At 38.7% G+C, this 144,179-nt stretch overlaps 1 protein-coding gene across 5 annotated transcripts; it reads right to left on the bottom strand.

Annotated features, from left to right (window-relative positions):
- Window positions 1–73,549: 73,549 nt before the first annotated feature.
- Window positions 73,550–123,861, bottom strand: LOC126353748 (uncharacterized). Of its 5 annotated transcripts, none has more exons than XM_050002796.1 (6): window positions 123,716–123,861; window positions 123,532–123,639; window positions 107,492–109,069; window positions 98,164–98,385; window positions 88,342–88,449; window positions 73,550–75,532 (listed from the first exon to the last, which is right to left on the bottom strand). In XM_050002796.1, exons 3-6 carry the CDS (start codon window positions 109,030–109,032, stop codon window positions 75,424–75,426), a joined length of 1,980 nt encoding a protein of 659 aa, XP_049858753.1. In that variant the 5' UTR covers window positions 109,033–109,069; window positions 123,532–123,639; window positions 123,716–123,861; the 3' UTR covers window positions 73,550–75,423. The 5 variants fall into 5 exon arrangements, with proteins under 5 accessions (XP_049858753.1, XP_049858754.1, XP_049858750.1 ...); XM_050002797.1 differs by having other exon boundaries at window positions 107,492–109,140; window positions 123,716–123,839; XM_050002793.1 differs by lacking the exon at window positions 123,532–123,639 and having other exon boundaries at window positions 123,716–123,827.
- Window positions 123,862–144,179: the final 20,318 nt, after the last annotated feature.

The raw sequence follows: 144,179 nt of genomic DNA, 5'->3' as shown, positions 1-144,179 counted from the left end.
TCAGGTGAATGTAAAACTGACGCATAGCTAAATCTACATAATTCCTGTACTGCTTTGACAGAAAGGAGATCTGACTAATATGACATATTTCTACATCTACATACATACTCCGCAAACTACTGTATGTTGCATGGTGGAGGTTATCTTGTACCACCACTAGTCATTTTCTTTCCTATTCTGCCGCATAGAGCACTCAAGAAACAACTGTCTAAAAGCCTCCACACAAGCCGTAATTTCTTGCATCTTATCTTCATGGTCCTTGCATGAATTTGCAAGTAGAATCATTGCGCAATTGGCCTCAAATGCCAGTTCTATAAACTTGTGCAGTAGTACCTTGCAGAAAGAGCATTATCTTCACTCCAGGGATTTCCATTTGAGTTCATGCACTTCCTTTGATCCAAGCTAGTGGTGATCCTGAACACTTGAACAGTTCTCAAGAATGGGTCGCAGTAGCATTTTATATGCCATCATCCTTTATGGATGAGCTACACTTTCCCAAAATTCTCCCAGTAAAACAAAGTTGAGCATTCACATTCCCTTCAACCAACATAATGTACTCATTCCATTTCATATCTCTCTGGAGTGTTACACTTAGATATTTAATCAAAGTGGCTGTGTCAAGTTGCATTCTACTAATGCTATATTCAAACATTACAGGACTGTCTTTCCAGCTCATCGCATGACTTAATTTTTTACTACGAAAGTTAGAACTGTCACAAAAATGTCTTACAGTTTTGTAGAAGTTGCCCTCTCGCAACCAAAATATTATTCTATAACTATATACAGTGGGAAACACCCAACACTAATCAAACAGGATGGTTTTTAAACAGCAGATAGACACATTGTGTGTGTGTGTGTGTGTGTGTGTGTGTGTGTGTGTGTGTGTGTGTGTGTGTGTGTGTGTGTGTGTGTGATTTCATCTTTGTTTTTATATTCACACTCACACAACATTATAGTGAATGAAACAGTGTACTAGTGCTGGTAATGAGATCTAATATATAATTAGTACATAATTACAACAGGAAATTAAAAATATTTCTGATGTACACATTCCCAGTGTATTGTGTATGCGATCTTTCAGAACCATTGGCTCCTTCTGCTGGCAGAAGGGACGAGGGGTGAAGGGAAAAGTGTAGAGTTCAGAAAAGTCACCCAGAACACTAGGTTAGGGGAGACGTACCGGTCGGGATGAGAAGGAAAGACTGATGGTTGGAGACTGCACCAGACAAGATTTGAAAACCTGGGAGTTTAAAGGTAGAAAGACTGAGATTATTGCTAAAATATTGTTCATGAGTTAATAAGAGCAAAAAGCTAAGTGCATTGTATTGCTACACGTGCAAGGGGACAGTGAAAAATAGACAGATCAGAAAATGAAAGATGTAGAAAACTAAAATGAAGTGAAGAAAGGAATAGTTACTGTGAAGAAATAGCGAGCCCAGAGAAATTGACATAAATTAAGGCCAGGCTGATAGTGACAACCGAGGATATCTAGTGCCAGTTCCCACATGCAGAGTTCTGGGAAACTGGCCTCTGGGCAAGAATCCAGATGGCATGTGTGGTGAAACAGGCAGCGAGGTCACAAATGTGATGTTGTAGTGCATTTTCTGCAACAGGATATTGTGTGTTGCCTGTCTACATCCTCTGCCTATGCCCATTCATCCTAACTGATAACTTGGTGGTAGTCATGCCGATGTAAAAGACCAGTGTTCAGTAACAGCTGGTATATGATATGTGTCATTCCACAGGTGGCTCTCACTTTGATAGTGTATGGCTTGCCAGTTACAGAGCTGGTGTAGCTGATGGCAGGAGAGTGCATATTGCAAGTCGTGCAGTGGGAACAGTTACAGGGGTAGGAGACATAGGTTAGGGAAATGTGTTCAGAAGGAGCATAGGGTCTGACAAGGATATTGTGGAGACTGGGAGAGCAATGAAAAGCTGTTCTATGTGTGGTGGGCAAAATCTCAGACAGAATGGATGTCATTTCAGGGCTTGATTTTAGTAAGTCATGCCCTCATTGAAGTACCTGATTAATGCATTCAAGACCAGGATAATACTGAGTGACAAGTGGTGTACTCCCAAGTTGTTTTATGGAGGTATCAGCAGTACCAGTAGTACATATGATGGTGTGGAAAATCCACTTTTGAACTAGGCTGCCGCATAATTATGACTAGTGAAGGCAGAAGTGAAACTGGTGCTGTAAAGAGTCTGCAAGTTATCAGATACATTTCCCTCGAATGCCAAGGCTGTATGGCAGAGAATATTTCATATGAAATGGATGGCTCTCCACTAGACTTCTCTCCTTGTACTAAGTTCTGCAGTTTTCTGGCCCTCTTGTTCCCTTGGATGGTATCATCTGCCAAGCCAACTTCAAAATGCAAAAACATGCCAGACTTCACCTCAGAAAGTTACCCACCCTCTCCTAAACTACCTCAACAGTGGTGCTTCTCTTCCTGTCCTTCTGCACTCCTCTCCTACAAACTGAGCTTGTCCAACCTCCTTATCATCTCCTCTCTTTCAGTACTGGCTCCCAAACCAATAATAACTCATAATCACAAGGACCAGTCACAACAGTAAAGTGTTCTAAACCTCTGGTCTAAAGCACTCTCCCCTCCTGAATTTTCTGTATTATACAAGGACCTCTCTTTCAGCCCCAACCCTACATCTAATCGTGCTGCTTTGGTAAAGGACCTACTTTTCCTCACATGGAATGTCAACTGGAAAACCTTTCCAACAGCAAACCTGACATTGAACTCTGCCTTGAACAGTTCTGACCACATCTCCAACTTGATCCACCACCATCATCCCTTACACGTCTTCCAAGAAATCCTTATATCCAGCATTGCTTCACAACCATTCCTCAGGTCCCAACAACATGACCTTAATCTGTCTTCTGCAGAACTCCAGGCTCTTCATTTCCTATAAGCTGATGACCATCATTATCCTCCCAGCAGACAAAGGATCTACCAGCATGGTACTTGACCAACAGGAGCGTGTTAGTGAGGTCTGCACCAGCTGTCTGGCATCTCTACATACACAATCTGCCATGAAGATATCATCCCTGGGATTCAAACTGACTTGCAGTCCCTCCTTAAAACCCCAGACCCCTCACATGGACTAACGCCTCAATCCATAGAACTTCTTGTCCCTCCCAAACCACATGCCCCCACCTTTTACCTTCTTCCTAAGACCCACAAACCCAGTCATCCTGGCTGTCCTATACTTGCTGCCTTCAAAATACCCCTGAATGTATAACTGCCTTAGTTGATCATCTCCTGCAGCCCAAAATACAAAGACTTCCCTCCTCTATTAAAAACACCAACCATTTCCTAGATCATTTGAAATCAATGCTCGTCCCACTTCCACCACACACCTTGTTTGTTACCATTGATGGCACCTCTCTCTAATACAAACATCCCCCACGTATATGGTCTGCCTGCTGCTGAACATTTCCTTAGTCAGCGCCCACCTGATCCCAAACCTATGACATCCTCCCTGCTCACCCTAATCAACTTTATACTTACGAACAACTACTTCACCTTTGAGGGGCAGATATACAGACAGATCAGGAGTAAGGGAATGGGAACCTGGATGGCTTCTTCCTATGCCTCCCTTTTCATGAGTCACTTGGAGGGGCCTTTCCTGGGATCTATAGGCTTTCAACACTTGGTTTGGTTTAGATACATTGATTATGTCTTTGTCATATGGACTAATAGCAAGGCTGACCTGTTAAAAATCCTAGAATCTGTAAATACATTCTCCCAATTAAATCTAAATGGTCCTATTTCAAACCCCAAGCCGCTTTCCTTGATATTGATCTCATGCTCACCAAAGGCCAGCTACACATTCCTGTCCACATTAAACCTACTAACAAACAACAGTACTTACATTTTGACAGTTTGCCATCCTTTCCATATCGAATATTCCCTCCCATACAGCCTTGGTGTTTGAGGCAAATGTGTTCAGAGGCAGACTCTTTACAGCAATACACTGCAATTCTCACTGCAGCCTTCATTAGACGCAATTACCTCAGCCAGATTCATCAGGTCACCACATCTAATCCTGATATCGCTGATACCTCCATAAAACAACATAGGAGTCACTTGTCACTCAGTATTATCCTGGTCTTGAATGCATTAATCAGGTACTTCAATGAGGGCATGACTTCCTAAAATCATGCCCTGAAATGAGGTCCATTCTATCTGATATTTTGCCCACCACATCTGGAACAGCCTTTCATTGCCCTCCTAGTCTCCACAATATCCTTGTCAGCCCCTATGCTCCTTCTGCACACATTTCCCTAACCTATGACTCCTATGGTTGTGACTATCCCCACTACAACACTTACCTTATGCACTCTCCTACCACCACCTACACCAGCCTTGTAACTCTTAAGCCATACACTGTCAAAGTGAGAGCCACCTGTGGAGTGACGCATGTCATATACCAGCTGTTATTAGACACTGTTCGGCCTTTTACATCGGCATGACTACCAAGTTATCAGTTAGGATGAATGGGCATAAGCAGAGGCAACACATAGTATCCTATTGCAGAGCTAGAGCATGCACCACCTCATGACAGTTGTGACCTCAGTGCCTGTTTCAACACACATGCCATCTGAATTCTATCCCAAAAAACCATTTTCCCATAACTCCGCATGTGGGAACTGGCACTACACAACATGTCCTCAGTTCTCAGCACCCACCTGCACTTAATTTACACTGAGCGAGGTGGCGCAGTGGTTAGCACATTGCACTCGCATTCGGGAGGACGACTGTTCAATCCCACGTCCGGCCATCCTAATTTAGGTTTTCCGTGATTTCCCTAAATCGCTTCAGGCAAATGCCGGGATGGTACCTTTCAAAGGGCACAGCCAACTTCCTTCTCCATCCTTCCCTAATCCGATAAAACCGATGACCTCGCTGTTTGGTCTCCTCCCCCAAACCAATACAATACTTAATTTACATTAATTTCTTTGGTCACAGCATTTCTTCACAATAACTATTCCTTTCTTCACTCCAAAAAAATGGTTCAAATGGCTCTGAGCACTATGGGACTTAACATCTGAGGTCATCAGTCCCCTAGAACTTAGAACTACTTAAAGCTAACTAACCTAAGGACATCACACACATCCATACCTGAGGCAGGATTCAAACCTGCGACTGTAGCGGTCGCGCGGTTCCAGACTGTAGTGCCTAGAACCGCTCAGCCATCCAGTCCGGCTTTCTTCACTCCATTTTAGTTTTCTGCATCTTTCATTTTCTGACCCCTCCCACCTCTATCACATACAATGCACTTAATTTTTTGCTTTTATTAGCTCATGCACAATGTTTTTGCAGTAAAATCTGTTTTTCATATTACCCAGTCTTCCAAATTTAAGCTCCCAGGTTTTCAAATCTTGTCTTGTGCAGTCTCCAGCAATGTCTTTCCTTCTCATCCCATCTGATAATTGTCCCTTGACTGGGCATCTGGATGACTTTTACAAATTCTACCCCTTTTACTAAGCTCTCCAGCCGTTTCCCTTCACCCCTCTTCATTTCCCTTCAACCCTTCTGCCAGAAGAAAGAGCCACTGGTTCCCAAAGCTTGCACATGTTATAACATTTTACTGATGACCGGAGACTGTGTGGTGCAAGGGTGTGAGACACATGTCTCTCACGAGTGATTTACATATTGTGTGCAGCCAATTTTCTTCTTAGGACAGACAGCTGCATTGATCTTCACATTGCTTCTTCTCCGAAGATTTTATGCTGGTTAGGGAAATGATACTGAACTACTTCTCTACTTTTGAAATGATCTCTTACTCTCAGAATACTTTCATACCAACTTCGCTATATTTTCTTCTTCACAATAAAACAACTACACAGATTTCACATGCTCTTTCAAGTCTAGTAAATCAACCCCGTCTGGAAAACCTTAGTACTTAACATATATCATTACAGTCTCTTTTGGTTTTAATAACCCTTGTCAAAACAGTTCTTGCCCCTGGCAAGTCAAGCAACAGAGTAAAAGGGGTGTTTGAAAAGTCCATGCAAACCTTTTTTTATTTTTTGACATAGTCGCCTTTTAGACTTACACACTTCATCCAATGCTGTTCTAATTTGTTGACCCCTTCTGAATAATTGGAATTGTCCAAGTCTCCAAAATGGCTATTAGTTGCTGCAATCACCTCCTCGTTTGAATAAAATCATTGTCCCGGCAGCCAATTCTTCAAATTGAGGAACAAATAGTAGTCTGAGGGAGCGAAGTCTGGAGAATAGGGAGATGTGAAGCGAGTTGTAATCGTATTTCCAATAATTTTTCGTCCACAACTGCTGAGGTGTGTGCTGGTGCATTGTTGTTATGGAAAAGGGCTTTTTTGCAGTCCAGTAACCGGTGTTTTTCTTGCAGCTTGGTTTTCAAATGGTCCAATAACAATGAATAATATGCACCTGTAATTGTTTTACTGTTTTCCAGATAGTTGATGAGGATTATCCCTTGCAAATCCCAAATGACAGTCGCCATAGTCTTTACGGCCGAAGGAATGGACTTCACCTTTTTTGATGCATATTATCCCTTGGTAACCCAGTGTTTAGATTGTTGTTTGGTCTCAGGAGTATAGTAATGTATCCATGTTTCATCTACGCACCTTAACTCTTATGTCATCCATCACCATATCATGGATTTTATCAATGATTTCTGGAGTTGTAACCTCCACAGGGCATCCAGAACATTAGGCATCACTTGTGCCCATATGGCCACTCCGAAAATTTTGAAACCACTTATAAATGTTCTAATCGAAGGTGCAGAGTTGCTGTAATGTTTATCAAGCTTCTTTTTAGTCTCCTGAGGCATTTTGTCTTTCATAAAGTAATGTTTAATCACCACACGAAATTCTTTTTCATCAATTTTTTGACAATCACTTGACTTCCTTGATTCACATGAATACCAAACACAAAGAAATAGACCAATATGGCTGACACTTGGTGTGCATTCGTTCCAAAGATGCTACTAACTAAACATGACCTTGATAAGCACTAGTGGTGCCATCTCTTGGACTTTGTACGGATTTTTCAAATTCCCCTCATATATGAGTATCTAGAAAAACATATTTCATTTGTTCTCAACTTTCACTACTAGTTCACTGCCAAAGAGTAGCTCTTGATTACTCCTTGTACTGTTCATATGACTTCCAAGGCATGTGCACCCACCACTTGTCAGCACCGATAGACCGCCACAACTTTAGTCTTTTCATAACATACGCCCATCCTGCACACACATTTAAAATGTGGTGCAGTAGACACATTTACACTCTCACACACTCATCTTTAAAATATCGTGTGACGGTGAAATACAAGTGTCTCTAGAATTTACCCTGAAATTCTCGGGGCACTACAACATAATATCTTTTTTATATGTGTGCTCTCCTGCCGCCTCTTGGTAAGCAGATTTTTTAGCTATCCATTTACATTATATTTTCAAAAATTGATTTAAACACAAAAATAATCAATTTTTTGAAAGAGAGAGAATGTGTGAGTGTGTGTGTGTGTGTGTGTGTGTGTGTGTGTGTGTGTGTGTGTGTGTGTGTGTGGTATGACAAAGGTCAGCAATATATACAACGGCTCATCTGCTATCCTCATTAAAGGTTGAAATGATTGCACTCCTTAGACCGTTTCCAACTTCCAGACTCTTTTATTTTTAGTGTCTAGTATTTCAGCTAACTGCAAGGTAACATGGGACATGGTGAAAGTTCTGAACTTGGTCTCATAAGCTGTATGTGTGGCTAAAAAATGATCTCAAAAACTGAATCAATAGTTAGCAGTAATCATATGAGACTATTACACTAGGCTTCTACTGACACTTGGCTGTTCTTTGTCATTTCTAGTACCTGACAAATACTTATCAAACTTAGCTATTTCACTGCTCTCTTCTTCATATTAAAAGCTCTCAAATCATGTAACAGAACAACATGTCATGCAGATTGTTTGACACTTCTTGCTTTTTACAGCTCCTTAGCAGTAAAAGTTGCTTCATTTGCAAGTACAAATACAAACAGAATTTCTCATATCAAAAAATATTTTCACCCTCTGCATCTTCCATACATTGAGACAACCTGAGAAAACATCACAACTTTCTAACATACACAAGTGCAAATGCTGTGAAAGAAGAAATCGCTTAACAAAATGAATGCAAGTTAATTCTTTGTTGGCATTTGATTATTTACATTTATCACTATTAAATTTTATCACCAATTTGGTCTTGAAACATTTCACGCTCCCACAACTCAACATGCCAATGTCCATCTTCATTTTGATGATCTCTACATTCTGCCCAGTCAAAACATCTTGTCCTAGATTTCTACTAAAGGTCATTTTGAAGCCCAAGTGACACAAGATGCCACTTGGGATACCAAGGTGAGAGGGGGTGCTAAAGCCATATCAAATGTAAGATTTTTACACAGGTCATGTTTCAATTGGTAATAGGCATTTGGCAAGATATGTATACAATGCTCTTCACAATTAGTAGTGAAATTAAGATGGGTGAAAGTGTACGAGGAAGACGTGGGGGACTGGGGGGAAAGGGGCAAACGATAAGTCATTTGTTTGAAAAAAATGTTCTCAAACTGGCTCTGTTCCCACAAGAAGTCTGCTAGATCACCAATATTACTTGTCTTTATAGCTCTCGATTTTTTTAATTATTATTAACAACCAGCTCCACTTTGTGATACATGTTCATGCTATTATCTTCCCTTAATACCATTAAGTGTGTCTTTATATGAGCTCACTTGAAATTCTTCACAGCATAATAGTTCCAAAAAGTCTCATCTTGCTGCCTGTATCTCCATTAACTTCAGTAACATCTAAACAAAGTAATATCTGGTTCCTGATGTCACTTGCAATTATAATGGTCACAATTACCGTATTTTTGTGGACACTGGCATCATTTCAGCTTTAGATAATGAAACACTATTTTTCTCCCTTTTAAAATTTTATTACTGATCAATTTGTTTTAAGGTATCTACAGTGTGAAAGCTGGATAAGGTACAGAAAAATCAAAAAAATGGTTATTCCCTTCATTTCTCCTTACTTTATTTTAATTTACTATACTTTCAATTCCCTTTCTGATGTATCTTTCCCATTAAAAGTCTTGTAAGTGGTAAAAATGTTGTTAAGATGTATTGGTAAATATTAGAACAATACAAAATACCATACAAGGACCAAAGACAAGTGGGTATGGTCACTTTTTTGTTACTAAGAAGTGAAACGGGTAAAAAAGTCTTCTTTGTAATCGTTGTATAACCTGTTTGTTAGTGAATGATTGACGTAGTCTCAGAAGAAATACCAGACCAGATAAATATAACTGAATTTTTATACAGATTTAAAGGTATTCATTCTTGTTTGCATAGAAACTGTTACTAAAAATTGTTACAATATATATGAATCACAGGGTCTTTAGAATAGGACACATTTTGTTTCTGTAACACAGTATTCTGATAAAATGGAACAAGGAATCAATGAATATGTTAAAAAAGGATTACTCGCGATAATTGACACAATTAAAAATTGTGCAAACATTTTCAAATCTGATGGTCTCAATTTCTACTAAATGATAATTTTTTTGTTGTGAGTGTTTACATGCTTTAGATGTTGCATCAGAAGATAATAAAATATTATTTAAACTTAGCCAATTTATTTTTATGGCATAGAAATCCCTTTCAGTATTTCTATTAAAAAATTATTTACAATATATAATGCTGAACATTGGAAACTCAGATGAGTACTGCCTAACAGAATGCAAATGATCAAACACAGTTAAAGAAGAAAGTATGAATTTTAAGGTTTTGTATGCTAAAATGCCAAAATTCATGTAGAGACAATATTTCTACAAGTAAGAAAAGCCTGAGAGAAATCATAAGCATACTAACTGCTACCTGCTGCTTCCATTAGATCCTCATCCTAAAAAAAAACTGACTGACATAAAATAAAATACATCTTACATTCTTCCTTGTATTTCAACATCAGTGGTAAGTACATGTCTGAACCTATGGCTGTAAAACAGTCAATAAAATTATTCAGCACTTTAGAGAAATTTTATTGGCTTACAATTGGCTTTGTGATAGATAGATGTAACTAAACAGTTTGCATCATATAATTCCGAACATGGGACTTAAGTGCTTGCACGTCTGTTTTCATGAATTTAAACAGAAAGAAGGCAGATAAAAGAGATATAATTAAAGTCACATAAAGTGCAAGAATTATAATGACTGACAAAATACAAGACCTTTAAAAAATAAATGACCGGATTTAAAAACTTCATATTTATTGATGGGAATGTACAATGGTTGGACAAAAATAGGGAAATACAGCAAGAAATGCTTGCTTGAATATAAATTCAGATGTTAGCCAAGCCTACGCGTGTCACTGTTATATTTAAGAAAACATGACACCTGTGCAATGCCCTCAGTATATTGCAAATATCTGCTGTGGTTAGAACAGTGTTCTGTGGAGTTGTAAGTGCATTATGTCAGAGCTAAGTGAATTTGAACTTGGGCAGGTTATTGGTATGGTGGGTGTTTCTGTAATCAAGGCAGCTGAAGTGTTTGATATTTTAAGAGGCAGCATACCAAAGATACAGGGAAAGTGGAAAAACTTAATTTGCTAAGTCACAACATGGATAAAAATGTGTGTTCACTTATTGTGACAGATGGTCACTGAAGAGGACTGTGAGGAAAAATAAGAACAATAACTGCAAAAGTCACTGAAAAACTAAACATCACACTCATAAATCATGTCAGCACCAAAACAACATGAAGGGAGCTCCATAAGCTGGATATTTCAAGGTGAAATGGAATTCAAAAAATACTCAACAGTGATTCAAATGCCCATAATAGGAAAATGTGGTGCCAAAGCTGTAAAAAGTGGACTATGGAGCAATGGAAGAAAGTCATTTGGTTGGATGATCATTGTTTCACACTGTTTCCAACATCTTGCTGAGTTTACATCTGGTGTACCCATCACAAGCCTATGATGCAGACTACTTGCTGCCAAGAGTGAAACATGTTGGAGGTTGAGTGATCATTTGGACAGCCACAGCATGGTATTCCATGGGCCCCATGGTTACTCTGCAATGTCACATTACTGCCCAGGATTATGTGACCATTTTGGCTGATCAGGTCCATCCCATAGTACAATATTTGTTCCCCCATGGTGATACTGTGTTTGCATCATCCAGAATTGGCTTTCTGAGGATTAGGGTGAATTTCTGCCTCTCCCCTGTCTAACAAAGTCACCAGATCTCAATATTATTGAGTCTTTGTGGTCTACTTTGGAGAGAAGGGTACAAGATTGCTATCCATCTCCACCACCATCATTACCTGAACCTGTGTCTATTTTGCAGGAATAATGGTATAAGATTCCCTTCAAAACCACACAGGACCCATATTTATCCATTCTGAGATGACTGGGAGTTGTTTTGAATTCCAACCGTTTTCATGTACTCTATTAGACATGATAATGTGATGTGTTTTTGGTGTTTCCGTATTTTTGTTCATCTCCTGCATCAGTGAATAGGGATAAATTGCAATATACTCATAAAATCTTGATGTTTCAGTTATATTATTATAAGAGCTGTGTGTGTTCACCAGCAGCAGCATGGACAACACGTAGCAGAAAGGTAAATTCATCATCAACTAAATGTAATGTATGTAGACAGATGGAAGGAAGTGCAGCTCTTATTCTATCCTTCAATTGTCACAAGGCTGAGGCAGCTCATCTATGTCACAAGGTTGAGGAGGAATGAAAACCCTTTCCTTCACATGTCTACACCAAAGAAGTGACTTGGGCTCCCTTGCATCCTGTCCATCACTGAGGCAGTGTGTCACTGAGGAATTGTCATATTACGTAGTGCCAGTGTGGTGAAGCTCCATTCCGCTGGAATATTAAATCATTAGAATCATCTTCAAGTTGTGGGAAAAGCCATGTCTGCAGTTTACATAGCTCACTCCAGTCACTGTTTTTTCCTCAAAAAAGGAATGGGCCACAAACTTTTTTATAAGGAATGGCATAAGAAACATTCACTTTAAATGAATGTGTTTAATGCTCAACAGTTGCATGAGGGTTGAAGTCCCCACAAGTGCACATTCTGGCAATTCATTGTACTACTGGCATGAAATGTACGAGGTGCTATCCAAAATTTTCTGGACTGGTGCTGCCATCTGTTGAAAACCATACCTTTGGACTAATGGTCTCCATCACCCTCAAAGTAGTCCCCATCCGAAAGTACACACAGGTCCCAGTGCTTCTGCCACTGGTCAAATCTTTTCTGTAAGTCCTGTTCTTTGAGGGTGTTTATCACTGCCAGCAATGCTTCTTGAATCCTCTCTAGAATGTCGAACCGACGGCCTTTCAACTTGAGTTTCAGTCTTGGGAATGGTGCGAAGTCACAAGGTGCCAAATCTGGTGAGTATGGTGGGTGGGGTACAATCTCCATGTTTTTTGCCAAAAAGGTGCTGGTGAGCAAGGACATGTGACAGGACATATTGTCATGATGCAGCAGCCAGTGCCCTTGACGCCAAAGTTCGGGACGTTGTTGCCACACGTTTTCACGGAGCCATTGCAAAACGTCACAGTAGTACGCAGAATTCCCTGTTTGGTTGGGTGGGACTAATCCTTTGTGCACAATTCCCTTGTTATCACAGAAAATGATGAAACTTCCTGGCAGATTGAAACTGTGTGCCGGACCGAGACTCGAACTCGGGTAGCTCAGTTGGTAGAGCACTTTCCCACGAAAGGCAAAGGTCCCGAGTTTGAGTCTCGGTCCGGCACACAGTTTTAATATGCCAGGAAGTTTCATATAAGTGCACACTCTGCTTCAGAGTGAAAATCTCGTTCACAGAAAATGATGATCATGCTCTTCCCTTTGCGCTTCACCTGCCTCGATTTTCTGGGTCTTGCAGAGCTTGGGCTCTTCCACTTGGACGATTGTTGCTTTGTCTCTGGGTCATAACGATAAATCCAGCTCTCACTGCTGGTGATAACCCATGACAAGAAGGTTGGATCATCAGATGTGGTCTGACGAAGGTCCATGCACACTTCAACATGCCTGTGCCTTCTGATCGGCAGTTAAGATCCTTGGCACAAATTTTGCAGTGACATGATGCATGCCCAATTCATCAGTCAACATTCGTTGACATGTCCCATAACCAATACCCACTTCATCTGCGAGGTCTTGACTGGTTCGACATCGATCCGCATGAACCAGTTGTTGAAATTTGGCAACAGTGTCTGGCGTTGTGCAGCTAACGAGCCTTCCAGTGTGAGCATCGTCTTCGACGTCTGTACAGCCAGCCCTGAACTGATCATGCCACTCAAACACACGCATACGGCTCATGCTCTGTTTCCCAAACACTTGTTGAATCATTGCAAGGGTCTGAGATTCACCAAGAATTTAATACACACGCACTGTTCTGTTCATGGATCCATTGTAAAATCACCACACACCAAACACAGAGTATTACGGAAATCACTGTGGACATGCAACAAGTACTCCTAGCTGAAAGTCACTCCGCACACTGACTCATCAGATATGCAGCTCTCGCCACCAAGCAGTGCAAAGATCTACTTCTCCTACTTTCCAGATGGCAGCACCAGTCCCAAAAATTTTGGATTCCACCTCATTACGTTAGAAGAGATTAGATTAGATTAGTTTTTCGTTCCATAGATTCGTGCTGAGGAGATCCTCGTGTATGGAGTATGTCAATTTATTTTTAATTTTTTTTTAAGCTGAAATAACAATACTAATAGTATGAATATATACAATACATCATTTGTTTCTATTAAAAAATTCATCAATGGAGTAGAAGGAGTTAGCCTTTAGTAAGTCTTTCAGGCTTCTTTTAAGCTGATCTTTATTTGTAACTAAATTTTTTATGTCTGCTGGCACATTATTGAAGATGAGTGTTCCTGAGTAGTGGACCCCTTTTTGAACTAAAGTAAGTGCTTTTATGTCCTTGTGCAGATCATTTTTGTTCCTGGTATTATATGTATGAACTGAGCTGTTTGTTGGAAAAAGAGATATATTATTTAGGACAAATTCCATTAATGAGTAAATATACTGAGAGGCAGTAGTTAGTATACCCAGTTCTTTGAAGAGGTTTCTGCAGAACGTCCATGAATTTACTCCACAAATAATACGTATTACACGCTTCTGGATTCTGAAAACTTTTGTTTGACTTGAAGAGTTACCTCATAATATTATACCATATGACATTATGGAATGAAAGTAGGCAAAGTATACAAGCTTTTTCATTTTCATGTCACCTATAACTTCATCACTAAAAATTAAACATGACAAAAAAGTCTTCCGGCAGGGCATGACTGAAGTCAACATGTTTCCTTTTGTTACCAAACCAAAGAGCTAGCACTAATTGTAGTCTGTATGATTTAGACACCAAACATCACCTTAACACTCAGCAGACAGTCATATGAGCAACTGCAAGTTCTCTGCTTGCATGGTGAGTAGACTTTCAAAGACTACACACAATTCTTTCCACCAAGTCACCAGAAGTTCAGGGTTGACTTGGAAATTACCTTTCACATAATCATCCTTTCTCTTTAAATGGATGATATCAATGACAGAATTTTTTTACCAAAGGCAGATCACTTTCAAAATGTTGACAAAACTCATACTGGACTGTAATCACTGACTGACTCTTTTTAAACTGTAAAACACAAAATGCCTTCCGTTGAGTGGACATCATCTTCCTTCAGACTGGCCAAGCAGACAAGGACTGGCATCTAGCAGAGATTCTCTAACATTCCAGGCTACACCCTTTCAATCAGTATACTTTTCCTGTCTACACAACCCTTATCTCATAAGTATTACATTTTAAAAACAACAATGTAAGGAAAAGCTAGATTGCTACTCACCATAAAGATGACACATTGAGTTACAGACAGGCACAATGAAAAGACACATACACATTAGCTTTTGGCCAAAGTCTTCATCAGAAAAGGAAACACACATACATTTATTCACACAAGCAAGCACACCTCACACACACATGACCGCCATCTCTGGCAGCTCGCAGGAATGCATTCTGGTCCAAGCTGCTGGAGATGGCAGTCATGTGTGCATGAGGTGTGCTTGCTTCTGTGAATGAAAGCATGTGTGTTTCCTTTTATGGTGAAGGTGTTGGCCAAAAGCTAATGTGTAGGTGTCTTTTTGTTGTGCCTGTCTGAAACTCAGTATGTCATCTTTATAGTGAGTATTATATTTTCCTTGCATTGTTGATGTTCCGAACTGGAGTTTCCACACTTTAAGATCAGTTATTCTTCTCGATACAACCTAAAGGGATTTCTATCTTTAATCTACTTATTGCTGATGTGGCGTTTAACCCTAGACTTCCTTTCTAACAGGAGTGCTATAATGTTCACTGCTTAAGACTGCCTGTTGTTGTTTTTGTTGTGGTCCAAAAGACTGGTTTGATGCAGCTCTCCATGTTACTCTCTCCTGTGCAAGCTACTTTGTCTCTGAATAGCTACTACAACCATTTCCTTTTGAATCTGCTTGCTGTATTTATCTCTTGGCTTCCCTCTACAATTTTTACCACCCACACTTCCCTTCAGTGCTAAACTGATGATCTCTTGATGTCTCAGAATGTGTCCTGTCAATCATTTCCTTCTTTTGGTCAAGTTATGGCGAAATTTTTTTCTCCCCAATTCCATTCAGTAACTCCCCATTGGTTTGATAATCTACCCATCTAATTTGCAGTATATTCTGTAGCACTACACTTCAGAAACTTCTATTTTGTTCTTGTCTAAACTGTTTATTGTCCACATTTCACTTCCATACACCAGACAAATACCTTCGCCGGCCGCGGTGGTCTCGCGGTTAAGGCGCTCAGTCCGGAACCGCGTGACTGCTACGGTCGCAGGTTCGAATCCTGCCTCGGGCATGGATGTGTGTGATGTCCTTAGGTTAGTTAGGTTTAAGTAGTTCTAAGTTCTAGGGGACTGATGACCACAGATGTTAAGTCCCATAGTGCTCAGAGCCATTTGAACTATTTGAACAAATACCTTCAGAACCAACTTCCTAACACTCAAATCTATAATCAGTATCAACAAATTTCTCTTCTTCAGAAATGTGTTTCTTGCCATTGCCAGTCTACGTTTTACATCCTCTCTGCTTCAGCCATCATCAGTTATTTTTCCGCCCAAATAGCAAAGCTCATCTACAACTTTTAGTGTCCCATTTCCTAAACTAAATCCATCAGTATCATCTGATGCAAGTCGTTTGCATTCCATCATTCTTATTTTGCTTTTATTGATGATCATCTCATATCCTCCTTTCAAGATGCTGTCCATTCTGTTCAATTGCTCTTCCAAGTGCTTTGCTGTCTCTGACAAAGTTATCCCTTTCATCATAAAATCTCAAAGTTTTTATTTCTTCTCCCTGAACTTTACATCATTCTCCAAATTTTTCTTTAGTTTCCTTTACTGCTTGCTTAGTGTACAGACTGAATATCATTGGGGATAGGCTACAGCCCTGTCTCACCCTCCCTTCTCTACCACTGCTTCCCTTTCATGGCCTCAATTCCTGTAACTGTCATCTGGTTTCTGTACAAGCAGTATATAACCTTTCACTCAATGTGTTTTACTGCTGCTATCTTCATTCTTCTTCATTTCAAGGAGTGCATTCCAATTGACATTGTCAAAAGCATCTTCCAAATCTACAAAAGCTATAAACATAGGTTTTCCTTTCCTTAACCAATCTTCTAAGATAAGTGACAGAGTCAGTGTTGTCATGTGAGTTCCTGCATTCTCTGAAATTCAAACTGATTTTCCCAAGATCAGCGTCCACCAGTTTTTCCATTCTTCATGTTAGTATTTTGCTCCCATGATTTCAGTAATATTCACACCTGACAACACCTGCTTTCTTTGGGATTTGAATTATTACATTCTTCTTGTGGCCTGAAAGTATTTTGCCTGTCTCATAAATCATGGACACCAGGTGGAATAGTATTGTTATGGCTGTATCTCTCAAGGATATCAGTAGTTCTAAGGGAATGTCGTCTACTCCAGCGACCTCGTTTTGACTTAGTTTTTCAGTCCTCTGTCAAATTCTTCTTGCAGTATCGTACTTCCTGTCCCACCTTCATTTATACCCTCTTCTCTTTCTATAATATTGCCTCTAAGTTCATTTCACTAGTAGAGCCGTTCTATATAATCCTTTCACCTTTAATCTTTACCTTCTTTGCTTAGTACTGATTTTCAATTTGATCTCTTTATATTCTTAAAGGTGCTTCACTTTTCTCCAAAGGCCTCTTTAATTTTCCTATAGGCAGTATCTGTCTTTCTCCTAGTTATATATGCTCCTATACCTGTACATTTGTCCCCCAGCTATTCCTGCTAGGCCATTTTGTACTATACTTGTGTATTTTACTGTGTAGACTAGTGGTTAGAAAATTAATAATAGTTTTTGTTTTTGTGTAAAACTTGTGACTATCCATGTGCTTGGCAGCTTCCTAGTGTAAATTTTCCCATTGGCAGAAACTCCATCATGCCACAATGTTTAAATTTTGTGCTAGTAGACAGCATACAGTTTAGATCAGAGCATTCTAGTTTGAATATTTATCTCGTGCAGTAACTTTTTGGTAAACAGGATTTCTAATAACAGGTATCTGTAAATACATCAACTGCAGTAGAGGAACTTATTTCTGTTTGATAGCTTGTGGTCTCAGGGCACAGTGAGAAATCAGCACAGCAACTTTTAGTGTTACTTTATTCTCCTTTGGTATATTTTGCATACATTTCAAACTCAGTAGCACCATTTGAGACCTTATATCTATTTTGTACACAGTACAATATGGCTAGGGACTGTGCTTGCTTTGAGCAGACACAAAGAGAGTTGGCTGCTGTCCATAAACAGCTGGAAGCTGCATTGGTTACCATAGAGAAGTTTTTAGCTTATGCTCAAAGTTGCAGTGACGTTCGGGCACCAGTGATGAGACCTGCAATACCTTTGGTGCCACTGGAATCCCCTGGTGATCCGGACATCGCTGCAGCTTCTGATATGCAACATCTGACCAATCCATCCTCACTCTAGAGTGGCTGGCAGACAGTGGTGGTCTGCATGTCATTGGGCAGAAAGAAAAAGAGGGAGCAGGCCATGTGGCTGGCTCCCTACGTCTTAGCAACAGGTATGAGGTGCTACCCAGTGCTGATGATAACTCTGATCCAGCACGGGATGCCTCCCCTATTGGGTCAGCAGTCAGTTTTCCTGCCCAGTCCTGATAAGTGTACAGGGTGGGTACACTTGTCATCAGGAGCTCCAACGTTAGGCAGATGATGGAGCCCCTCAGCGAGACAGCAGGCAAGGCAGGAAAGAATTCCAGTGTGCATTCGGTATGTTTACCAGGAGTTCTGATCCATGATGTGGAGGAGGCCCTGCTGGTGGCTATCATGCACACTGGGTGCAACGCTCTGCATGTAGTGGCACACGTCAGCATGAATGACACCTGCCACTTGGGTTCTGAGACCATCCTCAGCTCATTTCAGCAGCTGGCTGATTTGGTGGAGGCAGGGTGCAGGCTAAGCTGTCTATTTGTAGCATCATACCCAGGTTTGATCACAGTCCTCTGGTTGGGAGCAGAGCGGAAGGTCTAAACCAGAGGCTCAGACAACTCTGTGAGAGTATTGGATGCGAATTTCTCGACCTCCAATATTGGGTGCAGAATTGTTAGGTTCCCCTTATTAGGTCAGGTGTGCAATACACACAGGAAGTGGCCGCTAGGGTAGTGGACTATGTGTGGTGTGCACATGGGGCTTTTTTAGGTTAGAGAACCCCTCCCTTGGGATCAAAGATGATTTGCAGTTAAATCAGCCCCAGTGACCTCAGAGAATGTTGGTCCTCGTAGATCACAGATAGAAAAGATTAATATGATTTTAGCAACTGCAGGAGCATCCACAGAAAGGTCCCAGAATTAGTATCACTTACTGAAGGCTATAATGCACAGATAGTATTGGGAAGAGAAAGTTAGTTGAAACCAGATGTCAATGACAACCAAATCCTAAGTTCAGACTGGAATGTTTATTGAAAGGATAGCTTAATCTCAATGGTGGCAGCACGTTTATTGCAGTAAAAGATTTGATAATATCTAGCAATGCTATCACAGATTCTGAATATGAATTAAACTGGGTGAAGCTGAGTGTCAAAGAATGGTCAAAAATGGTGATTGGATGCTTTTATAGATCACCTGGGTCAGGATCTGTAGTTGTAGAGAACTTCATTCAGACAGAATCTGCAGAATATTGTTAGTAATTCCCCTGATCATGTAATTGTGATAGGGGGTAACTTCAACTTACCGGGTATAGATTGAGAATGTTATGTCATTAAAACTGGTGCCAAAGACAGGTTTCATGTGGCATTGCTCTGGATGTCTTGTCCAACAATTACCTTGAGCAGGTAGCTAGAGAATCAACTCATGAGGGTAATGTCTTGGAACTCCTGACAACAAACAGACCTGAACTTATCAAATCAGTTAACATAGAGGAAGGTATCAGTGATCAGAAGGTTGTGATGGTAGTTATGACAACAGGTCCTACAAGGAATGTTAAGAAAGGTAAGAAGATATATTTGTTCAGCATGAAAGACAGTATACAAATTTCAGAATATCTCAGCAGTCAGCATCAAATATTCGGTGATGAGAACGAAGGTGTGGAGAACAAATGAAAAAATCAAAGACATTGTTCAATATGCCCTAGACAAGTACGTTCCAAGTAAGGTTTTAAGGGATAGGAAAGATCCACCATGGTTTAATAGCCATGTTAGAAAAGCGCTACTTAAACAAAGAGCACTTCATCTCAGATTCAAGAGCAGTAAAGACCTATCTCACAAACAAAAGCTGAACAAAGTGAAAATGAGTGCAAGGAGAGCAATGAGAGAAGTGTTCAATGATTTTGAAAGTAAGATGTTGTCAACCAACCTGAGTAAAAACCTTAAGAGATTTTGGTCATATGTAAAATTTGTAAGTGGGTCAAAATCATCTATTCATTCTCTCGGCAACCTCAATGACACTGAATTGAAAGTTAACAGAGAGAAAGCTGAAATACTGAATTCGGTCTTCCAAAGTTGTTTCACCCTGGAAGATCATAACACTGTCCCTCATTTCAATTGTCATATGAATGTCGAAACGGCACATATGGAGGTAACCGATTGTGGAATTGAAAAGCAGCTACAATCACTTAGTACTGGAAAGGCATGAGGACCAGATGAGATACCTATAAGATTCTATAAAGATTATGTGAAATAACTTGCTCCCTTCTAGCAGTAATTTATCATAGATCGCTTGAGCAACAAAAGGTACCCAACAACTGGAAAAAAGTGCAGATCATTCTCGTTTTTAAGAAAGGCTGTAAGACAGATCCACACAATTATGGACCTATATCATTGACGCCATTCTGTTTTAGAATTATGGAACATGTTTTATGCTCAAGAATTATGACATTTTTTTGGAAAATGAACATCTGCTCTATAAAAATCAATATGGATTCCACAAACAGAGATCCTGCAAAACTAAGTTCACTCTGTTCCTGCATGGGATCCACAGCGCAGTGGACAATGGCACTCAGGTTGATGCCATGTTCCTTGATTTCAGTAAGGCATTTGACACCATCCCGCATTGCCGTTTAATGAAAAAAATATTAACTTATGGAGTACCAGAGCAGACTTATGATTGGATTCAAGACTTTCTTGCAGATAGAACTCAGCAAGTCACTCTCAATGGAACAAAATTGGCAGATGTAAAGGCAATCTCTGGAGTACCAGAGGGAAGTGTGATAGGACTATTGCTGTTGACAGTATATATAAGTGAGCTAGCAGAAAGTGTCGGATGCTCTTTAAGGCTATTTGCAGATGATGCAGTTGTCTATACCATTGTAGAAATGCCAGAATATAGGAAGAATTTGCAGAATGACCTGCAGAGAACTGGTGATTGATGCAGACCCTGAATGTAAATACATCTAACATATTGTGCATACATAGGAAAAGAAACCCACAACTGTACAGTTACACTATTGATGACAAACAGCTGGAGACAGTGTCTGCCCTAAACTATCTAGGCATAACTATCTAGAGCAACCTTAAGTGAAATGACCACATAAAACAGACAGTGGGAAAAGCAGACACCAGACTCAGATTCATCAGAAGAATCTTAAGGAAATGTAACTCATCCATGAAAGAAGTGGCTTATGAGGTGCTTGTTTGCCTGATTCTTAAGTATTGTCCATCTATCTGGGATCCCTGTCAGGTAGGACTGATCGAGGAGATAGAAAAGATCCAATGAAGAGTGATGTGTTTCATCAGAGGATCATTTAGCTGGCGAGAGAGGGTTATGGAGATGCTAAAAACAAATTCCACTGGTAAGCGTTATAAAAGAGGCACTGTGTATCAAGGAGAGATTTACCATTGAAATATTGGGACAGCACTTTTCAGGAGTTGGACAACATATTACTTCCCGCCACACACATCTCACTCATTGACCACGAGGAGAAAATTTGAGAAATTAGAGCCAATACAGAGACTTACCAACAATAATTCTTCCCACGCACTATTTGCGAGTGGAACTGGGTTGGAGGTATCAGATAGTGGTACTGAAAGTACCCCCCACCACACACTATTAGGTGGCTTGTGGAGTACGATATAGATTTAGATGTTCCTGTCTATCTCATTTTTTAGATGTTTGTATTCCCTTTCACCTAGTTCATGTTTATATTTTGTCCTTTTGTTGGTTAAATTTAATATCTCCTGTAATATCTACTAGCCTTGTCTTTTTACTAATTTGATCCTTTGCTGTCTCCACTATTTCATCTCTCAAAGCTTCCATTCATCTTCTGCTATATCCTTATCCCCAGTTTCAGTCAGTAATTGCCCAATGCTCTCTCTGAAACTCTAAACAATCTCTGGTTCTTTCAACTCATCTGAGTCCCATCTCCTTCCATCTCCTTATTAAAAGAGTAAACCACAATTTGACTGTGTGTTAGTATATCTATCTTCTGTATTATCTAGATTCCAGCTGTTATGCTATTATCAATTACAATGTTAAAAGTTGTTAGAATATTATTAAAACAATGGTCTAGCAACTTTTAGCACTGTACTTGACAATGGCATAAAAGCCGAAATCTAGATAGTACAGAAAATAAATATAGTAACACACATTTAGATGGCAGCTTACTCTTTTAAAAAGTATTTCATGAATGAGGCTCAACACCACTGAAAACTTTTTTTTCCATCTCCTTAATTTCCTATCTTCTTGCAATTTCTACAGTTTTAATCTGCAACTCATAAACAATAAACTGTGGTCAGAGTCTACATCTGCCATGGTAATGCCTTACTGTTGTGTACATTGTTCCACATAGTCAGCGCATACACAGCTTTCCAACTAGAGCGCGCCCTGCTAAGCACAACAGCACAGGCGCAGCGCTTGTCCGTCTCCGCACTATGAGGTGGCGCTGTCTTAGAGATGGACCAAATTCTGCTTCCACTGATCCGCGTATTAATATGTCACGCAACCAATGAGATTGCTGCTACCTTAGAACCTTTTCTCCTCGTGGATCACACTCGCGCAATGATACCTGAATGCTAGATGTATTATAACGAGTATACAGTCCTCCGATTAGTCAGTCTGTACCAGTCTACATTAGTCTGTACCAGCCTATAGTCAAATGTCAGTCTGCACTTAATAAGATTACCATATTCCTGTGCATAGTCATGAAGATAAATGTATAGACACTTTTGTCAAGTATCAGAGATATGTGAGAATAAGATTAACGTGCCAAGACCAAAGTAACTTCAGATTGTCAATTGTAAATAGCATCCAGAATCCAGGTAAGTAATGTTTATGCTTGTTATTATTTTAATAAATTAATCAAGTTCTGTTTAAAGTTGGTCACCGTCAATCTGCTACTCTAAGTGTGCAAGTGGCATTTCTATCGTCTGACCTAATGGCAGAAGATAAACACACCACGATAAGACCAAGAGACATATTGCTGACACTCGCCTACTTCGATAGAGCGACAAGTCAAATAATCTGATGGTGTGTGTACCGAAGGTCTTACAGTACGCACCCCACACTTACAGATTATAATCTGGTTCCAAAATTTGTCTCACCATAATCAATCTGGAACCTTCCAGTATCTCTAGGTCTCTTCCACACATACAATCATCTTTCATGATTACTAAACAAAGTGGTAACAATGATAAAATTTTGCTCCATGCAAAATTCTACCAGGCAGTTTCCTCTTCTATTCTCCCCCTCCTCTTCCCCTACAACTCATATCCTACTACTACTTTTGCTTCTCTTCCTTTTCCTGCTGTTAAATTTCAGTCTCCCACAGCAATTACATTTTCCTCTCTCTGAACCATCTCAATAATTTTTTTATGTCATCATAAATTGTTTCAGTCTCTTCATCATCTGTTGAGATAGTTGGCTTATAAACTACTGTGGTCAGCAGTGACTTTGTGTCTATTTTGGCAACAATGATTTGTTCACTATGCTGTTCGTAGTTGCTTAACCACATACCCATTTTCTTAATCATTATTAGATCTACTCCTTCATTACCCCTATTTGATTTTGTATTTATAAGCCTGCACTCACATGACCAGAAGTCCTGTTAATCCTGCCACCAAACTTCACTAATCCCCACTATATCTAACTTCAACCTATCTATTTCCCTTTTTAAGTTTTCTAACCTACTTGCCAGATTAAGGGATCTAACATTCCACACTTCAAGCCAGTTTTTTTCCTGACGACATCCTCTTGAGTAGTTCCCACCCAGAGATTCAAATGGGAGACTATTTTACCTCCAGGATATGTCACCTGAGAGGATTCCATCATCATTTAACCATACAGTACAGCTGCATGTCCCCAGGAAAAATAACAGCTGTAATTTTCCCTTGGTTTCAGCATTTGCAGTAGCAGCACAGCAATGCTATGTTGATTGATGTTACAGAACTAGAAATCATCCAGACTTCCCCCTGTAATTCCTGCAAAGGTTGCTGCCCCTCTTCAGGAACCACACATTTGTCTTGCCTCTCGACAGATATCCCTCTGTTGTGGTTGCATCTGTACTACAGCTGTCTGTATCTTTGAGGCATGCAAGCCATCCCAACACACCAGGGTCCATTGTTCATGGGAGATGCCTATACATACAAAAAGGACCTCTCTGGATATCTTCACTGTAACAAATTCCCAAAATTACATAAAAAGATAATGAAAGTGACTTGATAACATGTTCCTTAAAGATAAATATGTGTGCACACAATAATTGATTCAAGAAATGAAGTTATGACAACACAGAGGAGGATTAGTTGATGAAATAAGTTATATTTAGGGAAAAGAAGAGCAGCAATGATAAAATGTTTTGTAAGTGCATTTCTGAACCAAATTTTCATCGCAGTGTTGTGATTTTTACTAGATGAAAGTTTGGGTTTGTTAAGTCCCAAATGTAACTGGTTACTGGTCATGCCCACCTCCCTCTACATTAACATCCTCAGTACTCCTGGCATTGTTGTCATTGAACACTACCTTTCCCAATACCTGACCAATCTCAAACTTACTACCTCCTTCCTCATCACCGTGGCCATCTACACCATCACTCACAATCAATCTGGCTGATTTCTTACACTGGAAATCTAATGGTGATTTTCAGTTACTTACACAGGGCACATGACAATTGCAATGAATTAGAAAATTAGAAATGCACATGTACTGTACAGTTGTGGTTTTTTGATTAAATAGATGAAACTGCTTTTAGGTGGTTCAAAAGAAGTGCATGTGATACAAAGCCCAATATTGCTATTTACAATTTCTAGTACTTATATTTTTTCAGTGTTTTAACTTTAATTCACAATGTCTGAAGGCTTCCACTTTGAAAATTCATCTTCATGCTGGAAGGGACTATGAATCACAATCTACCTCATAAAAATATATTACACAATATAATCAAATAATGAAAAATCTGAGCTGGAGTAAAACCAATATGAATTATGATAGATTTCTACTTATCATTTACAGAAGACACTGAACAGCAGACAAGCACATTTAAAGGAGCACACTGAGTATTGGACAAAGTCCTTTTTTCATATTTAGAAAAACACTCACATTCACACAAGCACACTTCACACACAAATGGCAACTCATCTCTGGACACTGAAGCCCAAATGTAGTGATCAGCATTCTCAGCTGGGTGGGTTGTAGAGGGGGAGGAGGGGCAGTTGAGGGTACAGAAGAGGAGTGGGATGGGGAGGTATAGCAAGGTAGAGGGGGGGGAAGATATTATAGTGCTGCCTGTGGTAATGGGCAGAAACATGGCAGGGACAGTGTGGTGCACTACTAGGTTCTTAAAAAGAAGGCTATGTGAGGCTAGAGTGTGAGCAGGAAAAAAGGGAAGGAGAGAATTAGACAAGGGTAAGGGACTACACAGGTGTTCTGGGGAGGGACAGAAGACATGTGTGAGGCTAGAGTGGGAATAGGGATGGGCATAGAGGCAAATGCAGTACAGGGACTATCAAAGGTAGAGGCCAGAGGGGTTATAGGAATAAAAGATATGTTGCAGGGAGAGTTCTCATCTGGGCAGTTCGGAAAAGCTGGTGTTGATGGTTAAAATCCATATAACATGGAATGTGAAGCACTCGTTGGACTCAAGCACACTGTTTTGTGTGACATGCTTGGCAACTGACTGGTCCAGCTGCCTCTTGATCACAGTTTGGAAGTGGCCATTCATGTGGACAACAGCCTGTTAGTTGCCATGCCCATGTAGTAAACTGCATAGTGGTTGCAGCTAAGTTGGTACACCACAAAGTTGCTTTGATTGGTGGCGTAAGAAATGCCTGCAACAGAAATATAGTAGATGATAGTGGGAGGATGTAAGGGACAGGCCACAGATCAAGGTTTTTTCCAGGAATATGAACCAGCGGGCCAGGAGCTGGGAGGAGGAAGAATAGAGATGGAGTCGTGACATTGCTAAGTTGGGTGGGAAGTGGAATAACACTTTGGGAGGGCTGCAGAGTATGGTTTGGAGGATATATCTCATTTCAGGGAATGGCAAAATGGTGACAAAACCTTGACAGGGAACATGATTCAGTTTCTCCAGTCCTGGCTGGTACTGAGCCCCTAGGGTGGTGCTTCTTTGTGGCTGGTCAGTGTGTATGTGAGGGATGGCAGGTGACTGAGGAGACAAGGCATGGGAGATCTGTTTCTACCAAGGTGTGGAGGGTAATTTTGGTCTATGAATTCCTCAGTGTGATCCTCAGAGGGTCTGCTTATGACTGCAAATGCAACAACCATGTGTGGCTATGTTTTGTAGACAAGACTTCCAGGTGTAGAATGGGTGGCAGATGCCAAAGTGAGGATACTGTTATTGGTTGGTAAATTTGATGTAGACACAAGTACTGATAGAGCCATCCATGAGGTGCAGGTCAATACCAAGGAAGGTGACAGGTGACATGTTGCACTGAGGAGGACCAGAGGAAACTAATGAAGGGGGGAGGGGGGGGGTGGAGATGTTGAAGGTCTGGAGGAATGCGGATAAGCTAGCCTTGCCCTCTGTTCATATCAGGAAGGTGTTTTCAGTGAATCTGAACCATGTGACAGGTTTTGGGTTTTGGATTCTGGGTGGAGGATGGCTTATGACAGTGCCATGTGGGTGCTCACGGCTGTACTGCAAATTTGTTTGCAGGTCAAGCATTCAAAGGAAAAACAGTTGTTGGTGAGGGTGTAGGTGGCCATGGTGGCAAGGAAAGAGGTAGTAGGTTTGGGATTAGTCAGGCATTGAGGAAGGTAGTATTCAATGGCATCAATGTCAGGGGTATTGAAGACATTTGTGTAGAGGGAAGTGGGTGTGAGCACTAACCAGCTGTCTGACCACATGAATGACTAATGCTGAACTGTGGTCAAGTAACAGCTCGACTACTCAGCTCTCAAACATGCAGCACAACACAGTGTGCTGGACTGCAACAACTGCTTCATAGCCCATGCCACCTGGATTGCTGCCATCAACTGCAGCTTTGCTGAACTGCACCAGTGGGAACTCTCATGGCAGCATATCCTTCATCCCCATACCACCCACCACCACCCCTGCCCCCTTCCTTCCAGTCTCATCCTTTTTTTGCCCCTGTCCTCCATTTGCCTCTATACCCTTCCCTGCTCCCACTCAAGCCTCACAAACATACCTATTACCCAGCACACCTGTGTAGTCCTTTATCCTTCTCCGATTCCCTCCTCTTCCTTCCCCAGGTTCCCTCACAGCTGCCTGATGTTGCACTTAGTGGCTCACTACTCTGTCCCTATTGCATCTCTGCACACTCTCTTTGGCAGCACTACAGGTCCCATACTGTTATGTCTCCCTCTGCCTGTCTTATGCCTCTTAAGTACTCCCATACTCACCCCACCTGAAGTCACTACTCACTACAGGTGGGCATCAAGGCTCATAGCAACAGTATATTAGTTGTGCATATGTGAATGTGTGCACATTTTTCTAGATCTGAAGAAAGACTCTGTCAGGTATCTTAGTCTACTCTTAGATGTGTTTGTGTGCCACTCAGTGCCTCCTCTATGTGGTGAGTAGCAGTCTACCTCAATTTGTACTGTTGTTACACAGTACAGTAGAAAATTGAGAGCCTGTTTATATGTAACTGCACATTTACACAAACTTACATAAACTACTTAAGTAATATCTTTACTTTTACAGCCACAAAATAGCCAGTTAGAATTAATTTACACAACATGTAGCTAATAATAGCATTACAAAATGAAAAATTAATAAATGATTGTTGTATCATAACTGTGTGACTCATACTATTTGATAAGCAAACAACAGCCACTTATATTTTCTCAGATGATGTTTGTTGATATTTTCATGACTTTAGGAGAGTAAGAGATTACAGATGAAGGATACAAAATAATCTAATTTTAAGGCTCCTTAATAACTGTAGATTGTCTGCTTTTCACAGTCAAATTAGCTGGCACATTGTCATAGTATAGCAAGATCCCATACAGGCACACCTTTGGCTGCACCTCAGGAATTCTATCAAAAAGTGAGAGAAGCTTACTTCAATCTCCATTGTACTTAATTGTGATGAACTGGGGAGGTGGATTCTGAGGAAACTGCCAAAGAGAACAGTGAAGCAGAAAAGGGTATCCCCAGCTTGGATCCACAAGACAACCCCAAATCTACGATATTTCCAAACTGCCCCCTCCCCCTCCCCCTTGAGAAAGAATGTCAAAAATTGAAAAAAAAAATGATGTTTCAGGAATATATTAATTTTGTAACACACATCTTTCTCAAGAGGTGGACATATAAAATACATATGTTCAAAAATATGTACAACATGTTATTTGGTGTGCCAAAGTGCAGTGGCATGCCTCTGCAAACAGCAGTCCTTCTATCGTATCCTTGTATTTCTCTCTGTGGAATCCAAATGTGTGTATTTTGTAACGGAATACATCAAACCTATATTCAGGACATTGGAAATTAAAATGGCCTATGGTGCCTCTCCTGCTCCCAGTCATCAGGTTTGATATTCTACTTACCCTAAAAAGCTCACAATTAATACTGTGTGGGATTATTTGTGCCTGAAGAATAAGAACTCTACAGAAAATGTACACTCTCTATGGCCTATTAGCTTCTTCTGTGTGACATAAAATCAAACATAGGAAATGTAAAAACAGTAAGATAAGAGACAAGCAAGACAGTACAACATTTCTTCAGTCCTTAGGTCCCAGCATTTTTCTCTCTCTAATCTTGCTACAGCTTTACAAGGTGTGCTTTCCTTTCTGAGAAAGAAAAAGTTCATCAAATGTTTTACTATGTGAAAATCAAAATGTCTTTTTCTAACACTGAAAAAGCTATTAATGGCAATAGACCCAAGACTGGTGCTGTTTCTCAATTTGATTTGTCTATTTTGTCACTGGCAGTTAGATAAAATGAAATAGGCCTCTTCTAATACTCCAGCAATTGTAACACATGCCAAATAATGGAGGCTGCTTTAGCACAAATGATCATTTTATCTGTCTCATTGACATAAATTACCTGACAGAATATAATCTATGAAGTACCAATATCAAATGCCTAATAGGCCTGCTACAAGCAAAAAGTTTTATGATAGGAATTAGTTTCACATTTCATTTATATGGTCCAGTTTCTCAAACATGAGATTGAAAAGTAGTTATAGTATGAAATTTTTATATAAATTTGGAGTTGTCATTTTCTTCCATATAATTCATGTGATGTCCCGACTTCTTCTCCTTCCTCTTTCTAACAACAATTTTGTCATCACTAATTCTGTTACTATTCCTGCCACTGTCAAAACTTGTCCTCTAGTTAACTTCACTAACCCTGCCAGAATCATCGGTTTAGTTATTCTGTGTTTATTCTCCGGTTACACATTATTATGTGTTTGTACAACTCGTTTTCCGCACTGTTCCAAGAACAGAACTTACACAACTGCTAACAGGGGACTGTACAACTGGCCTTTAATGGTGTAGCTAACCAGCAAAAATTTTCTGTAAAAATTTTGTTTTCTTGGATACTCTGAGAAGATAATATGTAATCTTTCTTGCCTGTTATTCTGGTTAGTCATTTATTTCTACTATGATAGCCTAAATCTGTGAATTTCACTAATAATTATAATAATGCTTATCATTCGCACATTTGCACACCCAGTCAACCACATAAACAAATGGTGATTGATATCCACCTGTTCAGGTTTATTCAGCTCAGCCTGTATAGCTCCGGCCTCTTTTGTCTGTGGGAAAGTTTCTTATTTCTAGATGTGATGTGGATTCTTCTGATAGAGACATCACATACACTATGCACACATTCAAAAATTAACTTATAATTCATTCAGAAATCAACTTAACATGTGTTCAAAAATCATATGAGTAATCAATAGATCGATGTTCTTTTTCTTCAAGAACATGAATTTGGTGCTCTCTGAAGTTACCACCCAGGGCAGATACCCCAGAATAAAGCAAGTACAGAACTGCAGACCCATTGCCGTAATCTCAGCTTTTAGCAAACTGATAGAGAAAATAATATTAAAACAAATCTTGGAACATTACAACAATGTTCACATATTAAGTGATTTACACCATGGTTTCAGAAGAGGTCAAAGCACCACATAAGCAGCAGTACAATTTGTCCAAAATTTGAAAAAATAAATGAAAAATTCCAAGCAGCAGCAGTATTCCTGGACCTCTCGAGGGCTTTTGATAGAGTACACCACGACGTGCTCTTATCAAAAATTGCAAAGATTGGTGTCACTGGAAAACTTATGCAATTGCTAGAAACATATTTAAAGGGTAGACAACAGTACACCGAGATTATGTACTCTAATGGAGAGGAGAAGTATAGGAAATATACATTTTGGTGTTCCTCGGGGCTCTATTTTAGGTCCAGTCCTATTCATATGCTATGTAAATGATTTCCCTAGTTCTTTTTGACAATAAGCAATTGATCACTATGTATGCAGATGACACATCTGGTGTCTATTATGCAGACAATGAGCCCAGCCTAGTTGAAGAGATATAAAACTTTATTGAAAAGGCAAGGGCTCTCTTTGAAAAAGAGAACCTCAAAAGTAAACATAGAAAAAAACTAATATTATTCATTTTAAACTAAGGGATCCAAACAGACAAAATACTGTGATTGATGTAATTCTACCAAAAATATGTGTAGATTGTAAATTCTTGGCTTTATGCATAGATGACTGACTTTCATGGAAGCAGCACACTGATTATGTCTGTAAAAAAAATAACACTCAGTCAATATGCATTAAGAAGATTATCACCATATCTTAATTCTGAAACCCTAAGGACTGTATATTATGGATTACTGCATCCTTTCTTGTCTTGTGGAATTGTACTGTGGGGTTGGACATGCCAAACTAATATGAAAAGAGTTTTCCTATTGCAGACGCGAGCCTTGAGGATCATAGAAAAAGTAAAACCAGGAACTTCTTGCAAAGTCCTATTCATTAGACACAATATTCTCACAGTTTATGCCATATATATACAAGAAACTATATGCTAGTGCAAGAAGACACTAAGATCACAAAAAGAAACAAGAATATTCACAACTATGAAACAAGGCATAGAAAATATTTTCATATGGTTAACAGAAGACTAACTTTAACAGCAAAAAGCTCCTATGTCAAAGGAGCTGTTTTTATTAACTTGCTACCAAATGAAGTTAAGATATTGACAGGGGCTACTTTTAAAAAGCAAGTCAAGCAGTGGCTTATCCAAAGATGCCCTTATAACTTAAATTTATCGTGAATTACAGTGTAATAAGAAATAATTTAAACTAAAAAAAAATTGTAACTGTAAAAACTTTATACTTAGTTGAAAACATATACACATGTAAAATTATGTGTTATGAGCAATAAACTGAAACTGAATTGAATTGATGTTCTCAGTAATAACCAAAAGGAAACAGACCGAACAACTAGCAAATTACTCTGAAAAGCACAAGCCACTGTAGAGGAACTGGAAATATAAATTGCTGTTCCATGCTTTGCTTGTAGGCAAAAATTCAGAAGCAATCCACCATTGAAAAGTGACAGCAGATACTGGTGATGTCATACATCGAATCACTCATATCAGCATTAAATATTCAATTTTTCCCAGAAAATACACCAGGTTTTGCTCTAAATAAGCTACATCCCTTGAATATGAGCGAAACTAGTATAACAGTGTTTCATTAAAATGCAGAACTGTTTAAAAATATCATGGTTTGGATGACATTGTCGGAGAATTGATTAAATTGTGTGCGTGTGTGTTTTTTGTGTGTGTGAGTACACTCATGATCATTCCTGTGTGTGTGTGTGTGTGTGTGTGTGTGTGTGTGTGTGTGTGTGTGTGTGTGTGTGTGTATGTGTGTGACATTATGATCTACACATCTGTATTAATAAGCTCCCTGAATGTGTGAGCTTAACATCAATACATGAAAAAATTTCAAGTCCTACAATGGAGAACTTCACATTCTCTGCTTTCCAAAGAGGTAATGTGATACAGCAGTATCTGCTACGTTCAATAATGTTCCTAGGGTGGACATAGTAACACAGTCTGACAGAAAAATGTATACACACTGTAAGGAACAAAAAGTTACTTATGTGTTTATTTTACATGTAATAATTGATCACACATGTTGTACAGCCTTCAGTTTAGCACATGGGTACTTTAAATGTTCAAAATGTTCACCGTTGGTGGCTACATACATATCAGCATGACAAGCAGTCATCTGTTCATATTACAGTGGAGACTGCTGCACATGTTGCTGTAATCTCCTGCCTAAGTTCCTCCAGCGTGCATGGCTTACGTCGATAGATGTTATCTTTCACTGTTCACCACAAGTAAAAGTCCATAGGTCAATGGGCATTTTTCATCCAATTCAATGCCCAGGAACATTGTCATCCAGGAAAGCTCATACAGCTAGGTAATACCTGGTGTAATTGATGTACAAAACATTTCCGGTAACACTTCTCCAGTGGCAGTAGCATCGAAGAAGAAGCATCCTACTAAGCCCCTAGATGATAGTCCACACCACACATGAACCCCTGGTAGACTGACTGCTTCGTCCATATAAACATGCAGATTTTCCTGTGCACAGTACACACTGTTATGCTGAGTCGTGGTTCCATTAAGTTCAAATTGTGTCTCATCACTCCACACTACCTTCATCACAAATAGTTCGTCATCAGCTGCCATTTGCTGACACCATTCGCAAAATTGCATTTGGCGTTCAGGATTTTCCTCATTAATTGCATGCAGTAATCATGGAATGTACACTTTCCACTTTGCAGCTTTCAGAGTTCTTCATACACTTGTACTGCTAACCCCCACTTGATGTGCTCATTGCATAGCAGATTTCTGTGGAGAATTTTATAAACGTTTCCAACATGAGAGCCGTGAAGCAGGACTTTTAGCTGTACGCTGTCTTCCTGATCTTCTTTTGTGAATATCACAAATTGTCCAATGCAATGCAAACTTGTCAATGATGCATTTAATTGTTAGGCAGGTTAGCAGTTCTGTTTCAAACTTCTACCTCCTCTGACGTTGCACTTCAACAGCATTATCAAACTTGAAAAACCACTTCACAATACATTTTCGTTGCTCGAATGTCAAGCTTGCTGCAGCCATCTTGTATTCTCAAATACCAAGACGAAAGTACCAACATCTGTTGAGCCATAGACCATACTACAGCACAACTGTTACTCAAATTTAATGACAATATCGATATTTCGTTAGAGCATGACAAAGAGTGTATACATTTTTCTGGTGGACTCTGTAGTATGTTGCAACATGGTAACCCAACAACCAAATAAATCCCCCTTAGGTGAAATACAGTATATGTGATTCTGCACTTCACAAGGCCTGACTACATAATAATAATAATAATAATATTTATTCAACATCGAATAATCAAATACAATCCCTAGAAATAATACAGTTTCAGGACATCATACAGATTATTCTTCTGAATACGTCAGTTCATAAATTACAAACTCAAGATTTGTTTGTATTAATAAATTTTACATTTTGATGGATTTTACGTCTGGTAGTATACAATCACGATATTACAAATATTTTTTATCAACATTATATTAGTTGAAGGTTACTTAAAACTATGAGCTTGACATACTTATGAAACACTTTTCATACACATACAATACTCATCTAGGGAATAAAAAGGGTTTTCAATTAGAATTCTTTTTAGCTGATCTTTTAATTTGTTAGTAGGAAGGATTGTGAGACTTTTTGGTAAGGCCTTAGCTAGCTTCAGCCCAGCATGAAGTGCATTTTTTTTTTTCATATAAAGCTGTTCTGTGGCTATTTACATGGTATCTGAACTTTTGCCTTGTATCATATTGGTGCAGGTCACAGTTGAAATTTGGATTTATTGTTTTCCCAAGCAATATAACTTTCAATATGTACACACCTGTAATGGTAAGCACACCTAATTTTGGGAACAGATTCCGACATGATTCTCAAGGTTTGGCACCACAACTGATCCTGATAACTTTTTTCTGTAGTATTAATAATGTACTTATAAATAAAATAGAAAGAAACTTCCACATGGGAAAAATATATTAAAAACAAAGATTCCAAGACTTACCAAGCGGGAAAGCGCCGGCAGACAGGCACAATGAACAAAACACACAAACACACACACAGACATATGTCTGCTTGTGTCTGTATGTGCGGATGTGTGTGTGTGTGTGTGTGTGTGTGTGTGTGTGTGTGTGTGTGTGGCGCGTGTGCGCGCGAGTGTACACCTGTCCTTTTTTTCCCCTAAGGGAAGTCTTTCCGCTCCCGGGATTGGAATGACTCCTTACCCTCTCCCTTAAAACCCACATCCTTTCGTCTTTCCCTCTCCTTCCTGAAGAAGCAACCATCGGTTGTGAAAGCTAGTAATTCTGTGTGTGTGTTTGTGTGTTTTGTTCATTGTGCCTGTCCGCCAGTGCTTTCCCGCTTGGTAAGTCTTGGAATCTTTGTTTTTAATAATGTACTTAGGTTGGCTTGAGTTGTTGCACCCCATATTTCTACAGCATAGTTTACGTTTGATGAGAATAGGGCATGATAAGCAGTTTTTAGTACACCCATGTCCTTACAATATTTGTTAATCATATTTATAGCAAACACATTCTTCGACAGCTTACATGCTATGGAATCAATATGCATGTCCCATTTGGGGCTGTCCTGGATTGTAATTCCCAAGAACTTTGTCCATTTCTCCTTTTTTTACAATGGCATTTCCTATGGATAATTTCATGTCAAATTCTATTTGTTTCCTTGTCTTAAATTCCATCATTGGAGTCTTTGAAGCACTTACATTTAGATGAATTTCATTAAAATACTTGACTATTTCATTATAATGATGATGTAAATAAAATAGAAAGAAACTTCCACATGGGAAAAATATATTAAAAACAAAGATTCCAAGACTTCCAAGCGGGAAAGTGCCGGCAGACAGGCACAATGAACAAAACACAAACACACACACAGAATTCTAGCTTTAGCAACCGATGGTTGCTTCTTCAGGAAGGAGAGGGAAAGACGAAAGGATGTGGGTTTTAAGGGAGAGGGTAAGGAGTCATTCCAATCACGGGAGCGGAAAGACTTCCCTTAGGGGAAAAAAAGGACAGGTGTACACTCGCGCCTCCTTCCTGAAGAAGCAACCATCGGTTGCTAAAGCTAGTAATTCTGTGTGTGTGTTTGTGTGTTTTGTTCATTGTGCCTGTCTGCCGGCGCTTTCCCGCTAGGTAAGTCTTGGAATCTTTGTTTTTGACTATTTCATTAGTTACACTGTTGCACTGTACCTCCAGACTCTCTTTGTGTTTACACACTACTGATGTGTCATCTACATACAACATTTTTGTACAGTTAGGAGAACAATACTGTACATCATTAACATATATCAAGAAAAGAAGCGGTCCCAAGACAGAACCTTGAGGCACTCCATATTTTATGTCTGTAATTTTAGATTTGTAAGACCCACTGTTTGTTTTAAGCAAGACAAATTGTTTTCTATTGCTCATATACAATTTTATTAGCTCATAGCCAGTTCCTCTGATACCCAGGTTCCACAGCTTTTCAAGTAATATGGTGATGTTGACACAATCAAAAGATTTTCCTAGATCAAGGAACACTCCAGTTACATACTCCTTGTTCCCTGTGGCCGTTATTATTTTGTCTATTAATTAAGCTGCTGCTACTGATGTTGACTTGTTTTTCATAAAGCCATTCTGATTTTCAAATATTAAATTGTGTTGACTCAAGAATGCCATTAGCCTAGTACAAATAACTTTCTCAACTATCTACGAAAATGCAGGTAAGATTGAGATGGGGCAGTAGTTTTCAATTTTAGATTTATCACCTTTCTTGTGAATCAGGGTTACTTGTGCTGTCTTTAGACTATTGAATCAGGGTTACTTGTGCTGTCTTTAGACTATCTGGGAAACAACATGATGCAATTACATCATTTACTGCTGTGGCCATGGCATTAGATATGTTGTCTATGCATCTTTTCAGTGTACAGATAGACAATCCATGATTAGAAATATTGTGTGGAGGTAAATTGATAAATGAAATAAAATAATCCAAATTCTTCAGTACTTATATTGTTAAGGAAGTAACTGGAAGTCATGCTATTACAGATCTTTTTTAACATTTTAGATCTGTCACTTTTAAGTTAAAGATTTTGAAATTGAAAACGTTAAAAAGTTGATTTAATTTTCCTATTTTTATTCAGAAAGATTTTACAATATCATACTCTGGGCACCTCATCATTGAGAAAAAGAAGTGTTCATTGCACTGAACCATGTATGAAGGTCAATATGTGATTTCCTTTCTTCTAGTCTTTTCAGAAGTGTCTGAGAAAGTGGAACATGATAGAATACTAATTCCTTAACTGAACAGAACTTGGTCACTACCTCACAGTTTGAAGTTCATGCAGCACTTTTTACACAGAAAGAAATATAAGTCCTCACAAATGAAGTCCTGGCAGAGCGGAATAAGAAAAATTATCCTGTTGGTATTTTTGCAACCTTGCCAAAGGACCATAAAATGTTTAGGCATTAATGACATCCCTCTTGTACCAGTGGTGTCTTACCTTTATAAGAGACAGCAGGCGATCACACTGTCAACCTGTATCACAAGAGAAACTAATTGTGGAATGACCTCATACAAACTGCGAAGTACCACAAGGATTTATATTGAGACCCCTCTCGTTCTTAACATATATAAATAGTCTTAAAATGACTTTAAAATGTGGTCCAAAACTGGTAATTTTTTCTCATGACAAATCAGACAAATTAAGACCCCAAACTTTATCTTAGCAAACAAATTTCAGATGATAGCTGAACAGGACTACAAGTGGTTCACAGCTAAAACAGTTTAAGTTGCAATCTCATGAAGATTCATATTGTGCAATTACACACAAGAAAAAATGACCTATTAGTGACAGAAGTAAACTCTAAATGAACTCTAAATGAAAGTCATTGTGGAAAGTTCTTTAGGATTTAGTTGGATAACAAGCTAAACTGGGGTCCATATATAGAAGGATTAATAAAGATGCTCAGTTCAGCATGTTTCTTCTCTTACAAGCATCTCTCCTTGTGTTGAACTTTAGGCAAGAGCATAACCTTGATAGCCCTGTCAATAAAATTCTTCTGGGTTAGAGACCGCATTGTCATTTATAAAATTCCAACGTTTCGGCGTCTGTTGCAAGACGCCTTCCTCAGGGTGTGTTGCTAACTGCTGAATGAGATCAAATGTGGGTACATATATACTATGGAAGAGTGTTGTGATTGGATGTGAGGAAGGCGTCTTGCAACAGACGCCGAAACGTTGGAATTTTATAAATGACAATGCGGTCTCTAACCCAGAAGAATTTTATTGACAGTGACAACGGCCGCGGAAGCCTACGGTTACACTTGATAGCCCTGTTTAACATATTTTCACTCCCTATTGTTTATCTGCATAGCAGTGTAACTAAAGCAAATAACCTGTTTGCTCACCAGAAGCAGGCAGTAAGAATATTGTGCAATGTAGACAACTGTACATTTTACAGGATCTTGCAATTTTTATAAACACTTAATGACTTTTGTTGCTGATAATAAACCTGTTTCAGATGAATGTGATGTACACAATCACAATAAAAGACACAAAAATAATTTTTTTGTAAGCTTAGCCTCATCTTCTTGTGTCCAGAGTGGAGTTATGTACACTGGTGCAAATGTTCTATTCATCAAGTTCGAATCTGATGTAAAGTAAAAAACCATACATCCCAACCAATCAAATTTAGATTCAAGGATTGAAAAGTTCTGTTAGTTAGTTACAAGGCAGGTAGCAGTGTTCGCTGAAAAGCTGCATGATAGTAATATACTGTGAACTGGACTCAGTTCTTATAGGTAGAGCAAACTATTTTTTTTAAGAACATCATTGTAAACACATAAATATTGAATTAGCATAAATATTGAATTAACAACACAAAATAAATAAGCTATTTTTATATCTAAAAGGACAGCAATTTTTTTCCAAGTTGCAGTTTTCTTTTTAATTTGCTTGGTTAAATTCAACTGACATATGCATCAGTAAGCACTAAGCAGTATAGTTAAGCTAATACAATATACAGATCATGCAGTATAGTTACCAGTTTTTTGCTAATATGATATACAGATACAGTTTCCATCATTTGCCTGTCTTTTGCTAACCGCCACTATCTGATGAAAAGTATTCAGACAATCCTATATCAATTGAAATTGACCACTAGATGTTATGAGAGGGGGGACCCATGAACACTAAAGGATACATATGATACTGTGTTGTTCTGAATTATGATGAAATGTATTTTTGTAGGTGCATGCATGTCCAAAGGAACAGGCACTGTGACGAGTACAGGTGTTATTAGATAAATTAAATGTTTTTGCAACTGGCAGATTAAAACTGTGTGCTGGACTGAGACTCAAACTCGGGGCCTTTGCCTTTGGCGGGCAAGTGCTCTACCAACTGAGCTACCCAAGCATGACTCACACCCTGGCCTCACAGCCTGGTAGAGTACTTGCCCACATGCATGTCCAAAGGAACTTTGCATTAGAAATCAGGATAACACAGGCACTGCAACATCATATTTATCTGACAACATCAGGCAAGCGACTTTCAAGTACAATGTCTCGCCTGTACACGAATAATATAGATGCACGAGTACAGGTTGTAGGCACATGGTTGACAATATATGTAAGTTTGCATCTGGCCATGAGTCATGCATGGATAGTCAAATGGTAAGGCAAATGCTCACAATAAGCAGAGAAATTCAGGTTCAAGTTCCAGTCAGGTACAAATTTTCATTGTGTCATTCCATGCTAAAGCCGATGTTTGTCCATATTTGCAATTGCAAATACAATTAATGTATAAATATAAAGGGAGCTGGGGTGCATTGCATTGTTAAGAGAGAAGTGCTGACAGCATGCTGGGTCAGTCATGTGACATCAGTGACTTTCAATATGGACTAGTCCTTGGATGTTGCTTGAGTAACAAATCCATCATGGCCATTTCAGCCCAAGTTGGCTGTTGGTCACATGATTATGAAGTGGAAATGCAAAGGAACAACCCCAGCTAAACAAAAACCAGGCAGACTAATGAACAAAGACCATCAAGAATTATGGAAAGTGGTGGAAGGTATCACTCATGAGCTCCAATGAGCTATAAGCAGGCCATCTGGTACAAAGACTGTGTATAGGAAGGTATAAAAAATGGGATATAGTTGTTGAGTGGCTTCTCATAAACCATACATTTCTGTAGTCAGTGCAAAGCAACACTTGAGGAACTGTAAAGAGCAAAGGCACTGGACATTAGATGACATGACAAGAAAGAGTTGGAGTGAAGACTCATTAACAATACACAGTTCAGCTGGAATTTCTGTGCCATATCATTTATCTCCTTTGGTGTGATTGTGAGAATTCCGTTATACCTTATGGCAGATAATGAATGTGTAATTTTCTCACAGAACTTCTCCTTACATATCCTCATGCTACAGGTGCAAAATATGAATGGTTGATGGACCTCAGAAATTTGCCCTATAGTCCTATCTTATTCTCTTTAACTATTCAGTGAACTATTGCCCTTGTTACTCAGTAGGCTACAATATTCTCTGCTGATAGACCTCTCTTATAGGTATCAATTATTGCACAGAAATATTATTTGTTCCATCTCCATCTTCTATAGTGACCTGGATATATGGGTGCATCAGTAGCAAAATGGATCAGACATGGGCCCAGGATTTGGTTCTATGGGAGGTGGCACAATTTGCTAGTTTCTCTCATCTCTCCCTCCCCCACTTTCAATAAGACACAAATGCCAATGATGATGATGATGATGATGATAATGATGATGATGATGATCAAGATAATAATAAATAATAATAATAATAAATAATAATAATAATAACCAGACATAATGTCTGAGAAAGGAAAGAAATAATAATAATAACCTGTTTATATCCCTTTTAACATAGCTTCCAAGAAACTGAAATTAAGAGAAATATAACATTTGAAAAGCATTAGTCTAAAAATTTTAGAAGCATGTGAGTCATGCAGTTGATTTTAGAACTATATTAGCAACAAACTCTCATATGTCTGACAACCTCAGGGTTTACATGGTATAAAACTGAGGAGCGCATTCACAATTATTACTATTTCATTTGGCAGACTCATGCCCAAAAACTGTCACACATTTGTTATTGGTTGTAAGTATGGTCAGTCTGTAAATAGCTGGCTTTATCTAGGTGGAATGTTCTTCTCAGGCAGCCAGGATACAAGCCCATCCACATAGGCAAGAAGCTGAAAAATATCCTGTGATAAACATTGCTTGTAATTTAACAATGTAGCTTTTCATGGCAGCATTCTCAACAACAGAAAAAAAGAAGCTCTACAGAGTTCTTGTCATGTCAGATTTGTATTCATTCTCAAGAATTTAATGACTTCCTCCATCTACATTGTCTGGAGCTTCCAGTAAGCCATTACATACTTCATTTAGGTGGATAAATTATGCCAAGGTGATGTCACAAAGTCCTATATGCTGTCAGAGATTATGTTGATGCCTATGACTGAAGAATGGTAGCAATGCTGACAGCTCTTTGCCTATATCCATGTACTACAATAGATGTAGCCATTATCCTGATTAAAGCTGATGTTAGACAGTCTGATCTCAACAGCTTCTTTGATGACAGTATCCCAGAAAATAGATGCATGGGGTAATATTTCTGTTTCATCAAACATAAATAATATGTTTGTTCATGAGGCCATGTTCGGCATCAGCAGATTTATCAAAATCTGTGACAAAATGGCATTGGTGCTTACTGCAGAGTTTATTTGTATTTACTGACCAATGTGACTGCTATTATATTCACAAGTTATTTAACAAATCCCCAGAACACCTCTCGTAATTTTATTGAGTGGTCAGAAATAGGCAGACATGGTATTTGTTTCATTTTCTATCATATGAACAAAAACTGACAATTTCCCAGTAACAATATGTACGATGGTGAGGAGACATATGAAGAGACTGATGGCAGAGGGTAAGTGTGTAGTAGTGCTCCGGACAGTACTCTGTAATGCATCAAAAGGCATAGTTATAGCTAAGTGAGGTATTCAAAAGCTCAATCCTTGGGGCATGTGGTAATGGAGCTTAACAGCACTTTGTGACTTAAATGCATAACTGTCGGAGGAACTATCTAACTGTAGAGATCCCCATTGTTTATGACCTCATCTGGAGACAGTTTAATGGAACACACAATTACTTTATGTGGTGATGAGTAGTCTTCATCACTCACAGATATAGCTACTTTGTCTTTAGCTCATTCCCATTGAATTTATTTTTTCTGTGAAGCATTTAAGCACATGGAGATGGGAGTGGGTTGCCTTTCACATGGATTCCCAAGAGACATAAACATACTGACCCTATGTTTGTTAAGTGTCTCAGTTTTTCCACATGCATCCTGAACTGTTTGCACCTAACTGTAGTATAAAAACCATATTAGCACTCAGATTTTATTTTATATCTTTTCCTCATATCAGTTGAGATTAGGTTATTTTAATTTATTGGTGGATTGGTTGAAGGATTGGCTGGCTCCTTGATGCAGACTTCAAACTTTATGCCGCCATCATTAGAAGGGTCATCAGGCAAATCATCAGGAAAACAGGATCTGGCAGCTGAGTCATTCCGCTTCAAAGGGACCAATATTAAAACGTGTCCCCACTCAACCCCCTCCAAATCTAATGAAATTTGGTGTGAAGATTCTATATGGTCTTTGATGGGTATATACCAAACCTTAGTCTAATATCTTCAAAGAGGCTATTCATCTCCACATCACATATGAAGATGCAAATGTGCCAAGTTTCCTAGGCTTTTTTAAAAGTTCTAGGAAACATTTGGTCATTTGCTTTAATATTCACAGAGAAATTCTTGTGCCAAATCACACCATGACCAAGATTAGGGATTTAGCCACACCTAAATATAGATAAAAGCTTCTAAAGTGGCTAAAAAATTTGGCGGCACTATTTTGAGAGCCAAGATTTCACTGACCACTGTTAATTTTCATATGAGCCAATCACACCAAAACATCAGAGGGTTATTTCTACCTATATTGTCTATGCGTAGATCAAATTTAATTAACATTGGATGCCTACATGAAAAGATATACATCTGCAAAGTTGGCCAAAAGTTTCTGTGTGCAAATATTAGGGTATTTTTGGGGGCCAATATCTCAACTGTCTTCTTCAATCCTTTTTTTCTTGTCACAGTAGGAAAGAGCATGCTGTAAGCTTTTAAAGTTATATTGTTTAATTTCTGTATCTTGCATATTGATGAGTAAGAATACCTATCAAAAGTAGGGAAAATGGATTACTGATAAATACAAAAAAATTAATAGAATTTGATGTTGTAAGTCAAATAACGTGTAACTGTAGTGTCTTTTATAATAGTATAAGATTTTTCTGTGGTTTCGGGAATGTAACTATGCTAATAAGAAGTGTCTTTACATTATTTTGCAGTGTAGAATATAAATAACAAAATTTCAGAAAATGCTCATAAGATTATAAAATCTAGAAGATCATAATGGAACACTATGTTGCTTTAGAATGTTTTAACCTTACAATGCATGGTGATTGCATACATACATTGTCACTCAGTTTCCATCAGCATTATAAAGCAGCAAAATTTTTTAAAGACTCTGTCCTCACAGCAGTGGTAAATTGCTGAATCATCACTTTTAATTTTTGCTTCCAGTATTGCCAGTTTTTGGGATGTCAGTCTTCAGTGCAGTGTAATCTTTGGTGCTGACATTGTTCAACCTTAGTGTTGAGTACCGAGTGTTTGAATAATCGATAATCATTGTTGTAGCTGAAGGTAAGCACTAAAGCAATATGTTTTGATACGCTAATTTTTATATTTATATAAAAACAATTCTAAATGTGCTACACTTCAAACCAGGATATTCATGATCTATCAAAATTGTTTGTTAAGGGTTAATAAACTATTGTATAAAGTGAACCAAGAGACCTTTGCACCCTGCTACTTTGGTGGATCAGATGGAGTTGATGGTTTAGATTAGATTAGATTAGTTTTTCGTTCCATAGATCCGTGTTGAGGAGATCCTCGTGGGTGTGGAACATGTCATAAGCCATTACCTTTCTATTATGGAAAAAGTCAACTACAATCAGTTAAGGAAATGTTGCCAGTGGATAAGGAGCTTCTACGATGTAGGTCTGGACTTGATTTTACTGAAAGTGCCCAAATTTGGCCATACAGTTGTGGTTGGCAGGAGAGCCAACACCGTGTTACTAAAGGAGGCCGAAATGCACGCGTTTTAGCTCACACAGGCTGGCGTGAGGTCTGGAACATGGCAAGGGAATTAGAATTGAGAAAAACGGACATAGCTGGTGGAATACTTAACTTTAATCCATTAATGACAAATGTCGGTCATGATGGTACATGATTCAATATCAATAGTAACAGATAATGGCGCCTTGCTAGGTCGTAGCAAATAACGTAGCTGAAGGCTATCGTCTCGGCAAATGAGAGCGTATTTTGTCAGTGAACCATCACTAGCAAAGTCGGCTGTACAACTGGGGCGAGTGCTAGGAAGTCTCTCTAGAACTGCCATGTGGCGGCACTTGGTCTGCAATCACTGATAGTGGCGACACGCGGGTCCGACGTATACTACCGGACCGCAGCCGATTTAAAGGCTACCACCTAGCAAGTGTGGTGCCTGGCAGTGACACCACATTCCTCCCCCGCAAATCGGCGAACGGTTGTGGTATAAGGTGTCCTCCCGCTGTGGGGTGGACCCAATGTTGACGTATGCGACGAGGTGGGGGGCCTAACAATAGGCGAGGCTGTGCCACCCGCACCCTACCATTCAGACCAAGGGGAGCTAGGAAACGCCTGAAAACCTGCTCCAGGGTGCACGTCAGCATGCGGTGTAGGTGCCCGTAGAGAGACAGGAGGGGCCGAAGGGTCGACCTCCATCGGGACGGGGCACCCGACGGGAGAAGGCGACATATGGTCCGGAGCGGCCAAGAGTTCCATGTCGGTGGCAGCGGCGCGTCGCCATGGGCCAAAATGGAAGGCAGTGTCAGTAACACCTGGGGCTGAGGCAAGCCAGTAGATGGGTCCCCGGGGTGCTGACCGGACGGCACAGTCGCTGAAAGCATACGGCAAGTGGCAGATCCCGTGCGACGACAGAGGCGCAGCTGATTAAGATGCCGATGCACCTCACCAGAGGCCCCCAAAACCAGATACATAGCACGTCCGAGGCAGAGAAGCATGCGCCCTTCGAGCCAACGCCGTGAACCTCAATAGTGGCGATAGTAGACAACGTCGCCTGGAGCAAAAGCAGGTGTCTGCCGCTGCACAGGAACCTGATGCCGCGGATGTAGCAAAGACATCAAGGTTCGATGAGGGCGACCGTGGAGCAACTCAGCCGGCGAGCGACCATCTCGGGGCTGAGAGCGATACGAGGACAAAAAGAGCAATAACACGTCCTCACGAGAATGCGACTCTTTCAACTTCAACATCTGTGACTTGAAAATCCTGACCAATCATTCAGCGGCACCGTTTGACTGTGGTGAAAACGGCGCGGACGTCAGATGTTGAATACCATTGGTCTTGCAGACTGACGGAAATTCTGCGGACATGAATTGTGGGCGATTGTCAGAAACAATAGTCTGTGGAAGACCTTCAATGCAAAAGATAGCGGATAACGTTTGGATGGTGGCAGATGATGTCGTGGAAGACATCCGGACAGCAAAAGGAAAATTACTGAGTGAATTTACCACAACCAACCATCGAGCATTCCAGAATGGACCAGCAAAATCGATGTGTAAGCGTTGCAAAGGGGAAGTGGCTTTTGGCCCTGCAAAGAATTTCCACAGTGGTGCTGATTGTTGTTCAGCACACACCATGCAAGAAGAGCACATATTCGTAATTGCAGCATCGATTCCAAACCAAGTACAGTGCTGATGAGCAAGTTCTTTCGTTCTCACTATACCCCAATGTCCTTGGTGGAGAGGCTGTAAGACAGAGGACCGTAACGAACGTGGTACCACAACCCTGGACTGATCATTATCAGAACGCAACAGCAAAACACCACGTCGTACAAAAAGTCTCTCCTTGTGAGCAAAAAACTGGCGAACCAATGGGTCACTGATCCGTGACTTTGACAAGGGCCATTGCGTAGCAACAAAACGCAGAACGGGAGCAAGGACAGGGTTGGCAGCTGTGGCTGTAGCTACACGACGAAAATCAATCGGAAACGATTCGACCACGTAATCGGTTTCCGCATCACTGAACATGCAACCAAGTTCGGAGGAATCGAATGCCCTATCCTCAGCAACAGGCAAGTGGGACAATGCATCGGCATTTCCGTGCTTAGCAGTGGACCGATACAAGATATCATAGCGGTACTGTGAGGGGAAAATAGACCAGCGAATGAATTTCTGCGCTGTATGTGGAGGTACAGGCTTGGTCAGATGAAAAAGCGATGTCAAAGGTTTGTGGTCTGTGATTATGGTAAAGTGATGACCATACGAGAAATCATGAAACTTTGTAACACCAAAGACGAGAGCCAATGTTTCTTTCTCGATCTGTGAATAATGTCTTTGCGCAGACGAGAGCAATTTGGACGCAAAGGCAATAGCGCGAGCGTGCGATCAATCTTTGTGCGCAAGCACAGCACCGATCCCGAAATCCGATGCATCCACCATCAACAAGAGGGGCTTCTGGGGATCGAATGGCGTAAGGCAAGTATTGGAAAGCAACGCCGATTTCAACTGACGAAAGGTGCATTCGCATTCCGTCATCCAGACGAACGGAACACCCTTACGGCGGAAGCGATGAAGCGGAGCTGAAATGGAAGAGGCATGCGGAACATAGCAGTTGTAATACGTAATTTTTCCCAGCACACTCTGTAGCTGCTTTAAATTCTGCGGCGAAGCAAGTCTTGTATGGCACGAAAGTGCGTTGGACTGGGATGTATGCCTTGGGCATTGAGTACATGTCCCAAGTATGGCAAGTTCCGAGCAAAAAATACACATTTGTCCTTCCGCAAGCAAAGACCATTTTGTCACAAGCCCTGAAATAATGTTCTGAGATTGGCCAAATGTTCTTCTTCCGTCTTTCCGGAGATCACAATATCGTCCAGATAATTTGCTGCAGTAGGGGCCGACGCACAAACAGTATGTAGATATTGCTGAAACAATGCAGGGGCGGATGCACACCCGAATGGCAGTCGTTTTGAATAGATACAACCCAAGATGCATGTTATCCACCAAAACGCGCTGGGATTCTTCGTCCACCAGTATTTGCAAGTACACATCTGCTAGGTCCAACTTCGAAAAATATTTACCCGGGCACAGTTTGTCAAAAAGATCTTCCGGGCGGGGTAAAGGAAAAGTTGCAATCACTAGTTGTGGATTCACTGTTGCCTTGAAGTCCACACAAAGTCTCAACTTTCCGGAAGGTTTTGGTAAAATTACTAAGGGTGATGCCCAGAGAGAAGCCCGCACATGTTCAATTACACCTTGTGATTCCAAATCGTGTAATGTTTTTGCAACCTCATCATGCAATGCGTGGGGAACATTGCGCGCTCTAAAAAATTTCGGTTGCGCATTTACTTTCAGTTAAAATGTGCTTTATAATTCTTAGCGCAACCGAGGCCCGGCGCAAAAATGTCTGCAAATTCTTCACATAGACGAGAAACACTGTCTGAAGGCACAGTCTGGTTCACTGAGAGGACCTGATTTACTATAGACATGTTAAACAACTGAAATAAGTTGAAATCAAACAAGTTCACTGCAGAAGAAGAACGAAGGACGTAAAATGACACAAGTGTTGTTTGTCCTTTGTATGTTGCAAGAAGGCTGCACTGTCCTAACACAGGGATATTTTGACCTGAATAACTAGTTAACATTTGCGGCACGCAACGGAGGTGTGCCCAGCAGTTTGTATGTGTCTTGATTGATCAGTGAAACTGCAGCTCCGGTATCAATCTGGAATGGTATCTCCTTGCCGTTAATGTCCAAGTCTACAAAAAGTTTATTGTCCTGCTGACGACAAGAGCGAGTGTCTCATGCAACGTAAACTGACACTGGTATATAATCACTTTCGACTTGACGGGAGTTCCAGCGATGTCGACGCACACTATTTTTGGGACGAACACAGTCACTGTTAGAGTGAGTGGCACTGGGCGGAGAGGAATAAACTACATGAATTTCCATGGGTGAAGTTTCGCGAGCCTGAGTATCCGAGGTTCGATTCCGATTCCGGCGCGAAGCGAAGGGCCTGGAACGGTTTTGAGCTTCCGATCTGAGCTTTTTCGGGCAAACGCTCTGAACATGTCCTTTTTTATTACAATAAAAGCAAATAGCTTGGCGTGACGGACAATTCTCACGCGAATGTTTAGTAGCACACCGTGGGCATGATTTGATCACTGCATCTGCTGGCCAGCGTGGCACACGTGGCTGAGAGCCTGGCCGCAGCGGCGCGGCCGGGCGCGAGGGCTGTTTACTGCTCCGGGAACCTCGCCCGGCGGGCCGGTTAACCTGACACACTGCTGGTGAAGTTTCAAATGATTCCTGAGCAAAGTCAAGTGCGTCCTGCTGATCCAATATGTCCATCACTTGTTGAAGTGAGGGATTGACTAGTTTCAAAATCTGTTCCCTTATACGAATATCAGAAACGTGTTGTGCAATTGCATCACGTACCATAGTATCAGAATAAGGGAGTCCACATTGACACTCATAAGCACAATCCCTAGTAAGGCCTTGCAAGGTTGCAACCCACTCCCGATTAGTCTGACCTGCCGTACATTTTGTACGAAAGAAGGTATACCGTTTGGCAACTACATTGACTGATTCCTTGAAATATGCATCTAATGGAGACAAAATTTCTTCGTAGGACAGAGCTGCTAAGTCATATCGAGGAAATAATTTGACAATCACAAGGTACGTGGTCACCCCTACTGAAGAAAGGAGAAAAGGCTGCCGCGCGTTACCTTGAATTCTGTAGGCGGCGAGATGGAATCCAAATTGGCATGACCACTCCGTCCAGCTTTCCAGTGCAGCATCAAAAGGTCAAAAAGTTGGTGCAACAGCGTGTTGTGGCTGCGTTAGCGGCTGCTGCTGCATTGTTTTGCATCACACATTGACCCTGGATGAGTTGTCCAAGGGCATCCAGTAAGGCCTACGTCTGCTGATTCTGTAAGCGATAAAATTCAGACAGTACATCTGGAGATTGTGGAGCAGCAATTACGTAAGTAAATCAGTGCAATATCAATAAGAACACAGTTGTGCCTCGACACCAATGTTGTGGTTGGCAGGACAGCCAACACAGTCTTACTAAAGGAGGCCGAAATGCACACGTTTTAGCTCACACAGGCTGGCGTGAGGTCTGGAACATGGCAAGGGAATTAGAATTGAGAAAAACAGACATAGCTGGTGGAATACTTAACTTTAATCCATTAATGACGAACTTCGGTCTTGACGGTACATTATACAATATCAATAGTAACTGATAATGGCACCTTGCTAGGTCATAGCAAATAACTTAGCTGAAGGCTATCGTCTCGGCAAATGAGAGCGTATTTTGTCAGTGAACCATCGCTAGCAAAGTCGGCTGTACAACTGGGGAGAGTGCTAGGAAGTCTCTCTAGACCTGCCGTGTGGCGGCACTTGGTCTGCAATCACTGATAGTGGTGACACGCGGGTCCGACGTATACTACCGGACTGCGGCCGATTTAAAGGCTACCACCTAGCAAGTGTGGTGTCTGGCGGTGACACCACACATACCATAATGCCTTGTTGATGACAAAATTTCAGTTCCTGCAGAAGACTTGCTGCAACTTGTTTGGTAAAGAAAAGCATGTAGTGAAGATGACTTTAACATCAGTAAAAATTGCAATGTCTGACAGGTTGAATTACTGACTAATGACGTTTTTAAAACTGGTTGGAAAATTTGTACCAAATGTAGATATGAAGTGGCATATCCCACCAGGATAAGCAAGAATCACCATCTTCTGAAGACAAGGGTGTTGTTGATGCTTGCTTTACTGCTAATACTTCATTACCATCAACTGGAAAGTCACCATTAAAGCTTCAACAGATCAGCAAAAAGGATTCAATGGGATACATAACGCACAAAGTTCTGAAAGACCAAGGCAGCATTATTAAAGTAATTGCCACAGCTGGTGGTGTGAGCCAAGTAGATGTTGCTCAAATGCAAATGGAAGAGTGCCAGAAATGTACCAGCATAGACATCTTAATTGAAGAACTTAATATTAAGCTTCAGACTTCAGGCAATTCCAGTAAAGTTCAAATTTTGATCCTAGCACCAAATAGCTCAACTATTGAAAAAAGTCTAAATAATTTGCTGTTTCAACTAAAATGGTGAAGAAGCCTAGAAAACTAAAGATGTAAGATGGGATTTTGTTAACACCTGCAAACCAAAAAGGGAAGAGTTCAGTGTTGAAGTAAAACAAAATGTCCTCACCTTTCTAAAGACGAGTTTTCTTTTTTATGTCCTTGCAAAAAGGACTGTGTTGCAGTAACAATAAATGGGGAAAATATTCACAAGCAGAATTGTAAGCTGAAGGTATCTTCAGTGCATATTGTAAGCAATATGGTAATCCACTGGGATTCTCTAAATTTTATGAGCTCAGGGTGAAATGGTGTACTGCAGTAGGTGCTTCTGGATCACATTCAGTATGTGTATACGCAATTCATCAAAATGTCAAAGTAATGTTGGCTTCAGCAACATCCAACCTAGATGACTACAAGAATTTGGCGAAAAAAGCACTGTATGCAGTTTGGAATCAAAAGATTGTGTGATGCAATGTTGTGAATAATGTCCAGGAAAAATGCAACTAGAGGGTTTTCTTGAAGATACTTTTAAAGATGATGACTCTGAAGAAATAGTGGAATACAAGCAATGGTCCATACTGACAGAGACTCACAGAGACATGCCAGAGGACTGTTGAAGACTTCATGGAGGAACTGATTTTGAAAATTATCAGTTAAGACACCATTGCTTTATGTCAAAACACCAAAGATTATAACTTAAGCAGCTAAAAAGAAATCTTGCAGAAAATGAATTAATTATATTGATGGAGTTTGCTGAGAATGATTTATTTGTTGTTCAAGATGCTGTGCAAGGATTTCATTGGGAGAATAGTCGGGCTACATTACATCCATTTGTTGTCTATTTTGGTGGCAAAGAATGTCAAAGTATTAGAATTTGTATGATCAGAAACTGTCTCTGTCATGATATCAGTCCTATTCATGCCTTTTAGATAAAGTTAATAGCATATTTGAAAACAAAGATTGAAAACATAATGAACATTTATTACTTTAGTGATGGTTAAGCTGCTCAGTATAAGAACTTTAAAAGTTTCATCAATTTATGTTAGCACAAAAAGGATTTTGGCATCACAGCCACACGAAATTTTTTTGGAACAAGCCATAATAAATTGCCTTGTGATGGCATTGGGGAACAGTAAAAATACTAGAAGCCCTTGCTAGTCTGCAGAGCCTCTTAGGTAACCAGATATTGACCCCATATGATTTGTTCAAATTATATGATGATGGTATTCCAGGTATAAAGTTTTTTATGTACCAAAAGAAGAGATTGGAAAAAATCAGCCTGATCAAGAAACAAGGTTTCCATGGGACATACAATATCTGGAACAAGAGAAAATTGTCAATTTAAGCAAATTAATTGTAATGAGCTCTGACCAAGCAGAGTTTCCAGTGATGCTACAGAATTAAAGTTCATGCCTTTGAAGCAGATAAAGAAATTCCAGCAATCTCAATTACAAGTTTACAGCCAGGACAATATACTGCAAATATGTGTGACTCTTTTTGGTGGGTTGGAAGTGTGTGTGAAGTTTCACATGAACAACAAGATGTCCTCTTCAGCTATATGCATATACACGGCTCTGCTCATTCCTTCCACTGGCCAACTGCTTAAGACACCAACATATTTTCATGATCCTAGAAGCAACATCAACATCATCATCATGAAGACAATACAGTTATCCACAATCTGTCCTTGACAAAATTTAGAACTGCTTAACCAAAAATGGAACTGACTCTTTAGTATTTTTGTTTTGCAAATTTGCTGTGTTGTCTATTATATTTGTTTTATGGTATGTGCTAAATTAATGTTTGAAACTGATTTATGTACTGGGTTAAAAAAATTAATTATGGGACTTCATGAGCAAAATATTTCATTTTTCCATCTTTTCAAAGTACTAAAATAATAACTTTTGTAACATATTCTTACTCATCAATATGCAAGATCCAGAAATTATACAATATAACTTTGGAAGCTTGAAGCATGCTCTTTCCAGCTTCGACAAGAAAAAAAAAAGGATTGTACAAGACACACTTGAGATATTGCCCCCCAAAAATACCCTAATATTATATTTGCACGATTTTGACCTACTTTGTTGATGCATATCTTTTCATTTAGGCATCCAGTGTTAAACAAATTTTATCCACATATAGACATCACTGGTAGGGAAAACACTCAGTAGTTTTGGTGTGATTGGCTCATATAAAAGTAGCAGTGGACAGTCAGACCTTGGCTCTCAGAATTTTTTAGCCAATTTAGAGTCTTGTATCTATGTTTAGGTATGGCTAAATCCCTAATTTTTACTAACGTATGATTCAGCATAAAAAGATGTCTATGTAAATTAAAGCAAATGATCAAACATTTTCTAGAACTTCTAAAAAAGCCAAGCAAACTTGGCACATTTGCACCTTTGTATGTGATGTCAAGATGAGTAGCCTCTCTTTAAACGCCCCTAAAAATTCAATCGCTGAAGATACTGGACTGAAATTTGGTATGCAACCATCCAAGACACCAAATTGCATTAGGTTTGGAAATGGGTGAGTGGGGACCCCCGTTGCCCTTGATGTGGAATGACCCAGCTTTGATAACATTCTTATTGGATTGCTGTCACTGATTTGTTTTCATTTTGCATACCCAGTGCTATGGCTCAGTGGTTAGCACACTGGATTCGCATTCAGGAGGACGACGGTTCAAACCCACGTCTGGCCATCCTGATTTAGGTTTTCCATGATTTCCCTAAATTGCTTCAGGCAAATGCTGGGATGGTTCTTTTACAAGGGTATGGTTGACTTCCTTCTCCATCCTTTCCTAATCTGATGGAACAGAGGACCTCACTGGTTGGTCCCCCCCCCCCCCCCCCCCCCCTTGCCCAGAAAATCAACCAACCAACCAATCATTTTGCAGGTTGTAAATCAGATATTTTTCCACTTTGTTTTACTTCTGTTTGTCTGCCTCCCAGCAACATGAACCCATGTTTATGGTTCACTTCTTTGGCACTGGGCTTTCTGCACAGGATGAAACTGTAGGCTTGTTCATGGATACAGTTATCCAGTTATCACATATCATTAATACTTGTCACTGTCTGAATGTCAGTTCTGGTCTTCAAAATGGGCTGCTTTATTACTGAGGTGAATTACTTCAAAAGTAGGGAACTGTGTAGCTTACATCAAGTAACCTGTATTACAGCCTCTTCTTCCTTCAGCAAAGGACAGGCATTTCCTGACACATATTTGTGTCAGAGCTTGCTTTGTTGGGCAACTCATGCTGTCTCACTGGGAGAGTCCATTTTGCTGACTCTCCATTGCTTATTGAACTGTTAAACTCCTTCCAATAGTGACTATTTTTCTAAAGTATCGTCATTTGAGGTTACTTTGCTCCAGTTTTTACAGATTCTTTAAGAAAATAGCTTAAAAGCAGAGGTTCCTTAATGCTTTTGTTTCTCAAAATGATTTGATTAGTTACAACAGTCTTTTGCAAAGAAATCTATATTTATATCTCTTAAAATAACCTTTTATTTCTATTTTTTATTGTTTTTTAAAAAACTGATGCAAAGTTTCCTTGCCCTGGGGATACCTTGCACCAGATGTCTAAATTTCATTAAAAATGAGGATTACAGAGGTCTGGAGTTATGTTTGACCATGGAAATGAAAGGGAATAAAGCAGTTACTAAAGAAATAAGGACTACAGAGTACTGGAGCAGTGATTGACCATCAGAATTAAGAAAAATAACAATCTTGTCAGCAGAAACAAATTTTATTACCAAAATAGTTTAACAAATTAAAGATTTAACACAAAATGTAGCCCATATTGTGAGTTAATAGGTCCAATATCGTTCAAGCTGTGGTATGGAGAATAAGCCACGTTTGCTTATCTGTTTTGGAGGCTGAATGGTACAAATTATTTCATCGAAGTCATACTTCATTTCATCTTTCATCATTGGTTACTGCCATGATTGCTTAGACTTTTGCATTGAATTTATTGTAGCTCGATCATCGCTTACATCAGTAATTAATCCAGGAAAATATTCCCCCTAATATTTGAAGATCACATACTGGCCCACAGTGTGTACAACTTCACCAAATTCTGGACTTTTCTTCTTCGGCCTGGTAAGTAATTGGGTTTCATCCACTTCAAACTCTACAGGTAATCGTGAACTGACTTGAGATCTCAAATAATCCTCATCTTCAGAATAATCTCTGAGAGAGATGGCATCAGAATCTTCTCCTGAACTACTATCTTGATTTTTGTGACTTCTTCTGTATTTCTTCAAAACCTTTTTCTACATTACTATCACACTTTTCCTATCCCATGAACTATGGACCTTGCCATTGGTGGGGAGACTTGCGTCCCTCAGTGATACAGATGGTCGTATCGTAGGTGCAGCCACAATGGAGGGGTATCTGTTGAGAGGCCAGACAAACGTGTGGTTCCTGAAGGGGGAAGCAGCCTTTTCAGTAGTGACAGGGGCAACAGACTGGATGATTGACTGATCTGGTCTTGTAACACTAACCAAAACAGCTTTGCTGTGCTGGTACTGCGAACGGCTGAAAGCAAGGGGAAACTACAGCTGTAGTTTTCCATGAGGGCATGCAGCTTTATTGTGTGGTTAAATGATGATGGTGTCCTCTTGGGTAAAATATTCTGGATGTAAAATAGTCCCCCATTCGGAACTCCGGGCGGGGACTACTCAAGAGGATGTCATTATCAGGAGAAAGAAAACTGGTGTTCTATGGATCGGAGCGTGGAATGTCAGATCCCTTAATCGGGCAGGTAGGTTAGAAAATTTAAAAAGGGAAATGGATAGGTTAAAGTTAGATATAGTGGGAATTAGTGAAGTTTGGTGGCAGGAGGAACAAGTCTTTTGGCAAGGTGAATACAGGGTTATAAATACAACATCAAATAGGGGTAATGCAGGAGTGCGGGTACAAACAGAATAGTGAACACATTATTGTGGCCAAGATAGAGACAAAGCCCATGCCTACTACAGTAGTACAAGTTTACACGCCAACTGGCTCTGCAGATGATGAAGAAATTGATGAAATGTATGATGAGATAAAAGAAATTACTCAGGTAATGAAGGGAGACAAAAATTTAATAGTCATGACTGACTGGAATTTGAGAGTAGGAAAAGGGAGAGAAGGAAACACAGTGGGTGAATATGGATTGGGGAAGAGAAATGAAAAAGGAAGCTGTCTGGTAGAATTTTGCACAGAGCATAACTTAATCATAGTTAACACTTGGTTCAAGAATCATAAAAGAAGGTTGTATACGTGTAAGAATCCTGGAGATACTGGAAGGTATCAGATAGATTATATAATGGTAAGACAGAGACTTAGGAACCAGGTTTTAAATTGTAAGGCATTTCCAGGGGCAGATGTGGACTCTGACCACAATCTATTGGTTATGAACTGTAGATTAAAACTGAAGAAACTGCAAAAAGGTGGGAATTTAAGGAGATGGAACTTGGATAAACTGAAAGAACCAGAGGTTGTAGAGAGTTTCAGTGAGGGCATAATGGAACAATTGACAGGAATGGGGGAAAGAAATATAGTAGAAGACTGGGTAGCCCTGACGGATGAAGTAGTGATGGAGGCAGAGGATCAAGTAGACAAAAAGACAAGAGCTAGTAGAAACCCTTGGGCAACAGAAAAAATATTGAATTTAATTGATGAAAGGAGAAAATTTAAAAACACAGTAAATGAAGCAGGCAAAAAGGAATACAAACGTCTCAAAAATGATATTGACAGGAAGCGCAAAATGGCTAAGCAGGGATGGCTAGAGGGCAAATGTAAGGATGTAGAGGATTATCTGACTAGGGGTAAGATAGATACTGCCTACAGGAAAATTAAAGAGACTTTTGGAGAAAAGAGAGCCACTTGTATGAATATCAAGAGCTCAGATGGAAACCCAGTTCTAAGCAAAGGAGGGAAAGCAAAAAGGTGGAAGCAGTATATAGACGGTCTATACAAGAGCGATGTACTTGAGGACAATATTGTGGAAATGGAAGAAGATGTAGATGAAGATGAAATGGGAGATACGATACTGCGTGAAGAGTTTGACAGACCACTGAAAGACCTAATTCGAAACAAGGCCCCGGGAGTAGACAACATTCCAGTGGAACTACTGACAGCCTTGGGAGAGCCAGTACTGACAAAACTCTACCATCTGGTGAGCAAGATGTATGAGACAGGTGAAATACCCTCAGACTTCAAGAAGAATATAATTATTCCAATCCCAAAGAAAGCAGATGTTGACAGATGTGAAAATTACTGAACTATCAGTTTAATAAGTCACGGCTGCAAAATACTAACGCGAATTCTTTACAGGCGAATGGAAAAACTGGTAGAAGCTGACCTTGGGGAAGATCAGTTGGGATTTCGCAGAAATGTTGGAACACGTGAGGCAATACTGACCCTATGACTTATTTTAGAAGTTAGATTAAGGAAAGGCAAACCTACATTTCTAGCATTTGTAGACTTAGAGGAAGATTTTGACAATGTTGATTGTAATACTCTCTTTCAAACTCTGAAAGTGGCAGGGGTAAAATACAGAGAGCGAAAGGCTATTTACAATTTGTACAGAAACCAGATGGCAGTTATAACAGTCGAGGGACATGAAAAGGAAGCAGTAGTTGGGAAGGGAGTGAGCCAAGCTTGTAGCCTCTCCCCAAAGTTACTCAATCTGTATATTGAGCAAGCAGTAAAGGAAACAAAAGAAAAATTTGGGGTAGGTATTAAAATCCATGGAGAAGAAATAAAAACTTTGAGGTTCGCCGATGACATTGTAATTCTGTCAGAGACAGCAAAGGACTTGGAAGAGCAGTTGAACGGGATGGACAGTGTCTTGAAAGGAGGATATAAGATGAACATCAACAAAATCAAAATGAGGATAATGGAATGTAGTCGAATTAAGGCGGGTGATGTTGATGGAATTAGATTAGGAAATGAGACACTTAAAGTAATAAAGCAGTTTTGCTATTTGGGGAGTAAAATAACTGATGATGGTCGAAGTAGAGAGGACATAAAATGTAGACTGGCAATGGCAAGGAAAGCGTTTCTGAAGAAGAGAAATTTGTTAACATCGAGTATAGATTTAAGTGTCAGGAAGTCGTTTCTGAAAGTATTTGTATGGAGTGTAGCCATGTATGGAAGTGAAACATGAACAATAACTAGTTTGGACAAGAAGAGAATAGAAGCTTTCAAAATGTGGTGCTACAGAAGAATGCTGATGATTAGATGGGAAGATCACATAACTAATGAGGAGGTATTGAATAGAATTGGGGAGGAGTTTGTGGCACAACTTGACAAAAAGAAGGGACCGGTTGGTAGGACATGTTCTGAGGCAGCAGGGATCACAAATTTAGCATTGGAGGGCAGCGTGGAGGGTAAAAATTGTAGAGGGAGACCAAGAGATGAATACACTAAGCAGATTCAGAAGGATGTAGGTTGCAGCAAGTACTGGGAGATGAAAAAGCTTCTACAGGATAGAGTAGCATGGAGAGCTGCATCAAACCAGTCTCAGGACTGAAGACAACAACAACAACATCACACTTTTACCAGGTGTGACTGAAAGCTTCTTTCTTCCTCTGTTACTGGCAACACCAGTAGTCCATTCAGTTCTCTTATTCTCAAGGGCTTCAATGGAAGAGTCTTGTACTGCATCTTTGTCACAAGTTCATGACAGAAGATGGCAAAGAATTTCATCAACATTGATTGGATAAATGCTGCACTTTTGGAAACCTACCATTAGGTTCTTTGCTGAGTTCTTGCCAACTATATCCATTAATCTCTTTAAAAGAAATGGGAAATGCTGTTTCTGGAAGACAGTGTCTTTGAAACTTTGCTTGCTACTTTTCCACTCTGTAAGGACCTGTCTCCAGGCCACTTCCATGGGCCCGAAGAAAGAAGCATCCCAAGGCTGTGTAATGCGAGTACTGTTTGCTGGTAGACAGATGAATGAAATGTTATTCTCACCACAGAGCTCTAGAACATAAGTTCCCAAATGTGAGGACAAATTGTCACGGATTACTACTTTCTTTCCTTCGAGCTTTTTCAGTCTTGGTAGCATCAACTTGGTGAACCACTCGCCAAATATATTACTGTCAAACCATCCACTAGGACTATGTGAGTAAAGGCAGCCAGTGGGCCCATTTTCTGTCCATGTAAACCACAGATGTGCTAATTTGTAAACAACAAATGGAGGCAAAACTTCTCCCTCAGCATTGCCAGCAAACATTACAGATATACTGCTCTTGGAGGAATTACAGATGTTTTCTGAATATTTTGAACCTCTTTTGGTGAGTACTTTCATTTTCCCTGGATCGTCGGTTAGGTTGGTTTCATCAAAATTCCATATATTATTAGCTGGCACATCTTTCAGTTCACCTTACAAATGTTAAACATATTCTCTGAGAACACACTCATCAACTGCAGCTCTACTCCTTTTAATGTTGGTTGCAAAATGTACAGAAAGTTCAGGGTGGCGTTTGGTGAAGCCCAAGAACCATTCATAGCCTGGATAATTGTCTTTGAATCCAGGAACTTTACATCCCTGCCTGGCAAGGTATGACTTCACAATCATTCGGAGTTCCATTGGAGTAACAGGGAACCCATATTTACTCAACTGCAAAACACATTTTACAAACTCTGCTTCTTCTTCATTGGTAAAAATCTGTAGGAATTCTGGACGTGAATTACTTCCTTCCTTTGACTTCAGTTTATTAATTACGATTCTTCTTGGGATATTAAAAAGTTTTTCCAGCTTTCCTTTGTGATATCTCCTTCCTCCTAATGGCTTGTAGGCATTTCTCCAGAGTTTCTGGGCTGTAATCACAGTATTGCCTATTTCCGACCATTCTCTTATACTTCCGAAGCATTTTCGCCAGTCTGAAAGAGATTACAAACATTGTTCACTGCCAGCAGCACACTACGGAGGTAAAATAAGTCAGAAATGTTTGTAGATGTGGAAGAAATGCACCCTGGGGATACTTTGCACCACTTTTGTTGTGGTGCAATGTTTCCCCAATGTAAGAAATTTCGTAACCTACAACATTAAATTGGCTCTGAGCACAATGGGGCTTAACATCTATAGTCATCAGTCCCCTAGAACTTAGAACTACTTAAACCTAACTAACCTAAGGACACCACACAACACCCAGCCATCACGAGGCAGAGAAAATCCCTGACCCCACCGGGAATCGAACCCGGGAACCCAGGCGTGGGAACAGTAAATTGACAATGACACAAACAATAGTCCATCAAACAAAAAAATGCGAAACTTTTCAGCAGCTAGACGTTCTGAGTAATTAAAATAATGGTGACTGACCTTCACAGTGACCAGTTCACCCTGTGAAAAACACAGATTTTTCGAGCTTAAATTTATACACACTTATGAACGTCTTTACAAAGATGCTTCTGAAAAATTCAAAATGGCCGACAACTGAGCATGCAAGCAAGGGTGCCAACCTGTAAGTGCTATCTTTCATAGAAAATATTGTTCACATATTTACAGCAAGTAGTGTAGCATCTATTAACCAAAGAAACTTTTTTTCAAATGGAGAAAAGTTTGACCTATGGAGCAAAGTAACCCCAAATGATGGTACTACTGTCTCTTTTAATAATAATAAATACATTATTTACTATATATGAAATGATATATTTACAGTGATCTCTTAGGTTCTCTTGGCACAATTGATTAATAGTGTGGTTTCTGGTGTTCTGCCAAGTTGTTGTTCCATTTTATGCACAAAATTTTGATGCCTGACCCATCTGCCTCCTTCAGCTGTGTCGAATTGTGCTGTTACATGTAATCACTCGCTCGCCTCCAACTAAACTGTGAACTATTGTTAATATCATGCCGTTATTTATAGCTGCATTCGATTCCTGACAATCACTTTGCCCTTTAATTAATATTCCGTGAAATGCAAATTCTATCAGCATTTTCCAACTCTGCTGGATGTGATGGCCTGCAAGATTTTAATAAACTGAGGGCTGGATCCTGAGTGCTATTTCAGTGGAAACCCCCATCCCTGGGAAGCCAGGCTCATAAATGCAACAAAAGTGCCGCCACAGCTAGTGGCATACTGTTACTGCATATGTGAACTCCCAGTTTTCAGTGGCGCAACTTAAATAAACGTAGCTTTTGTCATGGAACAAAAGCTCAACTAGGTCTCACTTTGTTGCACTACTTTCCTTCCACCACTGCCCCCTGGTGCCAATATTTCAAAACATGGGCATTCTTTCACAATTATTGTGGAGTAATTGGTATTGTACGCCATTCATTTACAGTGCATTTTCGTTTTATTACTGCAAAAAATGAAAACAGTTGTGGCCGGCCGGTATACTTTTGCAGTTTCTGCAACTGCAAGAACAGCAACCTCTGTTTGAATTTCTGCAGCAGTGAGCAGTGTGTTGTGTGTGCTAACTGCATGATAAGCAAGACTGAGATAATCACAAAAAAACTCATTTCATCCAGACTATCAAAAGACTTCATTCCTTTTTAAAAATAAGCAAAAAAAATAAGTACTTGGTATTAATGGCTGAAATCTGTGATGAAGTTTTATACATTAAAATCTTAAGTGAAATATTGACTTAGCAGTTTTTGCACCAGAATTATGCAGTTAGCAGGTAATGCAAATGTATCTTTTCAGCCGAGCAGTTCTAGGCGCTACAATCTGGAACCGCGCAACCGCTACGGTCGCATGTTCGAATCCTGCCTCGGGCATGGATGTGTGTGTTGTCCTTAGGTTAATTAGGTTTAAGTAGTTCTAAGTTCTAGGGGACTGATGACCTAAGAAGTTAAGTCCCATAGTGCTCAGAGCCATTTTTGTATCAATTCAGTTATGAAACAAACATTCAGCTGCAAAACCAGCTATTCGGTGATATTTTAAGAATGAAAGAAGGGTGTGATTTAATTATTGAGAATATAGCAGAATACATTTTATCTCAAAGAGAAGTCTGAAAATTCTACAAAATTGACGTATAAAAATACGAAGGTGACGTTAGTTTATCAGGAAAAACTAGCTTATTTAACATCAAAAAGAGAACAGAAATGAACGTTCAGCATTAGGTGTTTTAAACAAAATACATCATCGTGCTTTCGACTTCGCAAGATATTGTAGAAAATAAAATAAGTTGCAAATTGTATCTTAGTAAAACATTGATAAAATTTTAGTAAATGATAAAATTTGTGGAAAGTTGCATCTTAGCTCAAACAGCGACTAAACGTTCTAGTAACTGAAACCGATTGAAAATTGATTTTAAGTGATATCGACCTCAACACTGTCCATCAACTCAAAATCGCTTCGAGTTTTTTCCTTGTTCTAAATGTTGGCAGTGCCATGAGCAACTCTAGGAGTGTCTTCCTGCTCGTCTAACATCCCGGTGCGGAATTTGACTTTGTCGTTGGTCACCCAGTTTTCAACCAAGTGGAGCTTCAAATGCTTTTTAACATCTCCGTGTTTGGCTTCTAAAAGTTCGGGTGTTGGGCCATTTCCTTTGCTGAAATTTTTTCTCCTCTTCAGGATTCACTTCCCCTCTCTGGCTTCAGATCTGTAGAAAAGCTCTCCATGAAATAAACAAATGTTCTTCTTTTTTGCTTTTTGTGAAAATGATTTTTTTGGCATTTAGAACCTGAAAATACCAGTTACTAGTCAATTTCACAAAGCCTTTTGTGAATATCTTAACAAATAGTGTCAATACAGTTTTCATTGCATAAAATTGCTTTAACAATACTTTTCTGTTTTGGAAACATTTCTTTCCCCCTGTTCAGGACGCCACCTCCTTTTATGGGAGCGACTGTCGCCCTATCTCATTCTGGTTATTTACAATTACTACTATGGGTTCGATTTCTTGCAGAATTATGACTATTTTAATTACTCCCATTTCGTTTGTAGCATCTTCTGCATTCAAACTACCCACAAAATCACTCATTCTCTTCAAAACACTCATGCAAATATGTCAACACACACCCTGTTGATCAGTTGAACTATGATTACCGGTGTATATTTCCACAATGAATCAGAAGCGAGAGCTTCACTGTTGCGTACGCATTTAGTATAGTGCACCCAATATAACCCTGAATACGAAAAATATCCCTTCTAATACTAACAAAGTGAAATTTAGATTGGAATGTCTAGACTGGTGAGTCTGATGTCAATGGCATGCTTTGCATCCAGACATGTCACCGAGAGCACCATGCCTGTTGAATTTGGCGTGTTTTAAAAATGTTGGACATTTAGGTGGCTTTGTTCCTGAAGACAATGTGCAGCTGGTGGCTTTTGCAACCGCACATTATTTTCTGCAGCTGTTTCCAATGGTTTATAGTGGGTTTTGCACCCTGAAACATATTACGTTGCAGAGGCGCTGAAAAAACATATACTGCAATGTGGTCAACTCAAAATTGACAAAAAATGCATTTGGGCTATTCATGTATTGTTCTCCACAGCCATATTTGGCTTATAAGTAACTCATCATCATATTCTCGGTCTGCTGCCCCAATGTCTATGTATTGGAAACGGTAGTTGCTGTCAACTAGTGGCCAGCAGGATGATGATTACGGCATCTTTGTAGCTGAAAAAGGTAGAGCCTAATTTTCTTTGGCACTGGATCATTACATGCTTGCCATCAATGCATCCTGGAAAATTCCATCTAGTTTCAAATCCTTTGCTACCTCCTTCCATTCGCTCAGTAGATGGTGTCCATAAAAAGAAAAGATATGTGCTACTTCATATCCCAGCAAATGCCCATATTACAGTATTGCAACAGTAAATATTTCTTACTAGTCAGTTGTTTACAAAATTGTAGACAATAGAAAACTCTGGTTATAAGGAGAATGACAGTGAAACATTTATGTAGTGACTCAGACATAGGTTGTCCCATCCTGTCAAGGTTTATCAGGAAGACAGTTTTAATGGTTGATGTCATCCATCCATTGTTGATCACATGACTCCACGCACATTCCCTCCCGATACATGACCAAGTGCAGATTTCCATATTTCATTTCATCATAGTTTTCGTGGTTGATATCAGTTATTTGTTATAAATTATTTTGTTTCACTGTTTCTATTGTTAGAATTTATAATAAATGATGGAAGGTTAACTGAAGCAGTGAGTTGTACAACAGAGCATATTAATTTACTTGCCGTCAACTACATTTGTAAAGTGGATTTTTACACATATCAGTATTACATTTAGTATTTTACAATGAAATGGATTGCGATATGACTGCAACATTAAGTGTAAAAGGACTGTGGGCAGAATCAGACTGATTAGTGGGAGGAATTTATTTTAATGTTGTCAGGCATTTGTACTGTTTCATAAATAAATGGACATAAACCTTCAGATACTGCAAATTGATTGCATGATTTATGAAAAAACAGAAGTTTTATCCCTGGCATCATCTTTCTGGGATAGTGCCATTAAGGAAGCAATACAAATCCATACAGCATATAATCTGATTAACAGGGATGTGGGATTTCAACTGAGAACAGCCTGGAACCCTGCATTGGCTGATATTAAATCATGACAAGAAAACTAATTTTTTTTTCAATAACAGACACGTTAAAAAATTGATCTACTATAGTTTTTTTAGTGAGTGACATGTTGGTGCACTATCAGTAAACATAGTGTAAGTGCATGTGCACAAGGGCCTCTCTGCAATTTTTGGCAGAGGGCGTTTTAGTATGCAGCTACCTATCTGCAAATCATTCCACATGTGTGATTTCTGCGACTGTACATTCTTCTCAGGCATGTTCTATACAGGGTGTCCCATTTATCTTGACCACAATAAATAACCGTTTGTCCAGATGAAAATTACAAAATGTTTCAAGCAAATGTTCTTTAGTCATCAGGGGGACATCAGTCCAGCATGATTGCCTTCATTGTAACTTTGTTTTTTATAATGATATGAACAGCGGTATGACTTTTTTAAATGGCACCCTATATTTTTAATTCAGTAATTCATTTCCTATCCTAAAGACCTATACAAAAATGCATCACAGTGTACCATTCACTGAAACACAACATTATTAATTACATAGCTGACGCAGGTACTCGGGCTAATGGAACACATCCACGTGCTGACGTTGACAGAGGACAAATGTAAACATAAGTAGAATGCACACCCGTCATTCCATCAACCATCATCAGTTGAAGAATTGTGAGAATAGAATGTACACCAACGAAGAGATGGTAGAAATGCTACTCATCTATGGAGAAAGTAAGTTAGCAAAACAGCAATCGCAATACTGTTTTCTTATATACGGGTACATTTAGTACAGTAGTTTAGGCCTTTTAAATACTGTTACGTCGAGTAGGCATACAGTAAAGGCTATCCTTCCTACAAACTGCATCAACATAATGTTTCTTTTATTGTTGTTGAAGGTAAGCGAAATACTACGTATGCAGCAGAACTGTACAGAGAGCGATATCCTGACAAGAACCCACCTTCCCAATGGATGTTTTCTCACCTTGTTGCAATGCTTCAACCCACAACAATGCAATAGTCGTAGCACTCGCACAGACGAAGTTACTGTTCTCACTTCTGTTGCTATGAATCCAGATGTGAGCACACAACGGCTTGAACACGAGATTGGCATTCCTAAAACCAGTGTACATTGTATTCTTACATGTCAACAGTTCCATCCTTACCATGTACACCTACATCAAGAATTGCATGGGAATGATTTCCAGAATCGTGTACAGTTCTGTCAGTGGGCACAGCACCAAATCCTTGCCAACCTGAACTTCTTCTCCAATATTATATCTACCGATGAATGTTCCTTCTCACACAAAGCACAGGTAAATACAAGGAACATGCATTATTAGTCTAACGACATCCCAAGATGGCTTAGACAGGTGGAACATCAGCGTCAATGGAGAGTTAACATCTGGTGTGGGATGCTTGGTACTACAGTTATTGGCCCATATTTCATCAATGGTAGTCTAAATGGCACAGTGTATGCCAACTTCCTCAGACAAATTCTTCCTCCTCTTCTGAATGAAGTGCCGCTAAGTGGTATCAACATGGTGGGTGTCCAGCACATAATGCCTTGCGTGCACATTGTGTTCTGAACTGAAGGTATCCTGCCAGATGGATTGGTCGAGGATGAACAGTACTTGGCCTGCTAGGTCTCCTGATTTAAATCCTCTGGACTTTTTTCTTTGGGGATGCTTTAAAGACGTTGTCTATCACGATATTCCAACAACTCCAGAGGACGTACAGGAAAGTATTGTGCTTGCTTGTAATTCTCTTCAGCAGGCAATAATGGAAGCAGTAAATAATTCATTTGAGTGCACCAGTGTATCGGTGTCCAGGGTCACCACTCTGAGCACCTTTGAATGTTCTACTTCTGGTCAATGGTACAGGAGAGTCAAAGTCAATTTTGTGTTATGTTTTTACTTGGTTTTCATTTGTTTTCTGACAACTCTACCAAGTGGACAAGTTTGTGATCCTGGGCTCAAAGTCAATGTTGTGTTATGTAATTAATAACATAGTGTTTCAGTGGATGGTACACTGTGATACATTTTTGAATAGGTCTTTAGGAGACGAAATGAATTACCAAATAAAAAATATAGGGTGCCATTTAAAAAAGTCACACCACTGTTCATATATCTGTAAAAAACAAAGCTAGAAGGAAGGAAATCATGCTGATTGATGTCCTCCTGATGGCTAAAGGACATTTGCTTGAAGCATTTTGTAATTTGCATCTGGACAAACAGTTATTTAGTATGGTCATGATAAATGGGACACCCTGTATACAGGACATCAACCTGCGAGTACCACCAGTCGTACCTAGCCACCAGCAAGGTTCAACCACTTGATGATGTTGGACTATTGCTCCAAGGAAATATTGTGGAATTTACACTTCATCTAGCAGTAAACCTGTGACATTAAGTGTCAATTGCATTCACAAGCTGCTAAAATGAAACAAGGCTGCAGGGCCCAATGGGCTCTGTCAGATTCCATACTGAAAATTGCAGCCAAGTTGGCTCCTATATTTACCACAATATTCTGTATATACACTGACAAAAAACTGTCCCCAGTAGTTGGAAGAAAACATGGGCCACACCTGTCTACAAAAAGGATTGCAGAAGTGATTCACAAAACTGCCATCCTATCTCATTGACATTCGCGCGTGTAGTAGAAACCTATAACATATTCTGAGCTCAAACATAAAGATATATCTCAAACTGAATAACCTTCTCCTTGCCAACCAGCACAGATTTTGCAAACACGGATAGTGCAAACCCAACTTGCACTTTTCCCACATGACATCATGAAAGCCATGAATCAAAAAGGAAGATCAGAGTTTAACATCTTGTTGACAACTACGTCGTTAGAGATGGAGCACAAATCCGAACTGGGGAAGGATGAGGAAGAAATCTAGCCACGCTCTTTTCAAACGAACCACTCCGGCATCTGCTTTTTGCAATTTAAGGAAATCACGAAAAATCCAAATCTGAATGTGGATTTGAATTGTTGTCCTCCAAAACACAAGTCCAGTATGTAACTCACTAGGTATCATGAATCAAGTGAACGCGGTATTCTTGACTTCCACGAAGCATTTGACTCAGCATGACACCAACAACTATTTATGACGCAGTATTATATTAGGGTTTCAAACAAAATTTGTCACTGGATTGAGGATTTTTTGGTAATGGTCATACAGTATTTATCTTGGATGGAGCATCATTTGACAAAGGTAGAAATAAACACATGTGTGCAACACTGAAGTGTTGATACTGTATGTTAAATGTTTTAGGAGGTAATATTAACACTAATCTCAGACTTCTTGCACATGATGTAGTTATTGATAACATAGAATCTCAAAAAATATATATATTCTCTAAAATTTGAGTATATTGGCAAGAGGGATACTGGATGTAAGTTTGTTTTTATATCTAAAATAAACACTTGACTTCAGCATACTACATCACTGTTAAATAATTGTTTACACAAATAACTTAACATGTTACTAAACCCAAAAGAACAATCCTTAGTTAACTTTGTTGATATTTCTTAATAGCCACAAGATTTTTTTCCCTATTTCATAGACGTTATGGTTGACATTACTATTGTCAAAGTGATGGTCAAATTCATGCCACATAAGTTTTTTGTAATTGCTATCTCAGTTATTACAAGGTGACATTAACTGAGCCTAAAAACCTCACTTTTTAAGTAACAAATGGGAAATGTTTGTTAAAGGTTCAGGAACACTTCACACATCTATTACCATTTTACAAGTTACTCTTAAAGCTATCTGCTCCTCATATCTAATTCTGCCAGTCACTACACTCCAGATTGCCTTTATTTTGTTGCCTGACATGGCTGCCTTTTTCTTGTTTTCTCTGTGGAATCTAAGTTAATTAGTCTTTTAGACCTCATTCTCAAAAAATGTCATAACACACAAACCTGTAACTTTTTCATAATTTGACAATCAATTGAATTACAGCTGGACAGGTATCTATCTCACCAGGACCACACATCTTTTCTTTATTGAGCAATTTTAATGGATTTTCTATTCCCTGACCACTTATCTCAGTATCGTCATTCCAGCATTTTTGTGACAACTAAAAGGAGGGACAGTATCATAGATGCAGGAGGCAGGACTACTGCTACGTACCTCCAAATATGGTTGTTGCATCTGGTTTGTACTGAGATGCCAAACTAATTTTTAGTATATGCCTGTTAGGTAAACAAGAGCACTCACACTCATTCACCACCTGGGTAGTGAGCACTAGTTGAAAACCAGGTTGTTAGACATCATACGGCACAGAGGAGTGCCAGTTGCACGCCATCTTATGAGGAATGACAATATATTAGTTCTGATGTAGTGCTTAATAAAATAAGTCTTTTAGACTTGTATTAAACTGTCAAATTAAATTTTCAAAAAATCACATGTTTGCAGTTATGATTATGCTGTTGGTCTACATGTCTGTGGGAGCAACTTTTTTCCATCACTGAAGAGAACAAAATCTACCAATGGTAGGCCACTGACATACTTCAGTTTAAAAGCCTGTCTTCAGATTAGCAGTGCTCAGAAAGTGGTACCAGATACTGATGCCTTAGTGAAAGGCAAAATAAGTAGTACTTATTGACATGCAGTGTTTCTATGCTAATGTGTGAATAAAATAGTCACGAAATACATATTGACATCAACTTAAATTTTGTCTGAAAATTGAGTTCATCACAAGGTGCATCAATTATAACAAACATTGTGCTTTGTACTTTGCTGCCCCATGTCATTTGCCACATCAACTAAAAGAAATGTAAATTCCATTTAATTAACATTTCTCATGACTGAAACAGTTTTAGGAAATAATTTGGAACAAAAGGCCTTAAGTAGCCACAATAAAGCAATACTACTCCATAATACTATTAGTAGCCACAGAATAAACTTGTTGACAGCACTTTCTAATGCTTAGCTGCCTCCTTCTGGTACCTCTTCCCCTTGGATTATTAACTGTGAGCTGGCTGGTTGCTCACTGCTTAGACACGAGCACGTGTCAGCTCACATGAGCATATCAGCAGACAGGCCTGCTCTAGTGTATTTTAATGAACACCAACAATCAGCAGAGGCAGAAATCAATTTAAAATAGATTAACATTTTTATCCCCCCCCCAATGAAACATGGACCTTGCCGTTGGTGGGGAGGCTTGCACGCCTCAGCGATACAGATAGCCGTACCGTAGGTACAACAACAACGACAACGGAAGGGGATCTATTGAGAGGCAAGACAAACGTGTGATTCCTGAAGAGTGGCGGCAGCCTTTTCAGTAGTTGCAGGGGCAACAGTCTGGATGATTAACTGATCTGGTCTTGTAACACTAACCAAAACGGCCTTGCTGTGCTAATACTGCAAACGGCTGAAAGCAAGGGGGAAACTACCGCCGTAATTTTTCCCGAGGGCATGGCAGCTTTACTGTATGATTAAATGATGATGGTGGCCTCTTGGGTAAAATATTCCCATTCAGATCTCTGGGTGGGAACTACTAAAGAGGACATCGTTATCAGGAGAAAAAACTGGCGTTCTACAGATCAGAGCGTGGAATGTTAAGAGCCCTTAATCGGGCAGGTAGGTTAGAAAATTTAAAAAGGGAAATGGATAGGTTAAAGTTAGATATAGTGGGAATTAATGAGGTTCAGTGGCAGGAGGAACAAGTCTTTTGGTCAGGTGAATTCAGAGCTATAAATACAAAATCAAATAGGTTTAATAATGAATAAAAAGAAATAGGAGTGCGGGTAAGCTACTACAAACAGCATAGTGAACACATTATTGTAGCCAAGATAGACACGAAGCCCACGCCTACTACAGTAGTACACATTTATATGCCAACTAGCTCTGCAGATGATGAAGAAATTGATTAAATGTATGATAACAGAAATAATTCAGATAGTGAAGGGAGACAAAATTTTAATAGCCATGGGTGACTGGAATTCGATAGTAGGAAAAGGAAAAGAAGGAAACATAGTAGGTGAATATGGGTTGGGGCTCAGAAATGAAAGAGGAAGCCGTCTGGTAGAATTTTGCACAGAGGATAACTTAATCATAGCTAACACTTGGTTCAAGAACCATGAAAGAAGGTTGTATACATGGATTATGTAATGGTAAGACAGAGATTTAGGAATCAGGTTTTAAATTGTAAGATATTTCCAGGGGCAGATGTGGACTCCGACCACAATCTATTGGTTATGAGCTGTAGATTAAAACTGAAGAAACTGCAAAAATGTGGGAAATTAAGGAGATGGGATCTGGATAAACTGAAAGAACCAGATTTTGTAGAAAGTTTCAGGAGAGCATAAGGGAACAATTGACAGAAATGAGGAAAATAAATACAGTAGAAGAAGAATGGGTAGCTTTGAGGGATGAAGTAGTGAAGGCAGCAGATGATCAAGTAGGTAATAGACGAGGGCTAGTAGAAATCCTTGGGTAACAGATACTGAATTTAATTGATGAAAGGAGAAAATACAAAAATGCAATAAGTGAAGCAGGCAAAAAGGAATACAAACGTCTCAAAAATGACATTGACAGGAAGTGCAAAATGGTTAAGCAGGGATGGCTAGAGGACAAATGTAAGGATGTAGAGGCTTATCTCACTAGGGGTAAGATAGATAAGCAAAGAAGGTAAAGCAGAAAGGTGGAAGGAGTATATAGAGGGTCTACAGAAGGGCGATGTACTTGAGGACAATATTATGGAAATGGAAGAAGATGAAATGGGAGATACAATACTGCGTGAAGAGTTTGACAGAGCACTGAAAGACCTAATTCGAAACAAGGCCCCGGGAGTAGACAACATTCCATTAGAACTACTGACAGCCTTGGGAGAGCCAGTCCTGACAAAACTCTACCATCTGATGAGCAAGATGTACGAGACAGGCGAAATACTCTCAGACTTCAAGAGGAATATAATAATTCCAATCCTGAAGAAAGCTGGTGTTGACAGATGTGAAAATTACCGAACTATCAGTTTAATAAGTTATAGCTGCAAAATACTAATGCGAATTCTTTACAGATGAATGAAAAACTGGTAGAAACCAACCTCGGGGAAGATCAGTTTGGATTCCGTAGAAATATTGGAACACGTGAGGCAATACTGACCCTACGACTTATCTTAGAAAATAGATTAAGGAAAGGCAAACCTACATTTCTATCATCTGTAGACTTAGAGAAAGATTTTGACAATGTTGACTGGAATACTCTCTTTCAAATTCTGAAGGTGGCAGAGGTCAAATACAGGGAGCGAAAGGCTATTTACAGTTTGTACAGAAACCAGATGGCATTTATAACAGTCAAGGGACATGAAAAGGAAACAGTGGTTGGGAAGGGAGTGAGCAGGGTTGTTGCCTCTCCCCGATGCTATTCAGTCTGTATATTGAGCAAGCAGTAAAGGAAACAAAAGAAAAATTCGGACTAGTTATTAAAATCCATGAATGAAAAATAAAAACTTTGAGATTCGACAGTAAAATTGTAATGCTGTCAGAGACAGCAAAGGACTTGGAAGAGCAATTGAACAGAATGGATAGTGTCTTGAAGGGAGGATATAACATGAACATCAATAAAAGCAAAAGAGGATAATGGAATGTAGTCTAATTAAATCGGGCGATGCGGCGGGAATGAGGTTAGGAAATGAGACGCTTAAAGTAGTAAATGAGTTTTGATATTTGGGGAGCAAAATAACTGATGATGGTTGAAGTAAAGAGAATATAAAATGTAGACTGGAAATGGTAAGGAAAGCGTTTCTCAAGAAGAGAAATTTGTTAACATCGAGTATAGATTTAAGTGCCAGGAAGTCGTTTCTGAAAGTATTTGTATGGAGTGTAGCCATGTATGGAAGTGAAACATGGGCGATAAATAGTTTGGACAAGAAGAGAATAGAAGCTTTTGAGATGTGGTGCTACAGAAGAATGCTGAAGATTAGATGGGTAGATCATGTAACTAATGAGGTGGTGTTGAATAGAATTGGGGAGAATAGGAGTTATTGGCACAACTTGACTAGAAGAAGGGACCGGTTGGTAGGACATGTTCTGAAGCATCAAGGGCTCACAAATTTAGCATTGGAGGGTAAAAACATTGAGGGAGACCAAGAGATGAATACACTAAGCAGATTCAGAAGGCTGTAGGTTGCAGTACGTACTGGGAGGAGATGAAGCTTGCACAGGATAGAGTAGCATTGAAAGCTGCATCAAACCAGTATCAGGACCGAAGACCACAACAACAACAACATTTTTCTGTCCTACCTGAAACAAAATTACTAGATAACAAGTTTTCTGAACTTACACCGCATTTCTCTAAGCTGAACACACACTTTGCACTCCACATACATTATTGTTGAACAAATATTCTCTCTCTCTCTCTCTCTCTCTCTCTCTCTCTCTCTGTGTGTGTGTGTGTGTGTGTGTGTGTGTGTGTGTGTGTGTGTGTGTGTGTTTGTTTTGTGCACCTCTATACACAGACTTCAGATTTGTTCTTCTCTAACGTAATTTTTATTGCACCTCAAGATCGACATACTGACCTAAGACAAGCAACCACTTGGGAAGTGGATGGGGTGGGGGTAGTGGGCAACTAGTAATGGTGGGAAGTAATTGAACCATAATGCACCTACTTAAGAAGAATGATTACTTTACCACAATAAATTATCCTGTACTGACGAACACGAAATTTATAATTCAATTTAATATACATTCCAATATGTACCATCTGGAGTCAAGAAAGTTTAATTTCACAAAACTAAAAAAATTCAACATTGTATGTATGGTAGAACACTCATATGCTCACCAACAGCTGTAGCAGAAACAACTGGAAGATGACCAGCGTGCATACAAATGAAAAACGGAGATGTTTGCTCCACTAACACTTCTTGGAATTTTCTTTGCGAGAGATTAGGCCTACAGTGTCAGTAAGAAACACACTCATTCTCATTATATAAGGATAATTGCAGATTTTCGTGCCACACAACATGGCACTACACAAAACTAGTTCTAATAGCATAGACACACAGGGAACACCACGACACAGATCTGTCAATCCACGGTATTGGTGATTAGTTGAGAAAACCGTCCTGAAACACGTGCTACAAAACGCCACTGTTTCCCGCGCATGTACCCCGACATCAATATTGGATATCATCATTATGCACACGTACACAGGCTGGACAACAGGTTGGCATACTCTGGATCACCAGCCTTGTCGGAGCTCCTGAAGTGTCATAGGGGTTTGAAGACATGCAGCGATACTTCGACCAAGAGCATCCCAGACGTGCTTAATGGGGTTTAGGTCTGGAGAACTGTCAGGCCACTCCATTCGCCTGATATCTTCTGTTTCAAGGTACTCCTCCACGATGGCAGCTTGGTGGGGCCACGCATTATCATCCATCAGGAGGAAGGTGGGACCCACTGCACCCCTGAAAATGCAGACATACTGGTGCAAAATGACGTCCCGATAGACATGACTTATTACAGTTCCTCTGTCAAAGACATGCAGGAGTGTACGTGCACTAATCATAATCCCACCCCACACCATCAAACCACGACCTCCATACATGTCCCTTTCAAGGACATTATGGGGTTGATATCTGGTTCCTGGTTCACGCCAGATGAAAACCCGACAAGAGTCACTATTCGGACTATATCTGGACTTGTCTGTGAACCACTGGGACCACTGTTCCAATGACCACGTATTGTGTTCTTGACACCAGGCTTTAAGGGCACGTGACCAGGGGTCAGTGGAATGCACCTTGCACGTCTCCGGACGAAGAAACCATGTCTGTTCAGTCGTCTGTAGACTGTGTGACGGGGAGATAACTGTTCCAGTGCCTGCAATAAGTTCCCGAGCAAGGGTACATGCAGTACACCATGGCCGTCTGCGGGCACTGATGGTGAGATATTGGTCTTCTTGTGGTGTTGTACACTGTGGACGTCCCGTACTGTTGCACTTGGACATGTTTCCTGTCTGCTGGAATTGTTGCCATAATCTTGGGATCATACTTTGTGGCACACGGAGGGCCTGTGCTACAACCTGCTGTGTTTGACCAGCCTCCAGTTGCCCTATTATTCTAACCCTCATAACTTAATCAATGTGTTATTTGAGCCATTTTCAACACACTCACCATTAGCATGTCTGAAAACGTCTGCACACTTACTCGCTGCACCACACAATGACATGCAGCAACACACCTCTGCTTATGTGGACTTCAGCCACCACTACCGTGCAATGGCCGCAGGTCAAATGCACTGCTTGGTAATACCCCATAGTGATTTAAACCCACCAGAGCATTGTCTCACCATGTATCAGCATTATCCTTAATTTATGAGCATGAGTGTAATAAACGAAACATGTAGACACAAGAAGAGTTGCCCCCATGCACTGGATCAGGAGAAACACACGGACAAGAAAATAAGCTGAATCTAACAGTTTTTTCACTCCTTGCATTCATATTACTTTATTTCTTTTTTCCTTTTTTATTGACGTAGTAACTGCCCACAAATACCAAGTCAGATAATTCAATGCCCTCTCTACCATCAATTTTTGTGCATTATCTCTGTTCAAAAAATAGCCAGTGGTATTAGATTGAAGGGAGAAAGAAAGAGGGGGTGGGTGCAGAATCATCCAATGTAAGAAAATAAAGCTTTATTAGATATTATTTATTATAGTGGACTGTTATATATAAAAAACACAAATTTGTCAAAGACTGAACAACAAATATTTTGGTAACATCAAATTATATCAATTATTTCCTTTTTTGTGGAAAATTAATGGTATTAATCAAATATTTACAGAAGTGTCTGTGTGATTTAGTCCACAGTAAAACATCATTAATTACATTCCTTGTGTGAAAAATTTGAAACGAATATTTTACAAAAATATATCTATAATTAAAATGATAATCTTTATGTACTGAAATAGTCTCTTCAAGTACATCTCTTTTAAATATGCTCAACTGTAATCCTGCTCATTTCTCTTATTTACAACCCGACTATTTATGAACAACAAGTTTCTACAACTAACTTAAGTACGGACGTTCCCATTCAGTTATACTATTTCAGCTTGCTTATACAAAACCTTCATTTGTATCAGATTTAATATAAAGTAATTTGGTTGCTAGCAGCGAGTCCACTACCAGCGAGTCTCAATACTGGTAAGAATTTCTTTGGTTCTTTCCTTTCTGACATTTGGACGACATTTTCCCACCTGCCTGCTTCATTGGTTTTACTAACTTTAGTTTTACTACAAATTGCTACAGTTACCAATAAACAAAAGCAACATTTGAGATAATATATACATCAAACAGTATCACTAATTATTTTTCATACGAAGCCTACATGACACACATGCTTTAAGGTATACATAAAATATCATCTCAGTTGCTGTTTCCACTACCAGTTATGTTGACTGAACATACTCATGTGACCTGTATTATAATGCAAGAGAGACTTACATTAGTACAAGTGGCTATTGTCATACCAGAAGAACTAAGAATTCTTTACATTCAATACTCATGCGCATTTAGGTCTTGGGAATACTATAAAGAAAAGAGTTTCCAAATGTTCTTTTAAAGATAGCTACCTTTACTAACAGACATAATTTTTACATTATAATATGGATCACATTAACATAACCAGCAGTGGAAACAGCAGCTAAAGTGGTGTTTTATGTACCTTAAAGTATTAACAGATGCAGCAGCACAAAGCAGAACATGCATCAAATTATTTCACATTCACACACACTTGTAATGAGGATATTTACACTATTCCTGTCATAAAAATACACTGAAAGCATTTTGGAATGTGTACAATGTAACAAATACTTGCACCAAACCATCAAACTGAAATCAAGGAAATTGTTCAACCAACCACAATGTTGGTCAACTAAAACTGAACAAAAGAAAATTTCTTATGCCCTGTACAACTTTACCAACATGTAGAAAATGGCAACTAGTTATGAGAAAAGAACGAATGAATGAAATGTGAAATATCTTAGGCATATGAAACTAAAGAAATTGTTGGTGCACTTCATGTAACTCTGACAAGTGTCCTCAAAAACTTTTTTTTTAATTTATTTTTTTTATTTTTACTGCAAGAGGAAAAAACAGTGACTGGCAAGAATATATCTTGATTTCATATAATACACAAAAAAGCAAAGTGATAATCACTTTAAGATTCACAACCCAAATTGTTTTCAAATGCAGCTTTTATATACTGGAAAATAATTTTATAAAACTGAAAATGAATAATCCAACTGTACACACTAAATATAATATGATACAATATTAGTAATAAAAGAATAACAAGATACAGCTGTATACATACTTTAACAATACCTGAGCACAAACTTGACAACAGATTTTTGAGAAATGGGATATGTTATTTTGTAAAAATGGATTACTTCCTTTACACCAAAATATCAAAATACATTAACAACACTTTTTTGGTTTCTAACACAGCAGCAGTTTGTACTGAATTGACACTGGCGACAATTTCAGCATTGTCTTATAACTTCTTGGGAAAGCGAAGGAACTCTTCAAATTTTGGACCATTCCTCCCTAGCGGATCATGAGGGAACATCAACAAGTCTCCAACCCATGTGAACATCAGCAACCTGGAAAAAAGAATTCTTCAAAAAGATCTGCTAAAAACTGATAGCACAAAGGATTTTTTTTCACATGTGTGAACTTTTGTTTCCCCTTTTCCCTTAAGGCATACAGGAAGATTTCCATCTGTGAAGAGTTGTTGCTAATCAGTCCTTCCAAAAACCTCTGTTCTTACCATTCACTGCCAATCAATTGAAAACAATCATTACTGTTATAGCCAAAAGTAACACAAGAACACTGATTAAACTTAAATCAATGCAATGTAGTGCTTTTCTAAATCCAGAAAATAATGATGTCTAATGGAAGTCAATAGTAGTTGCATTTAAAATTATTAGATGTAGCAAGGAGAGTAACCTAGTTCATAAGGATGTAGGTTACAGTTGTTCTGTAGAGATGAAAAGCCCTGCCCAGTAGAGTCTAGCATGGAAAGCTGCATCAAACAGTCCTTTGGACTAAAGACCCCAAAAAAAACAGTAAGGAGGGCCCTAGATATAATGCAAGAGAGAGAGCACGGTCTCAACAATGGATGTCATGCACAAAGACCCTCCCTGACAGAGTGAAGTACCCAAAAGGGAGGAGGAAATTAAATGAAACTCTATGCAGGTTGGAGAGTATGTGCTTTCATTTCAATGATTACAAATTCGAGTCAAGACTACAAACAATGTAACAGTATGAGCCCACTTAGCAGTGTGATGTTGAACCTCCTCTGGCCTTGATGTATGCACTGATTCAGTTGGGAAGGGTGTTATGAAGTTCTTGATTACCATAATCACTGACAACAGTAATTTGTGGTAGTGACAATGATAATCTGCATTAGTGCAGCACCACGATTCATCCTTGAACACAATGTGACATCATTCATAAGCAGTCCACGCTTCCTAAACACCATACCACTCTAAACGCAGCTGTTTATCGTACATGTTAATGACAGCCTACACAAGTGATAGTAATTCCCTAGCATCACTGTTGCTAGTCCATGGCAAATGGTGTAAGGAGTTCATTACCTGTTCTCCGACGGTAGGCGCAGATGCAAAGTGTTATGATGTGCTTGGTACAGAATACGGCGATCAACCTTTGCGGTGTTTAGAAATGATTGGCCAGAACTTTACAGATAAGTATGCCTGCCATCACCTTTTTATGTGGTACAACATTGTCTGTCCACTGAGTACCCCATGAATATGAATATTGCAAAATTTGGACAGCCAGCCAAACAGACACCCAGATGACACTGATATCAAACTCTGTCAGGTGCCACTAATGATGTCTCACACAAGTAAATGGGGTCTCCATGCTGTTCTTGCCCCTTGTATGCACTACCAGGCATGATAACTACACTAAACAGTAATGCATTCTGGTGAATATTCTAACTAAAGAGAATGGCAAACCTTATCACTTACATATTTCCCCATGGTGTGTAAGTGTACAAAGTTACACTGACATATGACCATGACTTCTCAGTGCTTCACCTTTTTGTCAGGCAGCATATGAACAAGAATCATCTGAACATTTAGTTTCTGAACACTATGTTTCTTCAGCCATATTTACTTTTAACCATTTACTGACATTAAAGCTCACCAACAGCTATGAGAAAAATGTTCTGAACTGAAAAGCAAACGATAATTGGCACCTGAATGAAAAATTGTGTAGCTAGAGCAACTATGTATCCTTTCTGACTTGTCACAATGAAATAAATAACGACTAATTCTGACGCAACATGCTGAATTGTGCTCATGTTAGTATCATAATATCAATAAAATTATTCAGAGAGAAATTAGTGAACTGGCATCAAAGTTAGGATCCTTATTATGTCTAAGCCTATCAGAATTCCATGCATTTACAAGCTATGGTTACACTGCTGCTTTCCATAATAAAGGAAAAGTCACACCTTTTAAAATATTTTTGGAAAATGAAACCTACAAAAGATCACTGAGGGAACAATTCAGGTGATTCATGAGTTAAATATTTGTGTATGGCACAAAGAAGGGCACAAGTGTTAATAAGGTAATTTCCTATTTACAAAACAAATTATTCATCCCAAAAAGAAAATGAGAAATTTATAAAAAATTAGAAATGTTAATGCAAAGATGATTCCACAAGGCTAGAAATTGTTAAAATAAAAATGTAAATTTAATGTCTTATTGCTACCAATCCTTATTGGCTGAATCTTGTGGATGGTACATGGATGACAATTTGAAGCCAGTAGTGTTCCTCTGGGACCCAACACCCTTACAAGTTGATGAAATTTTAAATGTTAAAGACTGCGAAAAATAATGACAAAAACTGCTCACAACCAGATTTCAATGCTGGAACATCTGACACTTCAACTTCTGAATAACTTGTGTTAGAACACATTACATTTTACATTGTACAATAAATGAAACTGCTTCTATTACTACAAATGTAGTAACCAGTTTTTAAAATGTTGATTTATTTTCTTTCATTTATTGACTTAATTTTCTAAATAAAAATTTGATGCGAAATTGAATATTACTTGCACATTAATATTATATTGTACATTTATATAGTGGAAAAATTATAAGAAATAACATTGTGTTTCAATTTCAAACCCTGCAAAACTTTTTCCTTATAGTATTCTATAACTTACATTCTTTGTTTTAAACAGATTCTTGGCGGTATGGTTATAGATTATCATCATTTTTAATCACCATTATTATTTTATTATTATTAGTATATTATTTTTATTAAAATTATAATTGTTACTGTTGTCAACATTAATACTATTTACTTCAATGTGGATTCTCGATGGTACAGAAGATTTGTCTTCTTTTATTACATGGAGAAACGAGCATGCGCACTGTCTCTTACTCAGCAATAGTCCAACATGCAGCTGTTAATTCTGCATATTCCACCATCAGTTAGGTTTGTATGTTCAATATTTCTTCAAACTCAACTCAATTATTAAAACTTAAAATTGTGACAACCGTAAGATTTGCCTACTTTTGCCAAGACAACTCTGTACTGCTAGTCTGCAATAAAAATATCTACATTTTTATACACTGAAGTACCAAAAAAAACTGGTACAGGCATGTGAATTCAAATACAGAGATATGTAAACAGGCAGAATACAGTGTTGCGGTTGGCAATGCCTATATAAGACAACAACTGCTGCTATAATGGCAAGTTATCAAGATTTAGGTGAGTCTGAACGTGGTGTTATAGTTGGCATATGGGCGATGGAACAAAGCATCTCCAAGGGAACGATGAAGTGGGGTTTTTCCCATACTACCACTTCAAGAGTGTACCGTGAACATCAGGAATCCGGTAAAACATCAAATCTTCGACACTGCTGCAGCTGGAAAGAGTCCCTGCAAGAATGGGACCAATGGCGACTGAAGAGAATGGTTCAATGTGGCGGAAATGCAACCCTTCTGCAAATTGCTGTAGATTTCAATGCTAGGCTGTCAACAAGTGTCAGCATATGAAACACTCAATGAAACATCATTTGAAGCCGAAGGTCCTATCGTGTACCCTTGATGAGGGCATGACACAAAACTTTACGCCTCACCTGGGCCCGTCAACACTGACATTGGACTGCTGATGACTGGAAACATGTTGCCTGGTCAGATGAGTCTCATTTCAAATTGTATCAAGTGGATGGGCACATATGGGTATGGAGACACCCTCATGAATCCATGGACCCTACATGTCAGCAAGGGACTGTTCAGCTTGGTGGAGGCGCTGTAATGGTGTGGCGCTTGTGCAGTTGGAGAGATATGGGACCCTCAATACTTCTAGATATGATACTGACAGATGAAACATCCTTTCTGATCACATGCATTCATTCATGTCCATTGTGCATTCCAAACGACCTGGGCAATTCCAGCAGGACAATGCAACACTCCACACATCCAGAATTGCTACAGAGTGACTCCAGGAACACTCTTCTGTGTTTAAACACTTCTGCTGGCCACCAAACTCCCCAGGCATGAACATTATTGAGCATATCTGGGATGCCTTGCAATGAGCTGTTCAGAAAAGATTTCCACCCCCTTGTACTCTTGCAGATTTATGGACAGTCCTGCAGGAGTCATGGTGTAAATTCCATACAGCACTACTTCAGAGATTAGTCAAGTCAATGCCATGTCATGTAGCAGCACTTCTGCATGCTCATGGAGGCCCTGCACAATATTAGCAGGTGTACCAATTTCTTTGGCACTTCACGGTATATGATTATATAAGAAAACTTAATGAGTGTAATTTACTCAAACATGCTTATCTGTTTCCATCTGGCAACCTTGCATTATTGTCTGAAAAAGAGTAGGCAAGGCAAGCGTACTTTCGCAATTTGTTTATACCTTTTCCTCTTGAATGGTGGTAAATTTTTCAAGGAACTGTTTAACAATAACTACAAAAAAAATTCATTAAAATTATTTAATTTAGAACAGCTGTGCAGGGATATGATGTGGCAAACCTGGCACAATTTGTTTGTTTATACACTATATTGTGTAAAATCTACATTATATTGTGTAAAATATACATTTTATTGGAAAACTCTATGAGGGAAGGTCGATTTAAGTTGGGATCTAGTAATATTTATGCATAAATATCTCACTCTTTGCTGTGTCACTAAGGCTGAGTGAAGGTTAGTGTAAATAACTTCTACTTCTAGTATCATATTTCTGGATGATACTTTTGTTTCTGAACTCTGTTGGCAGTTGATACACACACCGAGAGGTGATTGTCAGTATGACAAACTGTTTAAAGAGCTGTCAAAAGAGGTTCTAGAGTGGACACCACAACTTATCCTTATTACACGTTTCTGCCTAACAAGTGCATTTTCCTCAATGATCAGAATGTCTTCAGACATTATAGCCAGGCTGAAATATTATGTACAATGCTTCGTTGAGAAAGAATGGGGTACTGGCAGGCCTATTAAACCTTTGTCAAAAGTTGTCAAACAGGTAGATGCAGCTCTGAGAATAGCAATGAACTCTATGAAGAAAATAATGATGGAGAAGTGTGCTGGAGATCTACAGGAAGCAGCAGCTGTGCTTTTAACTCCACGTAAATCCAGAGTGCGTGCTGCTAAAATGACGGAACTGGGTAAATTTCAAGACGATGCAATTCAGCAACATGTATATGACTATTATGCATGGAAAGAATACCTCAACCATAAGAAGCTGCTTCTCTTCTTACGAGATAGGGTGTTGTTTATCAGAGGAAAAACCAGCATTTCAGAAACACTAAAAAAGATACGATTTCAACAGAAAACGTCTACTGAAAGAAGAGTGCTGCTTGAACAGGAGGATATTGTTGCCTGCAGATGGCTGTTTTCTAAGGGGAATATGCAAGTGCAAACCTCATGAAACCATCTGGTAGGACAAAAGGCAGCTTCATGCTGGCCATTCCAGACTGACTGCATGGACTGATGACACTGTGCGCCGAACAACGAGAGTTCTAGCGAGAAAAGACAGTTGGCTCATTCTTTTACATGCTAGAACAATCAGTGGGCATGTTCCATACACATTGTCATTGTTTACACTGAAGAAATCTGAAGAGTATCACGCAGAAATTACAGCAACAAGATTTAATGACTGGTTCACATACTGTTTGCCTCCAACCATAAAAAAGAAATTATGCTATTGCATTCGATAATACAACACATCACTCCACTCAAACAAAGCCCCTACAGGAAACACCAGGAAGTGTGACATAGTGTATTGGCTAAAGAAGAACGGCATAGATTCATTTGATACCACAAAATGACAAAGGCTGACTTGCTGGAAATTGCAAAACAGCACAATCAAGTAATATCATTTACAAGAATTACAAATTGTGGGACAGAATGGTCACAGAGTGGTGCTCACTTTCCACCACCTTCCATTACTTGAACTGTGTTGATGATCAGATTCTGCTACAGCAAACAAAATTCTATAGGTTAATTGGAATAATGGGTACATGGATTGTGTCTTGCTCAACAGATAGAAATCAGAGGGTAACAATTACTGACAGTAACGGAGTTCCAGCTTCATCTATCTGAGGCACAACCAAAAATGGAGTGCCACAAGGCTCAATGCTGGGGCCCTTGCTGCTTCTTATATTTCTAAATGACTTCCCACTTTGTACCACTACAGTGAGCAAGTTCATCCTCGCTGCATGTGACACTTCTCTCCTAATGGATAAAACAGTAGGGAGGAATCTGGGAACATCTGCCGACAGGGTATTTAAAGAGATCTTCAACTGGTTTAGCTGCAAAGGATCTCTCTGAATGCAAAAAAATCCATTAGCCACAATTTTATGTTACACAGCAAGAACAAGAGGATATAAATATATAATGTAGTGGATGACAAATGTAACTAGTGGACTCTGCTAAGTTTTTGGGCACATCCAACAATAGTAAATTACATTGGTCCTGGTGTATCCTAGAACTGGCAAAAAGGTTTCATTTTGCAGCTTTCGCCTTATGCATAATGACATCATCTACACCTAAGGCCGTCGTCAAGAGTTGCTTGCTTTGGATACTTCCATGTACTGTTGTCTTCCAAAGTCACAGATTCAGATAATCAGCCAATAGAAGAACGGGAAAAAAATGTCACTCAGAGTTGTTTACATAATCAACACTTTTCATATAAGATACTCTAGCAGGAATCTGTTCCAGAAACAACAGGTTTTTTTGAATGTGTAAATATATCTTCTCCCCTGTATATTTTGTTCTCTTTTCAAAACCAATAGTGCATATCTTGGTTGTAATACAAGATCAAAACAAGACTTTTGTAGCATCCAGAAAAACTTCTTCACTATGCAAAAATGAATAAATTACTCAGCCATGATTTTCTGTGTCCTATGTAGAAATTTCAATTAATAGAATACCTTTTGAAAGATTTATTCTACTCAATTAGCAAATTTTTAGCATAAATAAGCACATATGTGTGTAGTTTTATTGTATAACTGAGATGTCCCATTTAGTACAAGAATAAATATAAAGTATTTTTGTCATAAAATATACTTTATGCATAAAATTTTAATTCTGATGTCCTGTACTTTGCGTCTTATTTATTTCCATGAACACTGCTGCACAAAATTTAAGGATGGAAGTAACTTTTGCATAATGTGTGACTGCTAAGTAACACAGCTCGATGAGACTTGGAGGATACACGGAGAGCAATGCTACAGTACATAAGGTCAATGAAAGAAATACATAATGAGCAGAACAGAAATGAGACCTATTCTAAGATAGTAATTACACTGCTGTCACACTGATTCATTATGGTCCCTGGACATTACAAAAGATAGGACATGGTTCTTAATAGGGTGTGTGATCACCACTGATAGTAATGTACACTCTGCAACATACTCGCATGCTGGCCATATGGTTTGTACGGAGTTCTTCACTGTTGACATGCTGCAACAAGTCTCCCCAATGCATCCCACATGCGCCTGATGGGACGTAAGTCAGGGGAATGTGCAGGCCAATCTGTTCATTTCAAGAGAACCTATATTCAAGCAATTCAATGTGGTCGTGCATTGTCAGGCATAAAAATGAAGACAGGGCTGAATGCACCCTTGAAAAGACACACATGGGGAAGGAGTACTGAGTCATGATCTTACCAATGCAACATTACAATCTCCATATCAATACATGTGGACCACCAAAACAACAGTCATGTCTGATGATGCTGGACATACTCTCACATAGCCGGAAATGGGAACCCTTAATGCCCCCAAGAATATTGTCGAACATGATCATTTTGCTGGTCCAGGTGTTATGGTGTGGGGAGGCACAATGTTGCAAGGTGCACTGACCTCCAAATCTTTGAACACAGTCCACTCACCAGTCAATATTACTCTGTGGACTCCAGCCCCATTTGTTTCTATTCAGAAGTGTATTTTAATGACAATGAGCAACTGCATCAAACAGGACTGATGGAGTAGCTCTTTAAACGACAGGATATTCGGCAAATGGACCAGCCTGCTTGTTCCTGTGACTTGAAACACGTTGAGCACATGTGGGATACGTTGGGGGGATGTATTGCAGCATGTCCACATGCATCGACAACAATCTGGCATTTGTCAACTGTGTTGGTGGAAGAATGAAACACCCTACCACAAGAACTCCTCACAGACGTTTTCAGCCAGCATGTGAGCACATTCTGGAGCACGCACTGTAGTGTGTGGTGACCATAACCCTATTACGATATATGTCTCATCTTTTGCAATGTCCAGAGGACCATTATGAACTGTATTGACTTTAGTGTAACTATTATCTTTTAATAACAGGGTGTATACACGGACAAGGAAAAAAATTCCCAGACATCCGGTTTAAAAAATATACTTTTCCCCAGGCGAAAATACATATTTCCCGTGGTAAGTAACAGTAGATTTTCCATAGATTTTCCTCGGAACTGTAAAACTTATCAATCCTTTGAATGGTTAACGTTTTATACACTGGCATAGAACTTTCCGGAAAAAAAGGAGGGGGGGGGGGGGGGGGGGGGGGGGAAGACTTTTGATGAAGAAAAAGGAGAGAAGTTCTGAAAGACCTTTGATGTGTAGCAACACATACATTGCATATTTTTGTATTAAGAAAGTATAAATGATGTTAGTTTCCAGAGCATTGAAATTGAGACTGCGATGTCCTTTTGTAAGCCAGTCTTATCTCATGCCACGTGATCTTGCCAGCCGATGACAGCAGATATTCAGAGCACAGGACACACGTTATAGTCAGCCAATAGCAAGATCACTGTTACGTAGCTCGAACACACAAAGAGGAAAAGTTAATGGTTTACATCAATATACATACTATAGCTACAAGAACAGCTAAGCTCTCACATTTAATATTGGTCTTGAAGATTAATAAGCTACAAGAGAAGCTAAGCTTTCACATGTAATATTGATATTTTTTTGCGAGTGTATACTTTAAGATACATCACACAAATGTGCCAGTAAATTTAAAATAAGACATAAATGTCTGGTCTTCTGGGCTCAAAATTCTTGAAATTGGCAGGTCCTCAAAGCGTTCAGTTTTAAACACTCTCTGATTTAAGAAATTCATCCCACTTTCTCACACATAACATAATTCATCTTGTGAAAGAAGAAATTTAGTTTGAAAGTAACACTTTTCGTACCACCATATGCAATACTATCCTGAGACTGTTAGAAATAGGTTCGATTTAGCAGTTGTCAGAGAGCTCTAAAAAAAACAGCCGTTATTGCGGGTGCGCAGCTGCAGTGGTGTAGGAAGCTCAGATGTTCGTATGTATAAAGCACTAAGAAAGCTTACAATACACCATAAAAGAAACAGGACATCAGAGGATACCCCAAGAGCATCGGAATGTCATAACCATAATTTGGCTTGAAGTGCACATTGGTTTTTTCCAGATTCACAATTAAGTAGGTCCCATCTGATATTAAGCTTTTCAGTGTGGTTTTTGGGATGTAAATTTTCTGAGAGTACCAGTACTGTACTATCTCATATTTGGTTCTTTATTATGGCAAAATGCCATACATGGCAGAAGATGAAAACATGCACTTGAAATTCAGCAGACAGTTGGAACTAACCAATACTGCGGAATGAAACACTTCGTTTCAAATAAAATGATTGCCTCAGCAGAGAAATTAATACAGCTAAATTTCTTTAGAAAAATGACAAAAATAACTTCATTTTTTGCAAGGTGATTAATGCTTGACCGCTAATAACTTGGAAATAAAATAAAACCAGAAAAACTGAAACCAATAATATACTTTTACGCTCTTTAATTACGTGAAGGTAATTTAATTCACTTGATAGCTCCCGGCCACAGAAATCCATTTTGTTTTCATTTGACGTGGGAGCTGTAAACAAGGAGGAAACAGCAAAATCACTAAAACTCAGACAACCCTGCACATGCGCGAATCTGGCAGCTAGAGCGGGCGAGAAAAATTTTTCTCGTTACCATCTGGGTGCTTGCTGCTACTGCTGATACAGCTAACAGCCACACTACAAGTAGCGAAAGCAGAAGGTGCTGTTCATACGCAAGTGAACTACGCATGTGCATGAGCCCACTGGCAAATGGTTAAATGAAACTAATGTAAATAGTTGTGACGCCACACTCATAGAAAGCAGTTTATTGTCATGACATAATAAGTAGTCTTCGCCCTAAGGCCTCTGACATATTTTTGGTGTTTGTAGACGCTTATGCATGCACGGTGATTTGTTGTTGTAAATAGCGCATTTCCTTTGCCTTTAAAGTTTTATTTTTTATCCTTTCGTTTATATTTTATTCCTGCAGAATCATTCTGCAGTAGCAGGATACAGTAACATTCTTTGCTAAAGACTTCATTCTTACCAGTTGAAATAACAATAATTTAACTGAAAGCTAAAAAAACGAAAAATTCTTGGAATTCTGAAAAATTCCCATCTTTTTCCCAGTTTTCTCCTGATAAAAAATTTCCCAGGTTTTTCCCACATTTCCTGGGTCGTATACAACCTGAATAAAAGTGTCATTTCTGTTCGTCTCATTGTGCATTTCTTTCAGTTAATTTCTGTGTTATACTGTAGTAGTTCTTTCTATGTATGACCAAGTTTCCTTGAGTTACATTACTTGGCGGTGACATATCATGCAAACGTCATTTTGATCCTTAAATATTAAACACCAGTGTATTATAATGTAACATTAGTTGCTATAAGTATCATCGTAAATGTACCAGATTGTGCTCTGTTGCAGCCATTACCGCAAATTTTATGAAAAATTCATGATTGTAAAGTCATTGTTCTGCTCGATATCCGAGCAACTGTAATGCTATTGGGATCAACTGAACTCATAATCAAATAAAATGTCCATGCCAATCTTCTGAGCTACTTCCAGGATGTGATGCTTACATATGTTGGCTATCTGACTGCAATGATTTCTTATTTGACATTTTTATTTATTGACAATCTCCACATTCCTTAACAGATCTCTGAGTTTCTCTTCTTACTACTGCCCATGCAGTTTTAATTTTGCTATCTGATTTATTAACTTCAGGCATTCTACAGAGATTTTCCCATGCTTTAATCATAGCATAGTACACCTTTTTGTACGAGATCAGCCCCACTTCTCTGTTTGTCCTTATCATTTCATTTCATAGAATTTGCTTTTCCTTGCACACAATATTTTGATAATCTTTGTAATCCTAACGTTTTTACATCTTATGTGACACATTTTACAGCTTTCTTTGAAAAGCAGCTGTTAAAGTTCAGCAGAAATTCATTAGATATGGAGTTGACACCTGCCACATTAAACACACCCATCCACCCAGCTTCCCTTAACACTGCCTTGAAACTTTCTGTTTCCTCTTTATTAATTATTCTGCTTTACACGATATCACTTAACTGTAATCAGGTAAGTTATTTAGTATGGCCAGTAGTGCATCATCTTGAGAGGCCATTTCACATATAAATAATACTAGTGTACTGCTTTCCTCTATAATCCTGGTGAGAAAACCAACACCAGAACACATCATTTCTTTTATCCAAATCGGAAAATTACTATTAAAATCTACACAGACTGTAAGTTGCATTCTTTTTTGCTAGGTGGCACAATAATGAAGCAAATTTTTCTAACAACATTTGAAAATTTCTGAGCAGGGATCTATATACAGTAATAACTACAAATAACTTCTCCAGCAGCAACAATTCACATGCATAAGCTTCCAGTTCTGGTTTAATAGATTTGTACTTTGTGTTATTTTTAATTTCTCCTTTCTCTACTTTTCCCATGGGAAATAAGGCTGCTTATTTATAACACTCTACATTTAAAATATAGCTTACTGTATTTCCATAGTGCTCAGGCATATAACATCAGCTTCCTTTAGACACCTCATCTCATGTAAACAGAAAGTTAAGCAGTTCATTGTCTGTTTTCTAGTCCTCCAACATTCTGATGCATCACAGGAAAAGTAAATGAATAAATTTGTTTTATGTAGACGTCTTTTAAAGCAGTCAGTTTGAATGAGGTGTTTTAGTTAAATATAGGCTTACCTCTCACACCTGTAATTACAGGAATTCCACCACTGCGGAGGGGAGGGCCCCCCCCCCCATTTTCAACCACTAGTTTGGCTTATCTTTTTTCCTCCTCCTATTAAGATGTTAGGCATGTCTCATGTATCCTAAACAGCACTAACTGACAGGCACTGCTCCAAAGTTTGAGTCAGTAACAACCTGGTCATTCCCTATTTGTCCTGCATCACAGCTTTTTTCATCCAGAGTTGATCATGCCACAGCATACCTCAATAATGTTCACATTTGTGCATAAGGTTGCTGCACCCAACTTATACTGGTAACTCTTGATGCTGTACTCTGTTCCTGGCCAGGCTGTTGCTTGCTCCTCAAACTATCAACACCTAGTCCCGTTTACTCAAATGCCTAGTCAGTGCCTCAATATCCTTTGTCACCTGGCCACAGATATAAGTGTTTCTAGGTACTGCATCATTGGCCTGCCACAGTTGTGTTTTACTTGCAATATGTGTAAACCAACCATAGGTAAAATCTGAATGAATGTCACATGAGGAAAAGCACAAGTTCAAAAGCTGAGTTATAACACTGAACACAATGTTCACGTGACTATCCACTGCTCAGTATTTCCTATTTATGCTAAGTAATAGTCTTTTTATCACATCACTGTTTGTAATGCTGACTACCTCCCATTTTCTGAGCTGTTATTTCTCTTATTTTATTTCTGCACTTGTATTTACACAGAACACACAGTAAATTACTAGTTTCTTCCCATTGTGAATTAAGAAAGTGATGTTGAACATCAGGTTGTATTTTTATGTACAGTACTGTTGCTTCAAATAAACACGTTCCCTACAGCTTGCACCAAATAAACTACCACCTTACCTCTTTTCAATTGTTTCCTTCCAGGTGGTATTTTCACTTAGGAGATCACGGAAGTTGTCTGTGGAGACTATAACTCCACCAAGTTCTGCTGCACACTGCACAATGAACCTATTGCAATAACATCAGAATTGTTGTTATAGTATCTAAATACAAACTTGAAACATGTTAATCATAGCATGTTTCAGATTAAATAAAAACATTTGAAGCAGTAACAAATTAAAACATATGTTCAACTTATGAGCTCAACTTGAATTTTCTATTACTCCACATCACCTCTCTGAGTTCTGTCACTATTCCCTTCCTTTCCATGAATACATACAAAGAAATTTTACCTTCCTACATAAAAAATTCAAAGTAAAGGAATGGGTGACCTGTTTATACTTCACTTTCATGAAATAATACATACTATTGTTACATTTATCTAATGCATACCAAAACATTAGGGACAGTCAATGACAAGTGGAGACTTTCTCATTAGATTAATATGTCCAGCCACTCTCTGCACACACAGGTGCAAATTAGTATGGCTGCCATTTGAGGCTGACTACAGAGACAATAATGGAGAAATCATTCAAAAAGTGGAAACCATTCTGAAGACTCAATGGATTGCGCAAAAGATCCATGTAAGGTCTGTGGAAAAACAATCCATGACAATTTTCACATGTCGCTCCTTCCTTTGCTCAGTCCTTTCCACATGCAGGAAAGCTGAAACACTAAACACAACGTTCATGTGACTATCTACTGCTCAACATTTCCTATTTATGCTAAGTAATAGTCTGTTATCACATCACTTTGCCAGCCAGACGGTTATGAGATCAATAGACAGTGAAGAGTATCTTACAGTTAGCTACCCATGCAATATTAACAATGTTGAGAGGTGGTCTATAGGCAACTGTATGCTGACAACTGACTGCAAAAGAGTACAAAAGTCATCTACGATCTACCAGACAAAAAGAGTAATCATTCACGGACCAATAGTTGAGATTCTGACTAACATGGGTTATGAGAAAACAATGAATAAAATATCAATGAACATATGCAGATTCCAAAAATGTGCAAATAAAAATAATGGTACTAAAAGAGTAATTACTGGAAGAAATTTAACTCTAGGGAAATATCTATGATTTAAAAGAGGATATCTGCAAGTGGTTAACTGCACAAAAGGAAGCAGAAAATTCAAATTAGAAGGAAACATTTTAAAGCTAACACCTACAGAACTGGTGAAGCCAGAAGGTGAGGCAACAAAGGCATTGTGTGAAGTAGGTTCATAATAAGAAGACAGTGCATAGAGAAAATATCAACAGTAGATTCAAAAATCATTACTTGAAAGACAACAGAAAATATGTTCGAAAAACATCATTTGAAAGACAAAAGAAAATATATTTAAGATAAACAGTATAGTCATCAAACTATTGAGAAGAAATACAGAAGAAATAATACATTGTGTTAATAAAACAATGTTAACTCATATCAACCAGTTTCCAAAGCATTGTTACCCTTGTATCTGTTGATGCTGTGTAGATTATATTCCGGAAATTTTGTTGCTCACCTAATACTTGCTATTGGTAACTTTAGGCTAGGGCGACAGAAGTATAGTGTTTCTGGTACAGGGGAAGTGCTGAACCAAAACGCACAGTCCTGTGGCCATGTAGCAAGCTAGGGAACAAACTGCACAAAGACAAATGTCAAGTGATCTGCTGTGCATCCGAAAACAGTTTTATGTAAATGAAGCAAAGCTACATCCATGTATGTAGTTAGTTCCTCAGAAAAAATTAAAAAGCTGCTGTGTTGGGATTTACGTGTGCTCTGTGTTATGCAATCTTTCACATTCAATAGTGAGGAACCTATTCAATAAGAAATTTAATTCTTTCACGGTTTATAATCCTACATTGCAGCTTGATAAGGAACTGGCTCTCTGAAAATAAGTACAATATCACATGTTTTATGAGAAGTTTCTAGTGAAAACTTAGTTGCTGGCCAGTTTACGTATGGTTAACTTTAAATAGTAAATTATTTCCCACAAAATTTAGCAAATATATCAAAATTGTTTTTAATACTGGAAGGAGAGCCATAGATGTGATATGTGCTGGTGTTTGCCCTCAATGAATTACAACGCACCACACTCGAGGTTATGGCTGCTTGCTATGCTGAGTTGTGCCTCATGTTTCACTCTTGTATGTTGTTCATGAAGTCAGTTACAATCACATTTTAAGTCAACATTACATTAAAAATTATTTTCATCTTAAAATTAAAGATGCGACATTTGCATATCCAGGAGCACAGTTAGCTATATACTGGATGCTTTGTCTTGTCTGCCTTAGCCTTTTATTCACGAATCATTCAGTAACTGTTATTGTTGACAAATTTTAAAAAGTGACAAACAAAGGTGACCTGGTAACAATTTACCTTGCAACTAAATGACAATAGAAATTCAAGACCAAAAATGCTGTTCATTTAATACAGCGAGAAATATTCTGAGAATGAAGATAGTTTTATGTGTAGCCAGAAGGAGTCCACACAAGCACACTGAATTTGTGACCCCTCCCCTCGTTCAAGTGCAGTAGTGGTGAACTTAGGGCTGTAAGTTTTGACAGAGAGAAAAGTACACCAAAAGTACTAAGTGCATCCAGTACTGAGTAATCAATTATTACAAGGAGTTTAAGGAACTATGAAAAGATTAATCAAAACTTTTCCAGCTGCTTCAGAATGTTTTTCTCAACTTTTGATGAATTACATCAGACACTTAGAAATGCATTACACAAGCAAGACCTTCAATGGAAATGTTGGCTATGACTTTCAGGTAAATCCTAGTGTATTATTATTATTATTCTTATTCTATCTCGGCCAAAAACTACCCCAGCTCACAACAAAGTAAGTAACTCAACAATGTTATGAAAAGAATAGACTGCCACATATCGTTAAGATGTCATACAGAGTTGCCGCCACGCACAACAAAAAGACTGTTAGACACTGAGCTTTTGACCAATGTCTTCTACAGAAAAAAAAAAAAGACCCGTGGGCGCATGCGCACACACCAGCAGGCACACATCACACACACGTCTCTTATCTACAGCCACCCCAGTGGCTGGACGCAGCAGCCAGGTGTGCGTGAGGTGTGTCTGCTGGTGTGAATTTGAGTTTTCTTTACTGAAGAAGGCTATGGCCAAAAGCTCAATGCATAACGGTCTTCACGGTGCCTGTCTGCAACTCAACGTGCCATCTTTATGACAAAAAGCAATCTGTCCTTTACACAATATGTTGATATTCCAAACTGAAAATTTCATTGTTTAACAAAGTAACATAGTAATATTTATTATTATTTTTAATAACACTTTCATGTCAAATCTTGTAAACAGCCAACAGAGGAGGAATGGAAGAATACTGCAAACTGATTCCAAATCTGTGTGACTTTCCCAAAGTGGATAGGGGCAATCAATGGTAAACACATTCGGTTCTTGAAGCCAAACATCAGGGGGCTGACTTTTATAATTATAAAGACTTCTTTTCCATTGTTCTTCTAGGAGTGGCAGGCACAGATATTAGATTCGCTTTTGTCAACAATGGCCAATTTGAAACGTATTCAGACAACACAATTTTTAAAAAATCAATGAAAGGAAATACACTGTTGCTTACCAAATGCCAATGAGATAGTCATGATACACATGTTTATAGGCCATGAAGCATGTGTATTCTGAGAACATGTAGTGAATCACATGGAAGTAGAGTTGTCACAAGAGAAAAGAATTTTCAACTACTGTTTGTTATGGAGCAACAGGTACCTTTGGCACACTGTGGCATGTTTTTCAGTGGTCAACGAATGTGGAATTGGACGTTGCAGTTGATACAACTAAATCATGTTGTGTTCTACGTAATGTTGTGTGTGTGTGTGTGTGTGTGTGTGTGTGTGTGTGTGTGTGTGTGTGTATGTGAGAGAGAGAGAGAGAGAGAGAGAGAGAGAGAGAGAGAGAGAGAGAGAGAGACCAAATTGAAGACATCATTACTGAGAACAGACGTGTGTCTGCCACAAACCTGGCTGAAAGAAAAAGAAATATGCCAATAAGAAACAAAGATGTAATGGCTAATTATTTTATAAGAATGGCTGGTAAAGTGCATTGGCAGGACAGCAAAATGTGGGGTTATGTAAGACAGAATATGAGATGCCATATGCATTTCCCTTTACATGTGTAGTTTGGCAATTTAATTATTTGGTATTGACAATTATTTTCAGTAGTTTTATCTGTAAATTTGTGCCAAACACAAAATTAACTACCATGGTATTATTGACAAACACTATCCAGAAACCTCTTTCACAGCAATGCTTACTGAACATGGTTTGTTTTATGTTCCGTTTTTAGTAATGTATCACTCTTTCCAATAACATAATGGTCCAAGGCAATCATGTGGTTTAATTCATGTGAATCCAATCATGTGGTTTAATTCATGTGAATCATATCATGTGGTTTAATTCATGTGAATTGAAGGAATCAATAATATTATTGCCACTTCATTACAAAACAAGGATGACTAATCTTTGTCACACCTTGTAAGAAATTGCAATACATTATGTCACCAATGTTTCATTTATTGCATTCTTATCTGTTAGTTTCTCAAAACTTGTCAATGTTGACGAAGCTCAGAAAAAATGTGCATAACATGTTTGGTGAAACAATCTCCAAATCTGTTGCAATTCCAAATGACCCTTTAACCAAAATACAACAATGCATTAGTAAAAAGAGAAACTTACCAAAAGATTCTCTCTACTTGAATGCTCTGTGAAATCAAGAATTAATTCACACCTGATGTCATGCCATTCAGCACCTTTCTTATTTCTATCCTTATATTCATCGGTACTTAAGTTCCAAATACAAGGCCTCTTCTCCACCTACATTATTAAAATCTCTGTGTCGATTTGCTCTCCATATGTACAGAGCTCCCCCCCCCCCCCCCCCCCCCCCATGAACCATGGACCTTGCCGTTGGTGGGGAGGCTTGCGTGCCTCAGCGATACAGATGGCCGTACCGTAGGTGCAACCACAATGGAGGGGTATCTGTTGAGAGGCCAGACAAACGTGTGGTTCCTGAAGAGGGGCAGCAGCCTTTTCAGTAGTTGCAGGGGCAACAGTCTGGATGATTGAGTGATCTGGTCTTGTAACATTAACCAAAATGGCCTTGCTGTGTTTGAACTGCGAACGGCTGAAAGCAAGGGGAAACTAAGCCGTAATCTTTCCCGAGGGCATGCAGCTTTACTGTATGATTAAAGGATGATGTCATCCTCTTGGGTAAAATATTCCGGAGGTAAAATAGTCCCCCATTCGGATCTCCGGGCAGGGACTACCCAAGAAGACGTCGTTATCAGGAGAAAGAAAACTGGCGTTCTACGGATCGGAGCGTGGAATGTCAGATCCCTTAATCGGGCAGGTAGGTTAGAAAATTTAAAAAGGGAAATGGATAGGTTAAAGTTAGATATAGTGGGAATTAGTGAAGTTCGGTGGCAGGAGGAACAAGACTTTTGGTCAGGTGCTTAAAGGGTTATATATACAAAATCAAATACGGGTAATGCAAGAGTAGGTTTAATAATCAATAAAAAAATAGGAGTGTGGGTAAGCTACTACAAACAGCATAGTGAACGCATTATTGTGGCCAAAATAGACACAAAGCCCACGCCTACTACAGTAGTACAAGTTTATATGCCAACTAGCTCTGCAGATGATGAAGAAATTGAGGAAATCTATGATGAGATAAAAGAAATTATTCAGGTAGTGAAGGGAGACGAAAATTTAATAGTCATGGGTGACTGGAATTTGTCAGTAGGAAAAGGGAGAGAAGGAAACATAGTAGGTGAATATGGACTGGGGGGAAGAAATGAAATAGGAAGTCGTCTGGTAGAATTTTGCACAGAGCATAACTTAATCACAGCTAATACTTGGTTCAAGAATCATAAAAGAAGGTTGTATACATGGAAGAATCCTGGAGATACTGGAAGGTATCAGATAGATTATATAATGGTAAGACAGAGATTTAGGAATCAGGTTTTAAATTGTAAGACATTTCCAGAGGCAGATGTGGACTCTGACCACAATCTATTGGTTATGAACTGTAGATTAAAACTGAAGAAACTACAAAAAGGTGCTAATTTAAGGAGATGGAACTTGGATAAACTGAAAGAACCAGAGGTTGTAGAGAGTTTCAGTGAGGGCATAATGGAACAATTGACAGGAATGGGGGAAAGAAATATAGTAGAAGACTGGGTAGCCCTGACGGATGAAGTAGTGATGGAGGCAGAGGATCAAGTAGACAAAAAGACAAGAGCTAGTAGAAACCCTTGGGCAACAGAAAAAATATTGAATTTAATTGATGAAAGGAGAAAATTTAAAAACACAGTAAATGAAGCAGGCAAAAAGGAATACAAACGTCTCAAAAATGATATTGACAGGAAGCGCAAAATGGCTAAGCAGGGATGGCTAGAGGGCAAATGTAAGGATGTAGAGGATTATCTCACTAGGGGTAAGACAGATACTGCCTACAGGAAAATTAAAGAGACCTTTGGAGAAAAGAGAGCCACTTGTATGAATATCAAGAGCTCAGATGGAAACCCAGTTCTAAGCAAAGAAGGGAAGGCGGAAAGCTGGAAGGAGTATATAGAAGGTTTATACAAGGGGGATGTACTGGAAATGGAAGAGGATGCAGATGAAGATGAAATGGGAGATACGATACTGCGGGAAGAGTTTGACAGAAAAATGAAAGACCTGAGTCGAAACAAGGCCCCAGGAGTAGACAACATTCCATTAGAACTACTGACAGCCTTGGGAGAGCCAGTACTGACAAAACTCTACCATCTGGTGAGCAAGATTTATGAGACAGGCGAAATACCCTCAGACTTCAAGAAGAATATAATTATTCCAATCCCAAAGAAAGCAGGTGTTGACAGATGTGAAAATTACCGAACTATCAGTTTAATAAGTCACAGCTGCAAAATACTAATGCGAATTCTTTACAGGCGAATGGAAAAACTGGTAGAAGCGGACCTCGGGGAAGATCAGTTTGGATTCCGCAGAAATGTTGGAACACGTGAGGCAATACTAACCTTACGACTTATCTTAGAAAATAGATTAAGAAAAGGCAAACCTACGTTTCTAGCATTTGTAGACTTGGAGAAAGCTTTTGACAATGCTGACTGGAATACTCTCTTTCAAATTCTAAAGGTGGCAGGGGTAAAATACAGGGAGCGTAAGGCTATTTACAATTTGTACAGAAACCAGATGGCAGTTATAACAGTCGAGGGACATGAAAAGGAAGCAGTAGTTGGGAAGGGAGTGAGCCAAGCTTGTAGCCTCTCCCCAAAGTTACTCAATCTGTATATTGAGCAAGCAGTAAAGGAAACAAAAGAAAAATTTGGGGTAGGTATTAAAATCCATGGAGAAGAAATAAAAACTTTGAGGTTCGCCGATGACATTGTAATTCTGTCAGAGACAGCAAAGGACTTGGAAGAGCAGTTGAACGGAATGCACAGTGTCTTAAAAGGAGGATATAAGATGAACATCAACAAAAGCAAAACGAGGATAATGGAATGTAGTCAAATTAAGTCAGGTGATGCTGAGGGAATTAGATTAGGAAATGAGACACTTAAAGTAATAAAGGAGTTTTGCTATTTAGAGAGTAAAATAACTGATGATGGTCGAAGTAGAGAGGACATAAAATGTAGACTGGCAATGGCAAGGAAAGCGTTTCTGAAGAAGAGAAATTTGTTAACATCGAGTATAGATTTAAGTGTCAGGAAGTCGTTTCTGAAAGTATTTGTATGGAGTGTAGCCATGTATGGAAGTGAAACATGGACAATAACTAGTTTGGACAAGAAGAGAATAGAAGCTTTCAAAATGTGGTGCTACAGAAGAATGCTGATGATTAGATGGGAAGATCACATAACTAATGAGGAGGTACTGAATAGAATTGGGGAGGAGTTTGTGGCACAACTTGACAAAAAGAAGGGACCGGTTGGTAGGACATGTTTTGAGGCATCAAGGGATCACAAATTTAGCATTGGAGGGCAGCGTGGAGGGTAAAAATCGTAGAGGGAGACCAAGAGATGAATACACTAAGCAGATTCAGAAGGATGTAGGTTGCAGCAAGTACTGGGAGATGAAGAAGCTTGCACAGGATAGAGTAGCATGGAGAGCTGCATCAAACCAGTCTCAGGACTGAAGACCACCACACACACATATATACAGAGGGTACATCGTGTAAAACACTGTAGCTATACACCCATAATGAATCCAACATAGCCTGCTGTCAACTGGTCACTCGCCCCCAGCACTGTTGTCAGCTGGCCCCTCATCTTAAGTCTGCTGCACTGCACATGTGAACTAGCAATCGATTTTCGTGGCTCACAGCAATGCAATGGCTGCTGTGTGATACCCATTTCACTATGGGCGAGGGGGGTAGCAAGCCGCATAATTGCACAGCTGCAGATGTTCGCCCTGTGTGGACAGTTGTAACTACCCTGTGCGTCATAGCAGTGTGTCCATTTACTATGCAACTAACTTTTCACAAATATTCCGCTCGTGTGAACCCAACCCCAGATGGCAAAAATTCATCAGCACTGTGTATAACAAAATTTGGTACAAGAATGGCATTTTGATTAAATGTAAGAATTTTTGTTTTCTTTCCAGTTTTTTGAAGTAAAACGAGCTGCTTAGAACAATGTTCATGACAAAGCCTGATGTGTCAATACTCCTTTTGTTTCACTGAAGTATAAATTTCTCATAACAGTTCATTATTTCTACTTCCTCCTGCACATAAACTGTATGTACCTCCACCAAGCATATGGTTTTAAATGACAATAAGCTAGTAGCTGGTAGTCATGAACATTTCAGGTACTATGAAAAGTGAAATGTGAAGAAGTACAACTGTGGCAAGACAAAAGAAATATAAATAATGTATAGCAGTTAAGAAGTATTCATCAAATGTGCAGTCTTCCTGTGATGATAATATAATCTTCACAATATGGCAGATGACAGACATTAATGGTAAGATAATAAAGTATGTCAATGACATTTCAACACATATTCATTGTGACATTTCCTACTATGTCAGACGGACAGAGTACCGCAAAGCAAATTAACCAACATGATAAAAGCATTCAAAGACATAAGTAAACCAGAGACAGATACACCAGTAATTACTGCAATTAGAATAACTGGACTACATTAACAAATGCATGGACAACATGCATAAAAATAGCAGTTCCACTCATTTATTGGATACAAGAAATATGGCACTGGACATTAATAATTTTCAGAAAGGAATCTGAGAAGGCCTAGAGACAAGACATCCATAAAATTAAGTCTGCTGTAGATAAAAATATCTCAGTACAAGGTGAACACACTAACATTATTTCTGGCTGATGTCACAAGTTTAGTATTGCTTTTAACCTGGACTTACTGACCTAGTATTTCCTTTGTAGCTTATAAGGTGTCTGGCCATCTTAGTACACTTCATATTTTTTGTCTGGAGCTGAGTAACTACACTTATTACACTGAAGAATAAATATTGTCAAATATAATTTGTTGCTATCAGATTGGCTGAGTTTCTCCTGTTGTGGTGAATTTTTGCCTACTCCATAACATTTTGAGTTTTATATTATTACTGATATTTTTATTATTTGTAAAGTGACAAACACAGATAATGTAGATTGAGGTAATTTTGCTCATTCTCCAGATTATACATGAGTATCTTAACATTTTATGCTTCACATCATATGAAACTTACATTAACATCCTTTTGATTTCTAGAATGAAGTTAAAGAGACAACATTTACTCCTCATACCTGTCATCATATGGCACAATGAGTCGCCCTTCTATTCTTCTGCTTGGTGTGAATACAACCTGCCCACTCCTCTCATACTCCTCCAGTTCAGAACGAAGGTCAGGTGGGCAAGCACCCCTCCGGAATGTTGGCACAAATGCTGTCACTTTATGACCACGCTTCAAAAAGTACTTGATACAAATGTGCAGTCCTCGCCATGAGAAACATTTTCCTTTTCCATGCCTTTATTATATATGCCATAAAACAGAAGCAAAGTACATTAATTAATAGGGTTCCAAGTGACTACAGTGGAACTTATAAATACAATCTCATTTCCTAAGCTTGTGCTGCATCAAAGTTCCTCCTAAGAATATCTCACAATTTACAACACACGTAAGTTAACATTCATTGAAGAGGAATAAGCACAGTGATTTAACAAGCTGAAAATAATATGGCAGTTAAAATAAAAAGCAATGTTATTAAAGGCAGTAAGTCTAAAAATTGTAATTTGCTGACTTTATTTAATTGTGACATCACCTTCCCTCCATTTAGTAGATGGCGTCACAACTAACTAGAAATCTCAGATACGTGCACTGACTTGACTTCTTATGTTAGTTCCTGAACAGAAAATTGAGCTACTAAATTGGAAGCTTTTTCACAAAGTGATTTGACACCAACTGCAGCTGAAGAAAGAGAGAGAGAGAGAGAGAGAGAGAGAGAGAGAGAGAGAGAGAGAGAGAGAGAGAGAGAGTGAGAGTGAGTGTGTGTGTGTGTGTCTGTGTCAACAGCAAATTTCTTGTCAATGTCATTGAAATGATAGACCAACAGAAACAAAAAATTTCTATTATCAGTATTTTTGGCAATAGATGGAAAAGAAGATAAAAAGGAAAAAGCTCCAATGGTGAGCTCTCGAAGTTTAAAGGAAGCCCACCTACACTAATTCATATTCAACCAATTTGCAAACATGGATAAGAATACACACAAATAAGAGCTACCAATAGCATAAATTGTGGTGGGGTAAAATCAAACAATGGAAACTCCAGACAGGAATAGTAACAATGTTGGAAAAGACAGATTGCTACTTACCATAAAGAGGACAAATTAAGTTGCAGACAGGCATAATTAATAGACACTTGCCTAAAGCTTTCGGCTACAGCCTTCATCAGTAAAACACACACACACACACACACACACACACACACGACCGCCAACTCCAGCATCTTGGGCCAGAATTCAACTACTACACAGGATGCGAGCAACAATCTGGAGGTGCCTGGGAAAAGGAAATGATAATACACTACTATCCCTTCCCCTTCCCAGGCCCTTCCAGACTGCTGCTTGCATCCCACGTGATAGTTCCATTCCAGCCAGAGATGTTGGAGTTGGCGGTCAAGTGTGCATGAGGTGTGTGTGTGTGTGTGTGTGTGTGTGTGTGTGTGTTTCTTTTACTAATGAAGGCTGTGGCCAAAAGCTTTATGCGAGTGTCTTAATTGTGTGACTGCGACTTAACGTGTCTTCTGTACAGTAAGTAGCAATCTGTCTTTCCTATGCTGTTGTGGTGGGGTAAAGAAGGGATGCCATATTCCTTACATAAGGAACATGGTCAGTAGGGACAGGTAGATTCAAATTTGTGCACAATTATTAACACCTACATGAAGAGAAACAGTAATCTCTTAATTTCCAACATAGCCACTTCCTTACTCTTCTCTCTCAGCAAACAAAAGCATTTCTACAAGCAGAGTGATCACGTGTATCTAGAAGGTATCCTTAAATAAAGCTGCGCAAGTAACAAGCAGCTGTCAGAGAAAGTGCTAAAATCTTACAAATGTCAGCTTTACTCTGTTTTCATCCGTTTATTAAAGGCTTTAGAGCCCTCTCTCTATGCATATTGGCAGAAGTTTTCCATCACTTCTTTTTTCGAAACTCATGGCACAGAAAACAAAAATCCGCTCTGAGACATAGGTACATATATTCCTTTACAATGTGTCCAGCCCACTGGGGAGGGGGGATTATAAACTAATGACAAAATTGGCTGTTTCCCATGGGGTGGTTCCCCACAGCACTCCTGAGCAACATCAAAATGTGGTGGAACATCCCCCTGCTCAGATACAAGCTTGAATCCATCTTGGCATACCATCAACAAGATCATTAAGAAAGCTCTGGTTCGAACTGTCCCATTCTCCAATCACGATTTGACATAATTTGCACAGCGTATGTGGTCACTGGCAAAAAAAGGATTGTTTCAATCTATCCCAAACATGTTCGATTGGATTCATCTCCAGACAATAGGTAAGCCACTCCATTTTGGTGATCCTAAGTTGCTGGATGTTAATGAGAACAGCACCATAATAAGCATGCAAGATATCAACCATCAAGATGAAACTGCCACCAAACTGTTGACGATAGAGTACTACTATTGGTTGCAAAATCTGGTCCCTGTATCACAGAGCAGTTAAATTTCCCTCATAAATCACAAGGAATGTATGGTGGTCACATATGCCACCCCAGAACATCACTCCACCATCACCTTGTTCACATGTGGAACAGTGTTGGAGGCATGCGATATTACCAGGCTGTCCCCAAATATTTTATCTGCGATTATCAGAGTACAAACAGATCCGCATTTTATCAATAAACAGCATCCAATGCCAATTTTGGGGTGTCCATTCTGCACAATGTCTTGCCCATCTGTAACAGTCCATGGTAATGAGGTGAATGACGTCGTGCTCATCATGGTTGTAGGGAATGGAGATGCGTATCATGAAATCATCTCCTAACAGTTTGATGTGATGCATTAGGCCTGTAGCCTTTTTGAATGCTAACTCAATTCTGGAGTACTCAGCCCAGTTACTTTGACTCAAAACTTGTAGATACCAAACATCCCATGCAGCTGTTGAACTGCCTGTGCAGTCTCCTCAACACTGTCAACTGGAACCAATTCCTTATCTGCACCCATCACTTTGACTTCAGTGCACACGTCAAGCAACTTTCCTGGTTGACAAGCCTTTTGTGTGTAAAGTGACGATGCAGACCCAATCACTGGTCATGACTGTCCTTCATGAAATAATGTACATTCATTCTACTGTTCCACAGACATTTTTAACATGTCCTACAAGTGATTTACTTTAAACTGAAATGCTGTAATCCATTCAGGTGCAACACACTATCCATAGGTAGCACTCGTGGTAACTGTGTGTATTTACAAACGTCAGGGAGCAACCTTCCGACACAGGAACAGTCACAATAACAACACAATAGCACAACATATAAGGGTGATGCAAAACTTTTGTTGAAATGTATATATATTTTGCAGGAGACATATTTTAAACTAATAAAAAGTACTACTGTAAAAAATAGCCAAATTTCAGATATTTTCTCAAAGTGGTGTTGATAATGAAAGAAAATGATAGAGACATAAGTTATCTAAAAACTTTATAAATCTTTAGCCATGGACAGTTCATCAGAGTGATGAGCACCACACACCCACTTGAAGTCAAGAGAAACTGTATATCAGTTGGATGTATATTTCTCACCACAAATACTCGAATTATTAATGATAAACAGTGTGAGGAGATACTGCTTATCTGAAACACAGTTTTACAATCTGCTCTTCAGTTCTGTTCATTCATCTGTGATTGTCATGACAACTATTGAGATTCCAGGATGCAAACAATAAAACATATTCAAAACACACACACACACACACACACACACACACACACACACACACACCTCTGAATCAATACTTCACGATTTGTTTCCCCGATCTTACAGGTGTGAGAGAAAGGCTTGTGACAACTGATAGTGGGTTAGGGGAATATTGCAATGGGAAGGGTGGGTAGGATTGCAGTTGCAAAAATAAGGATGACCTGTGTTAACAATCACAAAACTTAGCATATGGAGCATATATATAGGGTGTAGGCAAATGATACAAATTTCAAGAAATTGTATTGAGTGCCTTGAGAAACAAACTGAGGAAACTAAGAATTCATGTCCAGATATAAGGATGACCTGTGTTAACAATCACAAAACTTAGCATATGGAGCATATATACAGGGTGTAGGCAAATGATACAAATTTCAAGCAATTGTATTGAGTGCCTTGAGAAACAAACTGAGGAAACTAAGAATTCATGTCCAGATATACCATTCCACAACATTATAGTATGTCCAAGTTATGGGCTCAGCACTTGCTGCTCGGCTACCCCTTCAGTAAGAAATGTTCTACAGTGTTATTGTGAGAAATGTTTAGGTGAAGGATACTACGAGAACAAAGGGCGTGACGTGTCCCCCTGCATAGTTCAGAGGAGATGCTGCTGGGGCAGAAGTGCCTTAAAAAAATCAACCACATCCTTCAATAGTGTTTTGAGTACTCCTAGACTTGCACTGATAAATCAGCATATCTAATCCAAAATCTTACACTGATCCACTGATGTAAGAATATCTCACCCACGGGTTTACACTTGGCCACCAAAGTAGTATTCTATCATTTACCCAACCTGTGGAATATCCTAGCACATCCAAACACCACCCCTGCTTTTACATTGCACCTCACTGATAATTTCTCTCGGGAATGCATGAGCGACACACTTGTGTGGCATCCTCTGTCCAATTAAAGATAGCACAGAAAGGAAGTCACACCATAACCCAGTTGTGTTGTAATTATTGTGAAGCATTCACTTAACAAAATGTGACTAAGCAAAAACTTTCTGAACATCTAGAGCCCAATGCCACTGACTTCCATGCTCACTCTAGTAGTCGCACCATTTGGTTTCTAACACTCAGTAGTAGCTGCAAAAATGTCCTCTGTGTGTATTTTAAAGATTGATCAGAAACTGAGCTCGCACACATCTAATGTTCAAAGTTGCTTAGTTTACAAATCAAGGCACCAATGTTACATCTGTGCTACACTGCCTTCATTCCTTCCCACTGTAGTTTAGTGAGTAGGATGAGCCTGAGAACTGTGGTGCGGCAGTCACTCCATACTCATCGACTCGTTATCTCTTACTGAAGCAGGTAGGAGAGTACGTTTAGTAGCGACTTAGTACAGAAGTTGAGTACACAATCTTGTTGTCATAAAGAGGCACTGACAAGTGGAAATGACTAATTGTAGGAATTAGAAAGCCTTTAACAAAGCTGTGTTTGGCGAGTTTTTGGGGGGGGCAAGAGATGAAAATTACATGATGCAGAACATGTAATTGCCGATGTGTTCTATTAGAGCAGCATTGATTTCTGGAATAAGTTCCACATTTCATGGAACAACATAAAAACTTCATCCATTCTAAACAAAGTAGCTGTATTATCGTTTATTCTACCTCCATCATGTACAGCGTCAAATGAAAACTGGGCACAGGGCAACATCACTGTTATGTTCCTGTGACCAAAAGCTGTATTATTTATATATTGTTTCAGTCGTGGTAACTTGCGGCTATGCCCTAACAATGAGTTGTGTAGCTTATTGTTCATTTCTGTAATTTTTTAGAAGAATGTTGCAGATTTATTTTAATTATTGTTCACCATTTGGGAAATGCCTTTATCCTTCTGTCATCTGTTATCAGACTCCGTTAACACCTCGAAAGTTAAAACACACACACAGACAGAGAGAGAGAGAGAGAGAGAGATTTATACCAATTGTTAACTAATTTGTCACTCTAATTTCTATGACAACAGGCTCAAGTGACAAGTTTTCAGTTAAATGGGCAGTGGTAGAGACTCAAACGTCAAGTCTATCTGATCTCTAGTCTGTGTGTGTGTGTGTGTGTGGGGGGGGGGGGGGGGGGGGGGCACTGGAAAAGAACTGCACTACTGCAACCATCAGAAAACTCTGAGAAGAATTTTACCAATTCCGAAGTTTTTGAGAAAGTGAACCATGTTTAAAAAAAGTATGTGAAGTGAAAAACCATTAATTGAGAACTGTTAAGTTTGTTGGTGAAATACAGTCTATCTTTTCAACTTCTTTGCATCTGAAAATGTCTGCAGAAAAAATGTACAGTTCATTACACTGTGTGTGTTAGCTCCACCTGACACTAACACTGCTGCAGAAAGTGTTCTCTATCACAAATGCTTTATGGACTGACAAAAAGAATAGGTTCAGTGTGGAAACTGATAAGGAAATAATTACAACTACGACTCATTTTCAGAATACTTCATGTGTTGATTTCTATAAAAATCCATCTGAAAATATCAAACTCTTGAGTAACAAATTCTTCTACAAAATATAAGAAAAAAGGTTTCTTGGGAATCATCTGTGGCGAAATTTCCAGGGCGACTGAAAATGTAATTCATAGTCATTGTCTATCCTAGTTAAAGGCCTTGTTATGTTAAAGTGATAGATTGTGTTTGCATGTGACAATATTAAAACAACAAAATATTTCATGAAGTGTTTATAACAAATCTCTCAAAGTTGCAGTACAAATATTTTGGTGACTAGTTTCAAAGCCACTGGTTCACTCTCAAGCCTGATCTCCTGGGACTGCTCTGAAAGTGCCTGATCTTAATGACAACCATCTAAAATTGCCAATACATGCATTACACACAGTGACACTAGACAAATGTCACAATATACATATGCTCATTATACAAGTCAGAATCAAACTTCAGTTTGTAGATCAGGATTGAGAATGAACTGGTCAGTTCGAAACCAGTCACGAAAATATATGTAGGCCTACTGCAACTGTGACAGATTTGAAATAAACACTTTATGAAATAAAACAGTTCCCGGTCCTACATCAACAAAATATTGAAACTGCAAAATAACATACTTAGTCGATTAGTAATGCAAGGTGTCGAGTTTTAATGAAAAGGTACGATGCTCTATGCAGTTGTAGCATAAACCATTTTAACACAAATCTATACAAATGTAGCATTAACAAAAGTTTCCACAAAATATTGATTCATTTCAACTTGTAACAGTTCGTGTCGTGTGCTTCCATTTTGCAAATCTGGTCGCACCAAGTTAAGGTGACTAAGTATCCTGCCGGGAAGTAAATAAAACTTAGAAAGGGCGATCGTTGGGGTAGTTTGGACCCGCACTAGTACTGCTTCCAACGTGATACAGAGAGGAAACATCTATCAACATTCGTGCAAATCAATGTAAAAAACCCTCCTGATACCCTCTCAAGGCAAGAATAGTTCTGACAGAATTTACTGCAACCTCGAAGCATTGGGGAATGGTCATCAGGAAAATGTGTTTCTTGAAGATCAACACAGATTGAGGAATAAGAGGAAATCAGTTGTAATTCTGAAAGGTGACAGTAATATCCATTACAGTTGTGCTGGATCATCGCACAGAGGGTGTGCTGGTTAGGCGTGAAGGAGTCAGGAGGTCTGGTTACGCCCCAAGATAACTGCCCATCACAAAGCCTCTTCCCCGAGATCTCTTTTTCTTCTCTTTTACTTTTGGCAGTCTAGATTCTTGGGAACCCTTGTCCATTGTGGGTGTCAGACCTGATAGTGGATTTCTGGTGAGAATGGATGTACAGGTGGTAAAGAGCAATTTTCTTATTATTTAATACAAAAATATCCACTGATGATGCTTTAACTTTACCAAAATGTTTGTGGTTACCAAAAACAAATTTACTTCCTATATCATATTCAAAGTTTTCTGAGAAGTAATACCCTGGTATGGTCCGTGGTATTTCACTTAGTTTTTCACATGTCTGAAGTGCTCAAGATTGTGCAGCAGAGGCAGCTTTCAACAACGCCGATTCATTTTGCAATTTTCTTAATGAGTCTACTCCAAGTTAATCTTCTTTTGTGCCACAACAGATAATGGTTTCCACACTGACAAAAGTGTCTCCATCTGTTCTCGTACACATCAGGTACTGAGTATATTTTTTCACTCCCAGTATTCTGGCGTGTTGCTCTTTCCATGGGACAGTCAGAGTAGGGAAAGCAGTTCAATTATAACTGTCTACATTAAAGTGCCAATACATATCTGCTGAGACAACTGAATCAGCACAGCCATTACAATGATTTAGTCCGATGCATTTAATGTGCAAAACATCCAAGCTGATGCCACCTATTTCAATCATGGGCTCTCACCGTAGGCTCCATTCAGCCACAGGGAAGGTCACCTGGCATGATGGCCATTGCCAGGAGTCCAGATGCCCCCTGTAGATGGGCATCTACTCCTTGCTAGCAGTGCAGGCATCAGACATGTGAGGCCTCTGTTGTCAGGGGCTTCTACTAAAACAGTACCTGACGACCTTACCACAAAAAATTGGCTACCACATTGACTTTTAAGTGCATAAATGAGCCTATGTAGTTTCTGCATGTAAGAGGATCTTTAATGCAGTAGGCAGTTGGCACTATTTAAGGTGCTCTTCCCTAATCTCAAATGCAAAAGAGGAGCAAAAATTACTTTGGCCAAAAAATTGATATAAATTAAATGGCTAAAGTCGTGAATGAAGATGTATCTAGAGACATGGCTGGGTGGTACCTCAAAGATTGCTACCATGGGAAGGAAAGTACAAATAGAGATGGGGGATAAAAGCACATGAAAGGAAGTTGGTGTTGCAACAGCTTGAGTCCCTGTGTTCTGCATGCACATACTCACGAATTGAGAGCCTCCTGAGGGGTACATGACAATGAAAGAATCAAAATGATATTAACTACAGGGGAAGGGGGGTGAGGGGCAGGCTAGAATATTATCACAGAGATGAAGTATTAGTTTCATTGAATAATGCCGACAAATGAAGCAGCTGTAGCTGTGTTGTAGTACAATAAATATTTTGTGCTAACCCTGCAGTTCTAACAACAGTTTTTCTGTTAGTTTCCAATGATTGGTTAGAGAATCATACTTTTATACCTACAGAAATATTTATTTGCTTGCTGGTCCTCATTTTAGGGTCACAAACTGTTACCAAGTTTTATAAATTACATCCTATCTCTTCACAGTTGACTCAAAACTTCTGTTAGGTGTATGTCACAGCACTACATAATAGCAAGGTGTATGTTACAGCCTAAATAATAGCATACCTTTAAATACCTGGGTTGTCTTTCAAACTGCTTACTGGGAGAAATACAAAAAAGTTCTACCACCTATCACAAAAAATAATCTTGTTTTGATCTACTGCTGTCTCAACATTCATCAGCTGCAGCTGCTGTCAAGCTTGCGTATTTGTCACAGTCAGATGCAAATATCAATTAAAAAACGATACACATGAACTGAAAAGTGACATCTTTTTCAACACAAGGCAACAAAACAAATCTATGCATAATACTTGGACATCAACTCAAACCTTCAGTGTAAATCACTTAAAATTAAGTTACAGGCTACTTTATTGATAAACATACCAGATTTTAATTGTCCAATAGCCATAAATATGGCCACAACAGTTCATACATACCCCATTGCTATATTGTTTCCATCAATGATGACTGGTCGCAACCCATCCTTCTCTTTGTCACTCGCATTTGGGTTGTAAATGTTGGTTCCATAAACACAGGCTGGTGATTGTGAAACTTCTGGAGCTGATTGTACAGAGTTTTCAGGTGCTACATTTTGGGTTGTCGAGTTTTGTTGTACAGAGTTTTCAGGTGCTACATTTTGGGTTGTCGAGTTTTGTTGTACAGAGTTTTCAGATGCTACATTTTGGTTTGTCGAGTTTTGTGCAGTTGAATTTTCGGCTGCATTTCTGATAGTTGAAGTCTGATTTCCAATCAGTGCATTTGAAGGGCGAGGGGGAAAGTAAGCGCAAGTAGACACAGGTATACAGTTTGATCGGCCTGCTTGACTGCGAGCATGTACTAAACGGTTATGAAACGCAGCTCTTTCCCTTTGCCGCCGAATGGAAGCTCTGGTACCCTGTGCCCGTCTCAAAACGGGAATCCGTCTTTGCACCATCTCCTCCTCATCTCTGAATGCATCTCTGAGTGAAAAAGGCAGGACAGGTGTCCCAATAGATGAGTCAGAAATATTTACAGGTGGTCTTCCATCAAGAGAAATATAATCTATTAAATGTTGAGTATAATGGGGAATTAAACCAGTTACACTTGTAGATGCTGAAACCATTTTCTTAGGTGATTTGTCTGAATTCTGCACAGGAGTTTGTGCAGGAGGCGAATCTAAAATTATTACATCCTCTTGAGGTGTTTTGTGCTCCTCCTTTGTTTTGATGACTGACACTTCATCATCTTCTGCACTAATGAAGATAATGTCATCTCCATCCCCACTGCTCCCTTTACTGGCAATGTTAATTTTCTGCTGCTTCTTAGGTCTACTTCCTGAAATATCGCACAAGATTTCAATCCCACTATCATCACTGTTTTTTCTTTTCCTGCCTCGCTGCACATGTGAAACTTCATTTGATGTAGTCTTCGAAGCCTTGTTCCCTGCAGTCCCTTGTCCTGGAGAATCTGGGATGATTATAACATCTGACGTATCCGCATCTATTGGTTTGTTACCACTGGAAGACGGCTTGTGTGATTTTGTTTCCAATATACTGACATCAGAAATCTCTATGGGAATTACTTCAACAATGGAATCCTCCATGTCAAGGCTTCGTACTGAATCTTCTGAGACAGTTGACGCCTTTAAATCTGCTGTCTTATTAGATTTAGGCAACACTTGTGATGAACTGGTGTTACTACCTACCAAAGCACTACTACACTTCCCCACTTCAGCAGATGGAGTATTTTTCGTCAGACTCATCGAAGAATGTTCTGCAATAGATGATGACTGCTCAGCACCAGAAATATAGTCACAGCTGGACAAAGACTTGCACAAATCAGTGCAATGATGTAAGACTGAATCATGTTTCCTCGTGCTTTTTGCTTCAAGGCGGCCTTCTGATTGTGACTGTTTTAATGCGCTCCTGTTTCTAGCCATCTTCCTCTTAACAGCAACTCCAGAAATATTTGCTAACACCTTTTTGTTTCGAAGCATCATAGCCTACATCAAATTTGTCCCTAACTAAAATACTGTCCTGTAACAGAAATAATTTTACGCGTAAAACAGAACCAATCAATTTGCAGTACAGTACTTTAGCTCCAAACTCTGAAACAAAAATCAAGAATTACACACTGTGCATAATACTTAGAAGATTCTCCAGCACATTTAATAATTCTTATCATTTGCTTAACTATATGTAGCATTATCACAGATAGTGATGTTCATCATAGAGCTTAACACACACACACACACACACACACACACACACACACACACACAGAGAGAGAGAGAGAGAGAGAGAGAGAGAGAGAGAGAGAGAGAGAGAGAGAGAGAGAGAGAGAGAGAGAGAAGATAACAGATGAAAAATTGAAGCTTCAATCAACAGACTGCTGGCAATAGAAATAAGGTAGTCTATTGTGACAAGAAACCATCCCTCTCTCTTACTATCAGTTTACAGCATATCAATATAAATTATAGGATGGAAAATTTTATTAGCATTCAAGATGCTCAATGAAACAAACTTGTCTTATGTGATCTGAGGTTTTCCAGGGATATATGCTGCTTCCGAGGTTCTCGGGTTTACTGCCGGGTCCAATTGTCGAAGGTCCTTGATATTTCGGCAAATAACCGTTCTACCATCAGATGGTGCCGTTGTAGTTCAGCACCACCTGGTGTTGGCAGAACGATTAATCGCCAAAATATTGTGGGTCTTCAACAACTGCATTCAGCGGTACATCCAAGAACCTCAGAAGCAAACTTGTCTTGTTTAGTGTATATACTTTCTTATGTGTGCATGTGTGTAATATAAACTATGCAAAGAGGGATTAAAACCAGTTGATTTGGGGTTTTTGAAAAATTAAGCAATGAGAAGACAAAAAAGCTGAATTACTTAAAGATATAGCGTGTGCAGAAGAAGCACTTCTACAGTTGCGAAAAAGGTTTCAACTGACAGAAGCAAACAACAAAGAGGCATACATGAAGAAAACTGAAACCAGAGAACATCAATTGGATTAAATGCAGCGATACAAAAAATTATGGAACGGCAACCACAGTCCAATAGTGGACTGATGCATGGGGCACAGTATCACACAACAGGAAACAGCGTTCACACTAGCTTTCAAGCACTAACTTTTTCCAGCAATCAAACACATTCATACACACAACCACACAGGCGCCCAAACATACATTCCTGCTCCATGTGGTTGTGTGTGTGAACGTGTGTACTATTGCTGGAAAAAGGGCTAGTGCTCGAAAGCTAGTGTGAATGCTGTTTCCTGTTGTGTGTTACCATGCTACACGCACTGATCCACTACAGATGAGTGGTTGTCTTTTCCTTCCTTTACTTATTGCTCCATCCAGGAATTTCCATTATGGTTATTAACTGGATTAAATGGTTAGACAAAGATGAAGAAAAAAAAATATTTTACTGCAAAACACATTCAGGGGTAGGCACTAATCCTGGTAATAGCCTAGTAATGATTTTCAATAATAAATGAAAAATTAAGATTAGAGAGGTTATCCCACTCTCAGTGAACGTATATACGGAGAACTCTTCACAATTGATAAATATTCCAGCTTACTGAAGAGAGAAGAAAATACACTAAATCAAAGAAGTACTGATTACTTAAAAATACAACCAGAAAAATGCAAAGAACATAAATGTTGATGGGTGAGCAAGACATGGAAACAAAATTGTCATAGGAAATTTTAGCAATGTACTCACAGACAGCTTTACCATTACTTTAGGAAAATTACAAATAAAGATATTAACCTGTAAAATGCGGGCACGTGATCCTTGCCGCATGTAGAAGAAAGAGGACTTAATTACCAGGAAAATAACGCTGGAAGAGTTGATGACAGCAACGGTAAAAGAAGTACGTAAGAGAACACAAAATGAAGATACCTTTACAGTTACTCAAATCAGCGGGTAATGTCAGAACCAGAGGTTTGAGCAGGCATTCTGAATCTACATAATATAATCAGTTTTAAAAAAAATTAAAAAAATCATTATCATCCCATTACCACAGACAGCACTAACAGATAAAGCTGAGAACTACTAAATGATAGTACACTTGTAAATCAGGTGACATTACACATTTGTAAGTTATTGTGTACAGTATAGTACAATTAGGGAACAACAAAAAACAAGAAATTGAAGAACTGTAAAGACCAGTGTGGACTGATGAAGTAAAGATACCAAAGCACAACTCTGATATTGTTGTTAATAATGGAAAGAAAGACTAGCATACTTTCATGACTTCTGTTTGCTGAAATGAACTTTTCTATAAGTAGAATAAAATATTCAAAATTCTGGTGATAATTACAGCAATGCCAGAATAACATACATAACCACAAAATGCATGAGCACACCAAAGACAGATAATAAAGTTTGTGTTACAAAGGATGCAAAGGTGAGTTCAACTTATAAGTACTGTTGTTTAAACCTTATGTCAAAAATTTCAGCACACTAAGGGGGAACAGACACCAATGCTAAAGTTTACAAGAGACATCGCCTTGATGGCCATAGACAGAAAACCTTAGGAGGACTGTAAAGAGGACTGAACACAAAATGAAGATACCTTTACAGTTACTCAAATCAGAGGGATATGCAGAAGACAGAAAAAAAAATCATGAGAAGCAGTAGAAAAGGTGAACAGCAGCTTGCTAACATAAAAAAAAAATTGGAAAATATATTGTGACAGGATAACGACAGTGTGAATTAGGATAGACTGTTACTCACCACAAAGAGGAGATGATGTGTGGTGTATGGGGAAACATAAAACTAAATTTAAACTATTGGATAAAGCTCTTCAGATTTAGAAAGATACACACAACAGACAAACACATGGCCCCTGTCACTTCCAGGCACAGACACTTCAGCAACAAGGATGACACAGGCCATATGTGTGAGTACTGTGCATGTGTGAATGTGGCTGCGAGGCTGAAGGAGGATTTGGTCCAACAGCTTAAGCCACTTTTTAGTGCTTGTCTGCTGTTCAAAGCCTCCGCAATCTATCCCAATCCGCAAGAACATGTAAGCAGCAACTGTGTGTGTGTGTGTGTGTGTGTGTGTGTGTGTGTGTGTGTGAGTGAGTGAGTGAGTGAGTGAGTGAGTGAGAGAGAGAGAGAGAGAGAGAGAGAGAGAGAGAGTGTGTGTGTGTGAGTGGGAGGAGGGGGGCACTTGCAAGTGTGTGAAAACTACATGTACAAAATTTTAAAGTGTTACTAGGAGATAAAAAGAAACACCTATTTTATTTGACAACAATTTCAGATACGCCATTCTCAGCTGACATTAATGTCACATAAAAAGTGTTTATTTTCATCTTCTCTAAAAACTCAAATAAGAGTTTGGAAGAGTAGTTTTCTTCATTTTTTAAGCAAGAAAATCCTATTCCTGTCTTGTCACTGGTATATTTTAGAAAATATGTCATACAGTCAGTAGGGAAAGTAGCTATCATCTATCTACTCTTCTGCAGCACTTATGCAGTTCTTATATGAGAATGATCCACTAGTAATGCCATATGAATTATTATCATCAAACTTCGAGCATAAGCCAAGATTGAACATTCAGTTGGCAAAGCATTCTGCTTAGTAAAACATGGCTGAATTCGATGGCTGCTTCACTACCAGTCTCATTTGGATACTCTTATCTACACACTATCTTTGTAAGAACTACCCTTTCAGCCCCTCCATCTCTCGTAGTCCATGCAGCAAACCTACCAATATTTCTTTCCGCTTAACCCTTCTCTTATCCCTCACAGTCAGGTCTACAGCTTTGCTGACATATTTACAACTTTTTATTAGTGGCCTCCCCCTAAAATTCACCCCAATACCCACCTCTCTCTATACCTTGAAATCATTTCCAACACAGAACTATCCATATACAAACACATACATGAATACTTTTCCTATACTCTCTCCACTGTCAGCCTTTATTGCTCCCTTTTCCTTGCCCTTTTGAACATTCTTATGCAATTTGTGAGCTCAAAATAATTATAACTGGGAACAAACCATACCAGACACTGGAACAGGACAAATTTCAGCTGCAAACTGAGTTCATAATTTATACAAACCTGGGCACAAAGAGATATTCAAGCACTCTTTTCACACCAACAGGAGATGAGTTTTTATGTATTCATACACTGAACTACCAGCAATTATTTTGTATTTATTTCTAGTATGTGGCAAATCCTGTATCATCTACACAACTGAAGCTTGACACATGTTATAAAACTATATATACAATGTGCCTTAAACACGTGAAAGACAACAGCGAATCAGCAATTACCTCATTCTCCTCAAAATATGAAACTATACATCAAATACATCCAACGAATAAGATAATGCAACTTACATAGTGCCATACTGTTCCATGTAATTTTACTGTGTGTGGCTTGGACATGCATTGTTGCTCTTTACAAGGGCTTTAGCCAAGCAAAACTATGTGTGACAATACCCCCTAGGTGTCTATTTGAGCATTCAGTCTTCAAGCGGGGCTTTTCTCTACATTCTAATACTCTCAAGGTGTAATTTATTTCCATTCTTTCTATTGCCAGGTTTTTGGGTGAAACGATCTGATGGACAACAGGTATCTTATTTCGTGCCACAGATCTTAAATGGTTGTTAAGGTCAGAGTTTGAGCACATCACATAAGTCTAGTAGATCCATCTGATTTTCTTCAAACCACGACAGAATGAATCTTGTTTTATGGACAAGAGTATTACTATATCTCGTTGTTACAGGAAGTGTCCAATTTCAAACTGTTGGCACAGTGTGGGTAGCACGGTACTGTCTCAGTAGTATTCATTAACAACAGCATTCATTCTCCTAAAGACTAACATTAGTTACCCCATGACAAAGCAGGGACACAGCCCAATACCAATTTCACATTTTCACTGTCATGACAACAAGCACTGGTAAATACCTTTCATTGCTGCTCAGTATTCTGTAGACTCTACTTTTGCTACTCCACAGAACAATGGCAGTGTTGCCTGTAACACAAACTGAAGTAACACACGCATTCATTCATTCTTGTTACAACAGCTATCAAGTATTTCTAATTATTTACAGAGCACACTCTCATATCATGTAATTTCTTAAACTCACCAAAGTGATGCTTAAGTTTAGATCTGGGCACATGTAACTTCTCAGTAACCTCTCTGAGGAAATACTCATGCTATTGAGGTCCATCATACAAATAATATGGTACAGTTTTCACCTGTAGCCATTAGCACTTTGCACTGAAAGCTGGCAACAGTGCCTTGGGCTGTCAGGAATCTTCTTACTCTGTCTCGACTATAGTGCAAAATGAAACTACGAGTTTCTTGTGTTTATTCACTTCTATTTCATTTCAGATAGACTAAAATGCAAACAGTGGCACATGTCCAACACATGGAGTGAAACGAAGGACAAAAAGCATGCTGCGTTACCAAACCCATGAATGAATGTGATAAATTTGAGAAAGAAAAACGATGAACCTTTACATTTTGTTACTAGAATTTTAATGAAAACTGCAACAGCTTTGAAAATACTGTAAGTAAAAACACTGTTGTTACTACAGAGAAAGGCCATTATACTACAGATATGATGTGAGTGGTACAAGGCTGCAGACACCAAGAAACAAGTGGCTGAGGGAGTGACAGCTTTGAAAAATTTTCAGACAGACACTGACTGTCGTCATAAATATGACTATTATAAGAGAAGGGAACATACCACACTATAAACAATTCCCATGTTGCTTCAGATAGACAACAAATTTTCAATGTGTAGAGAGCAGTGTGCAATGCGTACATTCAGTCATTCATAAGAAGACACCAACTTAGGCAAGAAGGAAAGAAAAAATTATTGATTGTCTGAAAAGATGAGATATTGCTCTCTAAGAGGATTTGAACAAGACTGAACTGCTCAAGTTTGTGGAGCTAAAGAAATAATTATTTCCAACATGTATCACTGATGAAATTGCTAAAAGTCACAGGTGTGGTATACTTCTGCTTTATTATTTCAATACCACTTAAGAGCATATGAGTGCCAATAAAAAATTACACTGTAATAAACAACAAGGAGTCCATCATCTCTGAAGTAGAGAATCTCCTTGAGGAAGTTCTCAATCAATTGACTAGTCAGGCCTCAGAAAAAATTCTGAACTGCACAGCAGGTATTTGGAAGCCTGCATGTAAAATTTAATTCTACGACTGGGAGGGAGCAGCAATAGCTGAAACAATACAGAAAAGAATGATTCTCAATCAGATTCTGACAGTGATGAGGACTTGGTCATCCATTATCATAACTGCTACACACCCAGGAATTTAAGAGGAGAGCTGTTATCAGCTGATCATGTTATAATTTCATATTAAGACCATGAGTGTTTGACATTATCACAAAACTAGTTTGCTTTTCTATTGCGAAGTGTGACAAATAACTTCATATTTCAGAATAATAGACACTGAATAGTTCTTTCCAATTTTTATCATTTATGTAACTGATAGCTGTACGGAAATTTATGAATAAAAATTCAGTCTGCTTGTTGCACCAGTTTTTGTTTTTGCCATGTCTGTGAATAGTGGTGACCAGTCACAGGGTGTCATGTATCATGTACAACAACACTGCCACTAGGTTGTTGAACTGTCAATAGCAATCACTCATCTTCTGCACTAAAAATGTTCACTGTCAGTCACACTAACTTGTCTATGAAGTTGATGCATAATACCATTACTTGCTTATAAAGCCTGATATCACGAACAGCACTTACAGTGGCGTGCCAAAGATTTTTGGAAAGCATGCCGACATGAAACAGGCATCAAACACAATATGGAAAAAAGTTTTTGAATATACAAGAAATTTTAAATTAACAAACCGTGATTATTTTGCATGCATAAAATTGCAGAATAATGCATGCTTTTAAGCAAAGTGGATCTGTAATAAATACACCCGTGTTACAGGTATATTCTCAATAAATCGTCCCAGTAAACAATAATTAGAGTGTTGTCCTTTCCCTTATATTTTTTAAATGCAATTTTTCATTTTGCCACTACTTCACATGACTACAAGATTCATTTTGCCACTACTTCACATGACTACAAGATTCATTTTGCCACTACTTCACATGACTACAAGATTATTTTTAATTTAATGTACAGATCACAAAACAGTAACAGCTAAAAAAATGGAAAGTCAAATTTCTATCAATGTAGCTCTTAGTGTCCAACTGGTTACTATAACGCAACCAACACTCTAACTTGCAAAACAACAATGAATTTCACATTCAAAATTTCTGTGGCTGGGAAGGGTATTACAGTCTTAGTTGTTTAAACATATAAATATGAGGAAGACAATGTGTCCTTTCACCTCCCTGGTGTATTTACTTATTTCTTGCTGGTGTATTTACTTATTTTTTTATCTATCTTGTCGTCTTAGAATGATACAGGTTTGTCCAAGGCAATACATTGTACATTAATACATCAAAATATACAACACACGTAACATACTTCATAAGGATAGGACAGGTGTTACCTTGATTAAAATAATGATAGTACCCAGTGATTACTACATATGCAACCATATTTATTTCAGGTAAAAAGCCCCTTCCAAATCAAGAAAAAGAGCAATGTATGGGAGTCACCTAGAAAATTCAAATTTCATACCCTTTGAAACACAGAATGAGTTTCACTGACTTACATAAGACTAAAAATTAATCCAGTCCTCTCCAATCTAAAAGGAATAGAAGTGTAACTCTTGCATTTAATATTAAGATTCAGGTATTCAGCAACAGAGAAGAAGTTCGTAGTGATAATGTTCCACCCCTTATATCACACCCATCTTATGTGTTACTGGTGTATCATAAGTGGCAACAAAATATGGCAATCATGGTGGGGGATGACGGATAGGAGCAAAACAGACATGAAACCTAAAAAACACAATAATGATGATTTTGTACTGTTGCTGGAGCTCTTTAAATTTACTTATCAATATGCAACAATGCAGAAATACCATAGTATTTATGAGTAGAGAACTCCTGTATGAATAAGAGAAATGATGTAAGTTTCAAGGATGGAAAGTCTCATCAGTATAAGGATCATTAAAAGTTCTAGCACTTGATTGTATTCAGATTTTCATCAAAGCAAATTAAAACGCACTTAGCACATAGCATGTTAAGTCAACTTGCTTTGAAATTCAAAGGGTATCATTCTGGATAATGCCCAGAGGAGACAGCACATGCATAGATGATAGACCAAATGTGCTGTTCAGAAAACAGATGAGTAATCATTCTTGACATGTTCACCCACTCTTACCTCAGAGCTCCACGCAATAGCTTCATTGCTTAGGTTGAGAAAATTCTGATCATCAGAAACAAAGTGAGGGGAATGTAATAACTGTGTTGTCCCTTTCACAAACAGCAAGCTATATAATGTGTCATTTTGGAATATAAGGAAATGCAAGTAGTTCTTTTTCACAGGACAACAATGTACATATTATTATATAAAAAACTTGTCCAGAGGTATGAAATTATTTGAATTTTTATTGAGATTGTAATTACGAAAGAGGTTTTAATTTCCCAAACAAGTCTCAAATTTTTATTATTCTGGTAGGGTGCTTTAGTTTTTGGGTACTCAGATTTCTGGTGTAAAGTAATGGACATGGACTCAAACTCTTGTGCTACGCAACTTAAAACACATTTTACTCCTCTGCTAATAATCTTCACACCCTTTTCTCTTCCTATCACGAAACTTACTCTCTTTCAAGACTTGCCCTTCGTAACTACTACTATCTATACTAAAAATATCTGTCTTTTCCATCTGCTATCACCATCACAGACAAAAAATTCTTCAAGGTAACATCCCAGTCACAATTAGCAGTTAAGCTCTCCTTTGATGTACAACAAAAGCCACACATTTTCTACTGACCCCAGAAGATATTTCCCTTTTATTAGCAGCAACTGCTGACCCCTCCCAGCCACAACAAAATATTTCAAGTAAACAATGCATTGCAGACTTATCTAAAGAGTTATTTCCTGTTAAGTATACAGGGTTTGCATAAAAAGTATTGGAAAAAGTTTCAGAAAAGTAAATTTGAGATATTTCTTATGTGCCTCAAAATTTTCAAAGTACAGCCCTTGAGCATCAACACACTTTTGCCAGTGGCTTTTCCATGACTCAAATGCCACTCATAGACACACTCCGGAAGGTCTGTAAGGGACTGTGTGCGAACTTCTCTGACAGCACTTTGGGTCCCACAGTGGTGTCGGTCGAGAGAGCATTTCATTTTTCGAGAAACGGAAACAGTACCAATTCAGAATTGTAAAGGTGTTGCAGAATCATTGCAATGCCATTTGTTGTCAGGTAGTCAGTGACCATGGAGCAGGTGGGGTTGGATACATTATTGTGACGCAGTTTCCAGTTTCTGGTGATGGCTGGCCTGGTGGCTGGCTGCTGTGCACTGTTGTCTATCAATGCCAGTTCAATCTGTGACCATGTGCACCCTTAACTCAGGGTCTGAATTAACCGTTTCACAAACACACTGACTGATTGTCGTTGGTTCTTGATGTCAACAGGCTCATCCTCCTCTCTCCCTCGTCGATCTATGAAGACTGTAGTTTGTGACATGCTTTCATTCTTCAACCTTGACGATATACAACCAAAGTCTCATACCAATTTGCCCAGTCCAACACAAAATTTGGTGACATACCATTGTTCAATCATTCCCTGGATTTTTCTCTTGTGCTAAGTCACTCAACAAGGTTCCACTAAAATCATGATCTTGTCTGAACAAAGAATAGCAGGTGACTAGTGCTTGGGGCGTATTAAAGATCACCTCCTACTGACCGAAAATGTGAGGAGTGAACACAATGAGACTGTATTTTTCCCAATACATTTTATACAGACACTGTACATTTGCTATTGATCTTGGCTTTTTCTTTCCTTCCATAGACTCATCAGTGCTCTAAGTGTCCGACTGGTTAATGCTTTTAAACACAATAGCGGAGATGTGCATTGACAAAAATCAGATACAAATTGATAGTAGTAAATAGGTCATTCTAGAGAAACATGGACATTTGGGTAAAAACTTAATTTTTAACAAAATTGGACTTTCCCTTTATCAGACTGGTGATACATGTCTATATTTTACTTTCAACAAGCGACATATTTAGTATAAACCTTGGTAAACATCAGCAATGGTTCTCAAGTCTCCAAAAAGTAAAACAGATAAATGTTTCTGGTCCTCTTGTGGAGAAAAGTCATGGAACAATTATTAACAGCAAGCTATGCAATGGCATCTGAAGCAATAGTTATTTTCTCTGATGGCTGTAACATTTCTTTTCGTTTATTATAATTTACAATGTGTAAAAAAAAAAAGGTTCAAATGGCTCTGAGCACTATGGGACTTAACATCTGAGGTCATCAGTCCCCTAGAACTTAGAACTACTTAAACCTAACTAACCTAAGGACATCACACACATCCATGCCCGAGGCAGGATTCGAACCTGCAACCGTAGTGGTCGCGCGGTTCCAGACTGAAGAGCCTAGAACCGCTCGCCACACCGGCCGGTGTGCAATGTCACATCTGCAACATAAAAGTGGAGAACATTTAATTAAAAAAAGCTATCCATAGATAAACAAGAAAAATGTGCCCATTACCGTGCAGAAGGTTACACTACAAAAGGATGTTGTTGAAAGCCTTTGCAAAATTTGTAGAGTTTTATTTTAAAAATTACAAACGTCAGCTAATGTCAGAGATGAAATATTTTGTGAAGGTAGATGTTCAGCCCTTACGATGAAGATTACTGAACTGAAAAAGGTCATAGTGATGTCCCTATGGAAGGCCATGAAATGCCCAACTTCAAGTATCCATAGTATTCTGAAACATTTTTATTACTCCCAGAGGAAGGTTTGCAAGAATACCATGTAACATTTGTGTTTGCAAACACCACCAGAATGTGGATTTCTTGGTTAGATATCTTTAACAAGTTTAACCACCATTTTCTAAACAAGTTGAAGAGCTCATTTCCTTGTTGGCATGTGATGCAGTGCCACAATCGCAACAGAATTCAGGATATAGCCAAAATTCAAAGGTGAGTATACTGAACACAAGCCTGTTGCCAGAATAAAATACTGTTGGGTTAGTATGCGTCAAATCAACCAACTATGATTAATTATTGGATTTGATGTCCTAAATATTTTAAAATTTGATAGTAATCATGCAGTTACATTCTGCAAATCCTAACAGCTTTTGACTGCACTGGTTTTTTGTTTTTTAATTAGAAAGATGATAAACCCTTCTGACTTTAGCAACTTTTTGAGGTATGCATTTAAGTAAAACATAAAAATTAAAAAAAAATTCAAAATTTTTATCTGAAAAAATGTATGTACTTCTCACTCATTTCTTCCTGTCTCCGATAAAATACAAAGATGGTAAAAGGCTAGGTTGAATAGGAAATTCATTTTTCAATGTATTCAGGATGAGTGAAAAGTAATTTTGAACATTTGTAGCTATTGAATTAGGAGAATTTTCTTCCCACCCCTTCTCCTGAAGAACTGGAAAGAGCCTTCAAAGAAGACTTATGATGTAACAAGTGGAACTTTAACAATAACAAGATAAGAGTCCTGAAAAACCAAACTCCCACTGTCAGGAGACGATGTTCAACAAATGTCTGCCCCACTGTACCTAATCTAGGCAACAGAGGAAAGTACAGTTTGTGTGTTTTCTTGTATGCTACAAGCACAGTCTATGCTCTGTTCTTGTAACAATAAAATAAATTGTTCCATGTGCGTATCCCAGTCCAGCACATAATTTCATCTGCCCAGAAATTGCATAAACAGTGTGTGTGTGTGTGTGTGTGTGTGTGTGTGTGTGCGTTCATTCCGCAAACTATCCCATAGACTGTGGTTAAACCATTTCTCCATGATTTTCTTGCTTTCAAGACTGCTAATTCCACAAGGTCAAAAGAAGCATTTCTGTGAAGTTTGGGGTACTGGCAGGTGCCAAGGTGCTAAGTAACCATATATATGAAGACTGCTTGGAAATGTGTTAAAAGAAAAACAAATCCTTATGACTGTTTATTTTATGTAAATATGGAGATAGTGAGAACCACATAAAAATTAAGTCCTTCCAATAACATGTAAACTTTTTTTAAATGACAACTTGACTCATAATTATCAGTCAAATTTAAAGACATTTAACACTATGACAAACAATGTCTTGCTGAAGGATAATTCAAATAATGTCACAATTTATCACTGCAGCTGTCTCATTTGTTGCTCTAGAATGACCCATATATGGCTTGTCCATGATAAAATGATGATTTTACTGGTGCTGCCAAGAGTGGTAAAATTTAGCACTAGTTGAGAGATGTTCATTTGTCTCCACGGACTGTCAATGTTAAGCTGCCCCTACAATGAAGCATTACTGTACACACTGAAAGGTACAAAACACGGGACAGCAAGAAGCCGATGCTGCCTTCCCATCACTGTTCCTCTCCTCTTGGCAGTAGTAATGCAGGGACAAGGCACACCTACCATCCCTGACAGCCACTGTGTGATTAGTCATTTTACCGTGGACAAGCTGTACAAAGCAATATTTGTAAAACTTAAGATTCTTGACACCATTTTTTCAACTTTTCTTGATCACTGCATACCACAGTGCTGTGTCATTAAAAATACAGAAGATTGTGATACTACATGTCAGCTTTGACTCATGATGTCATCAAGATGATGGTTGTACCACTATTTAAAGTTCATATAATATAGTGGCCACAACTTCACATATTACACACCGTAACAAACACAAACATGAAAAATATTTAATTGCAGAAAAAAACATTAAACTAACAAGATATGTGCAGGTATTATGGGATTTGGGTAGGCACAACTAAATCTAGGACACCCCTAATAATCAAAACGTACCAAAACTGATATCTATCACCTGAACATCTCAACAACCAACAAAAATAAAAAACAGGTATCTCACTTGCGCACGAGAGGAAGAGAAACAGAGAGTGCATAAGAAACCCCTCCTTAATACTGTCATGCCAACAGTGCCATTGGTTTGAGAAGCAGTGACACTGGTCAATTTCATAAATTCCCTGCACTGCAGAAACTTCGCACATTCCATAGCGAGGCCATATAACTGAAGAAAATTAGTTATAGCAGCCATATCACCAATAGGAGCAGCTAACAAATTACTAGTAAATTTTGTTATAAGACCCATGCCCTCCACAAACATGAACAGTTTCAAAGATGGCACACCAAAATCATGTGTCAAAGCTGATGGGTGGCACTGCAATCTCAGACTGATCTGAAATCTGAAGACTTTGGATCATTAGTGTATTGTCTCTGCACACAGTAAACCTTAAACATCAAACAGTTATGTTGCAATGGTGTGTCAGCCATTCTTGAATGTCTGTTCTTTTTCACTGTGCTTTGTACACAACATTTGCACAATGTTGAAGTTTCTCATTTATCATGTATGACACCTTTTATACCTTCCTGAAAAAGAAAGTGCCCTATTCACACTGAAGGTATATAGTAAATTTACAGTACAATCTCTGCACGAGGAAAGTTCTCCCTGCAGCAGTCAGGGCACTGGCTGTTTGCTTACATTCTCCATTCCTAACACTCTTGCATCAGAGATCAAGAGAAGCTGTACAAATAGATAGTAGTCAGTAAAAATTTCTACTATCTGTAACTGTAATAGCAGGAAACTAAACAACTTAACATACAACAACTGTGAACTACCATTTTCACAGGAATATATCCACAAGTATAGCATACATATAAATAGTAATATAATTTTGTAGATAAATATTAAATTAGTAAACACATTTCTACCTAATTCAATTTTACAAGTCGCTAAAATCAGATGGCTTACAGTTCCAACAGGTACACTTGATGCACACTTTTCCTGTTTCTTACAATGCATACAGCATATAGAAACTACCAGCTACTTAAATTTTTGTTAGAAATGTGTTCGAATACTCAACTATCGGCAATTACATGACAAATTAAATTCAAATTCTGTAACCAGTTTCGTCCTTTCGGGACTCATCAGGGACACGTGTAGAGCTGCTGATAGTTTTCGTCAATATGAAGAAAAGCAATGGCAAAAAAGGGTGAATAAAACTTTATATCAACTTTGCTTTTCACCAAGGCAAGCGGTGCATCGACATGCTACGTAACGCGCAAAACTAATCATGGTGTTTTCGTCAATATGAAGAAAAGTAGTGGCAAAAAAGGGGGAATGAAACTTTCTATCAACTTAGCTTCTCACCAACACAAGTGGTGCATCGACATGTTATATAACGTGCAAAAATAATCAGAGTACACGCTTTCTTTAAACGGCACACAACAGTATAGCAACTACGATTCTTGCGGCACTACAATATACGAAGTAGTATTGCACCATTCCCGCAACGTACGTATCTCACATACTTGACTAAATTTGTCTAATATTTTTAAGAGTTTAAAATCTATATTCAGTATACTGAATTCAGGGCTGCATACTCACTCCCAATAACTTCGTGTACAAACAAGAGCAGTGCCTGTCAAAGCTGATTGCTGCTTAGTTGTCAATGTGAATTAAGAAGGTAATGAATTTCTGGCCAAGTATCCATTGCTAGAAGCGAAACAATAGTAATTCATTACTCAAATACTGTCACAAATACCTGCGCCCAATTATAAATGCTACCTACACATTTTTCACCAGAAAACATTCATTTTTTTATTACAAATATGTAATTCAAATTTATCATTTACTGCCATACACAGCACAATTCTTACAAAATACGTGACGTCACTGTTCAACGATTTATTCACAAAGACGCTACAATCGACCATTCCCAAAGTCGACCTTGTGCAAACCCATTTTAGTAATAAAGATCGATTACTCTCAGTGACTTCAATATTACATTATTATTATTATTCCTATACTTAATAATTACTTTCAATGATTACTCTTGGTGGTAAATCTTTCAATGAAAGCATAGGGCTACAGATACAGACATGCTGAACGAAACTTGTTTAACTCTCAGAGATCAACGCCTAAAGCCTTCACTACCGCAGCAGTATTTTGTCAGGTGTTTCACAAAACTAAAAGAAATACTGCTAATACGTAAAGGCTGTTAGTGGCACTAAAGTTTAGCGTCCAGTCAGCTGCAGATGATGAAGGAACTGATACTGAAGATAACAAAGCAGAGGTAGAATCGATTAATTCTGTTTTTAAATGTAACCAATCGTTAAAAAGGAAAACCCAGAAGACTTGGTACAGTTTTATCCCCGTGCCACTGAAAAGATGAGTTAAGCTAGAACTAGTTCAGGGTTACTGGGAAATAGCAGTAACTTTAAAATCGAACAAAGGTCCAGGGTCAGATGGAATCCCTATCGGATCCTATACTGAATTTTCGGCTGAGTTAGTTCCTCTTCTGTTATCTGTCGTAGACCCCTGAATAGAAAACCATAAGAAAGCACAGGTCGCACCCGTTCACAAGAAGCGTAGTAGAATTGACCCACAGTACTACCGTCCAATATCGTTGACATTAATTTGTTTCAGAATATTGGAGCAAATTCTGAGTTCACACATAATAAGATATCTCAAACAGAATGACCTCTCCATGCGAGCTAGCATGAAATCCAAAAACTTCAGTAAGCGAAATCGAACTCACACTTTTCTCACATGACATAATGAAAGTTTTGCATCAAGGGAGTCGGACAGGCGCAATATATTTCTTTATTTCCGAAAAGTATTTGACTTAGTACCACATCTATGCAAATTAATCTTTTTAAGGGAAGAGGCTGCAAGTAATATTGGATGGTGCATCATCGACAGATGTAAAGGTGACTATGGGTGTGCCACAGGAAAGTGTGTTAGGATCCTTGCTGTTCGTTTTATATATTAATATCCTTATGGTTAATATTAATAGTAAACTCAGACTTTTAGCAGACAGTGCAGTTATTTATAATGAAGTACTCTATGAAAGAAACTACTTAAATATTCAGTCAGACCTTCATAATATTTCAAAGTTGTGCAAAGACTGGCAACTTGCTTTATATGTTCAGAAATGTAATATTATGCACTTCTCAAAACGAAAAAAGTAATATACTGTGACTATAATGTTAGTGAGTTATAGTTGGAATCATTTAATTCAAGCAAAGACATAGGTATAGCACTTTGTAAGGATGTGAAATGGAATGCTCACATAACACCAGTGGTATGTAAAGCAGTTCGTAGACTTCAGTTTATTGGTTGGATACTGAGAAAATGCAATCTGTTTACAAAAGATATTGCTTACAAAACATTCGTGCAACCCATCCCAGATTATTGTTCACATGTGTGGCATCTATAACAAATAGAACTAACAGGGGATATTCAATGTATACGAAGAAGGGCACCATGAATGGGCACAATTTGTTTGACCTGTGAGAAAGAGTCACAGAGATGTTGAAAGAACTACATTGACAGATTCCTGAAGATATATGTAAAGTCTCCTGAGAAAGTCTACTGACAAAGTTTCAAAAATGGTTCAAATGGCTCTGAGCAGTATGGGACTTAACTTCTGTGGTCATCAGTCCCCTAGAACTTAGAACTACTTAAACCTAACTAACCTAAGGACATCACACACATCCATGCTCGAGGCAGGATTCGAACCTGCGACCGTAGCAGTAGCGCGGTTCCGGACTGAGCGCCGAGAACCGCTAGACCACCGCGACTGGCACAAAGTTTCAAGAATCAGCTTTAAATGATGACTCAAAAAATATACTACAACCTCCTAGCTATCGCTTCCACTGGGATTATCAGAAGAAGGTTAAATTAATTAGACTGTGGAAGGAGGCCTTAGAGCATTCCGGTGTTCCTTATGTGAATGGTGTCCACCCAAGGTAGCTGAATGGTCAGTGTGATGGATTGTCAGTCCTCTGGGCCCGGGTTCGATTCCCGGCTGGGTCAGGGAATATTCTCCGCCTAGGGACTGGGTGTTGTGCTGTCATCATCGCCCAATCATCCTCGTCGACTGCAGGTTGCCGAAGTGGTGTCAGATTGAAAGACCAGCACCTGGCGAATGCCCTGCCCATGGGAGAGGGGGGGGGGGCTAGCCATACAATTAAATAAAATAAATGTGAATGGTATAGGGGAAAAATTAATAACTAGTACAATGGGAAGTACCTTTTGCCATCACTTCACAATGATTTGGAGAGTATAGACGTAGATGTAGATGTAGATGAAATATGCACTTGAAATAGCAATAGTCTCACAGGTTGTCAATAGAAGTCAGTGTCAAGGATTCTCACCACAAAAGTTTTTGCTCGAAGGTTAATGTTTAATGATTTATTACGTCCATGATCGCTTAGAAATGACGACATTCACGTTATCAGTACCATTTTCAGCAATTGATTCCCATCTTCAAATGTGATTATTGTGCTAATAGCTTTCCCAGCTGTATTATAACAATTCCAATTAAGCATTCTGACATTATATAATCTTATAAATTATGACAATGATTTATGCATTATATCATTACATATTAAAAATGACTGAAAATATTGTTATGTGCTATTTACATAGGGACTGCAGAAGAGTTGATTATGGTAAATAGGAGAGGGGGAGAAACTGAGGAAATAGGCGAAGCTGGGCAGATATCAGCGCCCTTTATATCTACTTATAGTTGCTATAAGCAATCTTCAGAAATAATGGCGGTACACTAAAAGCTTAAGCACAAGTAAAGACAGAGGAAGATATGGAAACTTACATTTTCAAAGAAAGTTAGAGCTTCTAAAAAATAATTAGTATGAATAGATAATGCACATGTCATGGTTATCAATTGTAGGATCATAATAAATCAAAAAATTTTATGTCCAAGCTAGCATTCACAGTGATATTCTAAAAAATGTTCTATACCAAAGTATAAGCATTAATATTGAAACCACTTATATGTATATAAATAGCAAATGATTAAATGAACCATAATGAAATACACTTTTTAAAGACATGTGCCATTAATGAAACAAATTGCCATCAATGAGGACCAGTTGTAAAAGTTGTGTCTCTGATGAAATGAGAACGCCACTTATCATTAAATCCGTTAAAATAAAGTAACAATAGAATGGGTTCACACAAGGCCAAAAGTATCCCCTACTGGGTGGATTGATAAGGTGGTGGTGCTCATGCTGGCATCTTAATTGTGTTTTAAGGCCATCTACTTCTAGGGGCCGCCACAGGTATAAGTCAGTAGCAGAATTTTGGTGCAAATAACCTTCTACAGCATCTCACAACAGGCTTCACATCATGGTTTGTAAACTTTGGAGGTGGCCAAGAATTCATGTATGTATTGCAGATCACAGTGACGGTAGTGTCACAGGTTTCACAATAAGAGCTTTGCAGTATCTGGTTGCAATGTCAGCCACAACTAGAAGTAGCAACCAACAGTAGCTCTTAGAATTCAGTGTTATAATGCCACCCACTGGCCAAAAATCGTACTTCCGTCATAGAATCTTGTGTTATGCTATCGTCTGCTGCAATTTCAAGGACAAGTCGTAAATAGAAGTCGCAAGTGGCACCTAAAAGTAGCATTTAGCATTCCACTGTGTACTCTCTGCTGATCAATGTTGGCACTTCTTTGAAAGGAACTTGAGCCTCTTGCTATGAATGTATAAGCTAACTTTGGTCCAAGAAATGAAAAAAAAGAACCCAGCTTTCCCTAAGAAAAATTTTACACTCAGTGTTTTACTTGGCAAGAGCACTAATAGGTTTGGCTAGAACCTGATACTGGACAACTCTGAAATTTTGTTCATGTAGTAGAGCGCGAAATCAAGGTAAGGTTGGAAACTTGAGTCAGTGAAGCCAACGAATGTGAGTGCCAGTTAGAGGTTGTGATGACAGATTGACTTATAATGTAGCCTAATTTTTTGCTTACCCTATATTTAAACACACTTAATGTACTTTTCATCATAAAAACTAGAACTACAAGATAAATAAAAAAAGTATATTAGATAACTGACATGGCTCCAAAGAGTATTTTAATGCATATTACATATCTATATCGTAAATAAGCTACGAAATATTACATAACTTTTATCAATAACAGTGTGTTCACAGGTTGGGTATTTTTTTCAATACTGCAACACACAGGTAAACTTTTGTGTGTCCCTTGAAATGTTGCACTCAAATAATTCCCTTTGTCAACTTTTAACTGGAAGATCTACTCTCTTACTCTTTTTCCTTGCATACCATTAAATGTAAAAAATGTACCCAAGTCTTTGCAGTAACTACTTGGCATTACATTTCAGGGTATGAGTCAGCTTTGACACGGGAAGAGTGGAATTTCATCATTCACTCACAGTGTATTTTACATTTATTTGAAATACTCGGTTTGCACATTTAATTTGTGAGAATATATATATAATAGTTAAAGTGCAACATCTGTGGTGATAAATCTCAGAAGTCGCAGAAACCGCATTTTAACTTTGGTAGAATTTGAAGGGGACAAGCTGTGGATTAGTGAACTGGAATTTTAAGCTGCAACAAATTGCAGCCACCAAGAAGCAGTATCACCGTAACCACTGACACTGAAATGTCGCACTTTGGCAGTTCTCTAGTACATGTTGAACTGGTGCCACTGCCATGTACTCCATCTCTGGCCTGTGATGCAATCACAGAGTATGTTCAGTGTGGCATCAGATGTGGTCTCTGCAGCTATAAGAATTTACGGCGAATTGTTGTGGAAGACGTTTGTTTGCTATATACTACTTATTATCCTATTTTAAGAAAACTATTTGGTGAATATTTTGATTATTTTGGATCTTACAACCTTTAGCTTTGATAGATAAAGGAGTGAATTTATTTTCATTATTCATCATAGTTACTGTTCTGCATGAAAAGAAAGTAAATCACCATAGGAAAATTTAAGAGTTTGCAGTGGTAAAAACACACTGCAAAGACTTTGCATTTGGTTCATATTAGGCCATACAGCGCTATGTACGAAATATAACCAACAAATCGAAATTGTACTTAAATCTCAGAAAAGAAGAATATCTCTCATCTCTCCCCATGATCGTGCTACTGGTTTTTATACCCAGTGCACAGATGGCGCCATGCATGTTCAATTCCATCCCTGCACATATGGCTTCATGTGGTTATAACAACCAATATAATTCATAAACAGTTCAAGATATCGAAATGATGTTTCTTACAAATGACAACACACAAGAAGACACTGACTTTGTTGCGTGATTAATAATCGAAACTTTCTTATTCACTGAGATGTGGAACGAACTATAGCTTTTTTCGATGTTGCAATGTCCATTTTTTAACTACTTTTAATATCTCATCAAAGAAGAATACAGTATCATGGCACACAATATTTACAATATTCTGTGTGAACTTCTGGACTTTAACCAAAACTCGTTGTTGTTACCTCTTTTTAATTACTTTAGCTTGCATCAGGACCTGTTATTTATTTACAACCTTTAGGGTGTTTTACAGTTACATGTAGTGACATCACTGTTTATTTGTTGTAGTCTTCATTACAAAGAGTCATATGAAGCAGCTTTCTCTCCTAGTCTATTTAGAGCAAGCCTCTTCATCTCTGTAAAGCTATTGCAACCTATATCCATATAAAACTGCTCCTTGTAGTCAAGCCTTGGTCTCCCTCTATAATTTTTAACTACCACACTTCCTTCCATCGCCAAATTAACGATTTCTTGATGCCCAGCCTGTGTCTTTTAAATCACCCCTTTCTTTAGCTAGGCTCTGTCATAAAATACTTTTCTCGCCGATTCGATTCGATACCTCTTCATTAATTATATGATCTATCCATCTAACCTTCAACTTTCTTCTGTGACACAATATTTCCAAAGCTTCTATTACCTTCTCGATTGAAATGTTAATTACCCACATTTCACTTCCACACAAGGCTATACTCCAGACAAATATCTTCAGAAAAGACTTTATAATATTTAAGTTTATGTTGGGTGTTAAGATATTCTTTTTCAGAAATGCTTTTCTTACTGTCGTCACTGTGAATTTTATGTCCTCTCTACTCCTATCTTCTCAGTTACTGATTTCCTTTCAAGTCCTTCAACTCTTATAACAGAGGCCTGGTTACTGTTCAAGTTGTAGATAATCTTGTGTCCTTGTGTTTTAGCCTGCTACATTCAAGTATCAAAGAGGGTTTTCCAGTCAGGATTAAAAACAACGTTCCATATATTACAAATGCTATAACCAGAGGTTTACCTTTGTTCAGTCTATGTTCTAATATAAGCTATAGGATCAGTGCTGCCTCATGTGTTCAGATATTTGATGGGAAACTAATACTGTGTTCAACTTTTTTTGGTTAGCTTGCCCTTCTACATGTTCTGTCCACCCTCCAAACTTCCATTCTTTTCTTAGATCTGCTCTGTCTGAGCTCTTGATATTCATACAGATGCATGTCTTTGCTTTAAAGGACTTTTTAATTCTATTTTCCTATATGTGGCATTCATCATTTGCATGTGTGCTTCTACAGTCCTGCATTTTTCGCGTAGCTGTTCATAGTTTGCCATTTTGCAAATTCTGTTAATATCATTTTTTAGACATCTATATTCCGTTTTGCCTTCCTCATTTACTGAATTTTTATTTTTTCTCATTGTGTCAAGTATATTCAATAGATCGTGTATTAACGAAGAATTTCTACTGTACCTTCTTCCCACTTTCATTCATATCACTGTTTCATCTCTCAAAGTTGTCATTTTGTCTTGTGGTGAATTCCTTTCCTCTGTTTCAGTCATTGCCTAATGATCCCTTTGAGATTCTCAGAAACATTTGGTTTTAACTTATCCAAGTCATATCTCCTTAATTTATTACACTTTAGTTATATCTTTATTTGTAATGTGCAGTTCAAATCAATAAATTATCGTCGGCCTTCATAAACTGCTGGAAATACCTTACAGTATAAAATCTGTTTTCTAAAACTCAGTCTTGCCATTAAATAATGCATTTGAAACCCCACCAGTGTCTTCAGGTCTATTCCATGAATGCGACCTTCTTTCATGATTCGTAATGCAAGTATTAGCTGTGTCCAAAACTGTACCAGGTACCTTTCATTCCTTCTCCTGAGTCCATGTTCTCTTACTAATTTCCTTTATCTTAGTACAAAATCCAGCCCTCATCACCCTTACCTGAATAATTTATTTTATCTCACCATACATTCTTTCCATCTTTTCATCATCTGTGGTGTTAGTAGGCATGTAAATGTGTACTACTGCGGTGGGTGTTGGTTTTGTGTCTATCCTGCCTATGATAATGCTAATGGCAGTTTATAGATGGAGTTTAGTATTGTGATAGTACTTCATTGATTGTCTTAATAACTAACACTTTCAAAGTGGTTAAAGTAAGAGGGTCATTCAATGCCCCACATTTTTTAAAAGAAAAAGCCATTAATATACACAGACAAACGTCCTTGTCGGTGCTTCACATGTGATGTTTGTTGTGCGCATTGGAATTGCATCTGCAATGATCAAGACCCTAAGATATTCACAGAGGTTGGGTTGGACATCATTGCCTTATCCACCCTACATTCCATACCTAGCACCCTCGCCGCGTGGGGTAGCTACGTAGTCTAGGGCGCCTTGTCACAGCTCGCTTGGCTCCCCCCCTGTCAGAGGATCGAGTCCTCCCTTGGGCATAGGTGTATGTGTTGTCCTTAGCATAAGTTAGTTTAAGTTACATTAAGTAGTGTTTAAACTCAGGGACCGATGACCTCAGAAGTTTGGTCCCAGACCTTACCACCAATTGCCAGATTTTTACCTGGCACCCTCAGTCTTTGGGCCATTTAAAAGATTCTCTGAAGGGAACAGACTTTGAAGATGACGCGAGTGTCAGTCATGCAGTGAAAACATAGCTATGTGTATAGGACAAGAACTTTTACCAGCAGTAAATAAATGCTCTTCCATAATGTTGGCGTATGGTCTTAGAACGTCATGCAGACTACATAGAAAAATAGGACATGTACCAGACATGTTGACATATATTGTCACCAGATTCTGAGTCTTAACAATAAATATGTTCTGAGAAAAATAATTGGTTAACATTGCTTATTGAACGAACCTCGTAAGTCATGTTAGTTCAACAAATACTGAATAAAAACTGTCAGTCTTTCTCAACTATAAATAAATACCTACCTAGTAAAAGTTAATGTTCTATTATTGTTGTGAGCTGCATTTAGGTTCTGGATATAGCAATACTACAAGCTCTTATGAGACACATAGCTAGTTGTTCTGCAGCGATCAGTTTTTTATATATTGTCGAATACATAACGAGAAAGGGAAGTATCGTGAATGGCAGTTCATCGAATCTGTTGACATGAAAATAAGAGACCACAAATAATGAAATATACAAGGTTAAAGGAAAGATACATGCTTTGAGAGATGATAGTATTAGTGGTTCTGAACAAAAAAACTTCATATGAGCATATGCCCCATTCCGAATGATTTCCTAGACACAGCACATTTAATATCACTTTTTAAGGTTTTCTTAAATAACTCGAAATCGCACCGTTCAGCGGAAACGTGTTGCAGTAGAAAATTAAAGTACATTAAATTTCCTTAAAAAAAGGTTGTATTCATTTTTCTCTGGGTCTAATGGTTTACATGAAGAGAGTGTGAAAATATTGAATATCTTACATGATGTGCAAGTGCTGTACCTTAGGTGGCTTTTGTAGGCCAATTTGAGATAGACCACAAATTCATGTATCAAACATTTCAGCTCGACTCCCTCTACACTATTGTAGTACATTGTAAACAAAGACAACGTTTGAATAATACAGAAAATAAATAATGATGTACATTAAATGTGTTGTATCTCAGAAAAAATTTGGAATAGGGCATTTGTCCATAAGAAGTTTTTGTGCAGAATCACTAACACTATTACCCATCAAAGCATGCACCTTTCCTCCTAATAAAAAGTTCGCATGTTTTCACCCAACTGCTATTACTGCAACAGTCATTAACATACAAGTGTCTGGGGTGCTAGTTGCCAAACATGTTTCATTGAATCCCCAGTGACAGCTCTGTTCTGCTACCATTGGCTACCACTAGCATCTGCCACTTCAGATGGCACACTAATTCTATGTGCTGCCACGACTCCACAGAAATATCTTTAGTGTGTCCTTCTCATCTGTTCTACATAAAACTTTTAGATTTCTTTGTTTTCATTCTTGACTTATGAAAACAGAGCCTCATGTGTTCTTTAAATCTAGTTTCAAAATCCCAGCCTATTTCTCATTCCTATATTTTTCCACAATTACTACGCTTAATTAGGTATACCCTCAAATTTCCCACACTGATTGTTACTATTGTCAATGCTGTGGTATAATTGGATTTTAAGTGGTTATTCTGTTAGAAACTTATTTTAATTTTGATGTTATGAAAATATTTTGAAGTATTATTGGATACTTGACCATAATAAGTCATAGGCACATATGTTATTCTTTTTATCCTTATTATAGAGTTGATTCTGTTCACTGTTGGTCTTGTTTGTATTGTGAGTCATATCAATGTCCCAAGAAGATTTAGATATTTTTCCACGAATCCAGTTCACAAGGACGCATAGTGAGTAAACCACTAGAGATGCTGGATGGATTGGCAAATCATCATTTGGCTTACTCCTGTATTTATGTGATGCACCCAGGGAAGATGTACATTGTTCTGCTCCACACTTTATGCCTTTTTCGTGAGATATACAGATGCTACAGTGCTATCTTTAGTGTGCTGGTCTAAAAGACGTTGCAAAACCAGCCAAATGTAAAATTCATGCAATTTAGACATTTATTCACTTTTCACATGTATTTACATTTTCAACAGTGAAGGCATGCTTGAGTATCTGTGCTAGAATCATTTCATCGAATTGGAGGGTGTGCATCATAGTGCATTGTTTCCTGGGTTTGATGGGGGTATTTTGTGCTGTATAGGATACAGTAGACAGTTGGGCCTATGTGTATTTCGTTGAGTAGTCTGTTGAGGCTATTATTTAAGGCGATTTATGTGCAACAATGTCTGTCAACTCCAAAGAAAGCAGTGTGAGATATATAGACGATTACAGAGAATGGTAAGTCATATGTAATGCTGTTTCCAAGATTTAATCAAATAAAATTAGAGATGTTAGGTTCTGAGCGTCAAGTATTAGATAAAAAGTTTTCGATCATATTACTCTAAGGAATGAGATAAGTGTTGAGAAAGAAAACAGAGAAGAAATAACCTGCAGACTTATGAAAACTTCTTATTATTATTATTTCATTTCAAAGAGTGAGTGCTGGCCCACTCCGAAACCAAATGAATTTTAACAAGGTCACTAACGTGGCATGAACATCCATTTACAGAATGTGTTCGAAGTGATAACCATTGGTATCAATGCAGTGCTGCAATCTTCTTATCATGGACTGAGTGGTATTCCTTATCACATCGGTACTTATCAAACCACATGCTTTGACAGTTGTCTCTTGTATATTTTCAGATGTATTTGGAATGTCTTTATAAACAATTTCTTTTACGAATCCCCACAAGAGAAAATCCAGCCTCATCAAGTCTGGCGAATGAGCCAGCCATGACACATCTCCTTCGTGTCCAATCCAACAGTATGGAAATTGTCTTTGCAACTCATTTCTAGCCATCAGCGACAAATGTGCTGGGCACCCATCGTTATGATACCACATTCTGTTCCTTGTTACTAAAGATATTTCTTCCAACAACAGACCTAATGTTTCTTGCAGGAATGTGGTGTACTTCCTACCATTAAGATTTTCTTCGATGAAATAGGGGCCTATAATTCTGTCCTCCAGAATCCCACACCATACATTCACCGACCACAGTTTCCTTGTGCAACTTACCTCAGCCAACATGGATTTTCAGTTGCCCAATAATGCATGTTGTGCGAATTAACATTTTCATGGTTTGTGAATGTAAATCAAATCAAATTAATAAACATATCATCCCCATGAACCTGAAGTTGAGCCCATTAGCAGAATTTAGTGCGATACATACAATCTGTACCAGTTAATTCTTGGTGGAGAATGATATAGTAAGGATGATATTTATGGAGATGCAGAACACGAACAACACTACTCTGACTCATGCCAGATTCCTCTGCAATTTGACATGAACCAAGACGATGCGTTAAAGAGCCAGTTGTTCATAACTTACCATACACATATTTAAATGTAAGACGTGTAGGATGTTTATATTGAGGATGTCTTTCAGCGTCTAAGTCTCTAGCTCTTATTGAATTTCGTTGGGATTCTCTGTAAATGAGAAGCATATCGGCTTGTTCTTCGAAGGAATACATCATTCACATTAGCTTGGTTCGACGATACTAGTCTTACCGTTCCTATTAGTGTTATATTCCGAAACTGTCGAATGGAGTTTAGGTGGATACGCCGTATTCGGCGAATATTTACTATTTGCATGATATACGAGAGAGAACTGTCAGAGAAAGTGCTTCGATATGTGTCGAAGTGTTACGGAATACCACTCAATCCACGATAAGAAGATTGCAGCACTGCATTGATACCAGTGGTCACCACTTCGAACACCTTCTGTAATTGGACAATCATGCCACCTTTTTGACCTTCGCTGACCTTCAAAGAACATACTGTTACACATCATTGAATTCGTCTCGATAGTCGCTATCAGAAAATAAGTACCAAACTATTGCATCTCACTACAAAAAAAGCAAAATTGAGCTTCATATGTCTGAGGCGACCCCACCTGGCAACAAAAAACCAACATCATATTATGGCCATCATTGTCCCATGCAACATTTGTCCCACAAACTTTTCAGCTACTATCATACTTTTGGAGTTATTCTAGGTGGATATATTTAGCGGCTCAGACTGTATATTTAGCCACACCTGGCACTCCGGCCAAAACTCTAATAACAAAAATTATTGGATTATTAAAGGAGATGCTCTTACTGATGCCATTAGTGTATCTGTGGAGGATTTCATAGTTAGATCCCTATTTATGTGTAATTAATTTAATTCTTTATAACTTATATTTATTTTAATTAGAAATTGATCTATGTGATATGATTACTGGCATCATCTGCATTCATTTGGTGTACCGTAAGTGTAAATTACGTAATGGCATTACTTGTTACAATTTTATAAAATATAGTAGCACTAAATAATAATAACTTTACGACTGTAGATGTCATAAACATGATTTGATTTTAAAACAGATCGCCTCATTTCTATGGTTTCAAAGCTGCTGTTAGTTTTTGCCTAGCATGCCTGTAAACATCTAAAAAGGTTTTCAGTAATATTACATTTAGTGTCAAAACCTCATATCACAGTGGTCCTCCATGTCAGCTAATTCTGCGAGCAAGCCATCTGAGCTCACACACTTCTGTTTCCACCTGGGAAAAACCCTGAAGACTGCTACTCCCCATAGCTTGCTACCCATCTCTTCACCTCCACTCAGTTCTCCATCCATGGTGGACTGTAGTCCTGGTCTATGTTCGTCATGGACATCTGTTCACCCATTCTTAAACATTACACTCACCTTTCGGACACTGGTTGTAATCATTCCACTTTCGGCATAAAATGTAACAAGTCTGCAGCCAATTTCACACTGTCTTAACATTTTCTACTTGCAGAAACCAGGAAACACCTCGCACCTCACAGCTGTTGGGGTACGCAGTCGACACAGCTAAGGGTCACAGCTATCTCTGCACTTATCTCGTGGCAAGGTCCAACTTACAACCGCATTTGGCAACTGTCCTCATTACATTGAACACCAGAAACCAATGAGTGGGTGCTGCAAGTTTTAGTTAGTTTTAGTTTAGTTTTAGTTATGTCATGTTTCGTAAATCATTCTCCCGATTATTTTATCGTTATGATGTGGAAAATGTCAGATTACAAGATATATACACGCACATGAATAATGCTAATATTAATATTACTGAAATTTTTAGTTCTACATGTAAACTACATTTAGAGGTACAATTTTTTTTACCATTTCTGAAACAACAACTCGCTCATGGAGTAGAAGGAGTTGTCCAAAAGAAATGATTTTAAGCTAGATTTAAAACTTGATCTGCCACCTGCCAGAAAATTTATGTTGTTGGGCAAATGACCAAAGATTTTTGTTGGTGAAAAATGTACTCCTTTTTGACCAACTGACAGCTTCAATAACAAATAGGAAAGGTCACTTTTCCCTCTAATGTTGTACATATGAATATCACTGTTCTTTACTAATTGAGATGGATTATTTGTAAAGAATTTCATTAGCGAATATATGTACTCTGATGGTGCAGCTGAAATACCTAACTCCTTGGAAAGGCGCCTACATGACGTCCTTGGATGAACACCACTAATTATTCTCACTGCTCTCTTTTGTGTAATCTTTACTTTATGTGTAAGTGGCGAGTTACCCCAGAAAACTATTCCATAAGACATTATTGAGTGGAAACACGTAAAGTACATTAGGAGACTGATCTGTTTATTACCAAGACTAGCGATTATACGAAGAGCGAAAGAAGCTGAGTTGAGTTGTTTGAGAACCTCAGTAATATGCTTCTTCCAGTTCAAGTTGTCATCAATGTGAACACCCAAAAATTTGGAGAAATCTATCCTGTTAATTGAGCCCTGTTCATATGCGACATCAATTGTCAGTATGACTCTATTCGGTGTACAGAACTGTATATATTGAGTGTTTTCAAAATTAAGAGAGAGTCCATTTTCTGAGAACCACTTAATAATTCTTTGAAAGACATTCTTAACAATACCTTCAGCTGCTTTTTCTGGAATGGGATTTAATATAACACTCGTGTCATCTTGCAAAAAGTACTAGTTCCACTTGCTGAACGTTAAGCGGAAGTTCATTCACATGAATAAGGAACAGCAGAGGACCTAAAATTGAACCCTGTGGGACTCCCCATTTGGTAGAATTTACCATCCTCCCAACATTATTTGTGCTACTCACCACAACCTTTTGCTTTCCATTCATTAAGTATGATTCAAACCAGCTGTGTATATAGTCTTCAGTTCCATAAAACCTGAGTTTTTCTAAGAGTGTGACATGATCCACACAGTCATATGCCTTGGAGAGATCACAAAATACACCAACTGGCGATAATTTGTTATTTAGGGCTTGTACTATTTGATGGGTAAATGTGTAGATAGCAATCTCAGTCGAGTAACCCTTAAAAATCCGAACTGTGAAATCCTGAGTAAATTATTTTCACTTTCAAATATTTTAGAAAGTGAAGTCAGCAATGAGATTGGTCTATAATTATGTAAGTCACGCTTCTCCCCTTCCTTATGAAGAGATTTGACAATTCCGTATTGCAATCTGTCTGGAAAAATTCCCTGTGCCAGCGAAGCATTATATATATCGCTAAGGACTCCACTTGAAAATTCTGTTAGAGACTCCATCTATACCACATGAGATATTGTTTTTCAGTATAGTTATAATTCCCTTAATTTCAATGGGGGATGATGGTGCTATTTCTAAATGCCAGAATTCCTGGGGAATGACATTTCTAACGTAATTTTTTGCTTCTTCAACTGAATCCTTTAACCCTATTTTTGCTGCTACATTCAGAAAGTGATTGTTAAAAATACTTGCAACTTGTGAATTATCACTCACAACATCATCATTTAACTTTATTGCTACGGTATGCTGTGCACTTTCAGGCTGCCCCATCTCCCATTTGACAATATTCGATATAGTTTTAATCTTATTATCCAAATTATTAATTTCTGTCAGAACACATTAGCTTTTCGATTTCTTAATGACTTTCCTTAAAATATTACAGTATCTTTTGTAGTAAGCAAGTAACGTTGGATCGTGACTTATTCTGGCCTGTACATATATTTCCCTCTTCCTCTTACATGAAATCTTAAGTCCCTTAGTAATCCATAGCTTACTTCACTTTGTAATGGCTTTTTTGGACAACGTTTCGGGAAAGAAACTCTCAAATATTGAGACAAATTTACGGTAGAATAAATTGAATTTGGCATCAGCATCATTTTCTGTGTATACTTCATCCCATTCTACCACTTCTAAGCTGCACTTAAAGCTTTGTATCCTGTTCGCATTAACAAGTTTCCCTGCCTTGTATGAACCTGCCTGAATCCAGTAAGGTGCTATATGTGCTATTTCCATTAACTGTGCATTATGATCAGATAGCCTATTAACAACTGGGTACACATTAATTCTTTCCACCTGACCACTGTCTATGAAAATGTTGTCAATCAATAAGTGACCTACTACCCTGCTGCACATGAGTTGGAAAATATACAACAGATACTAGATTGAAATAACCAAACAAAGATTCTAGTTCATTTTTCCTGTCTGTATCTTTTAAGAAATCTACATTAAAATCACCACAAACCACTAACTGCTTCTTTTTGTCTGAGAGGTAGCTCAATAATGCCTCAAGATTTGTTCATGAATAGCTGAAAGTTACCTTGAGGGGATCTGTAGATTTTACAATTACTATAGAAGTATATTGCAGTAGCAACTCACAAACACATGCTTCAAGGATCTGATTTACACAAAAACTATTTGTTTCAATAATTTTGACTTTGCGTCCAGATTTTATATAAGTAGCAACTCCTCCTTTTTCCATGTTGACTCTACATGAATTAGATGCTAATCTGTAATCCCTTAAATTTAACTTCTCCATCCCTGCAGTTACATGGTGTTCAGAGAGACACAAAACATCTATACCTTCAGAATGTACTCCATTTTCTAGGCATATAAGAAGGTCGCCTATCTTATTTTTCAGTCCTCTAATGTTCTGATGAAACACACAAATTTATTTCTTTGGTTACTGCTACGGACATTATGGCATTGTTCTGTTTTAATCTCTTTCAATATTCTCTATCTGTAACCTGAATCTAACCTAAAAAATGTGTCCCTCTGACTCCAGTAATCACAGGTATTTTGTCTTGTGTGCACGTGGCCCCCCTTACATTTTCTGCAAGAAGATCAACTAATCTATCCTTCCTGCTCCTACTCAGGTGCAGGCCATGACTAATGTGACCCCACCTCCCAATTGCATCAACAGGCACAGCACAGGTATGAGATTTAGTTTCTGCCAATAGTAACCCCCCCCCCCCCCCCCCCCCATAGCTCTCTGTAAACACGGTTGACAGCCGTATTAACCCAGGGCTGGTCATGGCGCTGCAAAACGTCCACAAACCCCGCACGAGTGTGAGCTGTTGCTGCACCTACTACATCCAGGTCACACCTAATACTATAGTCCGAATTGCTAGCCAGGCTGTTTCCTGCTCCTCCTACTATAAGAACAGGGTCCTCATCATCAAAATCTTTGCAGAAGTCCTTGTGACCTAGTACTCGACTCCTAGCCTATCCTTTAGCACCTCTCTCGTGACTGCTACCTAACAGCAGCAGGACTCTTTTCTTTCTGCTATACTTTATTCCCGACCTAGCATTACAATTTTTACTGTGAGTCTGCTGCACCCTGGTTTGCTCAAAAACTGTTTGATGCTCTTCTACTTCAGGTAACAAATCCAACTGATTTCCCACTGGAATCTGAAAAGTGATACCTGAGATTTTCTCCTTCTGACTACGACTTATTACCTGTTCCCAGCTCCCATTATCTTGCTGTATGCGCAAACTTCTTCACTTTCTGGGTGGTCCTGGTAAAATATCTACCATGAGATGATGTCGCGGTGAGAATAGCTCCCCCTCAATCCACTCCTCACGTAAACATCCAACATTTCTTCTCGAGAAACCTTGACACTGACATCCTGTTTCCTCCCATATTGTTCTTCCGTTGATGACCTTGTGAACGATGCCATTTGAAATGTACTGCGGAGTGAAACTTCCTGGTAGATTAAAACTGTGCACCTCCGCTAAAGAGTGAAACATTCCCTTGGAAACATGTCCCGCTAGCTGTGACTAAGCTATGTCTCTGAAATGCCCATATTCGAAACTCGCAAGACTAGCACTCTTGGGGGCACTGGTGGAAGTAAAGTTTTGAGGATGGGTCGTGAGCTGTGCTTGGGTAGCTCAGTGCTGCCTATGAAAAGCAAAGGTCCAGGATTGAGTCCCAGTACAGCACACAGTTTTAATCTGGCACTGCATATTCCATTGCAGAAGGAAACATTCATTTCTGAAACATCCCACTGTCTTTGACTAGACTGTGTCTCTGAAATATCCTTTCTTCCAAGAGTGCGAGACTTGTAAGGAGCCAGCCATGGTGGCCAAGGAAAAGTAAGACTATACTGTGCATAAATCAGTTCATAAATTGAAAAACACCCCATGATCCATGGACCTTGCCAAGGTGTCGTAGCTTGAGTGCCTCTACGATATAGACCTTTGTATTCAGGTGCAACCACACTGGAAGGATATCTGTGGAGAAGTTACACAAACATATGGTATCTGAAGAGAAAGGGCAGCAGGCTTTTCATTAGTTCCAGGGCAAGCAGTTTGTATAATTGACTGATCTGGACTTGTAACATTAGCTTACATGGTAATGTTGCAACTGCGAAGAGCTGAAAGTAAGGGGAAACTACTGTCTTTACATTTCGTGAGGGCATTTAACGCTACTGTCCGACATAAAGATGAAGACAGGCTTTGGTTAATATGTTCTGAAGGTAAAATAGCCACCCATTCGGACCTCCAGGCATACTTCTCAAAAGGATGTTGCCATCAGGAGAAACAAAACTTGTATTCTAAGGGTCAGAATGTGGAATGTTGGATCTAGCAGCTGCGTAGGTTTAAATAGGGAAACAGGTAGGCTGAAGCTACTAGATATAGTGGAAACTGTAGCGGCCATCACAAAAAAGGCCGATCAACATCTCACGAGCCACATGCAGTCTTGAGTCAGAGTGTGTTGTGACTCACCTGCTTCAAAGCTTTGTTGTCATATGTGCACTGTAGCAGTGATGTGGGAGAGATTCAGCTGTATGTTCAGTGTTCCCATATAATATCGAGTGTTAAATGTGGTTTCACTCTTCTGTATCAAGGTACATTGAGCTATGTTTTGTAATGGACGAAATGTAGAAGCAAGGGCTTGTGTGTAGTGCTATAGCACCAGTATGTAAAGGGCCAAGTCACATTGGAAAACAAACTAGAATTGTCGTATCGAACATATTGAAATTTTTTATTCGTCTGGTTAATAGTGAGCACTTGTGTAATTTAATGAAGGAACAGCAAAAGTTTGTGCTGTATCCTAGTTTATTGTAGACCACTTAAAAGTGCAGCAAAATCGGCTCAATCTCCAAATATGAGCACTTGCTTTGTTTCCCCAAGAAAGGAATATAAACAAGAAAGAAAATCTACAGAATTTGACGATTTTAACAAGGAGTTAGTGGTGTGGTGATTACTACAACAGTTAGAAGAATTCAGAATAACCTCCGTGAAAAAAATTGATTATTCTGTTTCAGAGATCTTCTTTCTTCGTCATCTTCACTAACTTGGTTTTCGATCCAGAAAATGTAATGATGGGCGAAAATTTGCAATGGGCTGCAGAGACATTGTAGCACCAAGAGCTAAGTTTTTGCATACTGCGCACTTATTGCATGCTGAAAGCAAAACCAAACGATAATTGATTCCAAACGAAAGGGCGATTTGAAAGTTTATACTGGTAGAGATGGACGACTAATGATCGCCCATGCTGGTTCATTGTATACTAAGCTTAATACAAGAGGCCAAACTTGTGTTTCGTGATGGTATATGTTCTCACTAATCTGGTTGGCATTCAGAAACGTTGTCTGTGCTGCAAGAAGGCTCAGTTATTGTAATCGATAATATCAGCCATCATTCCAGTAGAAAAGCTGGCACAGTCAAATTTACGCGAAACTAATATACTAGAGTGAGTGAAAGTAAGTAATGTCTCATTTCGGTGATAGAATGAAGGCTTTCACGACTGGATGACATTGCTGCTAGTAAACCTTTTGGGGTAAAAGGTCACGGTTCACGAAACTCATTCTTTCCTAACGTTTCGCCCAGAACTGCACTGGGCATCTTCAGAGGCGTTTCTCCCCCATTGAGTCTTGCTGACTGACAGGTCGGAAGTCTGAGGGCGATACAAAAGGGCGTGGCCAAGTTACACATTATAAACAGAGATGATCCTTGCCAAAGATAAAATCTGTTTAATGATTTTGCAAGTTATTGTCCATATGTCACTAAGTTTCATGGTCTCTTCTTTTCTATTAAAATTTTCCCTATGTTTGTAAACATATTAATATATTTCAGTGGTTTCTCTACATATCCATGGATAATAGTTCATGGTCAGTAATAAAATTTTGGTTTCAGAAAACTGCATTTCATGACTTTCTGCTCAGCTACAGCCTATTTGTCTATTTTCCCTAACTGGCAAAGATTTGTGTGTTCCTTTAGCCATGTACTCACACTTCTGTTAATTGATCTAATATAAACTTCACGACACATTCAAGGATTTTTACGTATGCCACATGCTGGCAGAGGAGGGCGTTTATCCTTCACAGACAGGTGTGCTTGACTTATTTTCTTTTTTGGTCTAAAAATCAGTCTAATGTCTTTTCTGTAAAATCTTTCTGATCTGATCTGTTACATTTTTAATATAAGGGAGAGAAACTATATTATTCCAGCATTGTTTTTCATGTTTGTCCTTCACCTCTCTGTTATTTGGTCCCAGATTTCTGTTGACTTCTCTCCCTCAGCAGCAATTTTTTGAAAAACTGCTTCAGATGTTTTAACTCAGCATCCAGGTATTTCGGAATGCAAAGTCTTTTGGTTTTATCAGCAAGGCTTTTAATGATGCTTCTCTTTTCTTGTGGATGGTGATCAGAATTTTGATGTAAATGTCTGTCTGCATGTGTAACTTTTTGAAAAACCTTATGTTTCAAACGCCTTTCGGTCTGTCTCATAACTAAAACAACCAAGAAAGGTCTTTTGTTATCATTTTCTATGTCCATGGTGAGCCACATTATTGGACTAATATTTTTGAGAATACCAAAGAACTCTTCCAAAGCTTTTTTAGCATCTGACCAGAACGCAAATGTCTTATCCACAAACTGATAGATGCGAAATGGTTTCTTATTTGCTTTTTCTAAAGTTGACTGTTCAGATTTCTCCATATATAAATCAGCTATAGTAAAACCTAATAGCTTACCCATTGCATTTGATGGAGTAGCAATAACAGTTTTTAGACCAACAAAGAAAATAGATCAAGCACTC

The sequence above is a fragment of the Schistocerca gregaria genome, chromosome 3, assembly GCF_023897955.1.
Source record: "Schistocerca gregaria isolate iqSchGreg1 chromosome 3, iqSchGreg1.2, whole genome shotgun sequence".
NCBI lineage: Eukaryota > Metazoa > Arthropoda > Insecta > Orthoptera > Acrididae > Schistocerca > Schistocerca gregaria.
This window is presented reverse-complemented; position numbering and strand designations above follow the sequence as displayed.

Excerpts from the sequence above, each read along its gene's own strand:
- LOC126353748 (XM_050002796.1), bottom strand. The coding sequence starts at position 109,032 with ATGATGCTTCGAAACAAAAAGGTGTTAGCAAATATTTCTGGAGTTGCT. Across the intron at positions 98,386-107,491 it reads GGAAACAATATAGCAATGGG|GCATGGAAAAGGAAAATGTT; the intron begins GTATGTATGAAC and ends TATATAATAAAG. Across the intron at positions 88,450-98,163 it reads ATTGTGCCATATGATGACAG|GTTCATTGTGCAGTGTGCAG; the intron begins GTATGAGGAGTA and ends TTATTGCAATAG.